General features: G+C 44.3%; 1 protein-coding gene across 1 annotated transcript; it reads right to left on the bottom strand.

Annotated features, from left to right (window-relative positions):
- Window positions 1–49090: 49090 nt before the first annotated feature.
- On the bottom strand, window positions 49091–135679 carry pdlim1 (PDZ and LIM domain 1 (elfin)). Its single transcript, XM_060854438.1, has 7 exons — window positions 135286–135679; window positions 88875–89026; window positions 76685–76769; window positions 57669–57859; window positions 52852–53003; window positions 50591–50708; window positions 49091–49476 (listed from the first exon to the last, which is right to left on the bottom strand). The coding sequence occupies exons 1-7, from the start codon at window positions 135379–135381 to the stop codon at window positions 49287–49289; spliced, it is 984 nt and encodes a 327-aa protein (XP_060710421.1). The 5' UTR covers window positions 135382–135679; the 3' UTR covers window positions 49091–49286.
- Window positions 135680–144179: the final 8500 nt, after the last annotated feature.

Genomic DNA, 144179 nt, shown 5'->3' with positions numbered 1-144179 from the left:
CAGTGTGCCATTACTCAGTGTGCTCTATCTCAGTGTGCAGTTACTCAGTGTACTCCATGTCAGTGTGCAATTACTCATTGTGCTCCATCTCAGTGTGCCGTTACTCAGTGTGCTCTATCTCAGTGTGCAGTTGCTCAGTGTGCTCTATCTCAGTGTGCAATTACTCAGTGTACTGTATCTCAGAGTGCAGTCACTCAGTGTGCTCCATCTTAGTGTGCAGTTACTCAGTGTGCTCCATCTCAGTGTACAGTTACTCAGTGTGCTCCATCTCAGTGTGCAGTTACTCAGTGGGTTCTATCTCAGTGTGCAGTTACTCAGTGTACTCAGTCTCAGTGTGCAGTTACTCAGTGTACTCCACCTCAGTGTGCAGTTACTCAGTGTACTCTATCTCAGTGTGCAGTTACGCAGTGTACTCCATCTCAGTGTGCAGTATCTGTGTGCATTGTCTCTGTGTGCAGTTACTCAGTGTGCTCCATCTCAGTGTGTAGTTACTCAGTGAGCTCCATCTCAGTGTGCAGTTACTCTGTGTACTCCATCTCAGTGTGCAGTTATGCAGTGTACTCTATCTCAGTATGCAGTTACTCAGTGTACTCTATCTCAGTGTGCAGTTACGCAGTTACTCCATCTCAGTATGCAGTTACTCAGTGTGCTCTATCTCAATATGCAGTTACGCAGTGTACTCCATCTCAGTGTGCAGTTACTCAGTGTGCTCCATCTCAGTGCACACTCAGTGTACTCCATCTCAGTGTGCAGTTAATCAGTCTGTTCCATCTCAGTGTACAGTTAATCAGTGTGCTCTATCTCAGTGTGTTGTTACTCAGTGTACTCCACCTCAGTATGCAGTTACTCATTGTACTCCATCTCAGTGTGCAATTACTCAGTGTGCTCCATCTCAGTGTGCAGTATCTCAGTGTACTTTATCTCAGTGTGCAGTTAATCAGTGTGTTCCATCTCAGTGTACAGTTAATCAGTGTGCTCTATCTCAGTGTGTAGTTACTCAGTGTACTCCACCTCAGTATGCAGTTACTCATTGTACTCCATCTCAGTGTGCAGTTACTCAGTGTGCTACATCTCAGTGTGCAGTTACTCAGTGTGCTACATCTCAGTGTGCAGTTACTCAGTGTGCTCCACCTCAGTGTGCCGTTACTTAGTGTACTCCAACTCAGTGTGCAGTAGCTCAGCGTACTCCATCTCAGTGTGCAGTTACTCAGTGTACTCTATCTCAATGTGCAGTTACTCAGTGTACTCCATCTCAGTGTGCAGTAGCTCAGCGTACTCCATCTCAGTGTGCAGTTACTCAGTGTACTGTATCTCAGTGTGCAGTTACTCAGTGTACTCCATCTCAGTGTGCAGTTACTCAGTTTGCTACATCTCAGTGTGCAGTTACTCAGTGTGCTCTATCTCAGTGTGCAATTACTCAGTGTACTCCATCTCAGTGTGCAGTTACGCAGTGTACTCCATCTCAGTGTGCAGTTACGCAGTGTACTCCATCTCAGTATACAGTTACTCAGTGTGCTCTATCTCAGAGTGCAATTATTCAGTGTGCTCCATTTCAAAGTGCAGTTACTCAGTGTACTCTGTCTCAGTGTGTAGTTACTCAGTGTACTCCATCTCAGTGTGCAATTATGCAGTGTATTCTATCTCAGTATGCAGTTACTCAGTGTACTCCATCTCAGTTTGAAGTATCTTGGTGTGTCTCACTGTATTCTATCTCAGTGTGCAGTTACTCAGTGTACTGTATCTCAGTGTGCAGTTACTCAGTGTATTCCATCTCAGTGTACAGTTTCTCAGTGTGCTCTATCTCAGTGTGCAATTACTCAGTGTACTCTATCTCAGTGTGCAGTTACTCAGTGTACTCTATCTCAGTGTGCAGTTACTCAGTGTGCTCCATTTCAGTGTACAGTTACTCTATGTGCTCTATCTCAGTGTGTAGTTACTCAGTGTACTCCACCTCAGTATGCAATTACTCAGTGTACAATATCTCAGTGTGCACTACCTCAGCGTACTGTATCTAAGTGTGCAGTTACTCAGTATACTCCATCTCAGTGTGTAGTTACTCAGTGTGCTCTATCTCAGTGTGCAGTTACTCAGTGTGCTCTATCTCAATATGCAGTTACTCAGTGTGCTCCATCTCAGTATGCAGTTTTTCAGTGTGCTCCATCTCAGTGTGCAGTTACTCAGTGTGCTCAATCTCAGTGTGCAGTGTCTCAGTGTTTTCTCTCTCGCCATGTGTGCACTATCTCAGTGTGCACTATCTCAGTGTTCTCTCTCCATGTGTGCACTATCTCAGTGTGGTCTACCTCAGTGTGCAATATCTGTGTGCATTGTCTCTGTGTGCAGTTACTCAGTGTGCTCTATCTCAGTGTGCAGTTACTCAGTGTACTCCATCTCAGTGTGCAGTTATTCAGTGTACTCCACCTCAGTGTGCAGTTACTCAGTATACTGTATCTCAGTGTGCAGTTACTCTGTGTACTCTATCTCAGTGTGCGGTGATTCAGTGTTATCTCTCTCACCATGTGTGCACTATCTCAGTATGCACTATCACAGTGTTCTCTCTCCGTGTGTGCACTATCAAAGTGTGCTCTACCTCAGTGTGCAGTATCTGTGTGCATTGTCTCTGTATGCAGTTACTCAGTGTGCTCTATCTCAGTGTGCAGTTACTCAGTGTACTCCACCTCAGTGTGCAGTTACTTAGTGTACTCCAACTCAGTGTGCAGTTTTTCAGTGTGCTCCATCTCAGTGCACACTCAGTGTACTCCATCTCAGTGTGCAGTTAATCAGTGTGTTCCATCTCAGTGTACAGTTAATCAGTGTGCTCTATCTCAGTGTGTAGTTACTCAGTGTACTCCACCTCAGTATGCAGTTACTCAGTGTACTCCATGTCAGTGTGCAATTACTCATTGTGCGCCATATCAGTGTGCAGTTACTCAGTGTGCTCTATCTCAGTGTGCAGTTAGTCAGTGTACTCCACCTCTGTATGCAGTTACTCAGTGTACTCCATGTCAGTGTGCAATTACTCATTGTGCGCCATATCAGTGTGCAGTTACTCAGTGTACTCTATCTCAGTGTGCAGTTACTCAGTGTACTCCATCTCAGTGTGCAGTTGCTCAGTGTGCTCTATCTCAGTGTGCAATTACTCAGTGTACTGTATCTCAGAGTGCAGTTACTCAGTGTGCTGCATCTCAGTGTGCAATTACTCAGTGTGCTCCATCTCAGTGTGCAGTTACTCAGTGTGCTCCATCTCAGTGTACAGTTACTCAGTGTGCTCCATCACCGTGTGCAGTTACTCAGTGTGCTCCATCTCAGTGTACAGTTACTCAGTGGGCTCTATCTCAGTGTGCAGTTACTCAGTGTACTCAGTCTCAGTGTGCAGTTACTCAGTGTACTCCACCTCAGTGTGCAGTTACTCAGTGTGCTCTATCTCAGTGTGCAGTTACTCAGTGTGCTCTATCTCAATATGCAGTTACTCAGTGTACTCCACCTCTGTATGCAGTTACTCAGTGTACTCCATGTCAGTGTGCAATTACTCATTGTGCTCCATCTCAGTGTACAGTTACTCAGTGTGCTCTACCTCAGTGTGCCGTTACTCAGTGTGCTCTATCTCAGTGTGCAGTATCTCAGTGTACTCTATCTCAGTGTGCAGTTGCTCAGTGTGCTCTATCTCAGTGTGCAATTACTCAGTGTACTGTATCTCAGAGTGCAGTTACTCATGTGCTCCATCTCAGTGTACAGTTACTCAGTGGGCTCTATCTCAGTGTGCAGTTACTCAGTGTACTCAGTCTCAGTGTGCAGTTACTCAGTGTACTCCACCTCAGTGTGCAGTTACTCAGTGTGCTCTATCTCAGTGTGCAGTTACTCAGTGTGCTCTATCTCAATATGCAGTTACTCAGTGTACTCCACCTCTGTATGCAGTTACTCAGTGTACTCCATGTCAGTGTGCAATTACTCATTGTGCTCCATCTCAGTGTGCAGTTACTCAGTGTGCTCTATCTCAGTGTGCCGTTACTCAGTGTGCTCTATCTCAGTGTGCAGTTACTCAGTGTACTCCATGTCAGTGTGCAATTACTCATTGTGCTCCATCTCAGTGTGCCGTTACTCAGTGTGCTCTATCTCAGTGTGCAGTTGCTCAGTGTGCTCTATCTCAGTGTGCAATTACTCAGTGTACTGTATCTCAGAGTGCAGTCACTCAGTGTGCTCCATCTCAGTGTGCGATTACTCAGTGTGCTCCATCTTAGTGTGCAGTTACTCAGTGTGCTCCATCTCAGTGTACAGTTACTCAGTGTGCTCCATCTCAGTGTGCAGTTACTCAGTGGGTTCTATCTCAGTGTGCAGTTACTCAGTGTACTCAGTCTCAGTGTGCAGTTACTCAGTGTACTCCACCTCAGTGTGCAGTTACTCAGTGTACTCTATCTCAGTGTGCAGTTACGCAGTGTACTCCATCTCAGTGTGCAGTATCTGTGTGCATTGTCTCTGTGTGCAGTTACTCAGTGTGCTCCATCTCAGTGTGTAGTTACTCAGTGAGCTCCATCTCAGTGTGCAGTTACTCTGTGTACTCCATCTCAGTGTGCAGTTATGCAGTGTACTCTATCTCAGTATGCAGTTACTCAGTGTACTCTATCTCAGTGTGCAGTTACGCAGTTACTCCATCTCAGTATGCAGTTACTCAGTGTGCTCTATCTCAATATGCAGTTACGCAGTGTACTCCATCTCAGTGTGCAGTTACTCAGTGTGCTCCATCTCAGTGCACACTCAGTGTACTCCATCTCAGTGTGCAGTTAATCAGTCTGTTCCATCTCAGTGTACAGTTAATCAGTGTGCTCTATCTCAGTGTGTTGTTACTCAGTGTACTCCACCTCAGTATGCAGTTACTCATTGTACTCCATCTCAGTGTGCAATTACTCAGTGTGCTCCATCTCAGTGTGCAGTATCTCAGTGTACTTTATCTCAGTGTGCAGTTAATCAGTGTGTTCCATCTCAGTGTACAGTTAATCAGTGTGCTCTATCTCAGTGTGTAGTTACTCAGTGTACTCCACCTCAGTATGCAGTTACTCATTGTACTCCATCTCAGTGTGCAGTTACTCAGTGTGCTACATCTCAGTGTGCAGTTACTCAGTGTGCTACATCTCAGTGTGCAGTTACTCAGTGTGCTCCACCTCAGTGTGCCGTTACTTAGTGTACTCCAACTCAGTGTGCAGTAGCTCAGCGTACTCCATCTCAGTGTGCAGTTACTCAGTGTACTCTATCTCAATGTGCAGTTACTCAGTGTACTCCATCTCAGTGTGCAGTAGCTCAGCGTACTCCATCTCAGTGTGCAGTTACTCAGTGTACTGTATCTCAGTGTGCAGTTACTCAGTGTACTCCATCTCAGTGTGCAGTTACTCAGTTTGCTACATCTCAGTGTGCAGTTACTCAGTGTGCTCTATCTCAGTGTGCAATTACTCAGTGTACTCCATCTCAGTGTGCAGTTACGCAGTGTACTCCATCTCAGTGTGCAGTTACGCAGTGTACTCCATCTCAGTATACAGTTACTCAGTGTGCTCTATCTCAGAGTGCAATTATTCAGTGTGCTCCATTTCAAAGTGCAGTTACTCAGTGTACTCTGTCTCAGTGTGTAGTTACTCAGTGTACTCCATCTCAGTGTGCAATTATGCAGTGTATTCTATCTCAGTATGCAGTTACTCAGTGTACTCCATCTCAGTTTGAAGTATCTTGGTGTGTCTCACTGTATTCTATCTCAGTGTGCAGTTACTCAGTGTACTGTATCTCAGTGTGCAGTTACTCAGTGTATTCCATCTCAGTGTACAGTTTCTCAGTGTGCTCTATCTCAGTGTGCAATTACTCAGTGTACTCTATCTCAGTGTGCAGTTACTCAGTGTACTCTATCTCAGTGTGCAGTTACTCAGTGTGCTCCATTTCAGTGTACAGTTACTCTATGTGCTCTATCTCAGTGTGTAGTTACTCAGTGTACTCCACCTCAGTATGCAATTACTCAGTGTACAATATCTCAGTGTGCACTACCTCAGCGTACTGTATCTAAGTGTGCAGTTACTCAGTATACTCCATCTCAGTGTGTAGTTACTCAGTGTGCTCTATCTCAGTGTGCAGTTACTCAGTGTGCTCTATCTCAATATGCAGTTACTCAGTGTGCTCCATCTCAGTATGCAGTTTTTCAGTGTGCTCCATCTCAGTGTGCAGTTACTCAGTGTGCTCAATCTCAGTGTGCAGTGTCTCAGTGTTTTCTCTCTCGCCATGTGTGCACTATCTCAGTGTGCACTATCTCAGTGTTCTCTCTCCATGTGTGCACTATCTCAGTGTGGTCTACCTCAGTGTGCAATATCTGTGTGCATTGTCTCTGTGTGCAGTTACTCAGTGTGCTCTATCTCAGTGTGCAGTTACTCAGTGTACTCCATCTCAGTGTGCAGTTATTCAGTGTACTCCACCTCAGTGTGCAGTTACTCAGTATACTGTATCTCAGTGTGCAGTTACTCTGTGTACTCTATCTCAGTGTGCGGTGATTCAGTGTTATCTCTCTCACCATGTGTGCACTATCTCAGTATGCACTATCACAGTGTTCTCTCTCTGTGTGTGCACTATCAAAGTGTGCTCTACCTCAGTGTGCAGTATCTGTGTGCATTGTCTCTGTATGCAGTTACTCAGTGTGCTCTATCTCAGTGTGCAGTTACTCAGTGTACTCCACCTCAGTGTGCAGTTACTTAGTGTACTCCAACTCAGTGTGCAGTTTTTCAGTGTGCTCCATCTCAGTGCACACTCAGTGTACTCCATCTCAGTGTGCAGTTAATCAGTGTGTTCCATCTCAGTGTACAGTTAATCAGTGTGCTCTATCTCAGTGTGTAGTTACTCAGTGTACTCCACCTCAGTATGCAGTTACTCAGTGTACTCCATGTCAGTGTGCAATTACTCATTGTGCGCCATATCAGTGTGCAGTTACTCAGTGTGCTCTATCTCAGTGTGCAGTTACTCAGTGTACTCCACCTCTGTATGCAGTTACTCAGTGTACTCCATGTCAGTGTGCAATTACTCATTGTGCGCCATATCAGTGTGCAGTTACTCAGTGTGCTCTATCTCAGTGTGCCGTTACTCAGTCTGCTCTATCTCAGTGTGCAGTATCTCAGTGTACTCTATCTCAGTGTGCAGTTACTCAGTGTACTCCATCTCAGTGTGCAGTTGCTCAGTGTGCTCTATCTCAGTGTGCAATTACTCAGTGTACTGTATCTCAGAGTGCAGTTACTCAGTGTGCTGCATCTCAGTGTGCAATTACTCAGTGTGCTCCATCTCAGTGTGCAGTTACTCAGTGTGCTCCATCTCAGTGTACAGTTACTCAGTGTGCTCCATCACCGTGTGCAGTTACTCAGTGTGCTCCATCTCAGTGTACAGTTACTCAGTGGGCTCTATCTCAGTGTGCAGTTACTCAGTGTACTCAGTCTCAGTGTGCAGTTACTCAGTGTACTCCACCTCAGTGTGCAGTTACTCAGTGTGCTCTATCTCAGTGTGCAGTTACTCAGTGTGCTCTATCTCAATATGCAGTTACTCAGTGTACTCCACCTCTGTATGCAGTTACTCAGTGTACTCCATGTCAGTGTGCAATTACTCATTGTGCTCCATCTCAGTGTACAGTTACTCAGTGTGCTCTACCTCAGTGTGCCGTTACTCAGTGTGCTCTATCTCAGTGTGCAGTATCTCAGTGTACTCTATCTCAGTGTGCAGTTGCTCAGTGTGCTCTATCTCAGTGTGCAATTACTCAGTGTACTGTATCTCAGAGTGCAGTTACTCATGTGCTCCATCTCAGTGTACAGTTACTCAGTGGGCTCTATCTCAGTGTGCAGTTACTCAGTGTACTCAGTCTCAGTGTGCAGTTACTCAGTGTACTCCACCTCAGTGTGCAGTTACTCAGTGTGCTCTATCTCAGTGTGCAGTTACTCAGTGTGCTCTATCTCAATATGCAGTTACTCAGTGTACTCCACCTCTGTATGCAGTTACTCAGTGTACTCCATGTCAGTGTGCAATTACTCATTGTGCTCCATCTCAGTGTGCAGTTACTCAGTGTGCTCTATCTCAGTGTGCCGTTACTCAGTGTGCTCTATCTCAGTGTGCAGTTACTCAGTGTACTCCATGTCAGTGTGCAATTACTCATTGTGCTCCATCTCAGTGTGCCGTTACTCAGTGTGCTCTATCTCAGTGTGCAGTTGCTCAGTGTGCTCTATCTCAGTGTGCAATTACTCAGTGTACTGTATCTCAGAGTGCAGTCACTCAGTGTGCTCCATCTCAGTGTGCGATTACTCAGTGTGCTCCATCTTAGTGTGCAGTTACTCAGTGTGCTCCATCTCAGTGTACAGTTACTCAGTGTGCTCCATCTCAGTGTGCAGTTACTCAGTGGGTTCTATCTCAGTGTGCAGTTACTCAGTGTACTCAGTCTCAGTGTGCAGTTACTCAGTGTACTCCACCTCAGTGTGCAGTTACTCAGTGTACTCTATCTCAGTGTGCAGTTACGCAGTGTACTCCATCTCAGTGTGCAGTATCTGTGTGCATTGTCTCTGTGTGCAGTTACTCAGTGTGCTCCATCTCAGTGTGTAGTTACTCAGTGAGCTCCATCTCAGTGTGCAGTTACTCTGTGTACTCCATCTCAGTGTGCAGTTATGCAGTGTACTCTATCTCAGTATGCAGTTACTCAGTGTACTCTATCTCAGTGTGCAGTTACGCAGTTACTCCATCTCAGTATGCAGTTACTCAGTGTGCTCTATCTCAATATGCAGTTACGCAGTGTACTCCATCTCAGTGTGCAGTTACTCAGTGTGCTCCATCTCAGTGCACACTCAGTGTACTCCATCTCAGTGTGCAGTTAATCAGTCTGTTCCATCTCAGTGTACAGTTAATCAGTGTGCTCTATCTCAGTGTGTTGTTACTCAGTGTACTCCACCTCAGTATGCAGTTACTCATTGTACTCCATCTCAGTGTGCAATTACTCAGTGTGCTCCATCTCAGTGTGCAGTAACTCAGTGTACTTTATCTCAGTGTGCAGTTAATCAGTGTGTTCCATCTCAGTGTACAGTTAATCAGTGTGCTCTATCTCAGTGTGTAGTTACTCAGTGTACTCCACCTCAGTATGCAGTTACTCATTGTACTCCATCTCAGTGTGCAGTTACTCAGTGTGCTACATCTCAGTGTGCAGTTACTCAGTGTGCTACATCTCAGTGTGCAGTTACTCAGTGTGCTCCACCTCAGTGTGCCGTTACTTAGTGTACTCCAACTCAGTGTGCAGTAGCTCAGCGTACTCCATCTCAGTGTGCAGTTACTCAGTGTACTCTATCTCAATGTGCAGTTACGCAGTGTACTCCATCTCAGTGTGCAGTAGCTCAGCGTACTCCATCTCAGTGTGCAGTTACTCAGTGTACTGTATCTCAGTGTGCAGTTACTCAGTGTACTCCATCTCAGTGTGCAGTTACTCAGTTTGCTACATCTCAGTGTGCAGTTACTCAGTGTGCTCTATCTCAGTGTGCAATTACTCAGTGTACTCCATCTCAGTGTGCAGTTACGCAGTGTACTCCATCTCAGTGTGCAGTTACGCAGTGTACTCCATCTCAGTATACAGTTACTCAGTGTGCTCTATCTCAGAGTGCAATTATTCAGTGTGCTCCATTTCAAAGTGCAGTTACTCAGTGTACTCTGTCTCAGTGTGTAGTTACTCAGTGTACTCCATCTCAGTGTGCAATTATGCAGTGTATTCTATCTCAGTATGCAGTTACTCAGTGTACTCCATCTCAGTTTGAAGTATCTTGGTGTGTCTCACTGTATTCTATCTCAGTGTGCAGTTACTCAGTGTACTGTATCTCAGTGTGCAGTTACTCAGTGTATTCCATCTCAGTGTGCAGTTTCTCAGTGTGCTCTATCTCAGTGTGCAATTACTCAGTGTACTCTATCTCAGTGTGCAGTTACTCAGTGTACTCTATCTCAGTGTGCAGTTACTCAGTGTGCTCCATTTCAGTGTACAGTTACTCTATGTGCTCTATCTCAGTGTGTAGTTACTCAGTGTACTCCACCTCAGTATGCAATTACTCAGTGTACAATATCTCAGTGTGCACTACCTCAGCGTACTGTATCTAAGTGTGCAGTTACTCAGTATACTCCATCTCAGTGTGTAGTTACTCAGTGTGCTCTATCTCAGTGTGCAGTTACTCAGTGTGCTCTATCTCAATATGCAGTTACTCAGTGTGCTCCATCTCAGTATGCAGTTTTTCAGTGTGCTCCATCTCAGTGTGCAGTTACTCAGTGTGCTCAATCTCAGTGTGCAGTGTCTCAGTGTTTTCTCTCTCGCCATGTGTGCACTATCTCAGTGTGCACTATCTCAGTGTTCTCTCTCCATGTGTGCACTATCTCAGTGTGGTCTACCTCAGTGTGCAATATCTGTGTGCATTGTCTCTGTGTGCAGTTACTCAGTGTGCTCTATCTCAGTGTGCAGTTACTCAGTGTACTCCATCTCAGTGTGCAGTTATTCAGTGTACTCCACCTCAGTGTGCAGTTACTCAGTATACTGTATCTCAGTGTGCAGTTACTCTGTGTACTCTATCTCAGTGTGCGGTGATTCAGTGTTATCTCTCTCACCATGTGTGCACTATCTCAGTATGCACTATCACAGTGTTCTCTCTCTGTGTGTGCACTATCAAAGTGTGCTCTATCTCAGTGTGCAGTATCTGTGTGCATTGTCTCTGTATGCAGTTACTCAGTGTGCTCTATCTCAGTGTGCAGTTACTCAGTGTACTCCACCTCAGTGTGCAGTTACTCAGTTTGCTACATCTCAGTGTGCAGTTACTCAGTGTGCTCTATCTCAGTGTGCAATTACTCAGTGTACTCCATCTCAGTGTGCAGTTACGCAGTGTACTCCATCTCAGTGTGCAGTTACGCAGTGTACTCCATCTCAGTATACAGTTACTCAGTGTGCTCTATCTCAGTGCACACTCAGTGTACTCCATCGCAGTGTGCAGGTTAATCAGTGTGCTCCATCTCAGTGTACAGTTAATCAGTGTGCTCTATCTCAGTGTTTAGTTACTCAGTGTGGTCCATCTCAGTGTACAGTTGCTCAGTGTACTCCAACTCAGTGTGCAGTTTTTCAGTGTGCTCCATCTCAGTGCACACTCAGTGTACTCCATCTCAGTGTGCAGTTAATCAGTGTGCTCTATCTCAGTGTGTAGTTACTCAGTGTACTCCACCTCAGTATGCAGTTACTCATTGTACTCCATCTCAGTGTGCAATTACTCAGTGTGCTCCATCTCAGTGTGCAGTATCTCAGTGTACTTTATCTCAGTGTGCAGTTAATCAGTGTGTTCCATCTCAGTGTGCAGTTACTCAGTGTGCTCCACCTCAGTGTGCCATTACTTAGTGTACTCCAACTCAGTGTGCAGTTACTCAGTGTACTCCATCTCAGTGTGCAGTTACTCAGTTTGCTACATCTCAGTGTGCAGTTACTCAGTGTGCTCTATCTCAGTGTGCAATTACTCAGTGTACTCCATCTCAGTGTGCAGTTACGCAGTGTACTCCATCTCAGTGTGCAGTTACTCAGTGTACTCCACCTCAGTGTGCAGTTACTCAGTATACTGTATCTCAGTGTGCAGTTACTCTGTGTTCTCTATCTCAGTGTGCGGTGATTCAGTGTTATCTCTCTCACCATGTGTGCACTATCTCAGTATGCACTATCACAGTGTTCTCTCTCCGTGTGTGCACTATCAAAGTGTGCTCTACCTCAGTGTGCAGTATCTGTGTGCATTGTCTCTGTATGCAGTTACTCAGTGTGCTCTATCTCAGTGTGCAGTTACTCAGTGTACTCCACCTCAGTGTGCAGTTACTCAGTGTGCTCTACCTCAGTATGCAGTTACTCAGTGTACTCCATCTCAGTGTGCAGTATCTCAGTGTACTCTACCTCAGTATGCAGTTACTCAGTGTACTCCATCTCATGTGTGCAGTATCTCAGCGTACTCGATCTCAGTGTGCAGTTACGCAGTGTACTCCATCTCAGTGTGCAGTTACTCAGTGTGCTACATCTCAGTGTGCCGTTACTCTGTGTGCTCTATCTCAATATGCAGTTACTCAGTGTGCTCCATCTCAGTATGCAGTTACTCAGTGTGCTCCATCTCAGTATGCAGTTTTTCAGTGTGCTCCATCTCATTGTGCAGTTACTCAGTGTGCTCCATCTCAGTGTGCAATTACTCAGTGTGCTCCACCTCAGTGTGCAGTTACTTAGTGTACTCCATCTCAGTGTGCAGTAGCTCAGCGTACTCCATCTCAGTGTGCAGTTACTCAGTGTACTGTATCTCAGTGTGCAGTTACTCAGTGTACTCCATCTCAGTGTGCAGTTACTCAGTTTGCTACATCTCAGTGTGCAGTTACTGAGTGTGCTCTATCTCAGTATGCAATTACTCAGTGTTCTCTATCTCAGTGTGCAGTTACTCAGTGTACTCCATCTCAGTGTGCAGTTACGCAGTGTACTCCATCTCAGTGTGCAGTTACGCAGTGTGCTCCATCTCAGTTTGAAGTATCTTGGTGTGTCTCACTGTATTCTATCTCAGTGTGCAGTTACTCAGTGTCCTGTATCTCAGTGGGCAGTTACTCAGTGTACTCCATCTCAGTGTGCAATTATGCAGTGTACTCTATCTCAGTATGCAGTTACTCAGTGTGCTCCATCTCAGTGTACAGTTACTCAGTGTGCTCTATCTCAGTGTGCAGTTACTCAGTGTACTCCACCTCAGTATGCAGTTACTCAGTGTACTCCATGTCAGTGTGCAATTACTCATTTTGCGCCATCTCAGTGTGCAGTTACTCAGTGTGCTCTATCTCAGTATGCAGTTACTCAGTGTGCTCCATCTCAGTGTGCAGTATCTCAGTGTACTCTATCTCAGTGTGCATTTACTCAGTGTACTCCATCTCAGTGTGCAGTTGCTCAGTGTGCTCTATCTCAGTGTACAGTTACTCAGTGTGCTCTATCTCAGTGTACAGTTACTCAGTGTGCTCTATCTCAGTGTACAGTTACTCAGTGTACTCTATGTCAGTGTGCAGTTACGCAGTTTACTCCATCTCAGTGTGCAGTTACTCAGTGTGCTCTATCTCAATATGCAGTTACGCAGTGTACTCCATCTCAGTATGCAGTTACTCAGTGTACTCCATCTCAGTGCACACTCAGTGTACTCCATCGCAGTGTGCAGGTTAATCAGTGTGCTCCATCTCAGTGTACAGTTAATCAGTGTGCTCTATCTCAGTGTGTAGTTACTCAGTGTGGTCCATCTCAGTGTACAGTTGCTCAGTGTGCTCTATCGCAGTGTGCAGTTACTCAGTGTACTCCACCTCAGTATGCAGTTACTCAGTGTACTCCATGTCAGTGTGCAATTACTCATTTTGCGCCATCTCAGTGTGCAGTTACTCAGTGTGCTCTATCTCAGTATGCAGTTACTCAGTGTGCTCCATCTCAGTGTGCAGTATCTCAATGTGCTTTATGTGAGTGTGCAGTGTCTCAGTGTGCCATATCTCAGCTGTTCTATCTGAGTGTTCAGTATCTCAGTCTGCCCTGTCTCAGTGTGCAGTATCTCAGTGTGCTCAATCTCAGTGTGCAGTATCTCAACGTGTAGTGTCGCAGTGAGATCTATTTCAATGTGCAGTATCTCAGCGTGCAGTGTCTCCATGTGCTTTATGTGAGTGTGCAGTGTCTCAGTGTACAGTATCTCAGTATGCAATGTCTCAGTGTGAAGTATCTGATGCGCAGTGTCTCAACATGCAGTATCTCAGTGTGCAGTATCTGAATGTGCAGTGTCTCAGTGTGTGGTGTCTCAGTGTACTCTGTCAAAGCGTGTGCTATCTCAGTGTACTCTATTTAGTTTTAAGGGTCTCCATGTGCTCTATCACAGTGTGATCTATCTCTGCGTGCTCTACCTCCATGTGAAGGGTCTCAGTGTGCAGTTCCTCAGTTTGATCTATCTCCATGTGTGCTCTATCGCAGTGAGCAGTATCACAGTGTGCTCTATCTCAGTGTGCAGTAGCTCAGTTTGCTCTATCTCAGTGTGCACTATCTCTGTGTGCTCTATCTCAGTGTGCAGTATCTCAGTGTGCAGTATCTCAGTGTGCAATATCTCCGTGTGCAGTATCTCCATGTGCTCTGTCTAAGTGCAATATGTCAGTGTGCAGTATCTGAATGTGCAGTGTCTCAGTGTGTAGTGTCTCAGTGTGTGCTATCCCAGTGTGCTCTATCCAGTTTGCAGTGTCTTCATGTGCTCTTTGTCAGTGTGACCTATCTCTGTATGCTCTATTTCCGTGTGAAGAGTCTCTGTTTGCAGTATCTCAGTGTGATCTATCTTTGTGTGCTCTACCTCCATGTGCTCTATCTCAATGTGCAGTATCTCAGTGTGCTCCATCTCCATGTGCTGTCTCCTTATGCAGTGTCTCAGTGTGCAGTATCTAAATGTGTAGAGTCTCAGTGTGTGGTATCTCAGTGTGCTCTGTCTCAGTGTGTGCTATCTCAACGTGCTCTATTCAATTTGTAGGGTCTCCATGTGCTCTATCTCCATGTGTATGAGTCTCAGTGTGCTCTACCTCAGTGTACAGTATCTCAGTGTGCAGTATTTCAGTGTGCTCCAACCCAGTGTGCAGTAGCTGAGTGTGCTCAATTTCAACGTGTATTGTCTCCATGTGAGGGTCTCAGTGTGCTCCAACTCAGTGTGCTGTATCTCAGTGTGCAGTATCTCAGTGTGGGGAGTGTGGTGCTGGAAAAGCCCACAGGTCAGGCAACATCCAAGGAGCAGGAGAATCAACGTTTCAGCCATAAGCTCTTCCTCAGGAATGTGGCCTCATTCAATGTGCAGTATTTCAGTGTGCTCCATCTCAGTTTGTAGTATCTTGGTGTGTCTCAGTGTACTCTATCTCAGTGTGCAGTTACTCAGTATGCTCCATCTCAGTGTGCAATTACTCAGTGTGCTCTATCTCTGTGTGCTCTGTCTCAGTGTGCAGTTACTCAGTGTGCTCCATCTCAGTGTAGTTACTCAGTGTGCTCCACCTCACTGTGCAGTTACTCAGTGTACTCCATCTCAGTGTGCAGTTACTCAGTTTACTCCATCTCAGTGTGCAGTTATGCAGTGTACTCTATCTCAGTATGCAGTTACTCAGTGTGCTCCATTCAGTTTGAAGTATCTTTGTGTGTCTTAGTGCATTCTATCTCAGTGTACAGTTACTCAGTGTGCTCCATCTCAGTGTGCAGTTACTCTGTTTGCTCTGTCTCAGTGTGCAGTTAGTCAGTGTGCACTATCTCAGTGTGCAATATCTCAGTGTGCAGTGTCTCAGTGTGCAGTATCTCAGTGTGCAATATCTCAGTGTTCTCTATCTCAGTGTGCAGTTACTCAGTGTACTCTATCTCAGTGTGCAGTTACTCAGTGTACTGTATCTCAGTGTGCACTTACTCTGTTTGCTCCATCTCAGTGTGCAGTATCTCAGTGTTTTCTCTCTCTCTCAGTGTGCACTATCTCAGTGTGCACTATCTCAGTGTTCTCTCTCCATGTGTGCACTATCTCAGTGTGCTCTACCTCAGTGTGCAGTATCTGTGTGCAGTGTCTCTGTGTGCAGTGACTCAGTGTGCTCTATCTCAGTGTACAGTTACTCAGTGTGCTCCATCTGAGTGTGCAGTTACTCAGTGTGCGCCATCTGAGTGTGTAGTTGCTCTGTTTGCTCTGTCTCAGTGTGCAGTTAGTGAGTGTGCAGTTAGTCAGTGTGCACTATCTCAGTGTGCAATATCTCAGCGTGCAGTGTCTCAGTGTGCAGTATCTCAGTGTGCAGTATCTCAGTGTTCTCTATCTCAGTCTGCTCAATCTCTGTGTGCTCAATCTCAGCGTGCAGTGTCTCCGTGTGCCATATCTCAGCTGCTCTATCTCAGTGTTTAGTATCTCAGTGTGCCCTGTCTCAGTGTGCACTATCTCAGTGTTCTCTCTCCATGTGTGCACTATCTCAGTGTGCTCTACCTCAGTGTGCAGTATCGGTGTGCAGTGTCTCTGTGTGCAGTTACTCAGTGTGCTCTATCTCAGTGTGCAGTTACTCAGTGTGCTCTACCTCAGTGTGCAGTTACTCAGTGTGCTCTACCTCAGTGTGCAGTTACTCAGTGTGCTACATCTCAGTGGGCAGTTACTCAGTGTACTCCATCTCAGTGTGCAGTATCTCAGTGTACTCTATCTCAGTGTGCAGTTACTCAGTGTGCTCCATCTGAGTGTGCAATTACTCAGTGTGCTCCATCTGAGTGTGCAGTTACTCTGTTTGCTCTGTCTCAGTGTGCAGTTAGTCAGTGTGCACTATCTCAGTGTGCAATATCTCAGTGTGCAGTGTCTCAGTGTGCAGTATCTCAGTGTGCAGTATCTCAGTGTTCTCTATCTCAGTGTGCTCAATCTCTGTGTGCTCAATCTCAGCGTGCAGTGTCTCAGTGTGCCATATCTCAGCTGCTCTATCTCAGTGTTCAGTATCTCAGTCTGCCCTGTCTCAGTGTGCAGTATCTCAGTGTGCTCAATCTCAGTGTGCAGTATCTCAGTGTGTATAAGAGTTGGTGTGCTCTATCTCCGTGTGCACAATCTCAGTTTGCAGTATCTCCATTGTGCAGTACCTCAGTGTGCTCTATCTCAGTGTGCAGTATCTTAGTGTGCAGTATTTCGGTATGCAGTGTCTCTGCATACTAAGACACTGCAAACTGAGAAAAAGCACACTGAGACACTGCACACTGAGATATTGCACACTGAGAAACTGCACACGGAGATACTGTATACTGAAATACGGCACACTGAGATAAATCACAAGAAGAAACTGCACACTGAGACAATGTGTACTCAGACACTGCACATTGAGATACTGCACTTTGAGATAATGCACACTGAGATACTGCACACTGAGATAGAGCACGTTGAGATACTGCACGGTGAGATAGAGCACACTGAGATAGAGCACAAGGAGATACTGCACACTGAGATAGAGCACATGGGGATAGTTCACATGAAAATACGGCACATTGAGATAGAGCACAAGGTGATACTGCACACTGAGGCACTGCATACTCAGATACTGCACACTGAGATACTGCACACTGAGATAGAGCACATGGGGATAGAGCACATGGAGATAGAGAACATTAAGATACCACGCACTGAGACAGAGCACACTGAGACACTGCACACTGAAATATTACACACTGAGACACTGCACACTGCGATACTGCACATGGAGACACTGCATACTGAGACACTGCACATGAGATCGAGCACACTGAGACACTGCACACTGAAATATTACACACTGAGATACTGCACATGGAGACACTGCACATTGAGATACTACACACTGAGATGCTGTACACTGTGATACTGCACACCGTATTACAGCACACTGAGATAGGGCACAGGGAAATACTGCACACTGAGATACTGCACACTGAGTCAATGTACACTGAGATACTGCACGCCGAAGTACGGCACACTGAGATAGAGCACAAGGTGATACTGCACACTGAGACACTGCGTACTCAGAAACTGCATACTGAGATACTGCACACTGAGATAGAGCACATGGAGATAGTGCACACTGAGATACTGCACATTGAGATACTGCACACTGAGATAGAGCACACTGAGACACTGCACAATGGAGATACTGCACACTGAGATTGCACACACTAAAACAGAGCACACTGAGATACCACACACACTGAGATAGAGCACACTGAGATACTGCACACTGAGATAAAGCACACTGAGGGACTGCACACAGAGATAGAGCGCACGGAGTTATGGCACACAGAGACAGAGTACACTGAGATACTGCACACAGACATACTGCACACTGACATACTGCACACTGACATAGACCACACGGAGATACTGAACCCTGAGACACTGCACACACAGATTGGGCACACTGACATACGGTACACAGAGATAGAGTACACAGTGAGAGAGCACATTGAGAAACTGCACACTGAGACACTGCATGCAGAGATAGAGCACACGGAGATAGACAGCACAAGGAGGTATTGCACACTAAGTTGCTACACACTGAGATACTGCACACTGAGAAACTGCGCACAGAGATACTGCACTCTGAGATAGAGCACACTGAGATAATGCACACCAAGACACTGCACACTGAGATACTGCATATTGAAATACTGCACAGTAAGATACTGCACACTGAGATAGAGCACACTGAGATACTGCACAATGGAGATACTGCAAACTGAGATTGTGCACACCAACTCATACACACACTGAGATACTGCACACTCAGATAGAGCACATGGAGATAGTGCACACTGAGATACTGCACATTGAGATACTGCACACTGAAATAGAGCACACTGAGACACTGCACACTGAGAAACTGCACACTGAGATAATGCACACTGAGACACTGCACACAGAGATACTGCACACTGAGATACTGCACAATGGAGATACTGCACACTGAGATAGAGCACACTGAGACACTGCACACTGAGACACTGCACACCGAGATACTGCACACTGAGATACTGCACACTGAGGTACTGCACACTGAGATACTGCACACGGAGACACTGCACACTGATAACTGCAAACTGAGAAAAAGCACACTGAGATATTGCACACTGAGATAGAGCACACTGAAATACTGCACACTGAGATACTGCACACTGAGACAATGCACACTGTGTGCAATGTCTCAGTGTGCTTTTTCTCAGTTTGCAGTTATCGGTGTGCAGTGTCTTCGTGTGCAGTATCTCAGTGTGCAATATCTCAGTGTGCTTTTTCTCAGTTTGCAGTTATCAGTGTGCAGTGTCTCTGTGTGCAGTATCTCAGTGTGCAGTGTCTCAGTGTGCAGTCTCTCAGTGTGCTTTTTCTCAGTTTGCAGTTATCAGTGTCTCCATGTGCAGTGCCTCAGTGTGCAGTGTCTCAGTGTGCAGTGTCTCAGTGTGCAGTATCTCGGTGTGCAGTATCGCAGTGCACAGTATTTCACTGTGCAGTATTTCAGTATGCAGTGTCTCCGTATGCAGTATCTCAGTGTGCAGTATCTCAGTGTGCAGTGTCTCAATGTGCTCTGTCTCAGTGTGCAGTATCTCAGTGTGCAGTATCTCAATGTGCTCTGTCTCAGTCTGCATGTATCCCAGTGTGCAGTATCTCAGTGAGTTCTTTCTCAGTGTGCAATGTCTCATTGTGCTCTATCTCAGTGTGCAGTGCCTCACTCTACAGCTTCTCAATGTGCTCTATGTCAATGTGCTTTATCTCAGTGTAGGCTGTGTCAGTGTGCACTATCTCAGTGTGCAGTATCTCAGTATGTAGTGTCTCACTGTACACTGTCACAACATGTAGTATCTCTAGATGCACTGTCCCAGTGGGCAGAGTCTCCTTATTCAGTGTGTCAATGTGCTCTATCTCATCCTGCAATACCGCAATGTGCTCTATTTCAGTGTGCAATATCTCAGTGTGCAGTGTCTTAGTCTGTTCTATCTCACTGTGCAGTGTCTCAGTGTGCAGTATCTCAGTGTGCTGTATCTCAGTGTGCTCTAGCTCACTGTGCAGTATCTCAGTGTGCTCTAGCTCACTGTGCATTGTCTCAGTGCACGGTATTTCAATACACAGTGTCTCAGTGTGCAATACCTCAGTGTGCTCTGATTGTTCTGTGCCTGAGTGTGCAGTGTCTCTGTGTGCAGTATCTCAGTCTGCATTAACTCAGGGTGTTCCATCTCTGTGTATTCTATCTCAGCAGGGAGAAAGTGAGAACTGCAGATGCTGGAGACCAGAGTTGAAAAGTGTGGTGCTGGAAAAGCGCAGCAGGCCAGGCAGCATCCGAGGAGCAGGAGAATCGACATTTCGGGCATAAGCCCTTCTTCAGGAATGAGTTTGGTGTGCCAAGCGGGCTGAGATAAAAGGTAGGTCGTGGGGGGAGGGGAGATTTGGGGGAGGGGTACTGGGAATACCATAGGTGGAAGGAGGTGAGGGTGATAGGCCAGAGAGGGGGTGGGGGCAGATCGGAAAATAAAGATTAATACTTGAAATACAATGGGACATAAACATGGTTTTAGATGCTGCAGGTAGCTCACTCATCAATTCAAGTAAGAATAAAGCTTATTGTACATTGCAGTTTTATTCTGTACTGGGAGTGATATTTATTTTTTTGATTTTCTTTAGTGGGCACACAAATCTTCAGTTTCAACTTTAGCTTCTTTATTTGTGGAACTTACATTTTGGAGACAATTGTAAGTGTTTGCTTTCTGTTACAAAGTCTAAAGCGTGTATGTTCACTTTAAAATAGAGAGTGTTTCCTCAATATTGAAGTAAACTTAAAGTGCAAGTTCAGCTGCCTGAATGGAATGACTCAGAAACAGGCTGTTCCAAAATAGACACATGTAACAATTGGTTTAAATGGATACTTGAGTTTTGGCTGTTGTTTTGACAACAGTTTGAATGTAACCAATTAGTTTATATTATGGTCAGGTTACTAAAAACCAACCGAGTTTGAACTTATTGTTTTGACAATTTCAGACCAATGACAGGGAATGATTGGGGGTTATGAAAAACATGGGCATTTTGACAATTCAGCAGAGCAACTCTCAAAGAAATTAAAAGGTTCTCTCTCGGTCAATGGTACCTTTTCCGGTAAAACATACTCAGAGTAAAAAGAAAGAAGAAGACCCAGAAAGATCAGCAAACGGAAGATTGAAGACAGCGGAGAAGATTAAGTGAATCGAATGTTTAATAAGTGTGTTATTGGAGCAGCATATTAATAGGATGGTGTTCAGTTAGGGGAAAGAATGTTCAGTTTGTTAAGACTATTGTTTGTTAACTATTCCGTTTGCAAAATAAATTGTTATTTTTCTTTTAATAGTGGAGACTAGGAGTTCTCTTTTACTCTCTTACACTTTTAACAGATTACGAGTTGAAGTTAGATTTTCTGGACGTTAGGTTTTAATTAACAGAGAGGTTCGACCTCCACATCGTAACACTTTCAAACTAACTTCTGTTAAGCTATCTGAATATGCGCGTAGTCATAAAGCTCTGGGACCTGAGAACATTCTGGCATTGGTACAAAAGACTTATGCTCCAGCACTTGCAGCTCTCCTGACCAGTATATACAATACTAGTATCTGCCTGACAGTGTGAAAAATTGCCCAGATATGTTCTGTACACAAAATGCAGGACAAACCAACCTGACCAATTACCACCTCGTTGGTCTACTCTCAATTGTCGGTACAGTAATGGAAAGTGTCAAGCAGCACTGACTTCCCAATAACCTGCTCACTGACACTCAGTCTTGGTTCTGTCCAGACCCCGCGCCCCCATTACAATCTTGGTTCAGACATGGACAAAAGACCTGAATTCCAGATGTCAGGTAAGAATGACTGTCTTTGACATCAAGGCTGCAACTGACCAATTGCAACATCAAAGAGCCTTAGCAAAACTGCAGTCAAAGAGAATCAAGGGTAAAACCTGCTGCTGGTTGGAGTCATACCCGATGGTCATAGTAGTTGTACTTCAGTCAGCTCAGCTCCAGGACATGTCTGCTGGAGTCCTTCAGAGTAGTGTCCTAGGCCCAACCATCTTCAGCTGCTTCATCAATGACCTTTTCTCCATCATAAGATCAGAAATGGGATGTTTGCTGATGATTTGCACCATTTGCGACTCCTGAGATATGCAGTAGGCCACGTCCAAATGCAACAAGCCTTGGACAATATCTAGGATCAGATTAACTACTGGCAAGTAACATTCATGCCATATTAGTGCCAGGCGATGACCATCTGCAATAAGAGTCAAAGAGGCATATAGCACAGAAACAGATCCTTGAGGCCAACTAGTCCACGCCGACCATGTTCCCAAATTAAACTAGTCCTACTTGCCTGCGTTTGGCTCATATCCCTCCAAACCTTTCCTATTCATGTACTTATCCAAATGCCTTTTAAATGTTGTTAGTGTAACTGTATCCATTGCTTCCTCTGGCAGTCCATTCCACACACAAACCACTCTCTGTGTAAAAACGTTGCCCTCACTTCCTTTTTAAATGTTTCTCTTCTCACTTCTAGTCTCGAACGCCCCCCCCCCCCCCCCCACCCCACTTCCCCCCCACCCTACCCAGCCCTGAGGAAAAAACACTTGCTATTCACCTTATCTAGCCTGTCATGATCTTATAAACCTTGAAAAGGTCACCCCCCCACCCCCCCAACCTCAAGTCGCTGCTTCTTTCTATAACTCAAACCCTCCATTGCCAGCAACATCCTGGTAAATCTTTTCTGATCCCTCTCCAATTTAGTAATATCCTTCCTATAACAGAGTGACCTGTACAGCACACAGTACTCTAGAAAAGGCCTCACCAACCCATCTTGTACAATCTCATCATGATGTCCCAACCCCTACATCAAAAGTGTGAGCAATGGATGCAAGCATGCTAAAGGCCTTCATAACCACCTGTGATGCAAATTTCAAAGAAGTATGTACCTGAACCCCCTAGGTCTCTCTGTTCTGCCATTGTTTATTTTACCAAAATGCAATACCTCGAATTTTTCTAAATTAAACTCTATGTGCCATTCTTCAGCTCATTGACCTAATTGATCAATATCTCTTTGTAATCTTAGATAATCGTCCTCACTATCAACTATACCACCAACTTTGGTGTCATGCGCAAACCTACTAACCATGCCTCATATAATCTCATCCAAATCATTTATATTAAATGACCAACAAAAATGGGCCCAGTGTCAATCCCTGTGGAACACCACTGGTCTCCAGTCTGAAAAACAACCCTCCACCACCATCCCCTGTCTCCTACCATCAAGTCAATTTTGTGTCCAATTGGCAAGTTCACCCTGAGTCCCATGGAATCTGCATTTACTGATTACTCTACCATGTGGAACTTTGTCAAAGGCTTTATTAAAATCCAACATCTACTGGTCTTCTCTCATCAACCTTTTTGGTAACCTAACTATTTCTCCTTGACATTCAATTGGTTTATTATTACTGAAGCTCCCACTATCAACATCCTTGGGGTTATCATTGACCAGAAACTCAAATGGACTAGCCATATAAATAAATGGCTACAACAGCAGGCCCGAGGTAGGAATCCTGCAGTGAGTAACTCACCTCCTGATGCCTGTCCATAGGGCATAAGTCAGGAGTGTGATGGAATACTTTCCATTTGCCTGGATGGGTGTAGCTCCAGCAACATTCACAGAGCTCGACACCATCCGGGGCAAAACAGCCTACATAATGGGCACCATTCGCCATCATTGCTCAGCAGCTGACGTGTGTACTATCTACAAAATGCACTACGGAAATTCTCCAAAGATCCTTAGACAGCACCTTCCAAGCCCATGACCACTTCCATTGAGAAGGACAATGACAGCCAATAGATGGGGGCACCACTCCTGCAGGTTTCTCTCTAATGACTTGAAAATATATCACTGTTCCTTCACTGTTGCTTGGTTAAAATCCCAGAATTCCCTCACTAACAACAGATAGGGTTTACCTGCAGCATAGGAAATGCAACAATCAAGAATGAAGCCCACAGCACCTCCTTCATAGCAACTCAGGATGGGCAATAAGCGCTAGCCTAGCCAGAGAAACACAGATCCTATGAATGAGGGCAAAGAAATTCCATGAATTGAAATCATCAGGTAGAAGAAGGTCAAGTGAAAATGCTCAACAATCGTCCTGTCATATCATGGCTGGGTCATCGTGCCTTTTTGAATCAATGAGGAGAATTATTGATAAATCGCACTCTCTTAGCTTCAGAAATAGTGTAACTCACAAAAATCTGGTCCATTCATTGGAGGTTGAACTTTGAACTTTAAGAGTTAGCTGACTGATAATCTCAGAGGAGGAGGTACAGAGAGTAGGGGAGTATTAATCTCCTCCTCAGTCCATAATGAGGGACATCAACCGCACTGGCATAAATTAAAAATAATTTTGCATTTTATACATATGCAGGCACAGTCTCTCAAAACCAGCTGCCTAAAAACTGAACATCAAATGATATTAGAATGCACCATGCATCCGACTTTTTCTACTTTGCTCATCTAAAATGAAATTAGACCAAAAATTCAGCTTTGCCATGCATGGCACTGTTTGTTACTGTTTCACTGCCTGTTCGCTGAGATATCCCCTTGCTCTAAGTGACCCTTGACCCTAACCTATCCAGGTCAAACTGAACTGCCTCTATCCCAAAATGCCCAACTTGAAATCTGGCAAAACCTCAGTGCCAAGGCTGCCAACGTCGATGACACTGTTATGAGACAGGGAAAGAATTCAGCATCCTTTTAACCTGCCCAGTGAAGCACAGCGTCTTCGCTCGGCAAGGTGCCAACTACAAGTCAACACTGACACCTAGTGACCACTGTGAGTAAAGTTGTAATGAAACCAAATCAGGGACACTTTCAGTGCTCAATAGAGTTTGATATTCTGTCTGCCCTGTTCCTTCTGCTGCTTGTAGTTATTTGGAGAATGTTGGTGGTACATCACCTGCACCTCATCCAGTGACCCAACTCAAACCAGCAGTCATTATAACAGCAACTCAAACTTGAGAAATATAAACACATACTGACCACATGCTGGTCCTGAACCTGGCCCTACCATAAGCTTCCAACCACTGAGCCACTGTGCCATCCTGGAAGGTATTGTCACAAGAGTCTTGGTGAGTGGATGCTGTGCACCTTGTTGATGCCTGATACTGTTGCAACAGTGCCTTGGTTATGATGGTGAGAGTGAATGTTTAAGGCAGTGAATTTGGCGTTGGTCAAGTGGACTCCTCTTTCATTGACGGTATTGTGTTTCTTGAGTGTTGTTGGAGCTGCCCTCATTCAGGAGAGTATTCCAACACATACCTGACTTTTGTCTTGTGGATGGTGGACAGGCCTTGGGGAGTGAGGAAGTGTGTTACTTGAAGTAGGATTCCTGTCCTCTGATCTGCTCTTGTCGCCATAGCATCTATACTGTTCATGAAGTACAGTTTCTAATCTATGGTAACCCACAGGGTGTTTATATTGAGGGATTCAGTGGTGGTGACCTCACTGAATGTCAAGGGGCAATAGTTAGATGCTCTCTTGATGGAGGCAGTGATTGCCTGGCACTTCACAGACTCATAGAAACTTGTACCCTGACAGAACAAGACCATTCAACCCTTCGAGTCTGCATTGACCCTCCAAACCCAGACTCCCACTCTATACCTATCTCCTACATTTCCCACGGCTAACCCACCTAGCCTGCACATCCCTGGATACTACGGATGATTTAGCATGGCCAATCCACCCAACCTGCTCATCTTTTGATTTATTTTATATTGCCATTAAAGTGATAAGTGGATAATATCACCATGTTCCCGCACCATCTTGATTTGTAGAATAAATTACCAAATATATTGTACATATGATAAAATGCTGAATAAATTAATAATAAATTGATATAACTAAAACGGAAGCAGCTTCATCTTTCCCTCTCTGTAGCCTTTAGCCTCTCTGCTCCTCCAGTCACTGCTGTCTGACATGATCCCCCTGGTCTTGGCAACATGCTCCTTTCCTGTCACCACTGACACCATCTCTTCCATGTCCACTGCCTCCGAGCTGGAGACAATCACACTCCAAGGACCCACACCTCCTCCAGCCCTGGGTCCGAGTCAACCAATGAGACCCTGGCTCCGAGTTCATCGATGGGGTCCTGGCTCCAAGTTATTCAAGGGGCCCTGGCTCCGGATTCATCAATGGGGTCCTGGCACCAACTTGACCACTGGGATCCTGGCTCCAAGTTGTCAAATGGAGTCTCCTGGCTCTGATTTGTCAAATGGGGTCCTGGCTCCGAGTTGTCCAATGGGGTCTTGGCTCCAAGTTGACCGAGGGGGTCCTGGCTCCAAGTTGACCAATGGGATCCTGGCTCCAAGTTGTCCAATGGGGTCTTGGCTCCGAGTTGACCGAGGGGGTCTAGGCTCAATGCCGCCACCCAAGATGGAGACAAAAAAACTGCAGGTGCTGGAATCCAAGGTAGACATGCAGGAGGCTGGAAGAACACAACAAGCCAGGCAGCATCAGGAGGTGGAGAAGTTGATAGAGCGGAGATGGTGATACAGGGGGCCCCGGCTTCCTGCAGGAGGACATCAGAAGGAGGCCTCAAGGCAACCAAATCAGTTGGAAAGACAATGATGATCCATCCGGACCTTTGAGGCGCACACATGAGGGGCCAAGCCCACACTCAGGAGCTGAACACTGCCGTCCCCACCACTGCCCATCTTCATCCTGGAAAGATCTTTGGTCTGTTGGAGGAAAGGTGAGGAAAGACAGGAAAGAATCTGGTTTTATATATTCGTGGCATGTGGGCCGATGGATCATTGGTGAGGCGGTACACATTTAAGGCAAAGGGCTAGAGGTTTTGGGGGATTGTGAGGCAATATTTTGAAGCCAGAGGAATCTGGAACTCACTGTCTTTAAGGGGGGATAGAAGCAGAAACTCTCATAACATTGAGGAATTATTTGGACATTCACTTGCAATGCCAAAGCATTCAAGGATCGAGGCCAAGTGCTGGAAAATGGAATTAGGTTAGATAGATGGTTGTTTTTGAGTGGTACAGACTCAAAGGGCCTTTATTTGTCCTGTAGACCTCTACGACTGACCCTATCATTGCCTAATGAACACGAGTACATGTCTATGACATTCTGACTAAGGATGCTCAGGAGTTTAGACAAGGCTTTTAAAGGTCTATCACAACACCAGGTATCATTCTAGTAAATAAGCAACTCACCAAGACTCCTTCAACCACACCTTGCAAACCCATGACCACTTCAGAGCTCAAGGGCACCAGATACATGGGAATGCCATACCCTCCAAGTGCCCCTCCAAGCCATGCACCATCTTGAGCTGGAAAGATATCACTGTTCCTTCACTGTCACTGGGTCAAAATCCTAGAACTCCCTCCCTAAGGGCATTGCTAGTGCTCTCTACTACCACAACTGCAATGGTTCAAGGAGTCAGCATCACCTCCTTATGGGCTATTAGCAGTGGGTAGTACATGTTGACCCAGCCAGGACCACCCACATCGCATAAATGTACTTCTTTTTTTATCTTTGCTCCATTTCCTGGAAGACCAATATCTCCTTTTTGTGTACCCTGAACTGTGCACAATTAATCCAGGTGTAGTCAGACCCTGGCTTTGTCGAGTTGAAGTATGATTTGTAACCTTTATAGTGTTTCTACTCCAACAGATATAAAGCTCAGTACTTTGTGAGCAAATTTGATTACCATCTCTGTCATTTCAGGACATGTTAATGATCTATGGACTGGGAGCCCCAATCTCTTTGAACTGCAGATGTGCCTGATATTTGCCTCCATTAAAATCCATTCAATGGCCATCTTCAGTTACAATGTTCCTCCAAAAGCAATCCTCCCCATTCTGCTGCAGAGCTGTCACTACTAATTAGAGGTGTTCAATCAGCAAACGTTGCTATTTCATGTTATTAACTCATAACGTATGCACAGCAGTATAAACATTGATCCTCATCTCCGACTATAAATTGTCTCATTCTCAACTCCAAACAGGGCATTACTACTTTACTGGTGTTCCAATAATTATGTTATGATGGAGTGTGTTATCTTGAACTCCATCAAATATTCAGGTCCTATTTTATGCTCATTATCTTAGTAAAGGATAAATTGTATTAGCATTTATCATTTTTGCTGGTTCTGGATTGGTGAATTACAGGGGGGCACCATTACTTAACATGATGAATGGTAAGAAAAAAATAATAATGATCTTCAATAAGTTGGATGCTTTGACTTTATATCGTATTCAGCCAACATTAGCCAGAAGATCGATGTCCTTAATGTTAAATATTTTAATGAAACTCACGTTATTCTTTATAGACCTGACTACAAATCGCAGCCTGAATTATCATGGTTAACCATTGAGGGGCTGATCAAATGACAACATTTCTCTAATAATCATTGAAAAACACAAAATAGTGGTGCAGATCACAGATCTCTTGATTTATTGGAAGTTCCATAAAGGGGAACGTAACTTGTTCAGAAAGCATCGCAATGTGATTACAGTTCGAATTCGCAAGGGTCACTTACACAGGCTCCTTGTGGAAAGGATTCTACAGGCAGCAGAAATGTCAAGACCTTGTCCACTCTCCTCACACTCTGCACATCCACCGTCCACTCTCCTCACACCCACCACACACCCACTATCCACTCTCCTCACACCCACTATCCACTCTCCTCACACCCCTCACACACACTGTCCACTCTCCTCACACCCCTCACACCTACTGTCCACTCTCCTCACACCCCTCACACCCACTATCCACTCTCCTCACACACACTGTCCACTCTCCTCACACCCCTCACACCCACTATCCACTCTCCTCACACACACTGTCCACTCTCCTCACACCCCTCACACCTACTGTCCACTCTCCTCCACCCACTGTCCACTCTCCTCACACCTCTCACACACACTGTCCACTCTCCTCACACCTCTCACACACACTGTCCACTCTCCTCATTCCCACTGTTCATTATCCTCTCACTCCTCACACTCACTGTCCACTCTCCTCACACCCCTCACACCCACCATCCACTCTCCTCACACCTACCATCCACTCTCCTCACACCCACCAACCACTCTCCTCACACCCACCGTCCACTCTCCTCACACCCACTGTCCACTCTCCTCAAACCCACTGTCCACTCTCCTCACAGTCCTCACACCCACCGTCCACTCTCCTCATACCCACTGTCCACTCTCCTCACACCCAATGTCTACACTCCTCACACCCACCGTCCACTCTCCTCATACCCACCGTCCACTCTCCTCACACTCCTCACACCCCCCGTCCACTCTCCTCACACCCACTGTCCACTCTCCTCACACCCACTGTCCACTCTCCTCACACCCCTCACACCCACCATCCACTCTCCTCACACCCACTGTGCACTCTCCTCACACTCCTCACACTCACCGTCCACTCTCCTCACACTCCTCACACCCACCATCCACTCTCCTCACACCCACTGTGCACTCTCCTCACACTCCTCACACTCACCGTCCACTCTCCTCACACCCACTGTCCACTCTCCTCACACCCCTCACACCCACCATCCACTCTCCTCACACACACTGTCCACTCTCCTCACACCCACTGTGCACTCTCCTCACACTCCTCACACTCACCGTCCACTCTCCTCATACCCACCGTCCACTCTCCTCACACCCACCGTCCACTCTCCTCACACTCCTCACACCCCCCGTCCACTCTCCTCACACTCCTCACACCCCCCGTCCACTCTCCTCACACCCACTGTGCACTCTCCTCACACTCCTCACACTCACCGTCCACTCTCCTCACACCCACCGTCCACTCTCCTCACACTCCTCACACTCACCGTCCACTCTCCTCATACCCACCGTCCACTCTCCTCATACCCACCGTCCACTCTCCTCACACTCCTCACACCCACTGTCCACTCTCCTCACACACACTGATCACACTCCTCACACCCAATGTCCATCTCCTCACACCCACCGCCCACTCTCCTCACATACACTGAGCACACTCCTCATACCCACTGTCCACTCTCCTCACATACACTGACCACACTCCTCACACCCACTGCCCACTCTCCTCACATGCACTGACCACACTCCTCACACCCACTGTCCAAACTCCTCACACACACTGACCACAATCCTCACACCCACTGTCCACTCTCCTCACACCCACTGTCCACTCTCCTCACACTCCTCACACACTGATCACACTCCTCACACCCACTATCCACTTTCCTCACACTCCTCACACCCACTGTCCACTCTCCTGGATCCCTCTTATCCAGATTCCTCACAGCTGCTGTCCAGGTCGCTCTCTGGACATTTCACTGCCACTGTGCTGACTCCTCATACTCATTATCCACTCTCCTCATACCCATTGTCCCATCTCCACCTCCAATTCCCAATCCCCACAAGCATTGTCCAGACTTCAAACACCCATAGTCCAGGATGCTCAATGAACAATAATAAAGATGATAAAAAGCATTTCAAACTGCACCTTTATTGTTATGGCATGTCCTGAGCCATCTCATACTGCAAGCACTTCATAACCAAACAGCAAGATGAGAAAGGTTTGCAAAAGCCTCTCAAAGACAGAAAATGAAATCCAACCTTTAGCTATGTTGGGAGAAGAGAAAAATTGCATTACTGTAGCAACTTTTACAATGACAGGACATAGTAAATTCACTGAAATTATTTTGAAGTGTTGTCACTGTTATAAAGTAAGTGCAGCAGCCAATTTGCACACAGAAAGCTCTCACATACAGCAGGTTTTAGAATGGTGTTTTAGAATGGCATTGAGGAATAAATACTGGCCAAATCACTGAGAGCACATTTTTCTTAGCCTACGCCATTACAATTTTTTTTAACATTAGATTCTTCTGTACACACTCAATTTTATGTGTTATTTATCTTAACTTTCCAAAAATGTTCCAACAATCTCTCACAAATTCATTCTTAAAGCAAGCCATGTGTTCAGTTCAAAACTGGATACCAGAAAACAGAGAAGATTTCTCAAAGTATTTGGGGTGATTGGGGTAATTGGGCTGTGTTGATCAGTAGAGATCTTTAGGGGTCATCTCTGAGATCCCAACAATCTGGAACATTCACCCATGACTGTAGCATTTGTACATGTTAATGTCTAATTTCGCAAATGACACGAGATTTTATGGGAAAGGATTATATGATGAACAAATGAGACTGACAGTTATTTGCAAGGTGGGCAGATCAATGATAAGTGAAATGAAATATAGATAAATGATGATGCTAATTTGTATAGATACCAACATGTCAATTATGATACACAATGAAGGGGGATGTCAGTAAATGGTGTGGTGCAATTAGACACTTTGATTTCAGAAAATGACCAAACAATCATAGCAAGATCATATTGTTGAAAAGAAATTGCCAGAGCTACTAAAATCTTGGGCCATTGCATTAAGAGAATAATTTCAAATGCCTATTTTAAATAAATATTATTTAAAAGGATATTGGAAAGGTTTGACAGGGAAGAAGACCAAAAATCAATGACCAAAAACCTTTGATTAGATTAGATTACTTACAGTGTGGAAACAGGCCCTTCGGCCCAACAAGTCCACACCGACCCGCTGAAGCGCAACCCACCCAGACCCATTCCCCGACACTTACCCCTTCACCTAACACTATGGGTAATTTAGCATGGCCAATCCATCTAACCTGCACATTTTTGGATTATGTTAGAATAAAATGGATAAGAGCAAAATGAGAGAGGAGACAAATATTTAAAATGTTTGGTACAGATGGTTTGGTCCTGAGCTGGGGAGAGAGCTGGAGAATTCATAATGGAATGAGATATTGAGCTAACCGACTTTTTAAGAGTAACTGACTTAGATTGATTTAGTGTCCATTTTAAAGCTCTCAATGCCAAATATTCTGTCACAACAAAAACACTCATGTAAATGAAGGTTTCATCATCCACTATCTCAGGATGTCCCACAGTCTGCTGAACTGATATATAAACTGCTATAGCCAACTTGCATGCTGCAAGCTCAGTAAAAAGACAGTATGGTAATAACTCAATATGTTGCTTTTATGATGTTGGTTGTCGGATAAACAGGGCCAGGTCACTAGAAAGTAACCCTCTTCTTTAAAAAAAATGCCACCGACTCTGCTACATTCACCTAGGAGGGTAAATTCTTAACATCTCACCCAAAAAGTGACACCCTTGACATTACAGCAGTCTGTGCCAATCTGGATTACGTGTTCCTAAATGGAACAGGAACATTTGACAATTCGGCACAGACAGGATGCGGTTAGATTTTTAAAAAAATTCTGCCATGGGAAAAGGGTAGTATTTGTAGATCGTCTTAAATTTCCCTTGATCTGAGTGATTTGCTTGGCAGCATGGTGCCTCAGTAGTTAGTACTGAAGCCTCAAAGTGCCAGGGACCCCGATTCAATTCCACTCTTGGGTGACTGTGCTTGGAGCTCAAAATGAGTTGCTGGAAAAGCGCAGCAGGTCAGGCAGCATCCAAGGAGCAGGAGAATCAACGTCTTCAGGGCTCATGCCCAAAACGTTGATTCTCCTGCTCCTTGGATACTGCCTGACCTGCTGCACTTTTCCAGCAACACATTTTTCAGCTCTGATCTCCAGCATCTGCAGTCCTCACTTTCTCCTGACTGTATGTGGAGTTTGCATACTCTGCACGTGGGCTTCCTCTGGGTGCTCCAGTTTCCTTCCACAATTCAGGGATGTGCAGGCAGGTGAATTAGACGATGTGAAATACGGGAGTGGGGGAAGGAAGGGATATACTCTCCAGGGGCTGGGTGTGGTCCTGATGGGCCAAATGACCTGTTTCTGCATTGTAGGGATTCTGTGATTTCAGAGGGCAGTTAACTGTCAACTGCATTGCTATAGGTCGACCAGACCAGGTGAGAATGGCAGACTTCTCTCCCTGAAGTACATTAAATTAGATTCCCTATAGTGCGGAAACAGGCCCTTCGGCCCAACTGGTCCACATCGACCCTCCGAAGAGTAACCCACATAGACCCATTCCCCCTGACTAATGCACCTAACACTACAGGCAATTTAGCATGGTCAATTCACCTGACTTCCATATCTTGGACTGTGGGAGGAAACCCACGCAGACACGGAGAGAACGTGCAAACTCCACACAGTCAGTCGCCTGAGGCGGGAATTGAACCGGGTCCCTGGCGCTGTGAAGCAGCAGTGCTATCCACTAAGCCACCATACTGCCCTATTAGTGAACCAGATGGTTTACAGTTGATGATAATTTTGAAGTCAGTATTACTGAGACTATTGATTCCAGATTTCTTAATTGAATTAAAATTTCACCAACTGGCCATGACGGGATTTGAACACAAGTCCCGGAGAATAAACCTTTGCTTTTGGATAATTAGTCCAGCCAATTACCACCAAGCGTATGTTCGCTCCTCCCCTATAGTTACAGCGGGCCTCAGTGAGGAGGATACAGTGAGATATCAGATGTGCAACATTCATGACTATTCTCTGCTGTTACACAAACAGCTCTCAGTAGGAACACGAATGACAAAAATACACAGATGACCAATTGACACAACAGGGTTTAAACCTGCATATTGCGCCTGTTTATTGAATTTGACTCTGAGCCAACAACCAAATATGTCATTTCCTTCACACACACACACACACACACCCCAACATGCCCTCAACTGCCTCTAGCTGCAGCTGCTTAGGTTAGACCTTTCCAGCCAATCCTAACCATGCGTCCTGAAAATTGAGCATTTCATTTTAAAAATGTTGCGTTCTGATTAATTTCCAAAACAAGTTTCTGCTTCACAGCTGACAGATTTTAATCCATAAATAAAATTTCAATGAGTTCATTGGCAGTCACCTGGAGTACTGCTTCGAATCAGTTTTAAAGATTCTAACAGCAGAGGGCACCCTTACATACCACAGATGATAATTAATATCAAACCAGAAACCCAGGTCGATTACAAGTTTCCCTAAATGATACAATATTCTTCGATGGGTTAAAGACCTTTCAAATTAAGACAGAATTCTTGACTGTAGAGCTAGTTTCCTCAGCTGAACAAGAACATGAATACATTCACCAGCAGCTACATCAAAAATATCAAGCACCCAGAGAACAGGGGGTGCTTGATCGCAAAAATGATTCAGAAAATTTAGGCCTATTCATCCTCATTCACACTACCCAAAGCTGAATCTGCCTCAACCCCTCTGTCTGTTGTCTGCTCTTTCCTCCTTTAAGAAGCCCCTTACTTATTCTTTTTGGGGACTTGGGTATTGCTCGTCAGGTTAGCATGTATTGACCATTGCCGGATTCCCTCTAGGTGGTGCAGCAGATTGCTTCAATTACATGGCTTGCTGCACCATTAAGAGGATCATTAAGAATCATCCAGTGCTGGGGAAGGAGGGATCTGTTCCAATGGGACAGGCTCTAACTGAGTCATGTTGGGACCAGAGACATCTGACAAACTGCATAATGAATGAACTGACATGTATTCAAATAAGTACAGGCAGCATAGTGGCTCAGTGGTCAGCACTGCTGCCTCACAGAGCCAGGAATCCGGGTTCAATTCCAGCTGTGGGTGACTGTCTGTGTGGAGTTTGAGCATTCTCTCCGTGTCTGTGTGGGTTTCCTCCCACAGATGTGCAGGGTAGGGTGGATTGATCATGGGTGAAAATGTGTTGCTTGAAAAGCGCAGCAGGTCAGGCAGCATCCAAAGAGCAGGAGAACCGACGTTTCTTGCATGAGCCCTTCTTCAGGTTCATGGGAAATAGCCCATAGTGTCCAGGGATATGTAAATTAGGTGGATTAGCAATGGGAAATGCAGGGTTACAGGGGTGGGGTGGGGTTGGGGGGGCGGGGTGGTGAGCCTGGGTAGAATGCTGTTTGAAGAGTCGGTATGGACCTATTGGCCCAAATGGCCTGTTTCTACACTGTAGGGATTCTGTGAAACGAGGTCAGTGAATGTTTATGAGTTGCTATTTACAGCGCCATCTTGGGTACAAAGGTACTCAGTGCAGGTTCTTCAGATACAATGTTGTAACAATGTCACCAACATGCAATGCTATCTCAGGTACAGTGTACCAAGGTACAATCCTTAGTTACAGAATAGAGAAATAAACAAAAGTTACATTACAGCTATACACAGTATAACCATGGGTCAGTTACATTACAGCTATACACAGTGTAAACATAGGTCAGAAACACAAGAAGCAAAGTTAGAAAAACAAACATCCCAGTCTCTTTCCAAAGGCATAGGGGGCCTCCATGTGGACTGACTGCTCACTGCCGCTGCTCCAATCAGGGCATCAGGAACTAGGGAATGTAGATAGGGCTTCAAACTAAACAGTGGGTTCAGTCACATGGAAAAGTGTAAAATCAAAAGTAAAGGTAGGATTGCAGGTTTGTATTGGGGCTGATTGTAATCAGAAAATGAGAGGAAGGGACAGAATGTATGATTGCCATTTGTACCTTTGAACCATAAAAATGGCAAGAAATTCAATAATGCAACAAGCTTAAAGGCTTTGTATCTTAATGCATGAAGCATTTGGTATAAGATAGGTGAACTGATGATGCAAATTGAGATAAATGAATTTGATTTCATAGCCTCACAAAGACATGGTTACAAGGAGATGACTTCTACACACTCTCCAATGCATTCACATCCTTCCTGTAATGTGGCGTCCACAATTTTATACAATACTCAAGTGAGGTCTAACAAGTGCCTTATGCAAGTGCAATATCACATCCCAGTACTTATGCTCTATGTCCCTATTAATAAAGCTGAAGATATTGTATGCTTTGGTCACTGCTCTCTTTACCTATCTTACCATCCTCAATACTCTGTGCACACATACATCCAGACACCACTGTGTCTGTACTCCTTCTTAGAGCTGTACCCCTATTTTATGTTGTCTTTCAATGTTTTTCCAACCAAATGTATCACTTCACACCTCTCTGTATTGAAACCTATTTGCTAACTTTCCAGCCACTCTACTAATTTGTCAATGTGCTTTTGACATTTCACACTGTCCTCCTCAAAGTCTACAATTCTTGCAAGTTCTGTGTCATCTGCAATCTTTAAATTGTCCATCTGGATGTATTTGCGCACAAATCATTGAAGGTGGTCGGACAGGTAGAGAGAGCAGTGAGTTAAGAATGCAATATCTTCGGCTTTATGAGAAGCTCACAGAATATTTTTGGAATTTGTTTCAGAACACCATGTTCGAATGCTAACTAGAGGGCAGGCTATGTGATATCTAAGGTTAAAAACAATGACTGCAGATGCTGGAAACCAGAGTCTAGATTAGAATGTGCTGGAAAAGCACAGCAGTTCAGGCAGCATCCGAGGAGCAGTAAAATCGACGTTTCGGGCAAAAGCCCTTCATCAGGAATACTGCTCCTCGGATGCTGCCTGAATTGCTGTGCTTTTCCAGCACCATTCTAATCTAATCTATGTGATATCTAAGGCAGACGTACTGTGCTTCTGTTTCCAGAAGGCATTTGATAAGGTTATTGTGGAAAACAAAAGCTCAGGAAGTGGGAAGCATTGTGAGAAGATTGGTTAGCTAACAGAAAGCAGAGTTGGCATAAATGGGACTTTATCAAGTTGACAAGAAATAACGAGTGCTGTGCCACAGGATCATTGTTGGGATTTCAACTGTTTACATAAATTCATTAAATGAAGGTATAGTTGCTAGGTTTGCTGCCAATACAAAGACAGAAAAGAAAGTAAGTTGAGAAAAGGACACAAGGAGGCTAGAAAAAAAGAGAATGATGTGTCAGGTGAGTAGTACAAGATATGGTGAAATGGAATATAGTGGGTAAATCTAAAAATGTCCATTCTGGTAGAAAAATTTCAAAAATCTCATCTAAATGCTGAGTTTTCCAAGATCTGAGATGGAAAGCGAACTGGGTGTCCTAGTGCATGAATCACAAAAGGGTTAGATTTTTAGATCAGATTACTTACAGTGTGGAAACAGGCCCTTCAGCCCAACAAGTCCACACCGACCCTCCGAAGAGCAACCCACCCAGACCCATTCCCCTACATTTACCCCTTCACCTAACACTAAGGCAATTTAGCATGGCCAATTCACCTAACCTGCACATTTTTGGACAGTGGGAAGAAACCAGAGTACCTGGAGGAAATCCATGCAGACACGGGGAGAATGTGCAAACTCCACACAGACAGTCGCCTGAGGCAGGAATTGAACCCGGGTCTCTGGTGCTGTGAGGCAGCAGTGCTAACCACTGTGCCACTGTGCCGCCTTAAATTGATAATATTTCATCTTGTCACTTCTTCCAGCACTGTGGTGATTGTCCAGATCATGCCCATTAGTATCTTTGCAATTGAAATCAAAGATCTGGGAAAGGAAAGGTTTCTGAACTTGTATTTATTGTGTGGAACTGTGAAAGAATCATAGAATCTCCACAGTGTTTAAACAGGCCTTTCAGCCCACAAGTCCACTCTAACCCTCTGAAGAGCAACCCACCCAGACTTATCGCCACATACCTTGCCCAATTAATGTACCAAACCTACACATCCCTGAACACTATGGACAATTTAGCATGACCAATTCACCTGACTTGCACAAATTTGCACTGTGGGAGGAAACCAGAGTACCCAGAGGAAGCGAACGCAAACACGAGGAGAATATGCAAACTTCACACAGACAGTCGCCCGAGGCTGGAATGGAACCTGGGTCCCTGGCACAATGAAGCAAGTAATTAGCAAAGTTAATTCTCAAATTTACTGGACTTTTTTGAGGATGTAACTTGTACAGTAGATCATGGAGAGCCAGTAGATATGACTTACTTGGGCTTTCAGAAGACTATGGATAAGGTTCCACAAATGAGATTAAACCTGCAAAATGAAAGCATCTGGGATTTGGATAGTGTACTGATGTGAATTGAGAATTGTTGGCAGACAGGAAGCCAAGAGTAGGAATAAACACATTCTCAAGTGATAACCAGTGACTTGTGTGGTATGAGAAAGATCAGTGCTTGGACCCCAGCTAACATTAATGATTTGGTTCAGAGGAGCAAAAATAGAAAGGTAGATTATTATTATTATTATTATTATATTGTTATTATGTTATTATTAATAATAATATAGGTGCCCCTGTATTCTAGTCACTGAAAGTAAGCAATGCAGTGCATTAGGCAGTCAAAAAGGTAAATGGTATGCTCAAATTCATAGCGAGAGGATTCACATGTAGGGATGTCTTGCTGCAATTGTACTTATTCAGGCCACACCTGGAGTATTGCTTGCAGTTTTAGTCACCTTGTTTGATGAAAGATGTTCTGTCTATGGAGGAGTGCAACAAAGGATTACCAGCCTAAGCCTTGAGATGGCATGACTGACCTACAAGGAACGATCGGATTGCTTGGGATTATATTCACTGGAGTTATAAATGAGGGAATGATGTTCCTGATGATGGAGACACCAGGACCAGGGAATCACAGCCTAAGGATATGGGATTACCCTGTTAGAACTGAGATCAAGAGAAATTTCTACACCCAGTGAGTGGTGAGCCTCTAAAGTTCCCTGCCACAGAAAGAGATTGGATCAAAGTATTGAATGTTTTCAAGAAGGAGTTTGGTATAGTTCTTAGAGCCAAATGGATCAAGCAGTATGGGGAGAAATCAGGAGCAGGGGATTGAGTTAGATGGTCAGCCATGATCATATTGAATGGCGGAGCAGGCTTGAAGGGCCCAATGGGGGGGCCTACTTATGCTTATATTTTCTATTTTTCTATGTTACCCAAACTGTTCCTACTTTTTGCTGCATTACATTGCTCAATTGGATTTCTGCCCTCAGTTCATGACCTTTGCATTCCAAACGAGACCACCACACCGGGACATTGAAGTTTAAAAGTGCTAGATATCCAGAAGGCAGAAAGTTGATGGTGTTCTTTACGATGAGCTCTTTCAGAATGGAGAATGGAGTTGGGATGAGGGGTCGAACATCGCAGGAACAGTGCTGCACGTCAGCCAGTGGATCTCCATATTTGTTCAACTGCTGTAAGATTAATTGTCTTCACATCATAGATAGTTAAATAGCATAGGAGGAGGATTCAGGATACACCACCAGATGAATCTGAACAAGATACCTGCGTAATTATAAAAAGGCAAAATGAATAGCTCCTTACTTAAATGTGCACAGTGCTCCAAACAAACAATGTCATAAATTGGGACTAATGACTGTGAGCTTATAGCCATTACAGAGACATGTTACAAGGAGATCAAAGCAGGGAACTAAATATTCAGGGGCATGACCCCTTTCAATTAGGAATACACACAGGAAGAAAAAGGTGGTGGGTCGCATTTTTAATACGGGATAGAATAAGTACAATAGCAAGAAATATGTCAAATCCATGTGGATGGAAGAAAGAAAGAACAATGGGAGGAAGACCATAGACCCCCCTAACAGTAGATAGATGGTTGGTCAGGGAATAAAGCAGCACATAACGAGAGTGTGTGAAAACATGACTGAAATATTCAAGTAGATTTGGACAACTTTTTTTTAAGAATGAGGAAGAATTCATAGATTATATTCAGGACAGTTTCTGGGAACAATGTGTTATGGATTTAGCTAAGTGTCAGGTTACTTTAGATCCGATAATTTGTTATGAGACAGGATTAATAAATAATCTCAGAGCAAAATATCTCTGAGGAAATATGATTTGGAGATGCCGATGTTGAACTGGGGTGTACAAAGTTAAAAATCACACAACACCCAATTATAGTCCAACCGGTTTAATTGGAAGCACTAGCTTTCGGAGCGACGCTCCTTCATCAGGTGACAGTGGAGTACACAATTGTGTCCTCCACTTCCAATTAAACCTGTTGGACTACAACCTGGTGTTGTATGATTTTTTAACTTTGAGGAAACAGTAAGCATAACATACTGGAATGTAGTATTCAGTTGCAAGTGAGCAACTGGGGTCGGAAGCAATTGTGTTATACCTGAATAAAAGTAATTTCATAGGAATGTGAGCAGAGTTGTCTGGAGTGGATTGGAAAAGAGGTTTAACAGGAAAGATTGATGATGAACAAAGGCAGATTTTTAGGAAAACAGTTCAAGGTTCAGAGCTAAGATATATTCTAGTGAGGAAGAAGAATTCTAGGAAGGGACTAAACCAACCATGGAACGTTATGAAAGTTATATTGCGTTCAATTGAAGCAAAAAAAACATGCAGCATGTCAAAGATTAGTGGTAAGCCAAAGGATTGGGCAGGCTTTAAAAACCAACAAAAATAACAAAAAGGGACAAAATTAACTATTAAGGTAAACTAGCTGGTAATATAAAAAAGGAGAGGAAGAGCTTCTTTAAATATATTAAAATGAAGACAGAGCTAACACGGCCTGCAATAAAAACGAGGTGGGAGGCAAAGACTGATATCATGAAGAGTCTGCAGAGGGATAGAGACAGGTTATGTGAATGGGTAAAAACATGGCAGGTACAATGTAAAGTTGGAAAACACAAGGTTGTGTAATTTGGCAGGAAGAGTAGAGGAGCTGAATGATATTTAAATGGAGAAAGACCACAGAAAGCTACAGCACAGAGAGATTTGGGAGTCCTTGTGCATAAATCGTAAAAGGTTAGCATCCCAAGTTCATCAGATAATAGGGAAGGCAAGTAGAATATTGGTCTTTACTTCAAAGGGAATGGTCATAGAGATAGCAAAGTCATGCTAAATCTATTCAAGGTACTAATTAAACCATATCTAGAATATTGTGAACATGCTTTGTCCTTTTATCTAAGGAAAGATGAACAGGCAGTTCAGAGAAGTTTCACGAGGTTGATTTGGGGCGTGGGGTGCATGTTTTACGATGAGAAATCATGTAGGTCTGCGCCCATTGCAGTCTAGAGATGACTTTATTGAAACGTATAAGATTCTTGGGACTTGACAGGGCAGATGTTGAAAGGTTATTCTCCCTTCTAGACTCTTTCAGAAGAATTTAGAACCAAAGGGTATCATCTCAGAATAAGAGGTCACACGTTTAAAACAGAGACGAGAAGGAATTTCTACTCTCGGGTGGTAATGAATTTGTGGAATTATTTCATGTATTTCTACAGAGGCTAGGTCACCAAATATATTCAAGGCTGATATAGACAAAGTTTTTAATCAGTAAGGGAATCAAAGGGTCATGAGGAAAAGGTAGGAACAAGAATTCTGAAGAAGTGTCATTCCTGACTTGAAATGTTAATTCTCTCCCTACAAATGCTGCCAGATCTGATGAGTTTTTCCTGTGTTTGTTTCAGGAAAGAGGATTATCATGATCTCATTGAATTGTGGAGCAGATTTGGACTGGCTGACTGACCTATTTCTACTCTTACTGTTTACGATCTTATGCACGATCTTTGGAGAGTCAGGAACTGAATTACTTGGAACCATATTCCTGGCCTCTGATCTGCTCCTGTGGATATTTCAATTTCTGGTGAGATTTTCTCTTGTTGGAGATGGAAATAGCCTGGCACTTGTGTGGCCTTAGCGTAATTTGCTGCTTGTTAGTCCAAACCTGGATGTTGTCCAGGTCTTACCACATTTGAATATGGACTGCGTAAATATCTGAGGAGTGGCGAATGGTGCTGAACACTATGCAATCATTGGCAAACATTCTCATTTCTGAACTTATGACAGAAGGAAAGTCATGACCCTATCCTGAGGAACTGCTGCTGCAATGTCCTGTGGATAAGATGATACACCTCCAGCAACAACATGCATCATCCTTTGTGTTAGATATAACTCCAACCAATAGAGAGGTTTCTGCCTGATTCCCATTGGTTCCAGTTTCTCTAGTGTTCCTTTATGCCACACTTGGTCAAATGCTATCTTGTTGTCAAGGGCTGTCACTCTCATCTCAGCTCTTATATCTAGATCTAGATCTAGACTGGTATGAGATCAGCAGCCAAATAGCTCTGGCCTTAACCAAACTGAGTGTCATGTGCAGGTTATTGCCCAGTCTTCCATCAGCTTTTTGATGATCAAGAGTAGATTGATGAGGCAGTAATTAACTGTGTTCAATTTGTCCTTTTTATTTGTGTACAGGACATTAAGTGGGCCATTTTCAGGTCAGGTAGGTGCCATTGTTGTAGCTGTACTGGGCAGTTTGGTTAGGGGTGCAGAAAGTCCTGGAGCATAAGTCTTCAGTACTCTTGCTGGAATGTTGTCAGGGCCCATAGTTTTCAGCCATTCCTTGATATCACATGGAGTGAATCGAATTGGCTGAAGACAGTGAATCTGTGATGCTGGGGATCTCAGGGGAATACTCCACTTGGCACTTCTGACTGAACATTGTTCCAGTTGCTTCAGTCTCACCTTTGCAGTGATGTGCCACGTTCCTCCATCATTGAGGATGAAGATAATTGTGGATCCTCGTCCTCCACTGAGAGGCTGAAATATCCATTTGTAACTGGATTTAGCATGGATCCAGAGCTCAGAAATTATCCATTGATTGTGGGATCAGTTCACCGAATCACTTGTTGCTTTTGTTTTTTTGGCACATAATTATCTCTGTTATAGTTTCACTCAGATGACACCTCATTTTTAGGGATATAGGTTCCTGTTATGTCCTTCTGCACTCTTCATTCATCCAGGGTTGATCCCTTGGCTTGACGATACTGGTAGAGTGGGGGATATGCAGGGCTATGAGGGTTGTATATTGTATTGGAATACAATTCTGCTATTGTTGGTTCACAGTGGTTCATAGATGCCCAGTTTTCAGTTGCCCAGCTCCATTCAAAGTCTGTCCCATTTAATTTTGTCATAGTGCCATAAATCATGTTAGAGGAGGACATCCTCTCAATGTGACTTCGTTGTCAGAAGAGCTGTTCAGTGGCCACTCCTACAAATACTGCCACAGACAAATGCATCTGCAACAGATTGATTGGTGAGGATGATCTCAAGTAGCTTTGTGCCTTTGATTGATTTCCTCACCAACTGCCACAGATTCAGTCCAGCTGCTATGTCTTTAGGATTCAACTAGTTCAGACTGCAGTATTGCTACTGAGCAATGCCTGGTGGTGGACATTGAATTCCTCCAGCCAGATTACATTCTTTGCCCTTGCTCCCCTCAATGCCTTCGAGCTGGTGTTCCACACATGAGAAGTGGCAACGGTGGGAGAAGGGGCTGGGAGACTGGAGAATTCACAGCCAGGGATTTGAAGACTGAAGTTTTTAGTTATATTCTGATGTTCCTTACAGCAGTTATCTCTTTTACAGCTCTCAAAACCCACACGATTTCAGCTGCACAGTGCTGACACAAGTGTTCTCTGTGTCATCTTTAATGGCGTCTCTCTCCAAGCTGGAACTATATCTGAGGTCACATGACTAACTTACTCCAGTTCATCTTACAGATGGTTACACTGAGTGTTGATAGTGAAGGAAATGAATGCAATGTTAATCAAACAGGCTGCTTTGTCCTGGAGGTGTAGAATTTCTTGAGCGCTGTTGGAGGTGCACTCATTCAGACAAGTGGGAAGCATTCCTGCACAACCCTGACTTGTGCCTTACAGATATCTGGCGGACAGTCTTTGAGGAGTCAGGTGAGTTAACCACAGAATTCCCAGCCACAATCCTGCTCTTTGCGTGATGTTTTTGTGGCCAAAATATTACTTGCCATTTACCAGCCAAGACAGAACGCTGCCCAGTGTTTGCTGTGTATGAACGTGGACTATTTCAGTGCCTGAGGAGTTGTGAATAGTAGCAGACAGTGTCTGAACATCAGCAAACTTTCCCAATTCTGATGTAGGTGGTGATGATGGTTGGGCCTATGATTCTACACCAAGCAACTCCTGCAGGGACTACCTGGAACTCAGAGGATTGGTGTCCAAGCCTGTGACTCCAACCAGTGGAGAGTTTTCCCCTGCTTCCCTCTGACACTAGTTTCACTGGAGCTTGCTGAGGCCACACTCAATCTCATGCTACCCTGATGTCAGGGATAATGTCGCTCGCACTTACTTCCTCTAGAATGCAGTCCATTTCTCCACGGTTGACACAATGCTGTAGTCAGGTCAAGAGCTGAGTGCCTCCAGCAGAACCCAAACGGAACATCAATGGCCACATTATAACTGCTGTGTCACTTATCCCAGGAGAAAGTGAGGACTGCAGACACTGGAGAGTCAGGGTCAAAACGTGTGGTGCTGGAAAAGCATAGCAGGTCAGGCAGCATCGGAGGAGTGGGAGAATCGACGCAGTGCCAAATGGAGGGTTGGATCTGGGATGAAGTGGAGGGAGGGGAGATTTCAAAACTGATGTAGTCAATATTGATGCCGTGTGGTTGGAGGGTTCCAAGGTGGAATATGAGGCGTTCTTCTTCCAGGCATTGGGGTAGCTTGAATTTGGCAGTGGAGGAGGCCCAGGAAATGAAGTAGTTGGCTACATGGCAGTAGGGTTGGTTGGCGTGTGTGGACCAGAGATGTTCCCTGGACAGCTCTGCAAGTTGGCGCCTCAGTCTCCCTGATGTAGAGGAGACTGCATCAAGTGTAACAGATGTTGTAAATGAGGTGGGTGGATATGCAGGAAAATCTTTTGGTGGATTTGAAATGATCCTTTAGGGCCTCGGACGGAGGTGAGAGGGGAAGTGTAGCTACAGGTTTTGCACCTCAAGTGCAGCAAGGGAAGATGCCAGGTGTGGAAGGTGGGTTGGTGGGAGGGCGCAGACATAACAAAGGAGTCATGGACAAATGGTCTCCGTGGAATGCTAATAGGAGTGGAGAGAGAAATATATTTTTGGTGGTGGGGTCTGACTGTAGGTGACAGAAATGGCGGAGCATGAGGCATTGTATCCGGAAATTTGTGAATTGGAAGGTGAGGACAGGGAGGTTTTATCCTTGTTGCGGCTGGAGGGGTGGGATTCAAGGGTAGAGGTGCAGGAAGTGGATGAAATGTTCTGGAGGGCAATGTTGACCATGTGGGAGGGAAAATCATGATCCTTGAAATAGAGGCCATCTGGGATGCCCTAGAGTGAAATTGCTCCTCCTGGGAGCAGATACGGTGGAGGCGGAGGAATTGAGCTTAAGAGATAGCATTTTTACCTGGGGGTGGGGAGGGGAGTGCGAGGTTATAATGGGAGGAGGTGTAGTCCAGGTAGCTGTGGGATTCATAGGTTTGAAATAGATTTCTGTGTTGAGTTGATCACCAGAGACAGGGACAGAGAGGTTCAGGAAGGGAGATGTCTGAGATGATCCAAGTGAACTTAAAGTCAGGGTGGAAGGTCCTTGTCGTGGAAGCACAAAGTGGGGTTTAACAGCATAGACCACTGTGTGTGTGTGTGTGTGTGTGTGTATGTGTGTGTGTGTGTGTGTTAGGTATTTTACTAGTTCTTGATTTAATTGAACCTGTGAAAATATTGAAACCTGAGAACATTGATTGTCCACTGTGTAGAATGTAGCTCTATCCAGGTTACATATTAGCACCGGAAACCTACTGCTGCTGCTAAGTCACCGGCTCTGCTGAGCATGTGGCTCCATGTGTTAGTTAGCGCTGGAGTTCCTTCTAGCATTGTGCTGCACAGGAAGATTCCCCGAGTTGCACAACGAGGCCTTGTTGCTCCCTGACTGCTCTAGGCCACAGACCTGTACACCCAAGGGGAACCCAGCTCGAGTACGTATCTCCTTCTCTGTCTAACCATGTCGCATGCTGAGCTTGTTTGTCACCGCTCGCTGAGAGCATTTAAGGAGAAGGTGTCAGTTCATTAGAGTTTAATTCATATCAAATAGACTGCTCACCAATCCATGGTACAGTGAAATTCAACTAACAGATAAAGTACCAGCAGGAGACGCTCTCCATGGCTTTGTAAGTAATGGCAAAAGACAACAAGCAAAAGATCCCGCTCAGTAGGTTGCTGATGTGCACAGAACTTCTAACTGCTTATAACAAAAGTTCAGACATTCATTAGGAATGCTTTTCGTACGGCTCAGTAATTCTGAAAAGTTTTTTTTCACATTCAGTCCAATGTAAGGAAACAGCTCGTCCGAAGAAAACATGTTACATCCTTTGTTATCTTCAAAGTGCATTGATTAGCAGGTCCCAAACAATTTGTCGCCCAGGTTACTTAGAAAATTAATGTTTTGACTATAATTTGCCCATGCTCCTTGGCAGCAGACTTGCTGTTTAATAAAAAGACAAGAGGGATAGACTGAGTAATTACTGCTCATTCCTGGTGTGAACAAATTGCAGCAAAAATTGTTGAGGGTCAGGCCATATCACTATTCAAAACTGAAACAAATACAGAAAATGCTGGAAGAACTCAGCAGGTCTGGCAGCATTTGTGGAGAGACAGCAACAGAATTAACATTTCCAGTTTGGTATGACTCTCCTTCAGAACTGATTTAAGAAAAGTCATATTGGACTCAAAATGGGAACTCTGCTTTCTCTTCCACAGATACTGCCAGACTTGCTGGGGTCCTCCAGCATGCTCAGAGTTGGTTTCAGATTTCCAGGTTTTGCAGCTTCCATTATTTGGAAAGGCACAGGTTAAGCAAGAACAATTACTTGATCTAACGACGGCTGCGTCTGAATAACTTGTTGGAATTTCTTTTGAGTAGGTGACAAGGAGGGTCAATGAGGGGAGCATTGTTGACGTCATGTAGCAAAATCTATGGTCAAGGTCCCACATAGACTGGCCAGAAAAATAAAAAAACCTATTGGGTGCAGGACAGTGACAAATTCAATCCAGAATTGGTTGTGTAGCAGGAGGTACAATGGTTAATTGTACTTGTGATTGTTTCCAGTGGGTTCCATTGGGTTCAATACTCGTCCCTTGTCGTTATTGCACTTATCAATGATTTAGACTTAAATGCAGGGGACCCCTTTAGAACATTTGGAGATGAGGTGAAGATGTTTATGTGGTGAGGATCGAGGCTGCATGATAACAGCGATGCATTGGTCAGGCAGTCAGAAAGTTGCCAAAAGGGTCTCAATCGAGAGACTGTAAAGTGCTGCATTTGGAGAAGATAAAGAAATACAGAGTAAATAGATGTTGGAAAGTATTGTGAAATCATGGGACCTTGAAGTGCATGTCCATTAATCTCTGAAAGTAACAGATCAGGTGAATAATGTGCTGAAGAATGTTATTGTTTATGTTTAAATAACGATGTTGGCAGCACGTGCAGGGTCAGCATTTGTTGCCCATCCCTAATTGCCTATGAACTCAATGTCTTGCTACACCATTTCAGAGGGCAATTAAGAGACAACCACACTGCTGTGGATCTGGAGTCACATGGAAGACAGAGCTAATAGGTATGGTCGATTTCCTTCCTTCACCTACTTTGGTGAACCAGATGGCCCTTTAAAATGAAAGCTTCATGGTCCTCATTACTGAGATTAGCTTTATATTCCAGAGGGTTGCTCAGTGGTCAGCACTGCTGCCTCACAGCACCAGGGACCAAGGTTTGATTCCATCATCAAGTGACCGCATATGGAGTTTGCACATTCTTCCTGTTTCCTGTGGGTGCTCTGGTTTCCTCTCACAGTCCACAGGTGTGCAGTTTAGGCGGATTGGCTATGCTAAATTGCCCTGTAGTTTCCAGGGATGTGCAGGCTAGGCAGGTTAGCCATGGGAAATGCAGGGGTACAGGGATAGGGTAGAGGGAGTGAGTCTGGCTGGGATCCTCTTCAGATTGTTGGAGGCTTGATGGGCTGAATGGCTCCTTTCCAAACTGTAGGGATGCAACAATTCATTCATTAAACACCACCAGCCGCTATGCTGGGAATTGAACCCATATTTCCAGTAGATTACCCTGGTCTCTGGGTTGCTAAGCTAGTGCACTGCCATCTCTGTAGAATGGTGTTCACTAAAGGTCTGGGCACGTGGGCAATAAGGTAACAAATGATCTAGAACCTAATTCTATTGAAGCTGTTTTTCAAGATATTAGCCCAGGTCTCAGGATTACTAGGATAGAGACATTACCACCCCACTATGCCTCCCCTAGGCACGCTTCTCTTATTGGTCTAGGTGTAGTGAATAAGAGCAGGAAGGTCATGCTAGATCGCAGCTAGAGTACTCCTTATTGTTCTGATCACCATCTTACAAAAAAGATCTAATTATAAGAGATTCACAACGATGCTGCCCAGAATGGAGGATTTTAGTGATGAGGAAAGATTTGGTGGGTTCAAGTGATGTTCTTTGGAACTCTGAAAGCCAGAGTGTACAAAATTACAAGGGGCTTGAATAGAGTGGATAATAAGGATCTACTCAATCATCAGAAAAGTCAATAACCAAGGAGCATAAATTTAAGTATCTTATTTGGCAGAAAGAGTTGAGGAGAAAGGTTTTCACCCAGGAAGTGCTCCAGATTGGTAACTCACTCTTTGAAAGACAAAAAACATTTAAAAACAACCTTTTGATCTTTGTTTGAAATGCTGTAACCTGAAGGAGTGCTGGCCAGGAGATGGAAGCTGGAGTTATATCGCACAGCTCTTTACCAGACAGCAAACACAAGTTGGAGTTAATTTGGGTAGTGCTGCAAATTGTCTGTATAATAACATTCAAAGGGACTAGAATCCGTGTTTGTAAGGAGCAGGCCTACTTGGAGTACGGTCAATAGATAGTGCTTTTAAAGAGTTGATACAAAAGCAAAGTCCAAATGGCTTCCTGTGGGTTGGAGGATTTTAAACCCTCAATTTAAAATCATTCCATCCCTGACGACCAAGACTTCAACACTGAACTCAGAAAATCACACATTAACTTCTCTACTTTTCTCATCTCATCTAAGACATACATCTGATATCATTCCTGCGAAGCAGTCTGAAATGTCTTTACCTTGTTAGAAACACTCCAGACTCCTCTGTGTAAAATAACATTGTACTGAGAGGTGCTGTGATAAGTTGTTGCTGCTTCTACTGACTTCATTGATAGGCTGGGGAACAGATCCATACAAAGCCCCATCTCCATGTCCGACCTGTGCCAAGTTAACTGACCTGAGCTAGGACTTAACAACAAAATGCTGGAAAGGCTCAGCAGGTCTAGCAGCATATGTGGAGACAAATCAAGAGTTCACGTTTCGGGTTGAGTGATCCTTCCTGAACTGTTGCCACACCTGCTGAGCTTTTCTAGCAACATATTTTCTTTTCTGATTTACAGTATCTGCACTTCTTTGAGTTTTTATTGAGCTAGGACTTCATTTGGCCTCTAGCTAGAAATGTGAGGCATACAGGCTGTTATCTTAAGCCTTACTGAGAGGCATTGGGCAAAATGTTATGCATAGACTGGAACTGGCTCAGTAGTGATGCCTCTTGCAGTTCAATAGTCTTTTAATATTCACTGAGCAGGCTTTTAAGAACTCATTTATTGAAAAAATAATTATGGTCTCCATAATACTTCAGGCTTGGGTGAAGCTGTGAAACTGGAGAGCTTATCAATGAAGTGGTGAGAGCGGTGTCCTCTGGAAACGAGAGGATGGGGGAAGAGAACAGTCCCATAGGAGGAGAGATGGGAGAATAAAAGATCAAAACAAACCACCAGGAGCTGATGGATGAAATATAAAGGACTTAAGAAACAAAGTGGTAACCAATTGTAGTTTAGTGGTGTCTCATTACATTCGAGAGGCATTTGTACTGCGTGATTACAGAAATCTGTTACTTTTTTTTAGAAAAATGGTGTAACAAATGTAGTTAGTGGTATCTTCTGTACATAGATAGGCATGCAAGCAGGGTCACTTATTTCACAGGGTATGAAAGACGGTGCCTCAGATCGTAGCTTATGACTTGGGGAAGACCGTGACAACATCGTAGCCCTCAGGGACGGTGGTCCGCTCCTTGGCGTGCTGTTCACAGTAGATCTGGTCTCCGATGAAAAAATGTCCTTTCTGCTTCAAGGTTGTTCCACAGTCAGCGCAAGTGTAGCACTCAGGGTGACGGAACTGGTCACGGACTTTCACAATCATCCCCCTGTAACATTGCAGACGGAAAAAAAACAAATCAATTAATTCAGGACAGCCAATGGTGCTGAGTTTCAACCCAAGTCGCTTACATTTTGTAAAACCTTTGCCCCACTTGGTTTCTCCACTCCCATTCCTGTTGTGTAGGAGGTTTCCATGTGTTTATTTGTCCCCCTGGTTGTGACCTGTACTGATTACAGCATCACTCAGTTGTCCCTTGATTTGGAACTGGATCCTGGCTTAATGGTGCTGAGGCCAGTTGGACTGAGCCTTGCTGTTGCAGTTTGGGGATCCATGGAGACCAGGAATCTCCGTCATCCAAACCTGAATTGTTCAATCCAGAAGGACAGCGTGACTGGGATACTCAACCACATTTGGCATCGCATCAGGAACCTAACCCATACACTCACCAGCAATTAATGTTTCCATTCAGGAGCAGATGCCCAGAGGATTTTCCTTCCTCTTGTTTCTCAGGAAATAAGTTGCTGACCACTCCTTGCGTCTCAGCTACACATTTTGTAAGTGAGCAAGAGTCTGAGGACTGAGGACTGGGTTAGGTCCCCAACTGTATGATGTTGCCGTATGGGCACCACTTCCTACACGGTCCCCTCCACGTTCCCCTCGGATTCTGCCTGCCTTCCTGAGAGACTGTGAATGAGCCAGTGGAGTTAAGGTGAACACGAACCTCCCTGCTACATCCTGTCCCATGAGTACTATTGAACACTGGAAGTTAAGAACTCATTTATTGAAAAAAAAATTATGGTCTCCATAATTCCCTATATTCCCCCCTCTAGGCACCCCTTCGCCACCCTGCATCCCCCAACCCCAAAGGTTTTGGTCATCTGCTCCTGGTGCTAGACCATGAGGAGAAAGTGAGGACCACAGATGCTGGAGATGAGAGTCAAAAGGTGTGATGCTGGAAAAGCACAGCCGATCAGGCAGCATCCGAGGAGCAGGAGAGTCAACGTTTCGAGTACAAGCTCTTCACGCCAGGGCTCAACAGCAGCGACTTGTTAGCAATCAGGACTGGTATTGTAGCCAGTTGGCACAACAAATGCACCCGCCTTTACATCCCTCACCTATAATGGTGCTATGCCACTAGATAAATGGTATTGCCCACTTACACTATTCCGGAGCCACAGGCCTCACACACAGGCAACTTCTGCCCACTGCCAACCGAAGTACCAACCTTCGTGGCTGGGGCTTTCACTTTGCGGAATCCAGATGGTTTATCCGGCTGTTCTGGAAATATTGGGATAAGGAAATATTTACAAAGTTAGTCCATTCCATACTTGCAATAGTTACTGCCCAACATTGCTCGAGAGGTTACCACGCTTAGAAAGTCTCTAACATCCCTAAGGCAAATGGCCAAGGCATTCTCCACAGGATCTCCCAAACGCACAACTTTGAACAGCAGGGACAAGGGCAACAGGTTTATGGTTACACCACCAAACCAATTCTCCTACAAGTTCATGACTCAGGTGTGAAATGCCACTACACCATTAGTGAACTCTTTCTAACAACTGGGTGGACCTACAGCAGACAGACCTGCACAGATCGAAACAGGTCACCAGCCAGGACCTTCTCAACAACCAATAGGCATGTTTCATTGGTGCTAGCTTTGTCAGTGGCTCCCCTATCCTGGAGAGTTCATTAAAAATCATCTTTTAAGTGTATGTGTCTTGTGAACTGAGTTGCAAAGGAGCAAGTTTATTCAGCATTCACTCTATTCCTTGCACCCCCTCTCCTATCCCTGTGTCGGACAGTCAAACTGTTGCTCTTTCCATTTATTGCCAATCCCATTCTCTGGTATGTTACGACTGCAGTCAGTTTCAAATTAGACCTGCTGTCAGTTCAGGGTCAAAATCTTGTCCAACTCTAGACGTCTGGCAGTTAATGCTATTCCAGGACTAGAGCTGTCCTCCCATATCATATTGAGGGCGTGCTGCATTTGCATGAGTGCCTTCTTTTCAGATGAGTCATTAAATCAAATAACCTCTGGCCTGTTTGGGCAACATTGACGAACTGAGCATGCTTGTTTCTCTACCGAAAATACTTCCCTCAGACCGACCATCAAAAATTGATGATCCATTCAGCTCATTTATCTGTGTAAATTAGCTTTTCTCCACTGCAATGCATGACTGCACTTTGAAACAAAGTCCTTGGATTTGAGGCACTTTGGAGCACGTAATATTTGAGAGATTTTCCCACTTTGGCCGGAAGAGTGAAAATGCAGGATATTATCTAAATGAGAAAAGATTGCAGAATGCTATGGCGGAGAGCAATTTGGGCGCCCTTATAAATGACCCACAAAATGTTAACGTGCTCTTTCAGCAAGTGTCTATGAAGGCAACTCAATCGTTGATGTTTATCACAAAGGGGCAGAGTGTTAAAGCAGAGAAATCTTCCAACAGAAGATTGGACATTGGTGAGACTACCAATGCAGTAAAGTTTTGGTCCTGTTACTGAAAGCGGTTTAGAGATGTTTCACTCGGCTGATTCCTGGCCTGATGGGATTTGTCTTGTGAGAAAAGGTTCAGTTTATAGATTATGGATTTAGAAGAATGTCTCTAATGCCCTTTTGGGGAATGATATCTGTCATCCATACCCTGTGACAAGACTGACCCTTAACTGTGCTTTGAAATGGCTGAGCAAGCATAAGAACATAACAACTAGGAGCAAGAGCAGACCTTTAGCTTCTCAAGCCTCTTTCCCCATTCAATATGATCACCGATAACCAAACACTCCAATGCCTTTTTGCCATCCCTTCTCCATAAACTCTTACACGATAGTTGACCTTCTTTGCTCAGTCCTTTGATTAGAGTTGGGATGCCATATTGAGGTTGTACAGGAAATTGGTGAGGCCTTGTCTGGAATTGCGTGTCTAGTTCTGGTTGCCCAGTTATAGGAAGGACATTATTAAACTAGAGAAGGTTCAGAAGAGATTTAACAGAACGTTGCCAGGAATAGGATTGTTTGAGTTAGAATGAAAGGATATGCTGGGACAACTTCATTGCAGCGCTGGAGGTTCAGAGGTAACCTTATAGAAGTTTAAATTGTCTCACAGACAATCAAAAATTGATCAATCTCTACCTTAAACAAACTCAATGGCACGGTTTCCACAGTCTCTACTCCCTTGTCCACTCCCCATAATGCTTTAACCCATTACTAGTTAAAAATCTACCTCCTCCTCAAATTTATTCATTGTCCCAGTATCCACTCAATTCAAGGACAACCAGGGATGGGCAATAAATGCTGGCCTCACCAAGGGCACATACATCTGATGAAAGAACAAAGAAACCAGAAAAGCTCCGTTGGGAGTCCTGGCATGGTAAGGTGCATGGTCTTACACTGCGGTCAGTCTCTGCTGGCACAGTGACCTTACCATTGCCTTCAGACTCCAGGATCTCCTGCAGTACACGGAATGAGGCTGACTGTCTGGGCAGCTCCTCCGGCTCCTGGTTCTCTTGCAGCATTTTGTAAACTTCAGACTCCGTATCCACGGTGGGTCTGCATGGCTGCTTCACTGGTTCGAAACTGCGATGGAAACAAAAGACAAGCCAGAGGATCAGAGACTTCCAGATTCATTCCCTGATCATCAGGGCGCGGAAAAGTGCAGCGTTGAACAAAGCTTTCCCCAATGTCCGGATCGCATCTTAACTGTGAAGGATGATGGGAAAAGTAATGTTCAAATCAGCCAATTTGTGTCGAATATAGACAGTGACTCGCAGATTTCCACAGGATGGAGATGATTGGCTGGAAGTTCCTGCATGGCTGAAAGTGAACGGGATTAACGTTACAGATAAAATTTGTTATCATGTTACTATCCCCCACTTGCTGTATTTTGCTGGAGAAACCACACTGCTTTTATCCAGAGACATTGCTGTAGTCCTACTGGTGAGCTCTATTTGTTAGAATAGATTCTGTAGACTGTTTGATATAGCATGATGTTTAAAGAGACACTGCTGTATAAAAGACCAGATGTGTGTCTAGCTAGATACCTGCCCCATCACCAACTCACTGGTTAACACAGTGGTGCAATATGCTGTGTAAACTGGTGGTAGGGCTCTTGTTTGCTTGGGGTAAGGATTAGACACCCAGGGTAGAGTTTTGGATTTCTGTTGAAGACAGTCTGCATGTGGGCACAGGTGGTCACTGGCATCAGAAATCAATGTCAAATTGTTGACATATTTGTGCTGAAGTGGCATTCTCATTCTGGCTAACCCTACCCAGCTGGTCAGGGGGGAGGGAGAAACCCATCAGGGAAATGATCTGTTCAAAACGCACTCAGCAGAAGCCAACTGGAATCTTCTCAGCCAGGTTATGGGCCTGTTACTGAAGCCATAAGATGGAGAATGAGGACGAGTGAGTGAGTGAGTGAGTGAGTGGGCAAGGCCCGGGGGGAGACAGGGGTGGGGTGGGTGGATGGTGTTGGGTGGGTGGATGGTGTTGGGTTGACAGTCATTCACTTACTAGGCATCTGCAGCCCACATACCCAAGGCAGCTGCTGACTGCTCAGTCGGGGCTTAGACCCTCTGCAATGACAATATAGCAGCTGAAGTTGAAGATTTGATGGAGGTACCCACTTCTCTCTCTCTTACAGATATTGGAAGCTCCCATTTGGTTAGTGGGACTGCAACAGGAGCTTCCCATTGACCCTCCAGTGTTGACAGCCTGTTTGTCATCTCCAATGGAAGCCAATTCATTATTCCCACAACTTCATAGTCTGATGGAGGTCAGAGATACTACACTTATCTCCCGCCTGCCAGCACCCAGCCCGTATCCCTCCTAACCCTTCCTGTTCATATACCCAAATACCTCTTAAATGTTGCAATTGTACCAGCCTCCACCACCTCCTCTGGCAGCTCATTCCACACACATACCACCCTCTGTGTAAAAAAGTTGCCCCTTAGGACCCTTTTATATCTTTCCCCTCTCACCCTAAACCTTCGCCCTCTGGTTCTGGACTCCCCGATCCCAGGGAAAAGACTTTATCTATTTACCCTATCCATGCCCCTCATAATTTTGTAAACTTCTGTAAGGTCACCCCTCAGCCTCCAACGCTCCAGGGAGAACAGGTGGAGGGCGGGGTCTTGAGGGAGAATTGTTATATGGGTGTTAGTTGGAAACATACCAATCATGCAGTAGGATTAGTGAAACGATAACATGGGCCCAATCGACTTGCAAATCCTGCTATCCTCACTGTTTGTTTCTCATGGCCCTGCCAATCTTCGAAGCAAAGAGGTGGGGGATTGAATACCCAAAGATCAGCACCCTTTCATCAATAATCGCAGTTGGAATTTGGAAGGTGAGGGCTCAGAAAGAGGGGGAAGAGCAGAGGGTGGAAATCACTCCTACAGAAGCTGGTTGATGTCAATAAAGGGAAGATAGAAAAGAACACAAGGGAAAAAGGATGGATATAGTGCAGCTAATGTGAAGCACAAGTACCAGCAGAGATGGACCAAATGGCCTGTCTCGATGCTGTACATTCTACAAAAGGGTGGGGAGGTCAGGACTCCCTAATGTGGTATTCATGTAAAAGTGCCATTCACTCCTTCCTGTCTACTCGTGACATGCTGAGTGTGTCCAAGCCCCCTCAAACCAAAACCAAAACCAAAACCAAAACGAGAGGCGTGCAAGAGGCCAGGCTGTGGTGAGGTGCAAGTGTGCAGCATAGAAAGAAAACCACACACACCCGCACGGAGTATTGCGCAGAGCTCGTGTTACCTGATTGCGACAGGGCTTAGTGTTGAGATCTGTCCCTGCAAACTGTCCACAATGTTTTGTTGAGAATAAAGTTGCAGAGGAGAGTTAAACTGAGTGTGTAGCACTCGCAGCCCTGGTACATCCACCTCCACGGGACCCACTGCGCAGTACCGGGCTGCTTGCTTCAACTCCTCGGGTCCAACCCTGAGCCGGCTGGGGATGGAGGAGGTGCTATGCCTCCTGAATAAAGCTGATGGAGAGCAAGGGGGAGAAGGAGCATAGACTGTAGCAATGGGAGCTTTAAAGATTCCACTGGCAGACACTGGACTAAAGTGTAACATGTTTAATTTAAGGAAAGATGGATAGCAAAGAGAACAGAGGGATGATTTCATAAAGCAAGTAATGGCATGATGATGAAAAAAAACAAAGTCACCGTCAGAACCTGAGCAGGCATTAATCCATCGGCAATATATTTGTCACAATCACACAGTGCAATGTCAGAGCCACAGTGTTGTCATCAGGATTATTCTTCTATGGACTAAGAATTTCCCAAATATTTTTATGTTATAGTCATTTTAGGAAATAACTCTCTTTCTTACACAGACACAGTCTCAGGGCCTGTGGCTGATAGGTCCTTATGAGGAACAATCAGAAGTAGGCAGTCAGGTCACTGATTCACTAAAACTGTTCTTAAACAAAGATTTTAAATTGTTTCCAACATAACTTACATAACTTACTGATGCTGTCCCCATCAGTACTTTATCCCAGTGTCATACAGTTACAGACTGTCCCCACTAGTACTGAACCCCAGAGTTACGCAGTGACAGACCTGTCCCCAACAGTACTGTACCCCAGTATTAAACAGTGACAGACCAATCCCCACCCGAACTGTACCTCAGTGTTATATACAGTGACAGACTTGTCCACATGAATTGTGTACACTAGTGTTATACAGTGACAAACCTGTCCCCACTAATACTGTACCCTAGTGTTATACAGTGACAAACTTGTATCCACCAGTACTGTACCCCAATGTTATATTGTGAGAGACCTGACCACACCAGTACTGTACCCCAGTGTTACAGAGTGACACACCTGTTCCCCACCAATACTGCACCTCCATGTTATACAGTGACAGACCTGTCCTCACCAATACTGCACCCCAGTGTTATACAGTGACAGACCTGTCCCCATTAGTACTGTACCGCAGTTTTATACAGTGACAGACCTGCACCCACCAGTGCTGTACCTCAGTGAAATATACAGTGACAGACCTGTCCCCATGAGTTCTGTACACTAGTGTTATACAGTGACAGAAATGTCCCCAAAACTACATTGCAGTGTTATACAGAGATTGTAACTATCAGTGGGTGTTGTTTCGAGTTTAAGTCGACATTAACTCAATTATTATACTTGACCGAAATCCGAGTGGCAACACTGCATAACAAGAAGTTAATCATGAGAGATCATCCTGAATCATGCAGAAATAATTAAGTATTTAGCAAAAGGTCAGTCCAAATATTGTCAATGACTGGTATATAATCATGCAGGTTGGTTTAGTATTACATTTACTTTCAAGAGATAGTGAGATTTGTGAAGACTACTTTTCAAGAACAGGATAGGTTTTGTGTGAAGACATTGAGGTTTTGAGAGTCTCCACTGCCTGGGTGGTGTCAGTGCATATTGGAAAGGTGGACGTGGCTGGACTCTCATGCAGTGCGAGTCAGGGAGGCTGCACACAGGCAGCACGGACGTTAAACTCGCCCCAAAAGTGTGGGTCACCCTCAGGATGCAGCTTGTGAACGTCACAATGTAGACACAAAGCTGTGGTAAATCAAAGTTTCAGGCACCTGCTTACACCCGGCGATCGTTTAACGGGTGGGTTTACCAGGCTGGATGTGCGCTGCAATTGAGCCGGTCTCTGAAAAAATACACAGTGAATACAGACAGAGGAGTTATTGGTGTTTCATACTTTGGAAAGTCAGAACATCAGTTTAAATTAAGCAGCATCCAGCAGACTCTGTAGACCACCTGAAAGAACCTGGAAGGAGAAACCAGAAGACATCAGAGAAAGAGATTTTCTTCCCATTATGTAGCAGTGAACAAATCAAATAGAAAATAAACTAGTTCAGGGTAACTCAGCCGGTATAAGTCACTGAACTTTCGAGATCTTCTCCCATGAGCCTTTCTGACAGATAGGAATCTACACTATCACGTGACCACAAGTTTAATTTCCAGGGGAAATGGTTCTGATCAATTCTGACCCAAATCTTGAGTTTGACAGTCATGTACCAATTCAGATTGGCATGTGATATTCTTTGCCCCCATGAGACACAGGTAGGACAATCCAATGAAAGCAACTCTTCTGTAACGGTCAAACACACGACTAGAGGGAGCACAAACCCACAAGGTGTTCAGCGTGAAGCCGTGCAGTCCGATAGTATCCTGTACTGGTGTAGACGTGAATCCGGAAATATGCGAGGATATGGTACTTACGGTTTGCTTGGCTCGGGGTTGTTGGAGACTGCTCTTGACTCGAGGGCACTGTTGACTTTCTCCACGTTGGCTGCAGAATAAAGGCCAGCTGGACTGTTGTACTGTGAGGTAATGACTTTGGGAGATGAGCTGGAAACGGCACAGAATGGCTTAGCGCTCCGGTTGTGAGCACTTCCTATGTGTTTAGCCTCCTGCGTGCAAGGACAAAGATAGATGGCTACATGCAGGCGTGAGGTGGTGGCCAAGTAACATGCAATGCCAAATCTCCACCATTAGGGATGTGCAACCACTGTCTACCCATCATGGACATTTTGATATTCAACCCTTCACAATGATTTCAACTTATTTATTGCACGTCATCAGGGATAAACTGAGGGAGGGAATCGGTCTACTGGAGTACTCTTTCAAAGAGCTGTTATTGGCACAAGGGGCTGAATGGCCTCCTTCTCTGCTATTAGTGACCAATTTTAAAACAAACCAAATCTACGGGACCAGTGTGAAGATTCGTTTTGTCTCCTTGTCAAATATCACTTTCCAATGAATACAATGGGTGTAAGATCGACATTATATCGAAGTTCATGCCAAACAGGTCATTTGGGGTAAAAGACTAGATTAGATTAGATTACTTACAGTGTGGAAACAGGCCCTTCGGCCCAACAAGTCCACACCGACCCGCCAAAGCGCAACCCACCCATACCTTACATTTTCCCCTTAACTAACACTACGGGCAATTTAGCATGGCCAATTCACCTTACCCGCACATCTTTGGACTGTGGGAGGAAACCGGAGCACCCGGAGTAAACCCACGCAGACACGGGGAGAACGTGCAAACTCCACACAGTCAGTCGCCTGAGTCGGGAATTGAACCCAGGTCTCAGGCGCTGTGAGACAAAATTGGATCAATGAGCTGTCTGCCCTCTGGGAATTGAATCCAAAACTTTCTCCGCCACAAATCCGCAAAATTAATTGGGTAGGAGACAAAACAGAAACTGAGTAAATCATTCCAGTTGAAAGGACGTCAACAGTGATTACACATCCCTAATACGAACGCTCGCTCAGTGTCCTCCATTCCAACTGTGTGCAAAACAGAGCGGAAAACTGCTGGATACTGCAGCTCACTGTCTACTGCAGAAACAGACCAGAGAAAGAGACTGTACATCAACATACTGGCTGGAATGAATACCATTCATTGTCATCTACAACATACATTGACATAAAATACATACCCAAAGGAAATCAAAGGGCAAAAAATTGCAAGTGATGACCAAGAAGGAGATATTGTGAGGGGTGACCAGTCAAAATCCAGCCAAAGAAATGGACTTAACGAGGGGTCTTTAATTAGGTGAACAGGGCGCCATTTTGGAATATTGAGCCTGGAAAGGCTGAAGGACCAGCTCCCATTTTTGTGTGAAAAGGTTTGAATCGAGGACAGGGAAGATCTTGATGGAGTTTAAGGATCAGAATTGTAAAAATGACAGCTTTCAGATCCTCAGGAGGAGCATAAACTAAAGCAGTAGGTCAACATAGACAGCAGTGATAAGCAAAAAAGACTTGGAATGGATGACAGCACATATAGCAGAGATTCCAATGAATTAATGTGCCCTGAAGGGTGGAGGATGTAAGATGAATCATAGAATCGCTACAGTGTGGAAGCAGGCCATTTGGCTCATCAAGTCCACACTGCCCCTCCAAACAAGCATCCCAACCAATCCCTGTAACCCTGCATCTTCCATGGTTAATCCACCCGACCTACACACCCCTGGACATTATTAGATTAGATTAGATTAGATTAGATTAGATTAGATTCCCTACAGTTTGGAAACAGGCCCTTTGGCCCAACCAGTCCACACAGACCCTCCGAAGAGTAACCCATCCAGACCCATTTCCCTTTGACTAATGCACTTAATGCAATGGGCAATTTAGCATGGCCAATTCACCTAACCTGTACATCTTTGGACTGTGGGAGGAAACCAGAGCACCTGAAGGAAATCCACGCAGACACGGGAAGAATGTGCAAACTTCACACAGACAGTCACCCGAACCTGGGACCCTGGCAGTGTGAGGCAGCAGTGCTAACCACTGAGCCACCGTGCTGCCCAAGCAGCAGGGAATAAGCGACAGGGGAATAATTGAGTAATCATGCTTGATGCTAATGGAGATCCTATTGAGGGTTCAAGCAGCAGTGTGATATGATATTGGTGAAAATGGAAGTCAGTGTGCTGGAGAGAATTATGGGATTAGACAGCCAGTTCAAATCTCTTGGAGGAAAAACTTGCTATCACTCCAATCATCCTGGAACTAGAGGTAACAAATCAAGAGCCAAACGTTTGTGGTGGCACCAAAGACTTTGGTCTGACCAATGTTTGGCTGAAATTTACTCCAGTTAACTAAAGACTGACAATAGACTGACAATTCCAAGTCAGTGGTTGGGTTGGGAGAAGTGGGGGATTGATAGAGTTCAACAGCATCAGTGGATGTGGAAGATGACATGTTCACAGATAGTTTCTGCAAGGGGAAGAACATGCATGAGTTAGAAAGGAAAGGTAACAGTCTTGAGACAATAATGGAGAGATAGGAAGTTGATAGGCCAAAGGGATGGGTTAAAGTGTGTCTATTTCAATGCAAGGAGTGTCAGGAATAAGAGTGATGAACTTAGAGCATGGATCAGTACTTGGAACTACAGTGCTGTGGCCATAATGGAGACATGGATTTCACAGGGGCAGGAATGGCTACTGGAAGTTCCAGGGTTTAGACCTTTTATAAAAGAACAGGGTTGGGGGGGGGGGGGGGGGGGGTGGTAAAAGAGGAGGGGGCATTGTTAATTAGAGAGTGCATCACAGCTGCAGAAAAGGACATTGTTGAGGAGGGTTTATCTACTGAGTTAGTATCGCTGGAAGTCAGTAACAGAAAAGGAGCAGTTACTTTATTGGGTGTTTTCTATAGACACCCCCCCCCCCCCAACCCCCCGATAGCAGCAGAGAGATGGAAGAACAGATTGGATCTTGGAAAGGTGCAGATGTAATGGAGTTGTTGTCATGGGTGACTTCAACTTCCCTAATATTGATTGGAACCTTCTTAGGGCAGATGGTCTGGATGCAGCCAATTTCATCAGGTGTATCCAGAAAGGATTCTTGATTCAATATGTAGATAGGCCGACTAGGGGGGGCAGGCCATATTGGATTTGGTGCTAGGCAACAAGCCAGGCCAGGTGTCAGATCTCTCAGTGGGAGAGCATTTCGGGGACAGTGACTACAACTGCCTCATCTTCACCATAGCCATGGAGAGGGATAGGGACAGACAGCATGGGAAAGTATTTAATTGGGGGAGAGGAAGTTATACTGATATTAGACAGGAGCTGTGGAGTACAAATTGGGAACAATTGTTCTATGGGAAATGCACAACAGAAATATGGAGGCTGTTTAAGAAGCATTTGTTGCGAGTGTTACATAACTTTGTCCCATTGAGACAGGCAAGGAATGGTAAGGTGAGGGAGCCTTGGATGACAAGAGAAGAGGAGCTTCTCGTCAAGAGAAAGAAGGGAGCTTACTTAAGGTTGAGGAAGCAAGGATTGGGCACAGCTTTAGAGGATTACAGGGTAGATTAGATTCCCTACAGTGTGAAAACAGTCCCTTCAGCCCAACAAGTCCACACCAACCCTCCTAAGAGTAACCCATCCAGACCCACTACCCTCTGACTAATGCACCTATCGCTACGGGCAATTTAGCATGGCAAATTCACCTGACCTGTACATCTTTGGACTGTGGGAGGAAACTGGAGCACCCGAAGGAAACCCACGCAGACACGGGGAGAACGTGCAAACTCCACACAGACAGTCGCCTGAGGCTGGAATTGAGCCTGAAACCCTGGTGCTGTGAGGCAGCAGTGTTAACCACTGAGCCACTGTGCCACCCTAACTAGGAAAGAACTCAAAAATGGCCTGAGGAGAGCTAGGAGGGGGCACGGGAGTGTCTTGGTGGGAAGGATTAGGGAAAACCCAAAGGTGTTCTACACACACGAGGAATAAATCCCCACGGCCAGACCAGATATATACAAGGTTACTATGGGAAATGAGGAATGAGATTGCTGCATCTCTGGCGATGATCTTTACATCCTCACTCTCCACGGGAGTAGTACCGGATGATTGGAGGGAGGCGAATGTTGTTCCTCTGTTCAAGAAAGGGAAGAGGGAAATCCCTGGGAATTACACACCAGTCAGTCTTGCATCTGTGATAAGCAAGGTACTGGAAAGGATTCTGAGAGATAGGGTTTATGACTATTTGGAAAAACATAGTTTGATTAAAGCTAGTCAGCATGGGGCAGGTCATGCCTCACAAGCCTTACTGAGTTATTTGAGGATGTGATTTGACGAAGGTCGAGCAGTGGATGTGGTGTGTATGGACTACAGCAAGGCATTTGATAAGGTTCCCCATGGTAGGCTCATTCAGAAAGTTAGGAGGTATGGGATACAGGGAAATTTGTCTGTCTGGATACAGAATTGGTTGGCCGAAAGAAGACAGCGAGTGGTAGTGGATGGAAAGTATTCCGCCTGGAGGTCGGTGACCAGTGGTGTCCCACAGGGATCTGTTCATAGGCCTCTGACCTTTATAGTTTTTATAAATGACTTGGATAAAGAAATGGAAGGGTGGGTTAGTAATTTTGCTGATGACACAAAGGACAGTGGTGTTGTAGATAGATCGAGGGCTGTTACAGGCTACAAGACATTGACAGGATGCAGAGCTGGGCTGAGAAGTGGCAGATGGAGTTCAACCTGGATAAATCCAAAGTGATTCATTTTGGATTGTCGAATTTGAATGCTGCATACAGGGTTAAAGACAGGATTCTTGGTAGTGTGGAGGAACCATGGGATTTTGACGTCAATGTACATAGATCCCTCAAAGTTGTCACCCAAGTTGATAGGACTGTTAAGAAGGAGTATGGTGTGTTTATTTTCATTGACAGGGGGATTGACTTTAAGAGCCATGAGGTTTTGCTGCAGCTTTGTAAAACCCTGGTTAGACCAGGCTTGGAATACGGTGTCCATTCCTGGTCACCTCACTATAAGAAGGATGTAGATGCTTTAGAAAGGGTGCAGAGGAGATTTACCAGGATGCTGCCTAGATTGGAGGGCGAGTCTTATGAAGTGAGATTGAGTGAGCTAGGGCTTTTCACACTGGAGAGAGGATGGGAGAGAGGTGACTTGAGGGAGGTGTATAAGGTAATGAGAGGCATAGATAGAGTAGCTAGACAGAGACTTTTACCCAGGGCAGAAATGGCTGTCACAATGGGCCATAATTTTAAGGTGACTGGAGGAAGTGTCGGGCAGATATCAGAGGTAGGTTCATTGTGCAGAGAGTGGTGGGTGCGTGGAATGCACTGCCAGTGGTGGAAGTAGAGTCAGAAACATTAGGGATATTTAAGCGACTGTTGGACAAGCACATGGACGGCAGCAAATGGGGGGGGTGTAGGTTGGTTTGATGTTAGATTAAGGGAAATGCTCAACACAACATTGTGGGCCAAAAGGGCTGTATTGTGCTGTATCGTTCTATGTTCTATGAACTCATTGCAGGAATACCCTGTATTCAATCAGACAGTGTAAAGGTTGTGCATTTTTCTTTTTACAATTCTGGGGTTAAATGAAAAAGAGCAGCCTCCAAACCAACATTTTAAAGCAATTCTCCACGTTTTTGAACAGTAAGTAACTTGACACTCACAGCTGGCACCCTTTCAACAGTCGGGTGAAAGTGGGTACTGCAGATGCTGGAGATTGGAGTCAAGATTAGAATGGTGCTGGAAAAGCACAGCAGGTCAGGCAGCATCCAAGGAGCAGGAAAATCGACATTTCAGGCAAAAGCCCTTCATCAGGAATAGAGGCAGGGAGCCTCCAGGGTGGAGAGATAAAGGGGGGGAAGATACCATTCTAATCTTGACTCCCGCTCAACAGTTGCTTGAGCAAGGAGTTATTGAAAATTAGGCTGCAAACTGGAGCCAAGATGGAGACTGGGGGCTGGTAACAAGTCGGCGATTGCTCTATGGATAGTTATCAGTTAGCAATTACAGATGTTTTTTGGCTATCAAGAACCATGTGATTATTTCCCAGGAATCTGAACCCCTTGGGGCTGGGAACAAGATACAGAGAATTGATCAGAACTGGTGGTGCTGTCTCTCTGCTCCTTGCAGTTTATCTTGCTTTCAGCATTTGGTTTAAGTTATGACTTTTTAATGGATAGAGATTTTTAAACAGGTGAAATGGATTAAGAGCCAATTATGGCACTATTCAGCATTCTTACGTTTTCTGATGAGTATAAGACTGTAAATGAAGCATTAAGGAACAGGCACTGAAGAGGGAACACATGGGGTCCATGATTATGTATCAGATCTTTACCCATTGGCATTACATCTTCTCACAAAATGCTACTTTGATTGGTTTGAAGCTGAATTTTTGATTTGTGTTACAAAGTACCTTTAGGGGTCTGTCACTCGTTCATTTTGCTTAATTAAACAATTTTTGTTTGAAATAGCTCACAAACACAGTGGAGAGGAGGAAGGTCTCCTGTGCCGCAGGGGTAGCGTCCCTATCCCCTGCACCACGAAGCCTCGGTTCAAGTCCCACCTACTCCAGAGGGTGTAATAATATCCCCGAACAGGATTGATTATAGTAGGAAAGGGGAAGAGGTCTGAGACTGAAATATTGTCCGTCCAGCAAAAGCAAACAGCACTGCAGCATCATGTCAAGAATAAATCTGCCTTTCCTGAATCCCTCTCTCCACGGTGGGCGGCACAATGGCACAGTGGTTAGCACTGCTGCCTCACAGCGCCAGAGACCTGGGTTCAATTCCTGTTCTCCCCTTGTCTGTGTGGGTTTCCTCCAGGTGCTCCGGTTTCCTCACACAGTCCAAAGATGTGCGGGTCAGGTGAATTGGCCGTGGTAAATTGCCCGTAGTGTTTGGCTAGGGGTATGGGTGGGTTGCGGGTTGGTGTGGACTTGTTGGGCCGAAGGGCCTGTTTCCACACTGTAAGTAATCTAATCTAAGGGTGTTGGGGAGCTAACAATAGCTACCCTCCTGTTCCTTTTCCGAGTAAGAATTGTCACAAACAACACGTATCACCAGTGGACTTAGTAGCCATTCCCAGCTGTGAGCAGTGACTCAGTAGCAGCTCATGGAGAAACAGATTATTTAATACATTCTCATCTACCCCCTGCCCTGTCAAACCAAAACTAACTAACAATTATTTCTGTGTTTATTCTTCCTTGGGATATGAGCAACATCTTTATTTATTGCCCATTCCTAATTGCCCTTGAACTGAGAGGCCTGTTCTGTCATTTCCGTCAGGCCTACTACGGTGGGTCTGGAGTCACATGTAGGCCAAACCAGGTAAGAATGGCAGATTCCCTTCCCTCAAGAACATTGGTGAACTAGATGAGTTTTTACAATAATTGACACCATTTCTCAACTCCACCCTCTCCCCTAAAAGCATGAAGGGACAAAAGTGGAAACCAATCTTAAATTTAAGACAAAAACCTCAGGATATGGTCACTGCTGGCAAGACTATGATGTATCCTGACTTCCCACAGCACGGTGGCACATTGGTTAGCACTGCTGCCTCACAGCGCCAGGGTCCCAGGTTCGATTCCAGCCTTGGGCAGCTGTCTGTGTTGAGTTTGCATGTTCTCCTCATGTCTGTGTGGGTTTCTTCTGGGTGGCCTGGTTTCCTTCCACGGTCCAAAGATGTGCAGGATAGGTGAATTGGCCATGGGAAATGCAGAGTCACGGGAATGGGATGGGATGGTCTTTGGAGGGTCAGTGTGGACCCAAAGGGCCTGCTTCACACTGTAGGGATTCACTGAGAATGAAGCAGCTTTATGAAACATTACTGTTACTTAATATAATGGAGTGGCTTGCCAGATTGTATCAAAGGTCTGTTAATGTGGCAACATGGTAGCATAAGGACTGGAGTCATGTAGAGACCAAACGTTCAGGTTCCTAATGGAGGAATTGAATCCTTGCTTTATTACTAAAAATATGACTGCTTCACAGCCACTCCCACTAACACTGGGTTTTCAGTTCCACTTTTTGTTTTAGTCGAATTTAAATTCTCAAGTTTCCATGCTGCGGTCTGAACGCAGGTATTCTCCCAGATCTCCACATTTCAGACCCAGTAACATAATCACAAAACACAACTGTCTCCCAAACATTAGTGTGTGTTTAAATACTGCAAAAACCTACAGCACAACATTGTGTTACAGTCTTTATATCAACACCAAAATGACTACTGCTTCATGAGCAGTTGCTGTGGTTGCTTGTCATGGTGGCCTATGTGCATGACTATGAACCAGGAGGCATTGGGAGGGTGGTTACCCAGAGAGGCTTCACAGTAACCCAGTTCGCTCCATCATTCCCAAAGCAGGTAACAGTGAGAAGGGGAAGCCTTTGTCTCATCAACAAAGAGGGTTTCATTTAAACACAATAGAATCAGGATAGAACAGTCATGACAACTTGTGGCAACATTTCTGACAGCTGGCATCCAATGGACAAGGCCACATAGACTTTTCAAAGACCATGACCCCTTATGTACCACTGAAGGGGCAGAGGGATCTGGGTGGCCTGGTACAAGAATCACACAACATTAGTAAGCAGTTGCAGCAAGTAATGAGAAAGGCAACTAGAATATTGCAGCTTATTTAAAGGAGAACTGAATGTAAAAATAGGGATGTTTTGCTTCAGTTGTACAGAGCATCGGTAAGGCTGAATCTGGAGTACTTTTTACAGTTTTGATCTTTCTTAAGAAAGAATGACAGACGTGAGAAGCAATTCATAGAAGATTATCTTATGCTGAAAGTTTGGGCTTGTAATCAATCAAAAAATTAGAAGTTATCTCATTGAGATTTATAAAATATATTGGTTCACTCATTTGTTACCACATTCTGCCTCACAGTGCCATGGAGCTGGGTTCAATTCCGCCCTCGGGTAACTGTCTGTGTGGAGTTTGCACATTCTTCCCATACCTGCTTCAGTTTCCCCCAGGTTCTCTGGTTTCATAATAAATCATAGAATCCCTACAGTGTGGAAACAGGCCCAACCAGTCCACACTGACCCTCCAAAGAGTAACCCACCCAGACCCATTCCCCTACCCTAATGACTAATGCACCTAACCTACACATCCCTGCACACTATGGGCAATTTGGCATGGCCAATCCATCTAACCTGCACACCTTTGGAGTGTGGGAGGAAACTGGAGCACCCGGAGGAAACACACACTGACATGGGGAGAATGTGTGGAGTTTGCACAGTCGCCCAAGGCTGGAATCAAACTCGGGTCCCTGGCACTTATTTGGTGGATTGGCCGTGCTAAATTTTCCTCAGCGTCCAGGGATTTGCAGCCTGGTATAGCTGTGGGGATTGCAGGGTTACAGGGATAGGATGAGGGGAACTGATTTGGGAGAAATGCTCTTTAGAGGGTCAGTATGGACTTAAATTACCTGTTTCCACAACGTAGACATTCTATGATCCTATGATAAGATCCTGCAGGGATCTGGTAAGGTGGATGCTGGGAAGAGGTTTCCCCTTGTGGGACAGTCTAGGACCAGAGGACATCATCTCAGAATCAGAGGTCAGCCGACAGAGATGAGGAGGAATTCTTCTCCCAGTGAGATTAGAGCAAGTAATTTAAACATTAGAGATCTTCCATTTAAGCCAGAAATGAGCAGGATTTCTTTTTCTCTCACCGGTTCATGAGTCTTTGGAATTGTGTTCCTAGAGGTGGTGGAGACAGGGTCATTGAATAGTTTTAAGGCAGAGGGTAGATACAATGGATACTGCAGGTGAACAGGAAAACCGAATCCAGGCTGATACAGATCGGCCCGGATCTTATTAAATCACAGAGCAGGTTCGAGAGGCGGGGGAGCAGCTTGAATATTTACTGCTGTTTCTAATTCATATGTTTGCGTTTTTCCTAGTGAGGTTCTCACATTTTTCAAGGATACTCTCTCTCTCTCTCTCCCTCTCTCTAGGACAAGGAAACACACCCTCCTCCATGAAGTTATCAATTCTATATTTAGTGACAGTAGTTTGCTGATTGTTTCAGAGTGAGTGGTCTGGGGTCTGCCATTGTAAACAGGACCGTGCGAATGTGCAATCCCCTTGCTATAAGGAATGGGAGGAGGAGGAAGCTGGCCAACTGTTTGAGGCTGCTCTGTCGTTCAATAAGATATTGTGTAATCTTCGAGGTCAACTCCAATGAGTTGCCCTGCCCTTAAATCCACAGCTTCCTTTGGTGCTGAAAATTCTATCAACACGGATTTTGATCATATTCCATATCAATGCATCACAAGCCATCTGGAGTGGAGAATTCTAAAGATCCCAAACTCTCCAAATGGAAAGATTTGTCCTTATCTCAGTCCTTAATGATCAGGTAGCTGCCTGATGAGAGAGCAGCGCTCCAAAAACTTGTACTTTCAAATGAACCTGTTGGACTGTAATTTGATGTTGTGTGATTTTTAACTCTGTCCACCCCAGTCCAACACCAGCCCCTCCACATCAGTCCTTAATAGTGGAACACCTCTTCATGAGATTCTCCCGCCACAAACCATACAACACCACCCCGTCCCCTTCCCCGCCCCATGTTTTAGACCCTCCGTCCAGGGACAACAGCCTCTACAAATCTATGGAAAGGATACAACTTTCAAAGCATTTAGTTACATTGTGACTCTCTCCCCTCTCCAAAACAAAACGGCACCCAATTGTTTCCACATGGAGTGTAGGAGCATAAATTCTGACAGTAATTGATTAACAGAAACAAAAAATTACTGTGAAAAGATATGAATGATTTGGAGATGCCAGTGTTGGACTGGGGTGGACAAAGTTAAAAATCACACAACACCAGGGTATAGTCCAACAGGTTAATTGGAGGCACTAGCTTTCTGAGCACTGCTCCTTCATGGGTGGTTGTGGAGTACATGATTGTAGGACACAGAATTTATAGCAAAAGTTTACAGTGTGATGTAACTGAAATTATACATTGAAAGATACCTTGATTGTTTGTTAAGTCTCTCATCTATTAGAATGACCATATTAGTTTCACTTCTTTTATATGTAAATCACAAAACGTTTTTTAAAAGTTACATTCTCAAGTGAACTTTTGCAATTGTTGTCAGCCCAGATAATGTGTTGAAGGTGTTAGCCCCTTGTGTGCTGCTGTCTGTGCCATAATGTTTAGACTTATTCTAATTTTATATAGTTTCAGTTACATTACACTATAAATGTTTGCTATAAATTCTGTGTCCTAACAATCGTGCACTCCACAACCACCTGATGAAGGAGCAGTGCTCTGAAAGCTAGTGCTTCCAATTAAACCTGTTGGACTATAACCGGTATTATGTGATTTTTTAAAAAAGATATGAATTTGACGTTTTATGTCTCACACTCATCAGAACTGAACTGCAAGAAAAGCAAGTTTCAAAAGGAAACAACAATTTATTCAGCAAGAATAATGGGTGTTGATTGACTGGATAATGATTGACATGAAGGAGTAGAAGGGATTGTTAACTGTCCTGCATGACCAGACACGTCCAAGAACAGTTCACAGTTCCTGCTATACTTCATCCTAATCTGCTTCCCTTGTTGTTTAATTGTCTCATTTTCTTGCAGTTCAGTCCAGACGAGAGTGGGAGATGAAAAATGTTGACTCATGTCTCTTGTTCAACAATGTCTGTGGGGAAAGCTTTAAAAAGGACCTAAGGGGCAACTTGTTCATGCAGAGGTTGGTGTGTGTTTAAACTCTGACAACGCTGAACTGAGATTCTGTATTGGTGAAGCAAAATGAAGCTTTGGTTCAGAAAAGTTCTAAAAAAAAATGCTGCTGCAAAATTAGGCTTCTGTTTTAACTGAGAAGAATAATTGTGGAAATTTGAAACATTTGTGGGCGGCACGGTGGCACAGTGGTTTGCACTGCTGCCTCACAGCGCCTGTGGCCCGGGTTCAATTCCCGACTGTGTGGAGTTTGCACGTTCTCCCCGTGTCTGCGTGGGTTTCCTCTGGGTGCGCCGGTTTCCTCCCACAGTCCAAAGATGTGCAGGTCAGGTGAATTGGTCATGCTAAATTGCCCGTAGTGTTAGGTAAGGGGTAAATGTAGGGGTATGGGTGGGTTGCGCTTCGGTGGGTCGGTGTGGACTTGTTGGGCCGAAGGGCCTGTTTCCACACTGTAAGTCTAACCTAATCTAATCAAAAGACTGTTTAATTATGGAGGCTACCATTGGTAAGCCTTGTCCAGCTGTACCATTCTAAAATTGACACTAGGTGGAGCCCACGGTCCATGCTTTATTGCCTTTTCTAACAGAGGAAACCCAACAGCAAACTCACAGCAATCAGCAAAGGTAATTCTTTTCATACTGAATGTATTGCAGGATCATTCTGGTTACACAGAACCACACAAATGTATAACCCACACAGCAAGAGTGGGCTGATTTAGACTTTGATCATCTGGAATAAAAAAATAAATTGCAGAGTTTCTGGCAACAATTGTGAGAATTCTGAAAAATTACAGTGACATGGTCCACAGAGATGGGAAAACATAGATTCAATTTACATAGAATTGACAAGACAAACACTGGTCACTCAAATGATAGGTCCACATTTATGTTCCACACAAACTTCCTGAAACATTGACCAAGCCTTCACGCCAAGACTGTGTGGAGTTTGCACATTCTCCCCGTGTCTGTGTGGGTTTCCTCCGGGTGCTCCGGTTTCCTCCCACAGTCCAAATATGTGCAGGTTAGGTGTATTGGCCATGCTAAATTGCCCGTAGTGTTAGGTGCAGGGGTAAATGTAGGGGAATGGGTCTGGATGGGCTGCGCTTCGGCGTGTCGGTGTGGACTTGTTGGGCCGAAGGGCCTGTCTCCACACTGTAGGGAATCTAAATCGAAAATCTAAATCTAAATCTCAATAATCTTGACTGTCTTTCCACTCCTGCGTTTACCTAGCTTCCTTTTAAATATCTGAACATAGGAACAGGAGGTCATTCGGCCCCTCAAGCCTGTCCCACCCTTCAATCAGTTCATGGCTGATCTGTGGCCAAACTCCATATACCTGCCTTAGGCCCACATCCCTTTATACCTACGCTTAATAAAAATTTATCTAACTCATTTAAAATTAACAAGTGATCCAACACCTGCTGCCATTTGCGCAAGAGATTCTAAACATGTCCTACCAGTTGTATATAGGAGTGCTTCCTAATATCCCTCCTGACAGTTTGGCCCTAATTCACAGACTGTGCTCTGGTTCTGTAATCTCCAACCAGTGGAAATAATTTATCTTCATCTTATTGTCTGCTCCTTATGCATTCCATATGTTCTCTCTCAACATAAAGGGTTTCTCCATAATTTCCTATTTGATTTATTAGAGAACACATTGTACAGACAACAGAGGCACAGTGGTAATGTCACTAGTTTAATGTCCCAGACACATTGTTTGAGAATATGGATTCAAATCCCACCATGGAATTTAGGTTCCACTAATTAATCAGCAACTTCAAGCCATTGGTAGTTTTCTTTGTAAAAGCTCATCTGGTTCGCCTTTGGCAAGTCAGGAAATCTGCTGCTCTAACCTGGTCTGGACTACATGTGACAGTAATGTGGGGTTATGCCTGACTGCCCTCTGAAAAGGCCCAGCAGGCTATTCAAGCGAGGGTAATGTTTGCCTTACCAGTGATGCCAACATCTTAAAAAGGACAATCAAGTCAAGTTGCCATAATCTTACCAGGAGAAAGTGAGGACGGCAGATGCTGGAGATCAGAGCTGAAAAATGTGTTGCTGGAAAAGCACAGCAGGTCAGGCAGCATCCAAGGAGTAAGAGAATTGACATTTCAGGCATAATCTTACCAGACCACAGGGGCTGCTCTCTCTTCAGAGAGAGACAGCTGGTGGTGATTTAGTCTGAAGGCCACCATACCTCAGGCAAGACCGGGGTGGGTGGAGGGGCGTTGAGAAGGAGAGTCCTTCATGAAACCTGAGCCAGTGATAGGATTTGAACCCACGTTGTTGGCATCATATTGTTTTGTAAACCAACCATCCAACCAACTGAACTAAACTGACCCCCCACCCCAAACAGAAGAATAAACAGCCCCTCTGCATCGCTATCCTTTCAAAAGAATCACATTCTTAATATCCTCAGCCTGATCCTTCATTCCTGGTAATTAGACTCTCATTGATATATTCTAAAGTGTAGATTATAATCATAAATACTGATATGATTGTTAGCTTGAACTAAGTCTATAAAAGGCCTGGTTTGAAAGGGTCACTAAATAGACTACCACAATTTTGTCGCTATCCTATTAGATTAGATCCCCTAGAATGTTGAAACAGGCCCTTCGGCCTAACAAGTCCACACAGACCCTCCGAATTGTAACTAACCCAGGCCCACCTAACACGATGGGCAACTTAGCATAGCCAATTCACCTGACCCGCACATATTTGGACTGTGGGAGGAAACCGGAGCACCCGGAGGAAACCCACGCAGACACGGGAAGAATGTGCAAACTCCACACAGACAGTTCCCCGAGGTTGAAATTGAACCTGGGACCCTGATGTTGCGAGGCAGCAGTGCTAACCACTGAGCCACCATCTGCCTCTATCAAACAGTTACAGCAGGGATTTTGGATGCGGTCAAGATAAGAATTTGGGCAGCATGGAGATCATTTTGGAAAAGACAAATTAGATTTAACCAACATATTGGAGTTCTTTGAAGAGGTAACACATGCTGTAGATAAAGGGAACCAGTGGATATACTATATTTAGATTTCCAGAAGGCACATTAAAGGTAATTGCAGAAAATAAAAGCTTACAGTGCAACACATTGGCATGGATAAAAAAAAACTGGCTGGCAAACAGGAAACAGAGAGTAGGAGTAATTGGGTCTTTTCTCAATCTGGTAAGATGTAAGTTGTGGCACAGGGATCAATTGACTGTGACCGATTTATGTCACTGGATGAAGGGATGGAAGGAATGGTTACTAAATTTACTGGTGACATAAAACAAGGTAGGAAAGTAGCGAAGAGGACAAAGGAGGCTACAAAAAGATATCGATAAGCGAGTAGGCCAAGATGAGAGAAATGTAGGAAAATGAAACTGAGACGAGACACCCACTCTCATCTGCCCACACCAATGGCATACACTGGGCAATACTGGTGTCTAGTGAGATTCTTTAAAGTTTGGTAGGCCTGGGAGTATTTAATTATAAATAATGATTTACAAATAAAGAATATTAAACTGCTGACTTTGCTAGGTCTCTTTTATAGGAGTGAGCAGGTGTGGGCTAGACAGCCAAATTCTTTGAAATGGTCCCCCAGCCCCTGTCCAATGAAAACACACATGGGCACGGTCACACCGAACCCACCTTGTTCAGTTCCCTCACACTTTTGGCCTTCAGCAGTTCTCCTTTTAGTAGTCACAGTTACAACAAGATTACACAAACAAAATTTAAAGCTGTCCCAAATTCTTGACAAAACAAGTGGAATACATTTGAGAGATTGTGATGACTATCTCCGGCTCTTCGCAGCTTTCAATGCTGCCTTCAGTTTAGGGCTACCAAGAAGCTCATTGAATCATAGAGGAAACAGGCCCTGCAGTCCAGCCTGCAGTCCAGCCTGCCCAAGTCCTTGCCAGCACCCCACAAAATCACTACTGGGCTAACATATCCCAGCTCTGTCACTGTTTCATTCCAATGTTGGAAGGGCCGGGAGGAAGAGAGAGACATTGACACTATTGGAAAGTTAAGCAATCTCACAGGCATAGAGTCATACAGCACAGAAACAAATCCTTCGGCCCAACTCGTCCATGCTGACCAAGTTTCCTGAACTAGTGGGTGGCATAATGGCACAGTGGTTAGCACTGCTGCCTCACAGCACCATGGTCCCAGGTTCAATTCCAGCCTTGGGCGACTGCCTGTGTGGAGTTTGCACATTCTCCCCGTGTCTGCGTGGGTTTCCTCTGGGTGCTCCGGTTTCCTCCCACACTCCAAAGATGTGCAGGTTAGGTGAATTGGCCAGGCTAAATTGTCCATAGTGTTAGGTGCATTAGTCAGAGGGAAATGGGTCTGGGTGGGTTACTCTTTGGAGAGTCGGTGTGGACTGGTTGAGCCAAAGGGCCTGTTTCACAATGTCGGGAATCTAATCTAACCTAAACTAGTCCCATTTGCCAACATTTGGCCCACATCCCTCTAAACCTTTCCTATTCATGTAAATGTCCAAATACTTTTTAAATGTTGTAATTATACCAGCCTCCACCAATTCCCCAAGCAGCTCGTTCCATGCATGCACCACCCTCTGCATGAAATATTTTCCCTTCAGGTACCCTTTAAATCCTTCCCCTCTCACCTTAAACCTTTGCCCTCTAGTTTTGGACTCCCCTACCAGTCTTTAGTGCAGGGGAGCTGGGTGAATCTCAGCTAATGTGAAGGAAAATGGGTCGTTGTTGAAGTTCATAACCAAGAAATACAAAGGGCTTTTGGAAACAGGACAAACAGAGTGACGGTGAGCAACTGGCGGGTTCAGCTGCAGCAGCTCAGCGATTGTTAACGTCAAGTCCGGTCTCCACTTTAATCCAAAACTGAGAATTGCACAAGCACTCAATAAGAGATTGCACCCTCCTATTATGTTTCCAGGGAAACAGTTCGCAAACACCACCAAACAACTGCCTGCATTGGGATTGAGCTGAGAAATGTTTAGACACTGACAACACTCACAGAACGGGATTGGAAACACTTTCAAACATGTACCGGCCCAAACAGCTGATCGCCCACATGCTCCTCACGGGGCAGGCTGGAAGAACAGGCTGGTTTGGCCAGCAGCAGTGGGAGTGGCCTAAACATGGCCCATGCTGTACAATCAATCCGCCCAACCTCCATACCCACCTTGATTCACCAAAATGGCTAAAGTACCTCTGCCCCCAAGCCTCAGCACAGTCACCCACTGAGTTGCCATTTCTCTGGCAACGGGGGGACTGGCACATTCCAGTGCCCAGGGAGAGTGGGCACATCAGTCTGAGGGAATGTTGCTCTGCGAGATATAACATCCTCCACTGGTCCCTTAAACCCAAGCCTGCGTCCGCAGGTTCGGGTGGATGTAGAAAACGACATGACACTCTGAAGAAAGTAAGGGAGAACGTTTGGGGTCACGGCCAGTGCTTTCTCACAGCTGACACTGTCTGAACACGATTTATTGCAATCTTCTTTGTGGGAGCTTGTTGTGCAGTTGTGTTTCCTGTGTGATAGCATTTCCAATCTCACCTGGAAGGAAGGCGAATAAAGATCAGGTGTTCCTGACAGCACCTGATCTGACAGTCAATTGATCAAGTGTTTACAAAGCACTTTGGACCATCTGGGGATGCTACAGGTGCTACATAAATGCACGTCCTTAAATTGTTTTTTCTAGATTTAGGCATTACAATCTCTGTCCTATCACCGGTCCTGTCATCAGTTTGCCTTCTCAACTCAACAGGCAGTAATTGACAAGAATACAATGTCCCCAAACAGACCACATGTCGAGCTGGTTAGGTGCCCCCCCCCACTGCTATGGCATAGGCAACTGATTTCTCCTGGGGAAGGTCACACAGAACGCCATCAACATACGATAGTTCAGCATGAAATCCAACTGAAGAATTCAACAGAAATGACTTTCCTTAATCAAGTGGATTATGAGAATTTACAATTCCCTGTCGCAGGGAGAGTGTACAGAACAGCGCATATATATTTTTAGGGAGAAAGTTAAAAATCACACAACATCAGGTTATACTCCAACAGGTTTATTTGGAAGCACTAGCTTTCACAGCACCGTTCCCTCAACCATCTGATGAAGGAGCAACGCTCCAAAAGCTAGAGCTTCCAATTAAACCTGTTGGACTATAACCTGGTGTTGTGCGATTCTTAACTTTGTCCACCCCAGTCCAACACCAGCACCTCCAAATTTTAGGGAATGTTAGACAAAAATATGAGACCAAAGAGAAAAGGGGGCTTTAGATGAGAAAGGATAGATAGAGTTGGAGTGTAGCATAAATACCAGAATGGACAGCTTGAGCCATATGGCTCCTTTCTGTGCTGGTTAGCCTATGTAAGTATTTAAATCATTGAAGCGCTTGCATGAAGTGCCTCCCTACACAGACAAGATTCAACTTCCTTGAAGTAATAAGCAACTTGTGCATGTTATACAGTCACACAGGGTTGGAGACAGACCCTTCAGTCAAACTAATCAAAGCTGACCATGTTCCCAAGCTCAACCAGTCCCCCCCCCGCCGCCTGCTCCGAGCCTATATCCCTTTAAACCTTTCCTAATCAGATACTTATCTAAATGTATTTTAAACGATGTAACTGTATTCACCGCCACCACTTCCTGCAGAAGTTCATTTCACACACATGCCAGTTTCTGTGTAAAAACGTTGCCCTCATGTCCTTTTTAAAACTCTCTCCTCTCATCTTAAAAATATGCCCCCTAATTAGGAACTCCCCATACTAGGCAAAAGACATTTGCTATTCACCTTATCTACACCCCTCATTATTTTATAAACCTTTATGATGGTTCACCCCTCAAACACCTAGGCTCCAGTGAAAAAAATCCCAGTCTATCCAGCCTCTCTTTATAACTCTACTCCTCCAGTCCCAGCAACATCCTGGTAAACCTTTCTGGAACCCTCTCCAATTTAATAATATCCTTCCTATAGAAGGGCAACCAGAACTGCACACAGTATTCCAGAAGAGGTCTCACCAACATCCTGTGCAAGCTCAACATAACATCCCAACTCCTATATTTAAAGGTCTGAGCAATGAAGGTAAGCGTGCTAAATGCCTTCTTAAACACCCTGTCTGTATGAGATGCAAACTTCTGAGAGTTATGTACCTGAACCCCTGGGTCTCTATGTTCTACAACAATACCCATGACCCTACTATTAACTGTAGAAGTCATGTCCTTGTCTGCAATGCAATACCTCGCATTTATCCACATCCCACAAACGAATATGAAAAAAATGTCTTTACCTGTTGTTCAGATGCCAAGTTCATCTTATATGCATGTTGCTTTCCTTCCTCATTAGACAGAGGTGACCAGATTTTGGATTCAGACCTATCAAAAGGAAAGGAAGGACACTGTATTAATTATTCAATTTTACAAAACAACCAAATTCACACAGCTGTAAGCTGTGAAATATTCTCCCCAAACCTCTCCGTCTCATTCTCTCTCTTCCCTCCTTTAAAACGCTCTTTGACCTAATTTTGATCAGTTGTCTTAATATCACCATGCGTGGCTCAAGGTGAAATTTTGTTGCTATAAAGTCTTTTGTGATGTCCAACTATGTTTCAGTTTCTTTATAAATGGGAGCAGTGCATGTTGTTGGTACTTTGCCAGGTCATTCAGACCCGATTGATTTGGTTCTGTGCAGGAGAATATTTGGAGAGTGAAACAGTGAGTGCTGACCTCCTGCAGCCTGAATCAGTAACAAAGGCAGATATTCTGAAACAATGACAATTGCATTACGCTCGTCAATGTTTTACCTCCATTCTGAATGGTCTTAATTCTCAAGAGGGTTAGAGGGTGACGAGAAGGGAGTACGGGTCTTCTGCACCTCCTGATAAATCCAATTATGCTTCTTAAGGCACTCGCTAAAAGCTTCACATCTCTACCCACAACTCCCTTGACGTGGCCATGAGGGGCCACATGATTCTTCACTGTCCTTCTTGTAACCAAACATTAGAATCCCTTCAGTGTGGAAATGGGCCCTTGGGCCCAACAAGTCCACACCGACCTTCTGAAGAGTATCCCACCCAGACCCTTTCTCCTACCCTATATTTATCCCTGACTAGTGCACCTAACCTACACATCCCTGAACACTATGGGCAATTCACCTAACCAGCACACCTTTGGATTGTGGGAGGAAACCAAAGCACCCGCAGGAAGCCCACACAGACACAGGGAGAACAGTGTTCATGCAGTCGCCCGAGGCTAGAATCGAACCCAGATCCTTGACGCTGCAAGGCAGCAGTGCTAACCACTGAGCCAACATGCTGTATTACAAAAATGTTTCTTCTCTCACATCCCAGTGCTTCAAAATAAACCTGTTGGACTATAACCTGGTGTTGTGTGATCTTTAACTTTGTCCTCGCCAGTCCAGCGCAGGCACCACCTCCACATCATGACACCTGATCTGTGCCATGTGGACAATCGACAGTTTTTGAAGTGTCAGGAGATGAGTTACTCCCACAGTATTTCTAAGCTCTGACCTATTCTTGTAACCACTATGTTTATGTGGCAAGTCCAGTTGAGTTTCTGGTCAATGGTTATTCCCCACACTGTTGATAGTAGGAGATTCAGTGATGGTAACACCATTGAATGTCAAGGAGTGGTGGTTAGATTATCTCTTATTGATGATGGTCATAGCCTGGCATTTGTGTGGTGCGAATATTACTTGCCCCTTGTTAGCCCAAGCCTGGATGTTGCCCAGATGTTCAGTATCTGAGGAGTCACAAATGGCACTGAACATTGTGCAACCATCCGTGAAGATCTGTGAACATCCATGAACATCCATGAAGATCCCCACTTCTTACCCGATGGAGGGAAGGTCATTGATGAATCAGCTGAAGATAATTGGGCCTAGGACACCACCCTGAGAAAAGTCTGCAGAGATGTCCTGGAGCTGGGATGACTGATCTTCAACCACCACAACCATCTTCCTACGTGCCTGGTATGACTCCAAGCTGCAGAGAATTTGCCCCCTGATACCCATTGATTCTAGTTTTGCTAGGGCTCCTTGGTCCTACACTTGGTCAGCCTTGATGTCAAGGGCTGTCTTTCTCAGTTCACCTCTGGAATTCAGCTCTTTTGTTTGACCCAAAGCTGTAATGAGGTCAGGAGCTGGGTGGAACCCAAACGGGGCATCACTGAGCAGGTTATTGCTGAACAGCTGCTGCTTCATAGCACTGTTGATAAAACACCTTCCATTATTTTACTGATGGTCGAAGGTAGACTGATGAGCAATAATTGACTGGGTTGGATTTGTCCTGCATTTTGTTTAATATACAGGGCAAACCTGGGCAATTTTCCACATTGTCAGGTCAATGCTAGTGTTGTAACTGTACTGGAACAGCTTGGCTAGGGGAACAGCAAGTTCTAATACAAGTCCTCAGCACTAATCTTTACTAAGATTACAAAGAGATCTTGATCAATTGGGCTAATAGATTGAAGAGTGGCAGTTGAAGTTTAATTTAGATAAATGCAAGGTATTACACTTTGGTAAAACAAACAAAGGTAAGACTTATACAATTAAAAGTAGGGTCTTGGGTAGTGTTGTAGAACAGAGAGGCCACAATATTGTCAGGAATAGAGGGTTTGAGTTATAAGGAGAGTCTGGATAGGCTGGGACTTTTTACAGTGTCGAGAGAGAGGTTCTGGAAAAGCAAAGCAGGTCAGGCAGCATCCGAGGAGCAGGAGAACCTCCATTTCGGGCAAGATTGTTTCATCAGGAATGATAGAGGAAAGATTGATGAAGCAGCTGAAGAAAGTTGGGCTTCAGACACCACCCCGAGAAACTCCTGCAGAGATATCCTGGAGCTGAGATGACTGACCTTCAACAACCACAACCATCTTCCTATGTGCCTGGTATGACTCCAACCTGTAGAGAATTTGCTCCCTGATCCCCATTGATTCTAGTTTTGCTCGGGCTCCTTGATCCTACACTCGGACATACGCGGCCTTGTTGAAAGGCTCTTGCCCAAAACTCCTGTTCCTCAGATGCTGTGCTTTTCCAGCACCACACTCTCGACTCTGATCTCCAGCATCTGTAGTCCTCACTTTCACCCGGGACATTTTTGCACTAGAGCATAGGAGGTTGAGAGGTGACCTTATACAGGTTTATAAAATAATAAAACTTTTAGATAACATGAATAAAAGGTGTCCCTTCCCTAAATGGGGTAACTCAAGGCTAGGGGACATATTTTTAAGGTGAGTGGAGAAAGATTTAAAAATGGCATGAGTTGCCTTACTTTTCATAGAGAGTAGCTCATGTGAGGAATGAACTTCCAGTGGAAGCAGTGGATTCAGTACAATTTAAAAGAGAAGAACAGTGGTTAGCACTGCTGCCTCACAGCGCCAGAGACCTGGGTTCAATTCCCACCTCAGGCGACTGACTGTGTGGAGTTTGCCTGTCTGTGTGGATTTCCCCCGGGTGCTCCGGTTTCCTCCCACAGTCCAAAAATGTGCAGATTAGGTGAATTGGCCATGCTAAATTACCCGTAATGGTAGGAGCAGGAGTAAATGTAGGGGTCTGGGTCTGGGTGGGTTGCGCTTCAGCGGGTCAGTGTGGACTTGTTGGGCCGAAGGGCCTGTTTCCACACTGAGTCATCTAAAAAGAAAAATGTTTGGAGCGATATGGGCCACGTGCAGGCAGGTGGGGCTAGTTTAGTTTGGGATTATCGTTGGCATGAACTGGTTGGGCCGAAGGGTCTGTTTCTTGTTCTGTATGACTCTATGACACTATTGCTGGAACGTTGTCAGGGCCCATAACCTATTCAGTATCGAGTGTTGCCAACTGTTTCTTGATAATACAGGGAGTGAATTGAATTGGTTGTAGATTGGAGGAGGCCAAGATGAATCATCCACTCAGCACTTCTGGCCAAAGGCTGCTGCAAATGCATCAGCCTTATCTTTTGCACTGAGGTGCTGAGCTCCTCCATAACTAGAGGGCATAGGTTTAAGGTCAGAGGGGAAAGATATAAAAGGTACATAAGGGACAACCTTTTCAGGCAAAGGGCAGTGCATATATGGAATGAGCTGCCAGAGGAAGTGGTTGAGGCTGGTACAATTACAACATTTAAAAGGTATCTGGATGGGCATGTAAATAGGAAAGGCTTAGGTTAGATTCCCTACAGTGTGGAAACAGGCCCTTCGGCCCAACAAGTCCACACCGACCCTCCGAAGAGCAACCCAACCCCCTCTAATGCACCTAACACTACAGGCAATTTAGCATGGCCAATTCACCTGGCCTGCACATCATTGGACTGTGGGAGGAAACTGGAGCACCCGGAGGAAACCCATGCAGACACGGGGAGAATGTGTAAACTCCACACAGACAGTCGCCCAAGGTTGGAAATGAACCTAGGACCCTGGTACTGTGATGCAGCAGTGCTAACCACTGAGCCTACTTACATAAACACATCAGCATAAATAGAAGAGAATGCAGATATAGTGTTACAGCGACAGAGAAGGAGAAGAGAAAGATCAACTCTAACATATGAAAGATTCATTCATAAGTATTGAGAGTGTGTTGCTGGAAAAGCACAGCAGGTCAGGCAGCATCTGAGAAGCAGGAAACGTCGATTTTCCCGCTCCTCGGATGCTGCCTGACCTGCTGTGTTTTTCCAGCAACACTGATCTCCGGCATCTGCAGACCTCACTGTCTCCCATTCTTAGGTGTTTTATGAATAAAGTGCAAATACTCCTGTAAATTATACTCCTGCGTTGCACTGTTGGATGTGCCTACTTTCAAATAGTATTGTGCCAATGTCATGTCTACCCTCTCACACAGATGTCAATCAACAATAGTGACCGTGATAACTATCTGTGATTGTTTTAAAATCCCATGTAATTTACAAATGACCAATAGGAAAGGAGATCTGACATCCTTACTCAGTCAGTGACCCTCTTCACTTCTCCAGTATGAGTGACACCATCATCTCTCTGATACCTCACACTCACTCTGCCCCTGTTGCTGTACCAACGTCCCACCAAGGCTCACGCTCTACCATTCTCAATACTGCCTGCAACCTCTTCCCTCTCTCACTTCCACCCACTCCAACCTCTGACATCACTAACCTTCAATGCCCTCTGTACTGCCCCCTCCCCCACCTACAGTAACAGCTGTGCCACCAACCTTCCTCTCCTGTAATGTCTGCCTCTCTCTCATTCCAGGAGAGAAGAAGCCCACAACAGGCCAGCAAGTATCAAGGCAGGTGGTGGGCTGCCTATCATTCTACCCCTTACCCCTTCTATGAAGAGAATTTCGACTCATTCCTCCGCAAGCAGCTGTCTGTGTCCAAGCCCTTGAATGACTGGGCTGGGTCACTCTGAGTGAAGGCCACACCCGCCTTAACATGACTGAGGCCTGCTGACAACTGCGATAAGCCCACGGTCTGTGCCAAACAGCAAGACAAGACAGAAGCAATGTGAACCTGTTGCCCCTGGCTGGGTGGGGTTGGGCAGTAAAAGGCAGGGGATCTGAGAAGTAGGCTCAGAGTGAGTGAGCACTCGGGAAGTAAGCGGAGAATCCAACTTGATCCAGTCATTGAGCTAGGTGCAGTCCCTGAGCACACAGTGTCCTTGCTACAGCGTTACAATCATAGATGCAGTGATGAAATTGTAGACATGTAAGTGGATCAAAGATGTCCATGATGCTCCTTAGATGCTAGCATCTGTCAGATGCCAATGTTCTAATAATACGACTGTATGTAGCTGATGCCCAGAAAGCATGCCCCAAGATGTTGGTGCCCAGTGTCCAACACAGAGCAATAAACAGGCTGAATCCACAAGTAACATGCTCCGATTTCCATGTCACTTTTTCCAACTTTGTTTGGTAAAATGGGAATGAATTGAGTTGGGCCATTAAGAAGGCATTTAGGAAGCAACTTGCTGCTGCCTCAGGAGAAACTCTCCACGCTGTTGTGAAAAGCATAAAAAGATGCTCCTAAAGATGAGATGGGCCTCACTAGATTTCACATCTGATTCTGCCACAAATCTCACCACATACCCGTCCAAGATGCCACCTGGTGAATCCGGAGTTCCATTCCCTTTGCACATGGCAGTCAGATTTGTACAGTGAATAAATTCCTTGCTCTTGAGAGGGATTGTCTATTTTTAGAGTGTGAATGCCAAAATGTTGAGAAGAAAGAAATCCTGTTCCAACTGCTCAAAACTGCTGCTTTTCTGCCAACTTCAGAATCTGTCAGTCCCAAGATGGACTTCATATTCATGCGTAATAGCTTTGTTTCCCACAGAGCTAAACTCGATCATGATTCTAGCAGATTTTTCACAGAGTCCAAAAATAAAAGGGACTTCAGTTGTTTGCCCACCACATTTTGTGACTAAGCTTGAAGAAGTTGACCAGCGCAGACTGCAACTCCCAAAGTGCTGTGCAGCCAATGAAGTGCTCTTGTAAACAGGAAATGCATCAGCTACTTCATGAAGATCAACGTTCCACAAACAATATTATGGTAATATCCAGATAATCTGTCTGTCGGTGAAAGGTAAGGGATGAATGTTCCTCAGGACTCTACACAGACTGCATTACTCTTCAAGGCGGAGGTGGGTACTGCAAATGCTGGAGATTAGATTCGAGATTAGAGTGGTGCTGGAAAAGGACAGCAGGTCAGGCAGCATCTGAGGAGCAGGAAAATTGATGTTTCGGGCAAAAGCCCTTCATCAGAGTGAGAAGCCCTCACTCCTGATGAAGGGCTTTTGCCCGAAACGTTGATTTTCCTGGTCCTCGGATGCTGCCTGACCTGCTTTGCTTTTCCAGCACCACTCTAATCTTGAATGCATTACTCTTCATCTCACAGACAGAGTGGGAGAGACCTGATAAAATTCCCATTCACCTACCAACTCGAGCAAGTTTTTCGTTGGTTTAAATTTTAAAAAACATCCAATTAGTTGCTCACTCTTAAATCTAACATCACAGGACTCTCTTACATGCACGCGCACGGACACACACACAAACCCACTCTCAAGGCAAGTACAGTTATGCACATTAACAGGTTAAAAGCAAAAAAAAAAGTTTTACAATTCATGTGATTGCCTTGTGCAGCAAAACATATTCTTCAGACCTAATGAAGAAGTGGTTGTCAGGATTTTGCAGGTCACAAAGTTAGTCATTTGTAGTCTCATTACTAGTTTATTGTGATGATTAACCAATAAATAGCTGAGTGGAGATTTTACAATGTTATAGCCTCTGATTCCGAAATGGCACAGATGACACTGATTATTCTGCTGCTTACTTCCTTACCAGATTTCTTATTTTCTTTAGTTGATTAGCATTTTAAGATTATAAAGGGACAAAAATAGTTGCTTTATCATGTGTCTCCTAACAATTGTAATTTATTTTTTAACTATGATGGCAATCTTAGGTTGATTAATTATGTCCTACTTTATTGTTTGAAGATATTTATCCTGAAGGGATTCAGGCAGTCATTATCTTTGCTTCAAAATAAAAAGATCCATTCAATTCAGCAACGTCGTTTGATGGTCTGAGCATTCTTTCATCTATTAACATACATTTTTGTTTCATCGAATCTTTTTTGAATACATAAGGCAGATCACCTGACCTTCAGCAGCCATCTTTGCAGCTCTTTGAATCTTTCCTGCTCTTTGAATCTTCCCTTTAAAAGGTGGGCATTTTTACACAAAATCTACATTGAATAATACTTGATTTTCCGAATTTTTAAGATACATGTCTTTATTGGCTGCACACAATTCCAATAGAGAACAGTATAACTTTAATGTGCATGTAAGAGAGAAATGCAGAGCCTTATTTTAATATCTTTGATTGTTGACTCTTCTAATAGCACATCTCATCCCTAGGACCACAATTGCAATATTAACCTGCTGAAGCCAATATTCTGCTCACCACCTCCTGTCTTGATAATAGCAGACCAGCCATTGAACTATTGAGGCATTTTACTTTGTCATCACCTCTTCTGAATCCAATTAGTGCAATGAACCACATCCAAGTGGCCCTTCCTCAAACACAGGCTGGATAGTAGCCATTGGCAAGCTGTGGGACTATAGTAAAGCACAGCAACCAAAATCAGTATCTCATATCAACATGCCCTTAGTAGCTTTTACCAGACAAAGAAATCATGGCTCGTTTTCTTCTTCCTTCTTCTCATCCTGGAGCTAGATCCGATGCTCAGGAGCCATACTGACCTATCGTAGTATAGGGTGGATATTGAACCTGCAACTGGGACACAAAAGACAATGCCTCTACCAATTGCCGCCAAATAGAAAAGGGCTTTGGAATTGCTACTGGTGGAGCTCAAATGCTTGGAGCATAACATGGGAATGGGTGAATTTCCTGCGTTCATGCCTTACTGGAAAGGCATGAGAGATTGCAGTTTCTAACCGGACCTTTGCCTGAAATCAGGAATAAAATCAGACCCAGTGACAGAGTATCCAAACAAAGAAATAGGGTTCAAGCACCAACTTGGAGCTGTCAGGTGACAGAGAGGTTTAGAGATGTAGTTCGAGAGTTTGCAGCCCAGACAGCTGATGGCATTGCTGTAAATGATGGAGGAAAGGAAATTCGGAATGATCCAGGCACAGCCATCTGAAGAGTACGGAGATGTAACACTGCGACAGGTTAGAGACTCCGAGGATGGAGGCTGTGGAGGGACTCGAACACAACAATGAGAATTTTAAAATGGAGATGTTGCGAGACCGGCAGCCAATGGCAGTCAGTAAGGCAGGTCAGCCAACACTTCCAGGTCGGCCATCTACTCTTGGCTCCAAAGCATCTTGCCCATAAACCAGTGGAAAGCTTCAGATCTCAAAACGGTAATATCATGCCCTGATAAATTATTTTGTTTTTACTGCAAAGAGTATACAAGAATAAGTTTACGTTAGCAATGAAAAACAATATATTAATCTAATTCTATTTAAAACTGCTGCACGTTGGCACAATAACAGTTACACCAAGACAACATCAGAAACTCACAACTTCAAAATAAGAATTTAGCTTCACTTAGCAAGAGCTTAACTGTAGTAAGTGCAGATTAACCCATCCCTTAAATGGCAACAAATCAGGAAACTGGGTCAATAAAACAACCTGAAGGTTGATGGATCTAAATGCCTGTATATGGGCACAGAAAGGCTTTGCTCTATTGTTAGTCTCTTCCAAATTCCGACAGTAACTTACTCACAACACTGCCTTCCCCAGAAGGGTTACCAACAATAGAAGACAGACCAGAACACCTTGTGATATTGAGCTGGGTATTGTTTGGCGTTGATAGTCTTTCATACCATTTAGATGGGAGACATGCTTTATAAAAACATTCTAGCAGGGCACCTCCCACCATTACTTGGCAGAAGCAAAGATAGCACAACATGATTTGGGAGTGTGGAACCTAAAGAACATAAAACAGTACAGCATAGTACAGGTTCTTTGGCCCTCGGTGTTATGCCAGCCTTTAGCCCTACTCTGAGATCAGACCAACCTACATACCCTACATTGTACTATCATCCATGTGCCTATCCAAGCATCACTTAAATGTCTCTAATGTCTCTGACTCTCCTTCCACCGCTGGCAGTGCATTCCACACACCCACTACTCTATGTGAAGAACCTATCTCTGACATCTCCCCTAAAGCTTCCTCCAATTACTTTAAAATTATGTCCCCTTGTGATTGACATTTCCACTATAGACTGAATCTTACAGTTTATTTTGGCTGTCTGAGTTGTCTTTTTGTAGTGTTTGTTGGTACAAGGCCTAACGAGTCCTCTCCCTGTATCTTACTAAGCGGACCTCATTAATTACTCACCACACCCCTACAATGTCTCCCCGATCTCCACACCATTTTCCTACAGTGCTGTTACACCAAGACAGTGGCTATCCTGGAATTCATTCTCCACACCATCTTTAAAAGGCCATTCTGTACTGGGACAACGGCAGCCATTCTGGAGGTGTCTTGCACAGTTCCCAACACTTGCACCTGACATGGCAGACAAGGGGATGTCAGCATCCCACTGTGCAGGCAGGGACAGGGAGGTCCTGCAGATGGGCTATGCCAGTCTGATCCAAGGTTGCCATCCAGGTCAGTGAAGTCTTAGCTTTCTGAAGGAAGAGTGTTTTCTCAATGCTGCCAATGGAAGTGCTACCATTTTCTCTCTGAATCTCACAGTTACTCTCTCTTCGTTATCGTACCCACCTTCCACCAAGGCTCCACCTCTCTCACAGCTTCCCTATTTGCCCTAGGGCACCCCATCCCTTGATATTTGACAACTCTACACACCCCCTGTGCTACCTACTCACTCACTCGGAACGCCTCCCTACTTGCACCTATAGTTACAGCTGTGCCACCAATTTTCCTGGTCATTGATCCTCTCACCCGGGTGAAACATTTCTCCCTCTCTAACCTATCTACGTCCCTCACAATTAGTGCACTAGAGATTACCTGCCATTGTTCCTGGAGTAATCGCAAATGCAAGTATTTGATGAAACCACCAAATTTCCCAGTTTTACCTCACTGTCTGATCAGGATAAACCAAGTTCTTCCCATTTACAAAACATAGCTATTTATTACAACCCAATTGTTTTTAACCAAAAAAAAAGATAAGCCCAAAGATGTGCAGGTTCGGTGGATTTGCCATGGTAAACGGAGGGTAACAGGGAGAGGGTCAGGGGCTAGATCTGAGTAGTATGCTCTTCAGAGGGTTAATGTAGATTTGATGGGCCAAGCGGCCTCTTTCTGCACTATCAGCATTCTATAATTCTATGGTAGCTGATATTCTATAACTACCTAACTTAAACTCCATCCTTTGCTTAAAATTTCCATAACATACAAACAGATACACCAAGAGATAAGACACGGTGGGTAAAAAGTGAGGTCTGCAGATGCTGGAGATCAGAGCTGAAAATGTGTTGCTGGTTAAAGCGCAGCAGGTCAGGCAGCATCCAAGGAACAGGAAATTCAACGTTTCGGGCTAAAGCCCTTCATCACTCATCATTCCTGACGAAGGGTTTTAGCCCGAAACGTCGAATTTCCTGTTCCTTGGATGCTGCCTGACTTGCTGCGCTTTAACCAGCAACACATTTTCAGATAAGACACAGTGGCTCAGTCTCACGGTGCTAAGGACCCGGTTCAATTCCAGCCTTGGGTAACTGTCTGTCTGCGTGGAGTTTTGGAGTTTGCACATTCTCCCCCTGTCTGCGTGGGTTTCCTCCAACTGCTCTGGGGTTCATCTCTCAAGTCCAAAGATGTGCAGATTAGATGGATTGATACTAAATTGCCCATAGTGTCCAGGAATGTGCAGGCTAGGTGGGTTAGCCATGGGAAACGTAGAGTTACCGGGATGGGGTAGGGGGAATGAAGCTATGCAGGATGCTCTTTGGAGGGTCAGTGTGGGCTGAATGGCCTGCTTCCACACTGTAGGGATTCTATGATTTAGTTTTTGTCTGGCTCAATGACACTTCTGAGAAAGCAAAATACTGGAGATCTGAAATAAAAACAGAAAGAGCTGGAGGAGCTCAACAGGCACGGTGGCACAGTGATTGGCACTGCTGCCTCACAGTGCCAGAGACCCAGATTCAATTCCCGCCTCAGGCAACTGTCTGTGTGGAGTTTGCACATTCTCTCCATGGCTGCGTGGGTTTCCTCCGGGTGCTCCAGTTTCCTCCCACAGTCCAAAGATATGCCGGTTAGGTGAATTGGCCATGCTAAATTGTCTGAAGGGTTAGGTGAAGGGGTAAATGTAGGGGAATGGGTCTGGGTGGGTTGCTTTCCGGAGGGTCAGTGTGGACGTGTTGAGCCAAAGGGCCTGTTTCCACACGAAGTAATCTAAAGGTCTGGCAGCAACCGTAGAAAGAGAGAGAGACTGAGATACTGTTCTGTGTGCAATCAGCCTTCTTATTAAAAATTTGGATAAGCAAAATTGATGGACTATCATTCAGATGTGGCCAACATAAAAATCGATTCAGAAGCAGGTTGTGAGGGTGACATAAAAAGTCTCCCCACTGATATAGACTGGGGTTATGTGAGAGGGCAAAAACTTGGAGATGGAATATAATATGGGAAAATGTGAGATTATACACTTTGACAGGAAGAATAGAGGAGCTGGATAGAATCCCTACAGTGCAGGGAGAGACCATTCAGCCCATTGAGTCCACACCTACTCTCTAATGTATCTGAGAACCCCACATTGCCATGGCTAAGCTGCACAGTATGCACATCTATGGATTGTGGGAGGACAATGGGGGACCTGGAGGAAACCTAAACCCACATGGTGGGTGAATGTGCAAACTCCACATGAACAGTAACCCAAAGCTTGGGCTGAACCCTAAACCCTGGTGCTGTGAGGCTGCAGTGCTAGCCAATGAGCCACCACGCCACCCTGAGGGTGCAGCTCAATTTGCAAATCTAAATCTTCAGGCCCAGTTTGCAGTTTTCTTTTTCTTGCTGAAAGTATAAGTTGTACCTGGCAATTAGGAAAGTCAGTTCATCTATGCATCCCTTTATCTTGCTCTGAGCATCCAGGTGAGTCATCCCATCGGTATTTTCACCGTTAATGGACAAAATCGCATCACCAATACAGAGTCCAGCAGCCTCAGCCTTGCTCCCTGGAGTTATCTGACAAAAGAAAGACAACATTGTGATCACCTTGGAATCAGACGATCAATTAATACATTTTTCTCTCACTTTCTAGCTCTGCCCTCACACTCCAGCTGTGTCAGTGCACAACACTCTCAGCTCTAATGAGGAACAGGGAAAATCTTGCTAATAGCTTGTCCCATAATTAATTCCTCATCCAATATCCCTGAAGCAACTTATTATCACATCGTCACTGGTGAGATCTTGCTCCAAGCATATTGGCCGACATGTTTCCTACATCTATTCTCCCACAATTCATTGCAAAAATATTTACAGTTGTTCCTCCGTGACCACGAGGGTTCTGTTCCTGAAAATCCCCACAACTGATGAAATTCTCAAGTGGGGAGCTTGTTAAAAACAAGATAAAATGGTTTAAAAAATTGGGACATACGTGCTTTTGGTCTGCAGACATTGATTTTTGTTATCATCTATTTTTGGGCATGGGTAGGCAAATTCTCAATTCGTGATTTCACAGTTACAGAGGTTTTCCTGTAATTGACTGCAAAACATTCTGGGAATTTCTGAGGTTGTGTATTTAGAGATGTGATATCTTTCTTGTTTACTTTATCCAACATTCCTCGCTGCTGCTGGATTAGTCTCACTGATTCCAGTGATGAGATGTTCAACCCATCCACTACCCACCTCCCATCTTGTCTTCCCATATGGAGCGACCTCCTGAGCAAGATCCTGGAGCAGACGCTCACGGAATTGAAAACATGAGAAGCCACAAAGTCACAGGGTCACATAGCTTGGACACAGATCCTTCAATCCAAATCATCCATACTGACCAGATAGCCCAAATTAATCAAAGCCAGCATTTGGCCCCTATCCCTCGAAACATTTCCTGTTCCTTTCCCTTTTCCCCAACCAGATGCCTCTTAAATGTTGAAATTGCACCAGTCTCCACCACCCCCTCTGGCAGCTGACTCCATACACGCACCATCATCTGTGTGAAAAAGCTGCAGCTTAGTTCCCTTTTAAATCTTTCCTCTCTCATTTCAAACCCATGATCTCTAGTTTTGGACTCCCCTACCCTTGGAAAAGGATCTTGTCTATTTATCCTGTCCATGATTTGGAGATGCCGATGTTGGACTGTGGTGTACAAAGTTAAAAAATCACACAACACCAGGTTATAGTCCAACAGGTTTAATTGGAAGCACACTAGCAATCACCTGATGAAGGTGCATCGCTCCGAAAGCTAGTGTGCTTCCAATTAAACCTGTTGGACTATAACCTGGTGTTATCCTATCCGTGCCCTTCATGATTTTATAAATCTCTAAGGTCACCCCTCAGCCTCTGATGCTCCAAGGAAAATAGACCCTTTCTCTTCAGCCTCTCCCTATACTTCAAACCCTCCAACCCCAGCAACTTCTTTGTAAATCTTTTCTGAACCCTTTCAAGCTTAATAACATCGTTCTTATAGTCAGGAGATTAGAATTGAATGCAGTATTCCAAAAGTGGCCTAACCAATGCCCTTTACAGCTGCAACATGACATCCCAAGTATGACAAGGTCAAAAATCAAACGACACCAGTTTATAGTCCAATGGTTTATTTGAAATTGCAAGCTTTTGGAGCTCTGCAACTTGGTGTCGTTTGATTTTTGATCGTGTCCATCCCAATCCAACTCTGGCATCGCCACATCACTACAACTGAGTTATGAGTTCTTTATGACAAACCACATTGGCACTCTGAATGCCCTGAGTGCTCCTTGCTAAACAGGTTCAGGACATACTAGGACCCCTGTACAGCCACCCTCCTCTTCTGGAGTCCCAGTACAAAGATTAAATTAGATTTGATTCCCTACAGTGTGGAAACAGGCCCTTCGGACCAACCAGTCCATACCGACCCTCCAAAGAGTAACCCACCCAGACCCATTTCCCTCTGACTGGTGCACCTAACACTACAGACAGTTTAGCATGGCCAATTCATCTAACCGGCACATCTTTGGACTGTGGGAGGAAACCGGAGTACCCGGAGGAAACCCACGCAGATACGGGGAGAATGTGCAAACTCCACACAGACAGTCACCCAAGGCTGGAATCAAACCTGGGACCCTGGTGTTGTGGGGCAGCAGTGCTAATCACTGTGCCATCCCAATGCACTCACGGACATAAACAAACAATGATGCACATCGCTGAGGAGTGTCCCTCTACAGATAACACAATGGACAATCACCTTGAAGTCAGTAAATAAGGAGGCTAACACTTGGCTTTGAGGGATGTGTACTTATTCGATAGATAAACTCCTTACAGATAATAGAAGTATTCTTGGACGTCGTCCAAAAATCAATCCTCCTGTGAGAATCTTGCAAATAAATGCCAGTTGAGTATTGAGTTGGGAGTCAAGAGTGGGAGAACACAGGGTTCTTTGTGTGTTTTAGCTGGCAGGAGGTTAGTAACAGATGTTACCTTCCCCTGTTAACACAACAATCTGTCAAGTGGGATCTTACAATTGTGTTCCTACCTCTGGGCTAAAAGGTCTGGGTTCAAATCTTACCTGCTACAGAGGTGTGTTATAACGTGTCTACACAGAGCATCAAACAAAATAAATAAAAATCAGCAGGTTTGTGTGCTCAGTAGCTTGGGGCAAACCGCCAAATTTGAAAAGATAAAATGCAGAATTTTACTTTCCACAAATAGAGACACATCTTCTGTAAGCCACAGTGCATTATTTTTTGCGTATTCTATTAAGCAATTTAAATTATGTAATTATATTTTCATTTCCATCATTTTAATGAACGAAAAGTGATCCAGTCCTATTCTTGGATTTGCCTCATGGCAGTAGAATGGTACATCGAAGGAGAAATGGTACCCTAAATAAAGCAGTGCATTGTGGGTATGTCAACAGGAAAGCAGGATGGGAAGATAGTGGTTAAGTAATTTTTAATTGGTGCTGGAGTTGTTAGAGTTCTGCAGCTCATTGCGTCCGTAATCATAAATATGCCTCCTTCAGTCCACCATTGGAGATTAATGACACTACACTCTAGACTGCTGTCTATATAACCTTGAAAAAGAGGCCAGAGTATTTTATTCAAATGCATCTAGTAGTAAAACTCAATGGACTAAAACAGATATTAAATTAGTTGGCACACTGTTACAGCAAGGAAAAAAGGTATAGAGAAAGACTCAGAGGGCAACTCCAGGCAACCTCCAGGTGGACCAGTTCGGTCAACTGCTCCAAGTACACTCCAGGAGATCTGTTAACGGACCAACCACCTGAGACAGACCTTGCATTGCAGGATTTCTAAGTAACCAGTGTCACTCTGAGTATGTGCTACAGCTGAGTAGTTTAATAAAAGTGGAGCACATTAGGTGAAACAGTATCCAAGTTCCAATACTTTAGTCAAAATAAAGGTGTCTTTACACTTACCGTATTTTCAACAACTCTAGTCAAGCGCATTTTATTGCCTTACTTCAGCAAGGCATTTGATAAGGTTGCCCACGGTAGGCTCATTCATAAAGTCAGGAAGTATGGGATACAGGGAGATTTGGCTATCTGGATTCAGAATTGGTTGCTGACTGAAAGCAGAGAGTGGTTGTAGATGGAAAGTATTCTGCTTGGAGGTCAGAGGTGAGTGGTTCCCCACAGGGCTCTGTTCTCGGGCCTCTGCTCTTTGTAGTTTTTATAAATGACTTGGCTGAGGAGATTGGGGGCGAGTTAATAAATTTGCAGACGACGCAAAGGTTGGAGGTGCTGTTAATAGTATTGAGGACTATTGCAGGCTGCAGCGTGACATAGACAGAATGCAGAGCTGTGCTGAGAAATGGCAGATGGTGTTCAACTTGAATAAATGCAAAGTGATGCACTTTGGAAGGTCAAACTTGAATGCTGAATATAGGATTAAAGACAGGATTCTTGGCAGTGTGGAGGAACAGAGGAATCTTGGTGTTCAAGTGCCTAGATCCCTCAAAGTTGCCACCCAAGGAAATGGGTTGTTAAGAAAGCATATTTTAGCATTCGTTAACCGGGGTATCAAGTTTAAGAGCTGCGAGGTTTTGCTGCAGCTCTACAAGTCCCTGGTGAGACCACATTTGGAATATTGTGTCTAGATCTAGTCACCCTACTATAGGAAAGATACAGAGGCTTTAGAGGGTGCAAAGAAGGTTTACCAGGATGCTGCCTGAACTGGAGGGCTTGCCTTAGGAAGAGAGGTTGACTGAGTTTGTATTTTTCTCTCTGGCGAGAAGGAGGAAGAGAGGTGACCTGATTGAGGTATACAAGATAATGAGAGGAATGGATAGAGTCAAGAGCCAGAGACTTTTCCCCAGGATAGGATTGACTGGCACGAGGGGTCATAGTTTTAAGATATTAGGAGGAAGGTATAGAGAAGACGTCAGAGGTAGGTTCTTTACGCAGAGAGTTGTGAATGCATGGAATGCGTTGCCAGCTGTGGTGGTGGAAGCAGAGTCATTAGGGACATTTAAGCGACTGCTGGACATGCACATGGATAGCAGCGAGTTGAGGGGTGCATAGGTAAGGCTATTTTGTTTTACATTAGCATTAATCCTCAGCACAACATCATAGGCGGAAGGGCTTGTTCTGCGCTGTACTTTTCTATGTTCTATGTTCTATTTTCTGACTTTTTACCTGGGGTGAGGAACCTCATCCAACCAAGAAAATGAATTTGTAGCCCTCCTTACAATCTCAAAAGGTCATAGGATTTCCAAGTCCACAAAAAATTTCTGAAGTGTGATCAGCATGTTAATGCAGAAAGAAAATGTTTGGCAAGATCCCAAAAGCAGCAATGTAATCACCAGCAGGAAATTGAAGGATTGGTGGAGGGATAAATGATGGCTGGGTCAACACAGGAATTCTCTTGTTCTTCCTTGCAAAAGCAGCATGGGACCTTTTATATCTACCTCCAGAGACAGGTGACCAGGCAACTGGTGGTATGCAGTGGCATATCCATACAATAGGCCTCATAGAGCAGGGACTCAGATTCGATTTCAGCCTCGGGTGACAGGTTGTGGGGTGTTTATACATTCTACCCCGTATGTGTGGGTTTCCTCCAGGTGCTCTGGTTTCCTCCCACAATCGAAAGACATGCAGGATAGGTGGATTGGCCATGCTAAATTATCTATAGTATTTGGGAATGCATAGGCTAGCTGGATCAGCCGTGATAAGTGTAGGGTGACAGGGATAACACTCTGAGTGGGATGCTCCTTGGAGGGTTGGTGTGGACTTAATGGGCCAAACAGCCTCTGTAGAGATTCTGCAACAAAGTAGATTCCACCAGACAGGAACAGTGCAAGTGGCCAAGAAATCAAAGGAAAGAAACTGAATACAGTATTTACTTGAATATTTAGAGAACTGAAATATATGCCCTAGAAGAATTCTACCTGTAGACTTGGGGAGCTGGAATAAAGAGGGGACAGGGAAATTGCCAGCTGTTTTTATTTGTAGCTCTTGCAGTGATGCTCGTATTCTACTTTTGGATCTTGTCCAAACTATTTTCTTTTTGTTTTTAAAATAAAAAGCTCCTTCGACTTCTGATGTTTGTTGCATAGTAATTTTTCTCTAAACATTGCAGCCACATTCCTGAATAGTACAATTCTAAAAGAAGAAACTTTCAGCAAAGCAGATTTTCCCACTGCAACCAACATAAAAACTGTAGTTAGGTTCTGGCTCAGACCTTTCTCATCAGAGAGATAAAAAGCATACCCTGTAAGTTGAAATTCTGTACATTCCTAAATTCCTATATTTGTAAATTAACGGACTTTTAACATTAAAAAATACTGATGTATGCAATAAATATGCTAATCTTCCCACCATCTGCTGCTTGCACCCTAGCTCTCTGGCTAACCTTCTCACTTACTGTCTCTCCCTTCAGCCAATGCAGCACTGGCTGTGTACCTCTCTTGAATCCTCACAGTGGACAAGAGCAGGTAAGTGAATGAAAAGAGCTGCAAGTGAGAGGATCAGGTGAGGGAAGTAGTGACAGGGAGGGTCAGGGAATGTAACAACACAAAAGAGAGAGAGTCAGCAAGTGCAAGAAGCCAATTAGTGGTCACTCCAAAATAGCACTGGTCAGTCCACTTGATACTACAGGAAATGACACTAAAGCAAATTTCCCAATGCTATGCCTGCATAACCATGATGCCAAATGAGGCACCTTCAAATGGGAAGCTACTGCGCTTCCCAGTGGTGGGATGCTGTAATTACAGAGTGACATGTTTACATGCACCATTTCCATTTTAATCTTGGACTTCGCCTTTTAGTCTCACTGCATCCGAACACTGTCTGTGGTCCGTATGAAAATCATAGGACGGGAACAGCTAACTAAATATTTACACGTGATCACATTGGCACATCAACATTTATCAAAGCAAATTTACAGCAACACATTTCTTTATACATAAAATATGAAAAATTCTTGAGGTTCAGCTAGAAGCAAACTTTACTAAAATGTCAAACATTTAATGCTCACACATTCTCTCTCTCTCTCTCTCTCTCTCTCTCTCTCTCTCACACACACACACACACACACACACACATATTCTGTGCCAATTTTTAAAGTGTAATTATTCAATGCAGTGCCCAATCATTTATCAAATACATGTAAACAAATGACGAGAATTTCTTTTCTGGAGAATGATGTAAAGGGAAGCATGAACTCTCCAGGTGGCTCCATTAGTGAATGCACTTCATCTCATGGTGTTCAGAAACAGGACAGTCACCAGTGTGGGTCCAGCTCCTGACTACAATCCATTGACTTCTGCCGCTACTACCTGCTATAGAATCTTGGAATCCTTACAGTGTGGAAAAGGGCCATTCAGCCCATCAAATTTGAATCAATCAGGCTTGCTGCAATGTTCCAGGGAAGAACAGCACCTTATTTTCCACTTGGGAACTCCATACCCTCCTGGACTCCATACTGAGTTCAACTTTCAGGCTTGACATACCTTCTCCCGTGTTCTCACCCCAACACCCACACACCAGGCCTAGTTATCACATGGTGTGCTTTTCCAGACTACCCATTGCAAGCCACTAATAGACTCCATTATCAGCTATTCATTCTCCTAAACTGACCATTATCCACTCCTTTGTCTTCGAGGAGAAAGTGAGGTCTGCAGATGCTGGAGATCAGAGCTGAAAATGTGTTGCTGGAAAAGTGCAGCAGGTCAGGCAGCATCCAAGGAACAGGGAATTCGACGTGTCGGGCATAAGCCCTTCTTCAGGAATGATTCCTTCTTCAGAATGATCTTCAGATTCCTGAAGAAGGGCTTACGCACGAAACGTCGAATTTCCTGTTCCTTGAATGCTGCCTGACCAGCTGCGCTTTTCCAGCAACACATTTTCAGCCCCACTCCTTTGTCTGTCCAACTGTTTTTTTCTCTTTAGGCTCTATCTCCACCTATCATTTACTCCTTACCCCCTCCCCCCACCATATCTTCTGCATAAGCCCCACCAATTTTCGAGCTACCATCAGTTCTGAGAAAGGGTCACTTGACCTGAAACATTAACTCTGACATCTCTCCAAAGATGCTGCCAGACATGCTGAGATTTTCCAGCAATTTCTGTTTTTGTTTCTGATGGGACAATTCAGAATGGCTAATCCATCTAATCGGTCTATTTTTAGACTGTAGGAGGAAACCATGGCACCCAGAGGAAACTTACATACACTGGACTCGAAGCTGGATCCCTAGCGCTGTAGGCAGCGGTGCTAGCCACTGAGACACCATGCCACACCAAAGCTTGTCAAAGCTACAGCGTGTTAAAACTAAATCCCTGATACATTCTTTAGTCTGCATTAACTAGTTGGTCATAATGAAGGTATGAGCTCAAACATCTTACAAGAATGAGAGGTTGAGCAGGGCATCATGACTGGCTTCCCACTGAACCCTTTTCCAAAACAGACATGGAAGGTACTCAGTCAGCTTTTGTGTTCTTGATGATCTATTGGTAACCATAACTGGAATAATAATGAAGGTTGGTAGGCTGTGAGACCTCTTCCTTGTCGAACAGGATATTAGCACTCACTAGTCAGACTTGCCCAGAAACAATGTCTCTTTCAACAAGGCACTGTGGGGTTTCTTCACTCTAGCTAACCATATTCACCAAGAGAAACAGTAAGAATGGATTGGGAAATTGGAGAGGGTGGATGGGAAAAGGGTGGGGTGGGATTGAAGGATGACCTGTTTGCAGTCTTTGACATGCTTCAATTCACCACCTTCACCTATCGCCTCTCCAATATCATCCAACTGTGTGACAAGTCCCATCTGCTCCCATTTGGGTCTGCCCAATGGTAGCTTTAGAATCACCTGCATTAGCTTCTCTTATGGTTCTGCACTGGTTTCTCTGGAAGCTCCCAAGGATCTATCCTCGAATCCCTCTTATTTCAGATCTGTATATTGCCCTTGATGGCATCATCCACATGTACACCAAAGACACCCCCACACCCTACCACACCCCCAACTCTCTCAATCTCACAGCATCTAACATCCAGCATATAGCATTTCCTGAACGTGCCCAAATTCCTTCCAATTAAATATTTGGGAAACCACATCTTTGGATCCCAGGACAAATTGGTCCCCAACAACTGGTTCACTACCAACCTCTTGAGGCTGAAATAGACGGTTTGCTATCTTGCTACTATCTTGGACCCGGAGATGAGCACAAACCCACTCTATCACCAAGTGCACCAACATTCATCCAAGCATCGCTTGGTTCTGCCCCGTTTCAGTTCGTCCATACATTTATTAGTTCCTGAGTTGACTATTCCAATGCTTACTCACCAGTCTCCTATCTCTCGTCATTAACTTAAGTCATCTGCTGCCCACATCCTTCCTCATACCAAGCCACATCAACATTTCTATGCTAACCTGTACTCATCGCAATCCGGAAACACCTTTTCTTTCTTCCTTTCAAACCCAGTATTGCCAGCTCCAACCCCACTAATCTCCTCTAATCTATCACCCACTTGGATCTTTTCAGATCTCTGATTTCTGCCTGTTGAGCCTTGCGATTGGTGACAATGTCCTCTGCAGCTTTGGTCCTACACTCTAAATTTCCTCACTAAATTTGGGCCCACACTCTAAATTTCCATCACTCTGCCTTTCCTTCCTTTCTTTAGAATCATCATCTTTGATCAATCTTTTAGTTTCCTGCCCGAATCCTCCTCATTTAGCTCAGTGGCATTTGTTAAGTCTCCTATGAAGATCCTTGGGATACTTCACTCAGTGGAAGGCACTATTTCAGTGCAAATTGTTGATGGTGAGGCAGAAAACCTCTTAAAATTGTGAAATAGGCTAATGACAGTGTTAGTTTCAACACCTAAGATATAACCATAGCAAGAATTCCAAATAAGGTCTTTGTTGCAGTGCAAGATCACAATATCAAATGGCATGGATGTTTTCCACAGGAGACTGGATAAGTGCCGAAGGAAGACAGAAATGTTGATACAGTGAAATGCAGTAAATAAATAGTGGGAGGAACGTAAGTGAAGCATAAACAGTGGTATTGATTCATTAGAGCAAATAGCCGGTTTCCCTGTTGCTACTGCAAAGCAATCAAGAAAGACTCCTAGCAAAAAAAAGCAAATCAAATTCAAGGTCCAAGTGAAATTCTTTTGCCAAGGACATGATTTTGAAATACTGGCCAACTTGTGAACTTGGGATTATGTCGAATTGACAGTGAAGAGAAGAAATTTCTAATTCTACCAAAGAATTATACATCTTCCAGTTGAAACAAAACAGCTGAAAGTAGTGTGAGATATGAAACTATCAGCAATTGTCTATGCAGTGTTCAGGCAGCAATATTAAAACAACATCTGCCAAAGTTCGGAAGGGTAAGAGGACTTGATTGACACATAGAAGATTCTGAGCAATCTTGATGGCGAAAACCTGGGAACGATCTTCCTAAGGGACAATCTAGAACTAGGAGTTCGGTTTTAAAAAACAGGGTGGCCATTTAAGACAGAGCGAAGGCAAAAAATGGTCTCTCACAGTGTTGCATTTTTTGGAACTCTTTTCCTAAAACAGTGGTAGAAGCAGAGCCTTTGAGTATTTCCGAGGCTAGCTGGATCAATTCTTGTTAAGCAATGGAGTGAGTAGACCTGAGGGATAGGTGGGGGCATGAGGGTTTGAGGTTACAATCAGATCAACCCTGATCTTATTAAATGGTGGAGCAGGTTCGAAGGGTCAAATCGCTCCTACTCCGAACTGATAATGTTTGTATGTATTAGGAAGCAAGCCAGGCTGGAAGCTCAGTGCTAAAGGACAGCACAGTGGCTCAGTGGTTAGCACTGCTACCTCACAGCACCACGGATCCCGGTTCGATTCCAGCCTCAGGCAACTGTGTGGAGTCTGCACATTCTTCCCATGTCTGTCTGGGTTTTCTCTGAGTGCTCTGGTTTCCTTCCACAGTCCAAAGATGTGTAGATTAGATGGATTGGCCATGCTAGAGATGTGCAGGCTAAGCGAATTAGTCATGGAAAACACAGGGATATGATGGGTGTGTGTAGGATGGTCTTCAAAGAGTCAGTGTTGACTCGCTAGACTGAATGGTCTGCTTCCATATTGTAGGGATTCTATAATAAATATACTCTGTTTCTTGGGTTGACATATGCCACTGATAACCACAGTGGAAGAAGTGTGTGTGTGGCATCTTTATTTGGCAGATGAGAGCCGAATCAGACTCTGGGCTAGAGCAGAGTAGCAGGCTTAAATTGAGAAAACGGGGAAGGATTGAGGTATGTACATTTTATCGCCAAGGGTGAAGTGTATGGAGGATAAAGACAAATATCCTGATTATGCAAAATTTGTCTTAAAAAGCTAGAATTATCAATGAAAGAAGAGAAACCTTCAAAGTTTTGGAGAAGAGTGAATTAAGACCATAAGACATAGGAGTGGAAGTAAGGTCATTCGGCCCATCGAGTCCACTCCGCCATTCAATCATGGCTGATGGGCATTTCAACTCCACTTACCAGCATTCTCCCCTTAGCCCTTAATTCCTTGTGACATCAAGAATTTATCAATCTCTGCCTTGAAGACATTTAGTGTCCCGGCCTCCACTGCACTCTGCGGCAATGAATTCCACAGGCCCACCACTCTCTGGCTGAAGAAATGTCTCAGCATTTCTGTTCTGAATTGACCCCCTCTAATTCTAAGGCTGTGTCCACGGGTCCTAGTCTCCTCACCTAACGGAAACAATTTCCTAGCGTCCACTCTTTCCAAGCCATGTATTGGTAATTAAGGAGTAAGATATTGGATGATGTGCAGACATGGAGAGAAAAAACTGTAATGATACAGAGAGAGACAATACTAGATGTAAATTAAAGATTGTGTCAAACAACAGGCTTGTAAGTATTAGTCCAACAACTCAATGTTGAGTGCAGCCAGTGCATAATATCTTCAATAAAGAGTGATTAAAAACATAAAGGGAAACAATTCAGCCCACAGTTCTTGTGTTGGATTTTTTTGAAACAGTATAGCTGGAGCAGATCAGAGGCTAGGAATCCTACAGCGAGTAACTCACTTGTCTCCGCAATGTCTGTCCATCATCTACAAGGCACAAGTCAGGATTACAATGGAATACTCTCCATTTGACTGGAGGAGTGCAGTTCCAACAACATTCAAGAAGCCTGACACCATGCAGGACCCTTTATTAGCACCCCATTAACCACCTTCAGCCTTCACCATCAATGTACGCTGGCAGCAATTTGCAAATTTACATGAACTACAGGCACAACTCACCGAGTCTCATTGAATAACACCCTGCGAACACCTATCATTAAAATGGACAAAGGCAGCAGATGAACAGGAGCACCACTTCTACAAGTTCCCTCCACACTACACACCACCTTGACTTTGAATCATAGAATCCCTACAGAGTGGAAACAGGCCATTCAGACCATCAAATCCATCCTGAGAACTGCAGCAGTTCAAGAAAGTAGCTCACCACCACCTCCTCAAAGGCAATTAGAAATGTGCAATAAACACTGGCCCAGCCAGCAAGCTCATCAAACTCCTGAACAAATTTAAAAACTCACTGAGCTTCTCCCAATCACAAGCATTTTTACCTCCAATATTTTCTGGTCTCCTTCTGCAACGATTCTAAACAAAAGCAGGCTTTGGTCACTGAGCTCCGAAACTAACACCCACCACTTGCATCACTTGGGAAGTCATTGAGAGTAAAACACTAATGTCTTTTAAAGCCCTTTAGATTTAGCACGGAAGGAGGAGCAACAGCATTTGTTTGAGATTTGAAAATGTCCAAAGTTGCTTTAAGGTGGTTTCTTCAAAGAAAGGAAAACTGTTTCGTGAGATCAGCAGGTTATGCACTGCTTTAACAAGCTTTATGCGACCAGTGCAGAGTGCCAGGTGTCAATATTACAGGGTAAAGTCATGAAGAACACAGAAGTAGTTTTTCTCTAGCCTTCTGTGTGGCCTATTTTGGACTTTAAAAGAATGTTGAAATGTATTCCTGGCACAAATACCAACCAGCCACTGCTCTTGAGAGTCATGCCTTCTTAACAACTTGGCCACATTCCCTCTGCTGCGGAACTCTCGAAGGCTATGTCTTTTTAAAATGCACCAGGTCTTGGCAGCAGTGGGGGTGAAACAATGGACTTTCTCTTCAGGCTTCCCACCGATGCACAAATATGAGCTTTGCAAAACCTTTAAGCTCACAAAAACAGCCAATGGAAGCTAGTTCAGGCAAAAACTGGCACTCCTCTGCCAGCTTTGGTCACCAGGCTAGGATTTAGGACAGTGGGAGAGGGAAAGGGTAAAAAAGCATGTTTGCTTATTATGAAGAAGCATCATTCCTGACAGAGGCCTGTTGGGTCATTCCTTGCTCCCTGCTAAATCTGAGGATGATAGTTATGAACTGGGATTTCACCAAGCCTCAGGAGATGGGCTGAGAGGCTGAAAACAAATCACAGTCAATTGGGACAAGAGGAAAACTCTTGCCAGGGTGAAGGGATATTTGGAAAGCAGGATAACCAGTCATTCAATTGCCCAGTGACAATCAGATAGCCCAATAAACAAGCCCATTAACAGCCATTTAACTCACATCAGCCCTGGTCCTAGCAGGAGCTACTTGTCAAGCAGGGAAGGGTATCTTGGGAACATGGTAGCTCCCACTGCTCAGTCAAACCACAGATCACTGAGAGGCAACTGACCCAGGTAATCATAATCTAGTACCATACCCCGACTGATTCAGTAACCAATCCTAATAGAAAGGGATGATCAATGAAATTACAAACTTAGGTGAAATGATTAGCAACAAGTTCTTCTAAATTCAAAGAACTTTCAATCACACATATTCTGGCAAAATTGCATTTAGCTGTGTCAGTCCTACATTAATCGCATTGTCGGTGCTGAGCATTAGCTGGGGAATTAACAGATAAGGGTGCTTAAGAGTGCTTGTGGTACAGTGGTAGTATCCCTACCTCTGAGACAGCAGGGCTAGGTTCAAGTCCTGCCTTTTCCAAAGGTGTGTCGTAATATCTCTGAACAGATTGATGAGGTGAGCGATCTTTTTGCACAGCCCAGTAATGGGATTTACATGTAAACTGGTAACTTCATTAGAAACACGGGTGATTTGGTGATGGGAAAAACAATGTTCAGCGGTGCATAACAGCATCTCTGGACAGTAAAAGCAATGTAATAAGGGCTCCCGTTGTACAATGGTAGTGGCCCTACCTCTGAACCAGGCAGCCCAAGTTCAAGTCCCACCTGTCTCTGAACGATAGCTTAAAACATCCAGAAACCTTGGAACCTTAAACCTGGAACCTTTGAAACCCATGGCTGCTCTGCTGGACACAAGGTGAAATGTAAATGTAAGAAAAGATGAAACACCTATAAATAGACTGAAACGGTGGTTTATGGGCTAAGAGTTATACAGTCATAGAGTAATACAGCATGGAAACAGACCCTTCGGTCCAAACTGGTCCATGCTGACCATGGTGCCCTCTCAGCTAGTTCCAATTTCCAGCATTTGGTCAACATCTCTCTAAACCCTCCCTATTCATGTACCTTTCCAATTTTTTTTTTAATGTTGCTATTGTACCTGCCTCAACCAGTTCCTCTGGCAGCCCATTCCATATACGCACCACTCTGTGTGTGAAGAAATTGCCCCTCAGGTCCTTCTTTAAGTCTTTCCCCTCTCACCTTAAACCTATGCCCTCTAGTTTTCAATTTCTCCATCCTGGATAAAAAGGCTATAAGCATTCATATTATGATTTTATAAAACTCAATAAGGTCACCCCTCATTTTCCAACGTTCTAAAGAATAAAGTCCTATCCTGGCCAACTTCTCCATATAACTCAGACCTACTATTCCTGGCTACATCTTCGTGAATCTTTTTTGCACTCATTCCAGTTTATCTATGTCTTTCCAATAACAGGGTTACCAATACTCCAAGTGTAGCCTCACAAATAACTTATACAGCTGTAACATAGCATCCCAACTTCTATACTCAGTAACTCGACTGATGAATTCAGCATCTAAATGCTTTCTTCACCACCCTGTCTACCTGTGACACTTATGTACTTGGACTCCTAGGTCTCTCTGTTCCACAACACTCCTCAGGACCTACCATTTACCGTATTAGTCCTACCTTGGTTTGACTTTCCAAAGTGCAACACTTCACACTTATCTGTATTGAACTGCATCCGCCAATCCTCAGCCCACTTGTCCATCTGATCAAGATCGCTCTCTAATTTTGATAACCATCCTTGCAATCAATGATATCACCTAATTTTACACAGTTCACAAACTTTCTAATCATGCCTTGTACGCTCACATCCAGATCATTTATGTGAATAACAAATAACAAGGGCCACTGACCCTGTGGCACACCACAAGTCACAGGGCTCCAGTCCAAGAAATAACCATCAGTCATCAACCTCTGCTTCCTATCTAACCAATTTTGAATCCAATTAACTCCCCCGGATCTATGTGACCTAATCTTCACAACTAGCCTACTGAGCGAGACATTGTCAAAAGCCTTACTAAAGTCCATATAGACAACATCCACTGCCGTACCCTAATCTATTTGCTTGGTTACCTCTTCAAAAAACTCTAAATGATTTGTCAGACATGACTTCCCACACACAAATCCATGCTGACTATCCCTAATCAGATCTTGACAATCCAAATGTTGGTTGACCCTGTCCGTCAGTATTCTCTCCAACAACCTGCCCATCATTGATATCAGGCTCACTGGTCTGTAGCTCCATGGCTTGTTTCGCTACCTTTTCTAAACAATGGAATGACATTAACCACCTTCCAGACTTCTGGAACTTCACCAGTGGCTAAAGAGGAAGCAAATGTCTCTGCAATTTCATCCCTAGCCTCCCACAATGTCTGAGGATGAATTTGATCAGGCCCAGCGGAATAACCCACCTTTAACATGTTTGAAGGCTACAAACACCTCCACTCTGGTAATTTGTATGCAGTCCAAAACATCCCCACATGTTTTCCTTATTTCCTTAGCGTCCATGATTCTCTCCTTAGCAAACACTGAGGAGAAATATTCATAAAAAAGCCAGAGGTCATGGTACTCATCAGTACAAATGATATAAATAGACAAAGGGATGGGGTCCTGCAAAATGAGTACTGGGAGTTAGGTAAGAAGTTAAAAAGCAGGACATAAAGTGTAGTGGTCACTGGATTACTCCCAGTAGTACGTGTCAATGAGGATAGAAATAGAAAGATAGGCCAGATTAATGTATAACTTAGCAGCTGGTGTAGGGACAAGGGGTTTCAGTTCTTGGATCACTGGGGTTGAGGTGACCTGTGCAAGAGGGACGGGTTGCACTTGAACTGGAGGGGAACGAACATCCTTGCAGGGAGATTTGCTAGTGTTACCTGAGAGGGTTTAAACTAGTTTGGCAGGGGGTATGGGACTCTGAATAAGAGAGACGCCATTGGGAAATCAAGGGAAAACACAATAGCCATCGAGAACAAGTTTACTATTCAAGATATCCAGAGGACCAGTAAAGTGAGGGTCAACACTTCTAATTTAAAAATGCTTTTATTCCAACACACGAGGCCTGACTGGTAAGGCAGAAGAGCTCAGGGGATAGATTGGCTCTGGGGACTGGGATATTATTGCCATAACAGAAACATGGCTGACAGAAGGATAGGACTGGCAGCTCAATGTTCCAGGATACTGAAGTTATAGGCATGACAGAAGTACAAGGAAGCAAGGAGGAGAATTGCCTTTTTGATAAGGGAGGACATAACAACAGTCTTGGAAAGGATATTCTGAAGGGGTCATCAAATGAGGCCATATGGTTAGAATTTAGAAACAATGGGATGGTCGCTTTGTTGGCACTGTATTATAGACCCCAAATAGCCAATGGGTACTAGAAGAGCAGATGTGTCGAAAGATTGCAGATACCTGGAGGAATAATAGAGTGGTATTTTAATTTCCCCTGTATTGACTGGGCCACCCAGAGTGTAAAAGCCCCTTGTCAAATGTGTCCAAGAAAGTTTCCTAAATCAATTTGTAGAGGGCCCTACTCAGGAGGGTGCAACACTGGACCTCCTCTTAGGACACGAGATTGAGCACTCTGGGTCCAGTGACCATAACGTTTTTAGTTTTAACATAGTTATGAACAAAGATTGGACAGTTCCACAGGTTAAGGTGCTAAACAGGAGCAGGGCCAATTTTGGGGCCTATTGGCAGGATTCAGCAGAGGTTGATTGGGTGAGTCTGTTGGAAGGAAGAGGAACGAATGGCAATGGGAGGCCTTTAAACATGTGATATCAAGAGTCCATGGACAATATGTCCCAGTTAGGGTGACGGGAAAAGCTGGCAGGTTAGGGATCGCTGACTGACGAGAGATATGGTCAGGAAAACTAAGAAGGCATTCATTGGGTTTAAGCCATCGGGTTCAAGTGAATCCCTAGATGACTATGAAAAGTGTAGGAGCACACTTAAGGGAAAATCAGAAAAGCAAAAAAGAGAGTATGAGACAGATCTGGTTAAAGATAATCCCAACAGGTTCTATAGCTACATTAAGAGTAAACGGGTAACTAGGGAGAGAAAAGATCCCTTAAGGATCAGCATGGCCGCCTATGTGTAGAGCCATAGGAGATGGAGGAGATTTTTAATGAATAATTTTTAATAAGCTGTATGCCTATACTACATAACTCTGCAAATAAACCTAACTGCAAAAAGAAGGAAGTGCTAACAAAGCATTACTGTCACTGGATTATTAATCCAAAACATCAGGCTAATGTTCTGGAGTCATAGGTTCAAATTCCCACATTTGGCAAGAGATATTCAAATTCAGTAAAACATCTGGAAATAAAAACTAGCCGATGTAACCTTGCAACCAACTCTGATGAGTGTAAATCTGCCATCCTGGCTGGTTCTGGCCGACTGTTAATTCCAGAGTCACAGCAACATTTGTTGCTCTTAACTATCCTCTGGGCAAATCGCGTTGGGCAATAAATGCTGACCTAGCCCGCAACGCCCAGATCAACTGAACAACTTTAAAGTGAATTCAGCCGGGCTCACAGAGGTTGCAAATTATTTGGCTCAGTCAGAAGCTTCAGCTAAGGAGAGAAATGAAGTCTGTTGAAAGGACAGAATTTGAATTGGGAGTGAAGATAGAGTCATAGAGATGTACAGCATGGTCCAACCCAATCTATCCCACCTGCCAGCACCCGGCCCATATCCCTCTAAACCCTTCCTATTCATATACACATCTAATGCCTTTTAAATATTACAATTGTACCAGCCTCCACCACTTTCTCAGGCACCTCATTCCATACACATACCATCCTCTGCGTGAAAAAGTTGCCCCGTAGGTCTCTTTTATATCTTTCCCCTCTCACACTAAACCTATGCCTTCTAGTTCTGGACTCCCCGACACCAGGGAAAAGACTTTGTCTATTTATCCTATCCATGCCCCTCATAATTTTGTAAACTTCTAGAAGGTCACCCCTCAGCCTCTGACACTCCAGGGAAAACAGCCCCAGCCTGTTCAGTCTCTTCCTGTAGCTCAAATCCTCCAACTCTGGCAACATCCTTGTAGATCTTTTCTGAACCCTTTCAAGTTTCACAACATCTTTCTGATAGGAAGGAGACCAGAATTGCACGCAATATTCCAACAACGGCCTAACCAATATCCTGGAGGCCACAACATGACCTCCCAAGTCCTGTACTCAATACTCTGACCAATAAAGGAAAGCATACCAAACGCCTTCTTCACTATCCTATCTACCTGTGACACCACTTTCAAGGAGCTATGAACCTGCACTCCAAGGTCTCTTTGTTCAACAACACTCTCTAGGACCTTGCCATTAAGTGTATAGGTCCTGCTAAGATTTGCTTTCCCAAGATGCAGCATCTTGCATTCATCTGAATTAAACTCCATCTGGCAATTCTCAGCCCATTGGCCCATCTGATCAAGATCCTGTTGTAATCTGAGGCAACCTTCTTCGCTGTCCACTACACCCCCAAATTCTGGTGTATTCTACCCATTTTGCTTATACAGCAATACAATGGCACAATGCCCACCAGTAACTCATTTCACCCACAGTAGTTTGGAACCCATGCCAGGAAATATAGTTGGAGAGAAATCTGGAAACTGAGAAGAAGCGGGCAGGGGAGTGGGACTAATTAGTAAGATCTTCATTGAGATGTAATGGACTGAATGACTTCTTCTTATACTGTGCCAATCTATGATTTTATATTGATTCAATGAAATGTAATCGCACTTTCTTTGTAATTTACGATGTTAAAGAGAAAATGACTTGTATTACTCATCCATTTTCCAAACTTCATATGCAACCAGCCAGCAAGGAGAGAAACACTGATATATTTGATCAAAAGAATATTTCAAACATCTGGTCAAAATCTTATTTATGCAGCAAATCTTTGATGGTGTTTCCAGCTTCAAAAACTGGTTTCCAATCTTCTAAGATGCAAATTGCATTGCCAGAATCTGTACAAGTCTGTAATACTGACATAGTGCAGACTCTGAGTCAAATTACACTCCTCACCACAAGCAGTTCAATTTAGCGGCAGAGTTCAGGAACTACTATCCTAACCTATTTCTCCCTCGTACCTCCAACTGACAGAAGTCCTAACCTCTTTCGGCCTTGCTTCTTCTTTTCAGATCTCTTGTTGGGTGTCACACAACCACTAATTCTGGATTCAATTGTTACATTTGCTCATCTGCCCAATATTGACCTTTGGCTGGTGACAACTGAAAATACAATCAAAACATAAAACCCCCTTTTCAGGGCCCATGTTCAGAAATGGAGCTGTTCTTATATTTCCCTCGGTTGGTTTCAATTTTTCCTTCAAAGGTAAATAGCAACACTTCATGAAAGTAGGGTACTTTTCAGAAGTGGGAAACCAAAAGAACCAACATTTTCTCCCGAAATATGAGCATTTAAGACTCAGCCACATATTGTGGGGCTGTAGACTTGGTACAAGTGAATACACTGAAAGATACAAGTGTCCCAGTTGCATTCTTTGGTTCTAAGCCCATGACCAAACGTCAAGTCCAATTTCACAAGCTGTCACCTTCAGGTGATTATATCTTACATTGAACTAAGTGTTCGCAAGTTAATAAGCAACTTCAAGAGGATAGTCTCAGGCAACTAACTCTGTGGAGTTTGCACATTCCCCGTGTCTGCATGGGTTTCCTCTGGCTGCTTCGCTTTCCTCCCATAATCCAAAGGTTAGGAGGATTGGCCATGCTAAATTGCCCATAGTGTCCAGGGATGTGCGGACTAGGTGGGCTAGTCATGGGAAATGCAGAATTATAGGGATAGGACAGGGAGGGTGGATCTGGATGGAATGCCCCTCAGAAGGTCGGTGTGGAGTCAATGGGCCGAATGGCCTGCTTCCACACTGTAGAGATTCTATGACTGTATAATAAATGTAAGCATCTATCAACCCCGTCCTGTTATGAAGTCTGACACTCTCACTCTCACGGTATTTTATTGAAACCTCTGTGAGATATGCTTGTAAGACTAACACTGTTGCCCATCTCTAATTACCTTTGAACTGAATGGCTTCCTAGGACATTTCAAGAGGCAATGACATTGCTGTGGGACTGGAGTCATACACAGGCCAGACTGAGTAAGGAAATACCGCCTTCCCTGAAGGACACTGGTGACAATGATTGTTTCATGGTGGTCATTTTAATTGCAGTTTCTATTGAATGAATTTAAATTCCACCACACACTCAGACAACAAGCAACATGAATTCGACTGGGAAAACACTACTATCATAGGGCAAGCCAGACAGAGAACAGCCAGGGAATTCCTAGAGGCATGGCATTCATCCACAAACTCCATCAACAAACACATCGACCTGGACCCAATATACCAACCACTACAGCGGACAGCTGAAACTGACACCCGGAAGCGGCAAGGACAAACCACTATAAATACCGGAGGAAACATCAAAGAAGCGCTTCGCAGGAGGCTCCACAGCACTGATGATGTCTCCTAGCCAGGGGACGAAACGTTTGCAACTAAAACTTCCAGCTCGGCGAACAGAACCACTACAACAAGCACCCGAGCTACAAATCTTCTTCGCACAAACTTTGAATTCCACCACCTGCTGTGGCTAGATTTGAACCAATTACCCCAGACCATTAAATTCTGAATTTCTTTATTACCAGTGCATTACAACTGTGGGCCCAATTTTGGAACATCCAATTGCACAGAAACCAGGCATCCCAGCTCCCACTTGTAAGATATACTGGATGATGAGCTGGGGGACTGCAGCTAAGGGAAGGGATGTTTCAGGACAATAGAAGTATTTTCTACAGTTTTAAAAAGCCTATACCCACAACTTCACCCTGAATTCTGACAAACAGTCTGCATATTCCCAGGACATCAGTCTGGGGTCTGGTTTATAAGTCTGTAACATTATCACTACAGCACCACCTTCTCAGAGTGCCTGCAGTGACAGTCAAATCCACACAAATTCCCTTCCTGACCATTTACATGCCTCACAGATGTAATGCTTTATTCATTAGCATTCAGACAGCCTCTTTGTCCCATTTATATTGTGTTCATTTAGTCGATATAGGACACCTTTATTTTGGATTCATTGATTTTTCTTAGGTGTTTCTGTGCACATTTGAGTTATAAATAATTTTTTTAAATTTTCAATTCAAAATACCAACTTAAGTGTGAGCACCCCAGTTTCACACTCATTGAACCTTTCAGAACTTCCCTTGCCTTCTTATTATTACAGAAGCAAAACCAGTTTTGCTGTTGTGTTTTATGTTTAGATTCTATCGACTTTTCTTAGTGTCACAGAACTGTACAGCACAGAAGAAGACCCTTCAATCCATGATAAGCGGATATCCAAAACTAATCTAGTCCCATTTGTCAACCTTTGGCTTATATCCCTCTAAACTTTTGCTATTTATATATCCATTCAGATAGCTTTTAAATGTTGCAATTGTATAAGCCCTCACCACTTCCTCTGGCAGCTCATTCCATACACGCACCACCCCCTGCATGAAAAAGTTGGCCCTTAGATCCCTTTTAAATTTTTCCTCTCTTACCTGAAACCTATGACCTCTAGTTTTGGACTCCCCTATCCTTGGAAAATGACCTTGGCTATTCATCCTAAACCATTCCCGTCATGATTTTATAAAAGTCTATAAAGGTCACCCCTCAGCCTCTGACGCTCCAGGGAAAATAACCCCAGCTTATTCAGCACCTTCCAATAGCTCGAACCCTCCAACGCCAGCAACATCTTTTTAATTCTTTTTCTGAATCCTTTCAAGTTTCACAACATTTTTCCTATAGCAGAGAGACCAGAACTGAAACACAGTATTCCAGAAGTGGCCTAACCAATGTCCTGTACAGCCACTACACAACATCCCAACTCCTATACTCGATGCACTGACCAGTTTCTTCTTTTGTAAAAGAATTAATAATCAGAGTAGAAATGGAATTCTGCAGTTAATGTGAAGCAATTTGATATTGTAGGAATGCCAAAGTTTAGCCATTATTTGTTAATTCAGATAGTATGATTATTTAAGTAGTTAAGATCTTACAATTTATATCGCAATTCAAGAACCAGACGTTATGTAGCTGGTGTCCATTGTACATTTGAACAATGGCTGCTTCATGTACAGATGCATTTGAGTTAAGGCAAAAAAGGATCTCTTGGGCCCATGCCCCCAGAATAACATCAAATGCAGTTAAAACGTCAACTTACATAAAACATAGGGGGCAGGAGGAAGCCATTCAGCCCATTGAGTTTGCTGCACCATTAAAATGATCTCTTGGGCTTCAAGTCCATTTTCTTGCCTTTGTTGGAGATGGTAATTCCTTGGCACTTGCATGGCATGAATGTTACTGACCACTTCTCAACTCAAGCTGTCTTGTTACATTTGGACATAGACCAATTCAGTATCTGGAGTCCTGAATGATGCTGAACATTGCATGCGAGCATCTCACTTCTGACCGTCTAATGGAGGAAAGGTATGGATGGATCAGACTAGGTCACCACCCTGAAAAAATCAAGGGCTGTTATAGTGCAGTGGTAGTGTCCTCACCTCTGCAACAGATGATCTGGGTTCATGTCCCACTGATCCAATGATGTGTCATAACACATCTGAACATGTTGAGAAACATAAGGGCTCTTCTGGCACAGTGGTAACGTCTCTACCTCTGAACCTGGGGATCTGGTTCAAGTCCCAGCTGCTCCAGCGATATGTCTGAACATCGCTGATCAGGTTGATTTAGAAAAATATCATGGGGAACTCCTGCAGAGTTGACCGACCTCCAACAAGCAAAACCATCTTCCTTTGTGCCAGGTACGACTGTCCAACAAGCGGACAGTTTTCCATAGATTCCCCTTAGGCTTGGTCTTGGCCCAGTGGTATTATCACTAGATTGTTAATCCAGTTACTCAAGTAATGTTCTGGGGACCTGGGTTTGAATCCTGCCACAAAACGGGTGGCATGGTAGCACAGTGGTTAGCACTGCTGCCTCACAGCGCCAGAGACCCGGGTTCAATTCCCGACTCAGGTGACTGACAGTGTGGAGTTTGCACATTCTCCCCGTATCTGCGAAGGTTTCCACCGGCGCTCCGGTTTCCTCCCACAGTCCAAAGATGTGCAGGTACACGCTAAAGTGCCCGTAGTGTTAGGTAAAAAGGGGTAAATGTAGGGGTATGGGTGGGTTGCACTTCAGCGGGTCAGTATGGACTTGGGCCGTAGGGCCTATTTCCACACTGTAAGTAATCTAATCTAAAAACTAAATCGCTGATTGTCAGGAAAAACCCACCTGGTTCACTAATGTCCTTTAGGGAAGGAAATCTGCCATCCTTACCTGGTCTGGCTTACATGTGACTCCAGACCCACAGTAATTGCTCTCTGGCTAGTGATGCCCTAACCCCATGAATGAACAAAAACAGTTCACCTAGGCTCCCTTGCTGCCACACTTGGTCAACTATGGCCTTGATGTCAAGAGCAATCATTATGACCTCACCTCTGGGATTCAGCTCCTTTGACAGTGTTTACACAAAGGATGCAAAGAGGTCAGGCAGCTAAAGGAACACCGTCCAACCCCTGATAAAGCCTATTGCTTATCTACGTGACAATACGCATATTAAATAAATAACCCTTTCATTTCTAAATAAGAACAGTATCTTGGGGGTGAGAAGATACAGAATTTGGATAAGTAGAACAATTTTCGTTACTGTTTTATAATGTTTGATCATTGTTTTATATTTAAGGTAAATATCTATGTTCTTTTTTGGTTCACACACTGAAAGTCCTAACATCATTTTATTAGCCACAAAATGCCAAAGTACAAAGGGGGCTTAGACCAAGTGGTTTCGACTGAAGAGGTTACCATATGAAATATTCTGGTGGCATACTGGTAATGTCACTGGGCTATTAAACTAGAACCCTAGGTCAACGCTCTGGGGAACGAGAATCAAATCCTACTGTAGCAGATGGTGGAATTTTATAAATCTGTTATATCATTAATGGTGACTGTTAAACATTGCTGTAAAATCCCATTTGATACGCCGGCGCACCTTTCAGCAAAGAAATCTGCCGTCTTTACCTGGTCTGGCCCACATGTGATTCCAGGCCAACAGCCATGGAGTTCACAGACAAGTAAAGATGGCCAGTAAATGCTGGTCTTATGAGTGATGCCCATATCTCTTGAAGGGAAATTTTAAAAATTGTGCTGGACCATAGCCCACTTCCAGAAGTGTGTAATATCATCTGTGAACATGGTGATGAGAATCATAAAATCCCTGCAATGTGGAAGCAGGCCATTTGGCCCACTCACACTGACCCTCCAAGGAGGAGCATCCCACCAAGATCCACCCCACCCCACCCTATCACCTTGCATTTCCCATGGCTAATCCACCTAGCCTGCACATTCCCTGGACACTATGGGCAATTTAGCATGGCCAATTCTCCTAACCTGTACATCTTTGGGCTGTGGGAGGAAACCAGAGTGCCCAGATGAAATCCACGCAGACACGAGGAGAATGTGCAAACTCCAAGGCTGGAATCAAACCTGAGTCCCTGGTGCTGTGAGGCAGCAGCACTAACCGCTGAGCCACCATGGCAAAAGTGAGGACTGCAGATGCTGGAAACCAGAGTTTAGATCAGAGTGGTGCTGGAAAAGCACAGCAGGTCAGGCAGCATCCAAGGAGCAGGAAAATCGACGTTTCGGGCAAAAGCCCTTCATCAGGAATGCCTGGAAGGCTTTTGCCCGAAACATTGATTTTCCTGCTTCTCGGATGCTGCCTAACCTGCTGTGCTTTTCCAGCACCACTCTAACCTAAACCCCTGAGCCACCATGCCATGCAGAGGCTTTGCCCGAAGTGTGTCAGAATATCTCTGAACAAGTTGATTAGGAAAATGTTATCCTTGGCAAGGTTGTGCAGATATGCCCTGAGATGAATGAGCTCCAACAATCACTCTACTTTTGTGCTCGGACTTTAACCAGCAGAGCGTTTTCCTCCTGACTCCTGTTTTGCTTGAGATCCTCAGGGTAGACATTTTTAAATTGACCTGTTCAGATGTGCTATGACCATTTCATGAGTTTAGATTATTAGATTAGATTACTTACAGTGTGGAAACAGGCCCTTCGGCCCAACAAGTCCACACCGACCTGCCGAAGTGCTCCCACCCAGACTCATTCCCCTACATTTACCCATGCACCTAACACGATGGGCAATTTAGCGTGGCCAATTCACCTCACCTGCACATTTTTGGACTGTGCGAGGAGTTATCTATGGGGCATAAGTACACATAGATTCTGGCAATTTCCTTCTGTCGTTTTATGATCTTGCGCATTTTCTCACAATCTTCAGAAAGGAAAAATACATGCACCACATGTCACAACTATTGAACACCATAAACCACTTCACAGCCAATGGCTTTTGAAATGGAAGAAATCCCTGCAGGATTTTTGGAAGACTTTTCCACTAGGCTTTGCATTTAATTGGATTTGTAAACCATTTAGAGTCATAGCTGTTTAGTCTAATTTGATTGTGTTTTGGAATGCATTTATGTTGCGTTCTTGACATTATGTGTTTTAAATTGTTTCCACTTTGCTTGAGTGATGTTTGTTCATTAGTACGCCACAATTCATTTCCTTTCAGTTGTCTCCACTTACTTTTGAATACTTCAAGCTACACACTGATTGGATTGTCCCAGTCTGTGATTACCATTCCCAGGGAAGCTAAGACTTCAATTTTCTGCACACTTTATAGTTCTGGACAAGTACCCTACGAAGATTAGAACCCTACAGAGCAGAAAGGGACCATTCAGCCCATCAACTCAGCACTGACCCTCTAAAGACCATCCTCCCCAAACAGTACAGGCCCTTTAGCCCACGATGTTGTGCTGAGCATTCGTCTTAATCTAAGATCAACCAAACCTACACAGCCCTCAATTTACTGTTGTCCATGTGCTTGTTCAGCAGATTTGCCATGGTTAATTCTGTAGTCTGCGCATCCCTGGATATCACAAGCAATCCACCTATCTTTGGACTGTGGGAGGAAACCAGAGCACCCAGAGAAAATCCACGCTGATATCGAGAGAATGTGCAAACTCCATAAAGACAGTCACCCAAGGCTGGAATCGAACTTAGGTCCAGTGAGGCAGCAGTGCTGGCCACTGTACCACCCACTAATTTCAGTAGATGGAGCACTGTCAGAAGGCATTTGAAAGCAGAGTTAACCACTGCCCCAGTGTTAGCCACACCTAAGCACTGTTTCCTGCAGCTCCTTCAACATATCACATTTGTGGCTGAAGTTTATCTTTTGTGACATAGCTCGATGCTTGAAAACAGGAAGCCCAGTTTTAGCCAGCACCAACTTAGTCCACACTGGGGTTTTCCCCATCATCGAAGGCCATTGACAGAGACTGAAGTATTTTGGTTTCTTCTTAGCACAGTCAAAGCTATAGTCAGGACATTCCTCTCCCCTCCTTGTCCCAGTTAATTCAGGTTACAAAAGCAACAAACTGTTGCTATTTTCTGACATCAAGGAATGTTATTTGGCAATGGATATAGCAGTTTTTTCTTAAACTGAATAAAGACATTCAATCTTTCATGCAAGATCAGGTCAAAAACAAAAGTCCCTGCTCTTTGGAGGGAAGAAGATTTCAGATTGATGCTCAAGTGTAACATTGACAGAGAACCATGCAAACAAACAACTTGTCACTCGCCCATTCTACAGTATTTCCCAATGGAACTTGAAGCAATGTTAAAATTCATGATACCTTTTTGAACTTGCATTTTAATACCTGACATTAATTCTGACAAATTTACAAATCACACAACACCAGGTTATAGTCCAACAGATATATTTGAAAGCACTAACTTTCTGAGCACTGCTCCTCCTTTAGGCAGTTCTCCTTTAGCTAGTGCTGACAAATAAACCTGTTGGACTACCACCTGGAATTGTGTGATTTGTAACTTTGTCCACCCCCGTCCAACACCAGCTCCTCCACATCATTAATTCCAATGTCAGACAAACTCCCAGACTTTATATCTTCAAGGACGTTTCGATATAATCAATCCATTCTTTAACCCAGAGTCATGACTGCTCCTTTCTGATCACAACACAGTGGGATTCACACGTCCACAGTACAGTTTTAGGCTCAACAATGATGAGATTCATCAGTTGTTTCAGTCTCGCTGGGAATCCTTACCCCCCACCCCCACCCCCTTCACACTGCAACGCAGAGCAGACAGATGCAATGAGAAAAGAGCTCCAAAGTGCTCAGATGATTATAGAGACTAAGGTGAAGATCTTTATTAGTTCTCTTTCTTCATCATTAACAGTGGCTGATACACATTTGGCGCAAATGCCACCCCTCCCAGCATTTAGAAAGATGTTGGTGTAGCAGTAACATTATCGGTTTAGCAAACCCATGCTACTGTTCTAAAAGCCTGAGTTCAAATCCCAACCTGACAGCTGGCAAAATGGTAATTCAGTTCATTAATATGGTGATCACAAAGCTAAGACTATCTTTTGGAGGTTAGATTTGTAGATCTGAACACTTCCCCTTTTCTTTTTGGGTCTTCCTTTTGTATTTGTGCTTTTGTTCTTTATTAATTCTGGGTTCTTGTATCGATAATGCTTTTTAAATAAAAAAATTTGGATTCTTGTACCTAAGATGGCGCTGGAGAATGGCAACTTTGTAAATTTTTCACTGTACTCCTGTTCTTGAGTACACGTGACAAAAAAAAACCCTAATTCTAATTGTAATAACACTGACATTTATATAAATCCATCTGGTTCACCAATGCCCTATAAAAGGCCGTTCTTATCTGCTCACAGCAATGGTGTTGACTTTTAATTGTTTATAAGAGCATTTCAGGATAATACTGACCTTGCCCATGGCTCCTGCATGAAACAGACACCCCATCACATGCAGCAGGATGTAAATCAGTTAATTAAGTTCTAATTGTGCAGCACACTCCAGAATCTTTACAGCCAGTTTAAAATAGATCCCAGTTAACACAATTGGTTCAGGTTAAGGATATAACCATCTCACCTACACCTAGTCGGAATATTGTTGGAGCGAGTACTCTGCTTAGTGTTCTTTCATCTGAAGGACTTTGGTTTCAATCCAGGCCAGAGACTATGGTCAAAGAATGAACAGTTAAATGGGGATTGTGCGGTGTCATGGTTGTTCATTATCTCTGGGCCAGAAGTATGTCACAATATGTCTGAGTAGGTTGATTACAAACAAAATCTCCAAAGTCATAATGTCCCCTGTCCCCAAAGACATCCTCATGTTCTGGTATAGAGCCCTGGATTGATTAGCCAGTAACATTTAAACAAGAGCAAACATTAATCCATAACAACAGAATGTAGACAACAGGAAAATAGTCTTGAGTGGTCTATTTCAATGCAATTATCTTTCATCATAGAATCCCTACTGTGTGGAAACCGGCCATTTGGTCCAACAAGTCCACAGTGACCCTCTGAAGAACAGCCCACCCAGACTCATTCTCCTACCTATTACTCAACATTTACCCCTCACAAAATGGACCTAACTTACACACCCCTGAACACCATAGGCAATTCAGCTTGGCCTAAACTTCACATCTTTGGATTGTGGGAGGAAACTGGAGCACCCACGTAGACACAGGGAGAATGTGCAAACTCCACACAAACTGGAACCCGAGACTGGAATCGAACCCAGGTCCCTGGTGCTGTGAGGTAGCTGCGCTAACCACTGAGCCACCATGTCACCCATTTTTATTCACTCATCAGATGCTGGCTAGGCCAGCATTTATTGCCGATCCCTTAGTTGCCTTTAGATACAACTAGCTGGCTAGCTCAGCCGTTTAGTAGGCAGTCAAGAATCAGCCACATAGCAGTTAACCTTCCCTGAAGGACATCAGTGAGCCAGATGGGTCTTTACAAAAATTGACAGTGGTCATCATTTGACTTTTAATTCCAGAGTTTCATTTTATTGAATTCAAATTCCATCATCTGACATAATGGACTGCAGAACATTAATGCATCACAACTGGTGCATTGTAACAATCTCCCCATCCTGGGAGCCTGGGACCCCAGAACAGCGTCTTGCGTCTCTGTAATATTAGTCAAGTGACAATACCATGAGCCACTGCCTCCCCAAAATGATGAGACTTTGAAGATGAACACCATTCTGATCCCTTTCATCCTATGATTTAACTCAAAAACTGAGTAAAAAATGAGGTCTGCAGATGCTGGAGATCCTTGGATGCTGCCTGACCTGCTGTGCTTTAACCAGCAACACATTTTCAACTCAGAAACTGAGTAAAACAAGTTATGACAACTACAATCTAATGCCCCAAAAACAAGTTTCAAACACCTCAGAAACAGCACTCAGCAGGCACCCAGCAGCACCCCTGCTGCCTGGAGCTACTCCGTAGGACATTGTTCAGTAATAGGAAAACTAGCAAGATCCGGCTTCAGTTTGTTTATGAGCTTGGCAGAAGGGCCAAGGAAATCATGGAACATGTATTGTTTATAATTGGGTATCAGCAGCACACAAAGCCAAGTTCAGGCTGCACAGTCAGAAATACTCATGGACAAATACTTTGGCTCGACATCGGCTGCTCAGACTTGGCAGTCATCCCTCGTCACCAATCCAGGATGTTGCCACAGGGCTGAAGACATTCATTGCAGTGGTCACTAGGTTCCCATGCAGAATTCCCAATATAGAACAATGCAGTTGGAAAGGAAAAGGATATGGCCAGCTGCTTGCAGGATTCTGGCTGATTTCTTATCCCACTGCACTGTGTCACAATCGGTGTTCTCCTTGCGTCAGCCATGACAAAGAGGTCATGACGAAAGCATACTCCACCTTTATGATGACCACAGTTTCTCAACATTAAAGCAGACAAAGAAAGGGCAGACTTTCCTGCATTCATTAATTGTCCTGTTAAAGTCGGTGCCACTCAAAACATGTTGTCCCCTGTTCTGCTCACCAATTCCTGGCTCACCGTTAGCGGATGCAGGATACAAACAATGCCTTGCTTCACAACTCAAGAGAGAAGATCTAGAGATCCGAGGTGCTCATAGCCAACTTCAACTTGGAGTTCAATTGGCAGAAACTCTCAGAGCTGAGTAACACAATTCTGGGAAAATGGCCTACACTTAAAACAGTGCTTTTAAAACTAGTGCAAATTATTACTGTTGTACTGAATGCCACAAATCTCACTCACATACACACACATACACACACCTGAGTGTTACAGAACACAGGCAGTTCAGCCCAAATCATCTGTGCTCACCGTAACACCATCCTAAACCTATACCGTATGCCTGTACATGGTCCACATCTCTCTATTCCCTGCCTGCTCACTTGTCTGTCTAAATGCTTAACATATCCGCTTTGCCCACCTCCCCTGCAGCACATTCCAGACACCTACCACCCTCTGTTTAAAAAGAAAACTCACCTCACACATCTCCTTTAAAATTTAAAGATGAACTTCATCTTAAAACTCTTCCCCCTAGTATTTGATATTTCCCCCTTGGCAAAAAGATGCCGATTATTTATCCTATCCATGCCTCTCATCTTTTCAGAAACTTCTCTCAGGTTGCCCTCAGCCTCCGATACTCTAGCAAAAACAGTCCAAGTTTATCCAACTTCTCCTTATAGCCAATACACTGCAATCCAGGCTACATTCTGGTAACCCTCTTTTGCACCCTTACCAAAGCCTCCACATTCTTCTTATGGAGTGGCAACCAGAACTGCACATAGTACTCCAAATGTGGCCTAGCTAAAGTGTTATGCAGCTGCAACATTACTTGCTGAATTTTATACTCACTTGTCCCAACCAATAAGGGCAAGTATACTGTATGCCTTCTTTAGCACCTTGTCTTTAGCTTTGCCACTTTCAGGGAACTATGGACTTCACCCCAAGGTCACGGCACAGTGGCGCAGTGGTTAGCACTGCTGCCTCACAGCGCCAGGGACCTGGGTTCAATTCCCGACTCAGGCGACTGACTGTGTGGAGTTTGCACATTCTCCCCGTGTCTGTGTGGGTTTCCTCCGGGTGCTCCGGTTTCCTCCCACAGTCCAAAGATGTGCTGGTCAGGTGAATTGGCCATGCTAAATTGCCCGTAGTGTTAGGTAAGGGGTAAATATAGGGGGTCTGGGTGGGTTGCGCTTCGGCGGGTCGGTGTGGACTTGTTGGGCCGATGGGCCTGTTTCCACATTGTAAGTAATCTAATCTAATCTAAAGTCACCTTGCATATCAATGATCCTAAGCGTCTTGCCATTTACTGTATACTTTCTTCTTGCATCACCTTACTCTTGTCTGGATAAAACTCCATCTGCAGTTCTCTGCCTAACTTTTCAAATGATCTATATCCTTCTGTATCATTTGACAACCTTCCTCACCATCTCTAACTCCACCAATTTTTTGTGTCATTTACAAACTTGCTAATCAGACTACCTATATTTTCATTCTTGTAATTTATGTGTGGATGTATATTACAAAAAAAGATCCTAGCACTGATCCTTCTGGACTGACACTGATCACAGACTTCCAGTCAGAAAAAACACCCCTTCACAATTACCTTCTATCTGAATTTAAAGTTGGTTACAAGACAGACTTTCCAGTAATTCGGGAACTGACTGCTTCAATTGCATCGCTATTGTTAACAGCGATGAAGCAAAGTTATGCTAACAATGACCTCAATGTACAGAAGATGGTGATGTTTACATTAGGCAGAGAAACTCAGTAGGCTCTCTTTGCTTAAATACCCTATAGAAACTCACGGGAATCCATTTTTTATATTCTAGCTGGATGGGAACAGTGTAGGGGAGCTTTACTCTGTACCTGTCCTGAGTGTGTTTGATGGAAAAGGTAGAGAGGAATCTTTATTCTGTATGTAACCTTATATTGAGCCTGTCTGGGTAGCGTTTGATGGAAATGGTGTAGAGAGAGCTTTATGCAGTATCAAACTCTATGCTGTCACTGTCTTGAGAGTGTTTGATGGAGACAGTGTCAAGATAGAGAAGCTTTATATTGCTTGAGGATGCGATGTCAGACACTGCTAACATGTAGTTGGGTAGATAACTGTCACCATCTTCATTTTCTGACTAGGTCTACAGGGCTGATGTAGTCTAAGTAACAGAAGAAAACCACAAGATAGTTTAAAACAAGAGGTACAAAAGCACTCAGATACAAGTTATCTTGTGAGATAGACATAGTTACTAAAACTAATAGATGACCTAGAGACAGGCTTGTACCTTTCAAGACCCTCAGGTATTTTGCGTTTCCTCACCTAAATCCTTATGGCATTTGGTGAAGTTTGATGCAGTCATCAATATTAACCAATTCAGAATCATTATCTTATAAATCTCTCCCATCCCACCAAGTTTTATCCCATAATTAACATTTATACATTTACATATGAGTTGGACAAGTTGAACCAAAGGGTCTGTTTCCATGCTGTATAGCTCTATGACATTTAGATTTACCACTATCCCATTTCCCTCTGCAACCCACTCAAATTCAGCTGGTCTGAAGGTCTCACATTTCTCCGGGATGTACATTCTTTGGATTCAGAAGATTGGTAGGCTTGGAGAATGTTGACCTTGGTTTTGTTGTTGAACATGCGTGATCTGTAAGTCATTGTCACCATTAGTTTGCAGTTTCTTGATTGTGAAATACCTTTTCTATTCTCTTACAAGAAACGTTACAACATATAGAGTGTAAAACATGACATTAATCTTGAGAACCAGGCTTTCTGGGCAATGTAGTGTCACTGCTGCAGGCTGCAATCACCCATAATGTAAGGTCTGATAACAAGTTAACATGTATCCCTTTATCAAGCTTAAAATGTATTAGATGCCTGTTGGCAAAATCACTTCTTGCCAACAGGATTTGGTTGGATCATTCATTCTCCCTTGGAGTACATTGGATTTAAAAACCGCTTTACAGAACACCTGCATTCTGCCTGCAAAAACGTCCCTGCCACATTAACACCACTCCCCCCACAACCGATGCGCTTCCCCGCCCACCCCACCTCCCACCCATTCCGTGGCCAACACCTCTGTCTTGGTCTTGTTGCAGTGTTCCAGCAAAGCTCAGCGCAAGCTGGAAGAACACCCCATTTTCTGCTTGAGGACCCTGCAGTTCTACGAACTCAATATAGAGTCCAACAATTTTAAGAGCTGAACTCTCCCATGTCCTAGTCCCCAACTCCACACACCAGGCCTTGTTATCACACAGTGTGCATTCTTTGGATTCAGAAGATTGGTAGGCTTGGAGAATGTTGACGAACATGCGTGATCTGTAAGTCATTGTCACCATTAGTTTGCAGTTTCTTGATTGTGAAATACCTTTTCTATTCTCTTACAAGAAACGTTACAACATATAGAGTGTAAAACATGACATTAATCTTGAGAATTACACACTATCTATTGTAAGCCGATAACCATCTCCATTAACATTTATTCACTCGCCAGCCAGATCTTTCACCACTCCTTTGTCCATCCAACTGCTCTTCTTTCTCTTCGCTCCTTAGCCCCTCCCCCATCTCTACCTTCTGCATACAAACTGACAGTTTCCTAGCTATCATCAGTTCTGTAGAAGGATCACTAGACCTGAAATGTTAATTCTGATTTCTCTTCACAGATAAATATGGACCAAGGGCAGGCAGGAGAGATTCGTTTAATTTGGCACTATGTCCGGCACAACTTTGTGGGCCGAAGGGCCCATTCGTGTGTTGTTTTGTTCTCTGTGCTATTAGCCACCCTCCAGTCCTCCAGCACCTGACACACGGGTATAGAGGATACAAATATGTCTGCTAGGGGCCTCATAATTTCCTCCTGAACTTCAACTACTTCTTTTAATTTTGATCTTTTCAGCCTTTAAGTGCACTGTTTCTTTTCAAGTTTTCACTTGTCCAGCAGGAGTTTTAACAGAACTCACAGAGCCTCCAACATGTATTCACTCACTGACTGAAATCTGACATGGGACAGATTCCAAAGACCATCGGCACCTGATGTATGCCCAAATACCTTGGAGTGCCTGGTCCTCCAGCTCCATGTAGCGGCAAGCGTATACTTCTGCATTTCTCTTACCAGGTCTGAAGTGCTTTTCCCTTTGACTGTAGATTTAGTCTTGTTGCATCATGTCTGCTGAAAAATATTTGGTACTGGAAAAGCACAGCTGGACAGGCAACATCTGAGGGGCAGGAGAGTCGACATTTCAGGCCCTTCTTCAGGAATGAAATGCACGAAACATCAACTCTCTTGCTCCTCAGATGCTGCCTGACCGGCTGTGCTTTTACAGCACCACACTTTTCAATTAACGAGTACGTGATGCCAACCACTGCTAAAATGTGCTGTCAGCATCCTCATTTTCTGACTGGGTCTATGCTTAGTCAAGTGTGGTAAGAGGAGAGCCACTTGGTGGGCTAAGAAGAGGCTCTTATCTTGAACAAGCCATTTTGATTCCATGATAGCAATCAGGCCACAAGTTACATTGCTATAATAGACAATATTACTAACACTACTGACAGGAGAGTTGCAATCTGACGTATATACCCTTGAAATCCTAAAATATTTTGCCTTTCCCCACCCAAATGCCAATGACATCACATGATTATGTGGACCATAAAGCAATCATCAATATTAGCCTTTTTTGAAACATTATCATTTTACAACACTTCACTCTGTTTTGAACCCCATCCGTCCTCGGAGTGCTTGATGGGGACAGTACAGAGGTAGCTTTACACTGTACCTAACCCCCTCTGCATCCCCATTCTGGGACTGTTTAATGGATGAATGTGTCAAGAGGGTTTTATTCTATATCTATTTGATGGTGGTTTTGTAGAGAGGGTTTTACCTTCAGTTTAAATATATGGAGGGAACTTTTTTTGGTTTAAAAGAGTAGAGGCAGCTTACTCTGTATCTAACCCCATGCTGTACCTGATCTAGCAGTGTTTGATAGGGACAGTGTTAAGGGAGTTTTATTGTTATGCTAAAAGAATCGATAGAGCTTTACTCATTCTCTAACCCCATGCTGGACCGGTCCTAGAAATGTTTGATGGGGACAATGTGGAGGGGGCTTTACTTTCAGTTTAAAAGAATACAGGAAGCTTTATACCATATCTGTCCCTGTTCTAGGAGTGTTTAATGGGAAAACTCTGTCAAGAGAGCTTTACTGTGTCTAACTCTGAAGGGTCCTGGGAGTGTTTGATGGGAACAGTAAAGGGGCAGTTTTTTGAGTTTAAAAGGAGTAGAGAAGGCTTTATGCTGTATCCAATCCTATCTTGCACTCGTCCTGGGTACGTTAGGCAGCCCATCACCAGGACTAAAAGTCCCCAGTCGAATCAAAACCAAACTCATCCAGGTCCTAGTTTGCATCAACTCCGATTATAGAGTGATAGATTTGTTCTGTTACTGATCAGTCATGACCTTGCTGACTACAATGGTAAGCAGACTGACACCTCAGTTGTAGTATCATCATCTTTAATTGTAAATCATGCTACCATTTTCCCTAAGTCTTTTTCCTTCTCCTGTCCTACAGCTCTCTGCCATCTCTGCTCCTAACAACAGCCTCTGGCTTCTCCTAGATTTTAACTATTCCATTATTAGTGGCAGCACCTTCAGTTGTCAAGGCCTGGAACTCCCTCCCTAAACCTCTCCAATTTTCTAGCTCTCTCTCCTCCATTCAGACATTTTTGCTCGAACCCACCTTTGGATAAGGATTGGCTTGTGGTGACTTATTTCTGATTACTGTGATCTTTGTTGCTTTACTTTGTTACATTGAAGCTGCTGATACAAGGAACAAAAAGATAAGCTTCAGCCAATCAATCATGTTCTTGTCAGGCAGAGTGTTAATTTTCAACTGAACTTTCCTATAGCAGCAGTGACAAGTTAACATTTTGCAGCATCGTCAGGTCAAATTGTGTTGCATTCATTTGGATTCAAAAGCAATGGAAGAGATGGGATAAAGTTGAAAAGCCAGGCACAGACAGCATTAAGAACTCTCAGTATGGAGTCATGATTATATCGAACTTCCAATAATCCAACTTCCAACTAGGAGTTGTACTGATTGCTCCGGTGGGAAACTGATTTTTATGGGAGTGAATGGCTCTTAGTTGACATAGAGATGTGTTTCCCGTCCAACAGGAACCAATGAGAACATTGGATCCGAAACATTAACATTCTTTTCTCTCTCCACAGATGCTGCTGGACTGACTGAGTTTCTCCAACAGTTTTCGGTGAGGACAGGAATTTGGGGAGGGGGGGGGGCCAGATAAAGAGTAGAACTCGTATGGATTCTGTTAAGACAACGTCACTGAGGTTGCAGTTCATTCTGAGGGAGAGATCTACGTTTTGTGCCAAATTCTTTCACTGCTCCAGAAGGAAGTGAGATGTCACAGGGATATCACCAGACCTCATACCCTGGGGAGGAAAGAACCCCGCTTTATCAATACCAAACTGAACGTAATGCTGGGGGCCAACAGGGAAAGGAGGGAGAGCGTCTCCCCAGACAGTAACAGGAGGAGGCCCCTGATAGTACATTAAGGATATCTCTCTGTTTGGTTCCATCTGCCTCCAGCTCCAAATTCCTCTTTCTTCAATGCCATCTACTCTTCCCTTGACGTGTGCGGTTTCCTTTCACGACTCCCTATCTTCAAAGTGCACAGCTCTTTGAGAGCCTTAGTCGAGACAGTATAGCAGACACTACAATGTCAGAGATCCTTGCAGGAGAATATTGTTGGGCACTACCCCTGACTGGCCCAGCCACTGGAATCATACCTTTACAAGTGTGATCTCTTCCACAACAATGGTCTTACTGAGCAGATGGCATTGTTTCTATCTCGTATCTGTGACTGGGGGTCCTGTAATGGACAGTCTCTGCTCCCCAAGTTCCACCCACACACTTGAGGTCGAGTCAAGATCAAAGTTAGCATCCAGTGGCAGAAGCTGCCAAAAAAGTGGGCGCACACACATGGTGGAAGCTCTTGCAGATCAAAGAACAAAGAACATTACAGCACGGGAACTGGCCCTTTGGCCCTCCAAGCTTGCGGTGATTCAGATCCTCTATCTAAACCTGTCACCTATTTTCCAAGGGTCCGTATCCCTCTGCCCCCTGACCATTCATATACCTGTCTCGAAAATGGTAAATGACGGTATCGTTCCTACCACTACCACATCTACTGGCAACGCGTCCCAGGCACCCACCACCCTCTGCATAAAGAGCTTTCCACATATATCTCCCCTAAATGTTTCCCCCCTCACTTTGAACTTGTGACCCCTAGTAATTGAGTCCCCCACTCTGGGAAAACGTTTCTTGCTATCCACCCTGTCCAAACCTCATGATTTTGTAGGCCTCAATCAGGTTCCCCCCTCAACCGCCTTCTTTCAAATGAAAAAATCCTCACCTACTTAACCTCCACTCTCTAACATCCTGGTGAACCTCTTCTGCGCCCTCTCCAAAGCATTAGCTGGATGTTGAGGGAAAGCCTTTCTGGTGATCAATCCCAGTGAATGACTAACAATGCCTTCCATTTGTATGATTCCAGGTGTGGCAGGGAAACCACCGAGTCTGCAATGCCCTGGCGGTCCTGAATCTCCATGTATTATTCAGCCTTGGGCATCTGATGCTTGGGTGATGGGGTTGTGAGCTGCCTGGGAGATCCTGAAGAAGTCTGTGAGAGGATTTCATGGCAAGGCGATTCATGGCCTGTTATGTGCACAGCCACTGACAAAGCTGGATTTCAGCAGTGCCAAGGGAAAGGATCAGCTGTAGTTGATACTTATTCTCAGTCTTTTCCAGGTAGCTTCATCTCTGCCTGTAGATGCCAGCTTCTCCCTCTGCCCCTCAACTCTCTGCCCTGACCTCCCGATGCCCTCCCTCTGCGAGCAGCTGCTCCTTATCTCCAAAAACCTCAATGCCTGAGGGTAAGGCACCCTTTTCCAGCTGTACCTTTCGGAGTGTTCAGCTGAAGTCTAAACATACGTGCCCGCTAACACATGCCTGACGCTGCTTGTCTCACTGACTCACACTTCTCTTGGCTTATGCCTGTTCCAACTCGCCTGAAGCAGAGTTCCTGAACGAGGGCTCACAGTCTTAAGACAAAGTTAGGACTGAGATGAGGAGAAATTTTTTTCAACCCAGAGAGTATCACAGAGTCATGGAGATGTACGGCACAGAAACAGGCCCTACGGTCCAACTCGTCCATGCCGACCAGATATCCTAAATTAATCTAGTCCCATTTGCCAGCATTTGGTCCATATCCTTCCAAAACCTTTCTATTCATGTACCCATCCAGATGCCTTTTAAATGTTGTAATTGTACCAGCCTTCACCACTTCGTCTGGCAATTTATTCCACACATGCACCTCCCTCTGCGTGAAAAAGTTGCCCCTTAGGTTCCTTTTAAATCCTTCCTCTCCCACTTTAAACCTCTGCTGTCTAGTTCTGGAATCCCCTTCCCCGAGGAAAAGACTTTGTCTATTTACCCTATCTAAGTCTCTCATATTTTTATAAACCTCTATAAGGTTACCCCTCAGCCTCCAAAGTTCCAGGGAAAACAGCCCCAGCCTTTTCAGCCTCTTCCCATAGCTCAAATCCTCCAACCCAGGCAACATCCTTGTAAATCTTTTCTGAACCCTTTCAAGTTTCACACCTTTCCTACAGCAGGGAGACCAGAATTGAACACAGTATTCTGAACGTGTCTAACCTATGTCCTATACAGCTGCAACATGATCTCCTAACTCCTATAGTAGATAAGCTTTTGGAAATCTGTGCCACAGAAAGCAGTCAAAAATTCATGTTCAACATTTTCAAGATGGAGTTAGATATAATCCCCTGTTCCCACTTTCCTCCTATACCCTTTGGTCCTTTTAGCCTGGAGTTGGATGATCAGCCATAATCATATTGAATGGCAAAGCAGACTCAACGGGCCGAATGGCCTACTCTTGGTCCTATTTTCTATGAATGCTGGCCAGCTCCACGTTATTTTGTTGACAGGAGGAAGTCAACAAACTGCTTAATTAGCTTAAAACTCAAATACTGAGGACGCTGGAGAACCTAGCTATAAATAGAAATTGCTGGAGGAACTCAGCAGGACTGGCAGCATCTGTGGAGAGAGAAACAGAGTAAATGTTTCGAGTCCAACATGACTCTCCATTGGAACGGAGATTCTGACCTGCTGAGTTTCTACCTCATCACTAACTCAACTGGCCTAAACTCTTACTCTCTACTCCTCACACAAAAAGTGTTGGACATGAGGAATGAATATTCTCACATCTGGTGTTGGTTCCCTCTTTTGGATTGTCTGTCTCCATTCCAGCCCAATTCAGCCTCTGAAAGGCTGGCCCAGTTGAACTCTGTTCGACTGTCCTCAAATTCTGTCTGACCTGATCGATTGTGTCCAACACTTTTAACATCCATCTGAGAGAGGTGTCTCACCCAAAAAACAGCACCTCTAAAAACAAAAGTGAATTTGCTGTAATATTCCATGTCACTTTCTACCACTGGGATATTGTCAATGGGCTGCCATGTTTGACAATAAACAATTTCCTGACTAGAATTACGAAACACTGTGAAACAGAATCAGAGAATCGAACAGTACAGATTTTTCAGGAAACACAGTGTGGAAAAAAAAAGTGCAAGTAATGACCTGAAAGATTACCTCACCCGATGACTTCACCTCAAAGGCTGGCCCGCATTGTGCGCCTTTCATATGTAAACAGTCATAGACGTCCTGCACTTTGACCCTTTAACTTGCAGTTAAAACGTTTGACTCGCTTGATTAATAGAGAATCTAAAATTACCAGTTATAAACAAACAGCTAATGAGCTGGGAAGGTGTGGAGCTCCTAATTAGCCAAATTACAACTCTGCTCGGATGGGAACAAGCAATAAAAGTTACTTACATTAAATCTGTTAAAAAGATACCAGCTATATAATGTAGTGTAGGCATAGGGATTGGAGGAAAGCTCAACCATGATCAGATTCGACTGCAATCTGTCAGCACTAGAAACTAGGTTGGGTCATCGCAGATTTTGAGGCCCCACCTGCTGACTAAAACTTCAAGGACTTACAGAGACTTGGAGTCAGATAAGATGGAAACAGACCCTTCAGTGCAACTCATCCACACCGAGCCTAACCGAGTCCCATTTGCCAGCACTTGGCCCATATCCCTCTGAACCCTTCCTATTCATATACCCATCCAGGTCCCTTTTAAATGTTGTAATTATACCAACCTCCACCACTTCCTCTGGCAGCTCATTCCATACACGCACCACCCTCTGCATGAAAACGTTAACCCTCACCATCCTTTTAAAGTCTTTTTCCTCTCAACGTAAACCTATGCCCCCTCTAGTTTTGAACTTCCCCACCCTAGGAAAAAGAGCTATTTACCCTAACCATGCCCCTCATGATTTTATAAATCTCAATCAGGTCCAGGGAAAACAGCCCTAGCCTATTCAGCCTCTCCCTATAGCTCAAACCCTCCAATCCTGGCAACATCCTTGTAAACGTTTTCTGCACTCTCTCAAATTTAATAACATCATCCTTCAGAACAGAGATCAGAATTGAAGCAGTATTCTAAAAATAGCCTCACCAATGTCCAGTACAAATGCAACATGACCTCCCAACTGCTATTCTCGATGCTCTGACCAATGAAGGCAAGCATGCCAAACACCTTCTTCACCACCCTGTCTACCTGCGAATCCTTGTAAAGGAGGCCATTCGGTCCATCGAGTCCACTCCACCATTCAATCATAGCTGGTGAGCATTTCAATGCCACGTACCTGCACTCTCCCCATATCTCTTAATTCTTGTGTGATTAAGAATTTATCACACTCTACCTTGAAGACATTTAACATCCTGGCCTCCACTGTGCTCCATGGCAGTGAATTCCACAGGCCCATCACTTGACCTATATTGTATGCCTCACAGTCTATACCCTCTATCAAGCCTGCACCAGTTGTGCACAGAAACACTGGAGTTTGTGTTTGTTGAACTTCAGGAAGGCGATGAGTACCATCTCAGGAATAAACAAGAACAGCTCTGATTCAGTGGATGTCACAGTCACCTTGGAGTGAGCAGCCTGTGAGATAAACCTCACACTGTGGACTTAAGCACATGCTGGGAGTCCATTCAGTTATTGGACCCTCTTAGTGCCTCAAATATAGTCTTGTATAGGTAAGAAATGTCTTGGGTCTGTTTGTGCTATATATGTACAGAATCAAACTGGTCTAGTGACTACGTATGATTTTTTATGAATAAATACATTTTGAAATTAAAAAATTGCTCCAGGGCAGTAGAGCTAAGCTGTTGAAGGTGCTGCTTCTCAAATAACACAGTATATGTTAAATATCTCAAGGCAAGTTTAAAGGAAATTAGGGGAGCTTTCTCCAGAATCAAAATTGAACTTGATTCTGCAATTGACACCAGAACAGAAGCAGTGGTCACTTATTTCATTGCTGTATATGAGAGATCACAATTATGACGAGAGAGGGGAGAAGGATTTTTCACAAAAGAAAATTAAATGATCTTATTAGAGGTCTCTAAGATTATAAAAAGATTCTAGATCATAAATTACAGGAGATTGTTCCAGTGGTTGACAACATTCAAGGGCAAATAGTTTTAAAGGGAAGGTTTAAAAAGGTTACTCAATTGCAGAGTGGTCCTGAAATGTACCCCATCACCCTTTGGGTGAAAATATTTTTCCTCAAGTCCTCTCTAAACCTCCTGTCATTCATCTTAAAATGATGCCTCCTTGTTATGATGGAAACGTTTTCAAAATCTGATAGCTTCTTAAAAGCAAGGCCAATGGGAATGAACGGGAAAGTGAGATTAAAGGAGTCAGGGGACAGCAGCTGATTCCCACCTCCTCAACCACCACCAGGGATGGGTAATAATTACTGGTCCTGTCAGCAATGCCCAGATTTCTCAAAAACATCAAAGAAATTTAATCATGAAAAGGAAAAACCAAATGTGTGAAAGAGTGAGACAGAGTGAGAAAAAGTAAGAGAGAATGAGAGAGTGAGAGAGGAAGTGATTGTGAGTGAGAGTGCGAGCGACAGTGCGAGCTATAGTGCGAGATTGAGAGAGTAAGTGAATGTGTGTGTGTGTGAGAGAGAGTGAGAGTGAGAGAGTAAGTGAGTGATTGAGTGTGAGTGATTGAGTGTGAGATAGAAAGAGAGCAAGAGAGCGACTGAGAGTGAGAGAGAGTGAGGAGAGTGTGAGTGTAAGTGTGAGAGTGAGAGTGAGGAGAGAGTGAGTGACAGAGAGAGAGTGAGAGTGAGAGCATGAAAGTGCATGCATGTGGGTGTGCATGAGCGCATGTGAGAGAGTATGAGTGTGTGTGTGTGTGTATATATTTGCATGTGCGCATAAGTGCTGGTGCATGTGTGTATAAATGAGTGTGTGTGTGTACGAGTGAGAGACAGTGTCTGCGTGGGGCTGGAATTCAGAAATGACAGAGCTCAGCTGAGCTGTACCTGGCAGATAATGCACCAGGTATCGGGTAAACAGCAGCCAGTGAGCTGCAGACCTGCTGGCCCTATCAACAGGAGTGTACCTTTCCAGCTGTCAGTGCCTTCAGGCCACACGATGAGCAAAACGTCTGCTTCAAAGGCTCCACGTTCCAACCAAAACCACATCCTGAAGGGGATTTGTCATCCCAGTATTGTCTTGCTGAAGGGTCATTATGAAACCGAAGTGTTGCTCCACAACTAATAATAATTAGATGAAACCAGTCACCCTAGATAGACTCCAAGAACTGAGAGTAAAAATCCCTTTTGATCCAATACGTAGGAGGATCAGCAATAAAAGAAGTAATTACAGCATGCATTAAGGGATGAGCAAGTATACAGTTAAAGATATTGATACTTCAAAGACCAAACTAATAGACTGGGAAAAGGACTAACTATAAAAGATTGAGGATGGGAAGAAGGATGATAAACTGAAGGGGATTAGGTTGCCTAAAAACCAAAAGGTAGCTGCTTGTTTTCCACTAAAGACATTAATGAACCAGATGGGCTCCTAAAGCAATCTGATTAACTTGGTGTCACATGAGATTCCAAAACCGGAAGTGTGAGCAACTAAAGGAACAGCCACTGATGATGGTACCGTGATAAAATTGGAGATGTGAAAGAAGTCATAATTGGGGAAGGGCAGAAATCGTTGAAGGATCCAAGTGATGGAGGCGATTATGTAGCTAGGGAGGGATGAGGCTATAGAGGAATTAAAACACAAAGATGAGAAGTTTGAAATTTGAGGTTTTTCCAAACTGAGAGTCAGTTTGGACGAATGGGATGCAGGTGAGACAGCAGAGTTTTAGTTAAATTCAAGATCATGGAGAATGGAAGGTGGGAGCCTGGCCAAACACAGCATTAGAATTAGTAATTCTGGAGTAACAGAGACCTAGATGAGGATTTCAACAGCTGAGGATCTGAAACAGGAGCAGAGGTAAGTGATGCTGCGGAGATAGAATGAGACAGTCTGAGTGGAAATTATGGAACAGTAATGGGCCGAATGGTGTCCTGCACCCAGGGACAGCTCTGTAACTTGGCTGAAAGCTCATCTTAGGGTCAAATATGACACGAGGGTTGTGAACAGTCCAACTCAGTGTTGTCAGGGAGATTTGGAGTCAGTGGCAAGGGAGCAGAGTCTGTGATAGGAATTGAAAACCAGTGGCTTCAGTCTTCTCAATATTTAATGGAAGAACATTTCTGCTCCTCCAGAACTGCACGTCAGATAGTGGAAGGTTCATGGAGAACAAAACCTCAGTGAAGTTAGTATGGCCTGGGCTACATTTCTGACATCAGCTTTGAATAATTCCAGGACACATTCTTCATTGTCTCTATAGAGCACATTCTGTACCCATTATGTAAACCATTTACCTCATTTTGACACCCTTGCCACTGAGTTGGAAAGTTGTCAGTTCAAAGTCCTGTCCACAAACTTGAATGAAAATTCCCAGCTGACACTCCCAGGAGGGAGTGCTGCACTGAAAGAGGTGCTATCTCTCTGATGAGATAGTAAACCAATGAAAGGACATTGACCTGAAACATTGGCTGTGTTTCTCTCCCCATGGTTACATCCTGCTCTCAGTATCTCCTTGTAGTTTTAATGGTAAGAAATGAAGGCTTAGCCTTCCCCACTCCTCTGGTGCATGGAAAGGATACCACAGCACCAGGTGAAGCAGTGAGTCAAAGTTCTCCTGAATATTTCAGTCAATAATATTACTAAAAGAGATGATCTGTCAAGTAATATTACTAAAAGAGATGATCTGGACATTATTACTTTGTTAATTTAGAACCTTGCACAAACCGACCGCCACATTCCCCAATTTACAGCAGCAAGTACATTTAAAAAGTACTTAATTGTCTGGATAGCCCCCTAGTGTAACCTGGGGGTCACAATCCAGACCTTTCTTTGAGACCTGCATTTCACTGGACTTGAAACGTTAACCCTGCTACTCTCTCCACACGTGCTGATTTCTCAAGCATTTTGTTTGCATTTTACAGGATCTGCGATTCTCAGCACAAAATCCTTTCTCTTCATGTTTGCGTGTCAGACACCAGCTGTGATCAGGGATAGGCAAGCAAGTTAGCTCCAGACCTCAGGCAGAACAGTGAGCTAATCCTGAAACACGAGCCAGCGTGTCACTAACACTCCTTTCTTCCTTCCTTTTGCTGGGAAGCATCCGATCTTTTACTCAGCATCAATCCTGGAGGCCTACCTACATGGGTGTCATGGAACAAGACAGCACAGAGCACCATTTGGCCCATCATGTCTATGCTATCTCACTGGTACAGCTACCTAAATATTTCTTTGCCATTACCCTGCATTGTTTTTATCATTCATGAATGCAACTCTGTTTTGAAAGTGTTGTGGCACTATCTTCTAACAGTGCCCTTTTGTGAGCGCAAGGAGGCCATTCAGCCCTTCAGGTCTGCTGCAGTATCAGGGCTAATTAGGTTGTGGTCCTTGTGTTTCTGACTGACTCCACAGGACTCTTGCCCCCTTGTCCAACAAGATCTAACTCAGCCTTGAATAAAGTCAGTGGCGCAGAGCCCATTGCTCCCTCAGGAAAAAAATGCCACAAACTGACAACCTCCGTGAGCTAAGATTCTGCTCAGCTCCATCTTTAAAGGGAACCCTGTTGCTAAATGATCCCACCTAGTTTTAATCTCTCCCACGAGGGGAAATATATCTCCTTATATCCACCAAACCCAGTCCCTACAGAATCTTATCTGTTTCAATACGTTAATAACCAACAAAATAAACATTTATACTTCCCCATCTCTTTCTGTGGAATGGCCTACTTGCAATCTGTGAAAATACAATTTAATGATGCAAAACCTTCTCAGTAAAACGATAAAGGTATTTATCTGAATTTTGACATCCAAAAATATTGGCAAGAAAATAAATCCACTTAACGACAAAAGGTGATCAGCCTGCTGTTTGCTCCAGCCCCCACTCCCCATAATGATGATCTTCATTTGAGTTAAAACTGCAGAGCACCTCTGTTCGAGAGACAACCCTCAGCCCCTATTTTAAGAGAGATTGACAGTAGGTCGGCGGCACGGTGGCACAGTGGTTAGCACTGCTGCCTCACAGCACCAGCGACCTGGGTTCCTCTCCCCGTGTCTGCGTGGGTTTCCTCCGGGTGCTCCGGTTTCCTCCCACAGTCCAAAGATGTGCGGGTCAGGTGAATTGGCTATGCTAAATTGCCCGTAGTGTTAGGCAAGGGGTATATGTAGGGGTATGGGTGGGTTACGCTTCGGCGGGTCGGTGTGGACTTGTTGGCCCGAAGGGCCTGTTTCCACACTGTAAGTAATCTAATCTAATCTAATCTAGGTGCCAACCTCATCCTGTGAACGATTACAGAAAAAGGTCCATTGCCACTCTGTGCCCATCACGAACACCCCCCCCCAATAAATGTCGCCTTGCAAACACTGGAATTCACCAACCAACCCTCCACTAATCATACACCATCCATGACCATCATCCTGGCCTGCAGCCAGACACAGGTTTGAGACACGTCTTGTACAGACTTAACCTCACACCAGTCACACCCAAGGTCAGCAGGTAATGCCAGGTATCATATGGCCACAAAAACCTCAATCCAGTTTAGTTCGATGTTAGTTTGCCAATCTGAAATTTAGCAAACAGTGGAAGATATTAACCCTCTCCCGGGGACAGGCGGTGGAGTCTAATTCCCCCACCCCCACTCCCGTGTCAGTTCCTGGGCATGGGGAGATCGCCTGACAGTTTCCGAAATGCCGCTTCGAGACGAGAGACAATGTTGTTGCTTACCCGGGAGATGGTCAGCGGCTGATCAAAGTCCTTCCCTCCTACCAGCCTGAATCCCCAGGGGGCTGGTCCGAGCAGATTGATCCGAAACTGGGACATGGTGGAGAATTGAAGAGGGAGTTGGGGGGATCCAGTAAATTTCTGAGGGAAAGCGGAGGGTGAGGGGTGGGGTATGTATTTAGGGTCGGCTTCCCTGAGTGAGAGAGTGCAGCTGGCTGCTCGCTGGTACAGGAACACCCCTTCTTCCTGGCGGGACTCGCTTGAAGCGGTTAGGATTAAACTTCACACAGAAGTGGAGTCATTTCCGAGGTTTCTGTGTGTTTTATTGTGTGGCCAACACACGTCAGCTCTTCCCTGGTCCTCTCGCCTTGTATGGTGTTAGCCGCCTGGATCCTCCCCCCTTCCACTCCCCCTTTTCACTTATCTCTGTCTCTCGCTCTCTCTCTTTGTGTTTTTTTTGGTAGATGTGAAGTTTCCCATTTTACTCCAAAACGGCTAACCACATGAACGCAGCCTTCAGGAACATTTAGTAGCTGGAAATCAGAAGCAGAAATTGCTGTTAAAGTTCTGAGGAAGGGTCACCGGACCCGAAAGGTTAACTCTGTTGCCAGACCTTCTGAGCTTTTCCAGCAATTTCTGCTTCCGTCTCTGTGAACATTTCTTTGCAATTGGTGTTCGCAAATTTTCCCGGAGCCAGCGTTGCGCGTATTAAACAAAAACGCAAGGTTAAAGAAAAACACTTTTGATGTCCCATACTCATACAGATATACTCAACTTAAAATCCCTACGAGCAGCGCTTCAAGGGTGTTTTTCCCCCTGCTCCCGCCCTGCGTGTGAACAGAATTGTTGCAAGGCGTGTCAAAGTGGATTTCACTGGAACATTTCTCCAAAATCAGCTGCTCCGGTTACTATTTCTCTAACATACTTTTTTTTCTTTGTTTTGGATATCCTACCGGGTCTTCCATTTATTTACTTGATTTGGAGATGCCGGTGTTGGACTGGGGTGGACAAAGTTAAAAATCACACAACACCAGGTTATAGTCCAACAGGTTTAATTGGAAGCACACTAGCTTTCGGAGCGACGCTCCTTCATCAGGTGAGCGTCGCTCCGAAAGCTAATTTATTTTCTTGACATTGTACATCATGTCCCGAAACTGGTCTATGTGTGGTCTTCAGCCTGAAAGATCTTCATTTCGTTTCGAGTTTATCTCCCAGTCCCATGAATTTCCTCTCTCGTCTGTTACACCACAGTGCGTGTTCTCATGGCTGTTTATCTCACTGAAGAATTGCACAATAATGGTTATCCTTTTAGGACAGGGATACATTTGTAAATTGCGATATTTTATTTGCGATGTGTTAAATAACATTTATGTCACACATACACATGACAGATAGTGACAACTGAAAAGAATCTAAGTACTTCCCCTGTATTAGAGTTAGGTTTACTGTTACAAGTACTCAAGTACAGGAGTACAGTCAAAAGATGACAATGCCCTCCACATGGTCCCAACCGAGGTACAGAGCCCTTTAGCACCAGGGCAATAGTTTTGAAGTGACGACCACCACTCATTTGTGCACAGCAGGTTTCCCCAAAGTATCTAGGTACAACTCTTAGATGCAAAGTAGAGAAAAAAAGTTATATTATTTATAGTTTAAGTTTGAAAAATAAGAAATAAAGTTAAAAAAGAAATTACAGCCTTTCGAGAAAGGGACTGCAGCAGGTCCCATGGGGCCGCCACACAGTCTGAGTGGACTCACTAGCCACTGACCGCTCACACAGGCCCCTGGATTAGTTTCCCTACAGTATGGGAGCAGGCCCTTCAGCCCAACAAGTCCACACCAACCCTCCAAGGAGTAACCCACCCAGACCCATTTCCCTACATTTACCCCAACAATGGGCAATTTAGCATGGCCTAATTCACCTGACCTGCACATCTTTAGATTGTGGGGGGAAACTGAAACAACCGGAAGAAACCCACACAGACACGGGGAGAATGTGCAAACTCCACACAGACAGTCGCCCAAGGCAGGAATCAAACCCAGGTCCCTGTCGTTGTGAGGCAGCAGTGCTAACCACCGAGCCACCGTGCCACCCCAGTCTAAAAAAGAGTGGCACAGTGGCTCAGTGGTTAGCACTGATACCACATAGTGCCAGGGTCCCTGATTCAATTCCTGCCTCGGGCAACTGTCTATGTGGAGTTTGCACATTCTCCCCGTGTCTGTGTGGGTTTCCTCCGGGTGCTCCGGTTTCCTCCCACAGTCCAAAGATAGACAGGTTAGGTGAATTGGCAATGCTAAATTGCCCATTGCGTTAGGTGCATCAGTCAGAGGGAAATGGGTCTGGGTGGGTTACTCTTCCGAGGGTCGGTATAGACTGGATGGGCCGAAGGGCCTGTTTCCACACTGTAGGGAATCTAATCTAGTCTAACAACTGTCCACACTGTGTGTACAATGTGGAGGACCCTGTGAGTTACTTTGGTGCATGTTGTAAATGGTAGACCCCACTCCTCTCTGGGCCTCCTGCCCACTGAAGCCCCCATTATCAACATCCGGGGTTATCATCAATCAGAATCAGAGCTGGACTAGCAATAAAAATGATGTGGCGAATACTATGGGTTAATGCTGGGTACGCTGAAATGAATAGCTCATCTCCTGACTTCTCAGAGGGTCTACAAGACACTAGTCAGGAATGTAATGGACTACTCTCCACTTATCCACTTAGGTGTAGCTCCAACACTGTTCAAGGAGCTCAACACCATCCAGGACAAAGTAATCTTTCAACTAAAAGAGACAATGCTGGAAAATCTCAGCAGGTCTGGCAGCATCTGTAAGGAGAAAAAAAGAACTGACGTTTCGAGTCTAACTGACCCTTTGTCAGTTAGACCCTAACTGACAAAGGGTCAGTTAGACTCGAAATGTCAGTTCTTTTCTCTCCTTACAGATGCTGCCAGACCTGCTGAGATTTTCCAGCATTGTCTCTTTTGGTTTCAGATTCCAGCATTCACAGTAATTTGCTTTTAACTCATTCAACTGGTGCCCCACCCATCCCCTTGAACATTCACTCCCTTCACCATCGATATACAGTGATAGCGGGGTCTACCATTTACAATGTGCACCAAAGTAACTCACAGGGTCCCCCAACAGCACCTTCCAAAACTACAACCTCCACCACCTTGAAAGATATGGGTAGCTGATAGAAACATAGGCTGTAGGAACACTCAGTTATTTGGCCTTTCTCCTGCATACAGTAAGAATGTGGCTGATCTAGTTGTGGTCTCAACTCCACTGCCCTGTCCACCCCTCCCATAACCATTGGCTCCCTTGTCTGTCCAGAATCTAGCTCAGCCCCCAAGAAAGAGCCAGTCCCCATCACCTTCTGAAGATTACAGTTCCACAAAATAATGACCATCTGAGAAATAAAAGTGCTCTCACCTCCATCTTAAAAAAAGAGACCCCTTACTTTCGAATATTGTCACCATTTATAGTCTGCCCTATAGGACAAAACATCCTCCTAGTTTCCACACTATCACTTTATCCCCTCAAGGTATTGTATGTTTCAATAAAGTAACTTCTCTTTCTTTTACATTCCAATGGGTAAAGACTCAACTTTTTCAACTTTTCTTCATCTTGTAAGCTTTCCATCCCAGGATTGAGTAAATTGAACATTCTGTGAACTGCTTTTAACATTATTAAGTGTTCTTTTCTCAAGCAATGAGTCCAGTAGTGTACATAGTGCTCTGATATGGTCTCACCAAGGTTCCATATAACTGCAGTAAAATCCATTTTCTTCTATATCCAATGTGTGCTGTAGAATTTAACAAACTGGAGTTTGTGACAGGAGCTTTGAAGTTGATTGGTGAGGTGTGCAGGATTCTGAATGTTTCCGTAACTCATTTCTAAAAATAAAACAAACCATAAGTGTGATTAAGATTTAAGAAAAGAACATCATACATTTATATAATGCCTGTCATAACCTCAAGACATTTCAAGTCCTTTATCACCAAGGAAAGTGACCACCACAGCCAATTTATGCACAGTGGGATTCTCCAAACAGCAGTATGAAAATGACCAGATGGTTGGTTTAGCTATGTTGGTTTTTAGGTTAAAAGAATGATCAGGAAATTGAGAAGGAACTCTGAGGAAAAATAGTCTCGTGGTAATTTTTACATCTAGCCACTGATTTAAAATCTATTCCAATAAACAGCACCTCCAGCACTGTGACTCTCTTTCTCAGTTTGCTCTTCTTTTTCTCTTCTTTTGTTGTTTTCTTTCTCTTTTTAGTTTTTGTTTCTGTGTTCCTTCAGAGGAGAGCTCAGTCGTGGCAGCAACAACAGCAATGACATTGACCAGGAAGGTGACTTTGTCAGAGTCTGGAGCATGGCTGCTGGTGAATCTGGAGTGGGACTCTGGTGGACAGTGGGAGGCAGCTGGTGAATCCAGAGTGGGAGCCTGGCAGACAGCAGAGAGGCGGCTGGTGGAGGAGTGAGCACGGAACCCGGCATCGGCTGCTACATTGGCAGACATGACATCAGCATTGAAAGATAGCGCCTGAGGACGGGTGACTTTAATGTTGCTTGTGTCGATGCTGGCAGTGGTGAAGTAATGGAAGAAAACTTATGGACTCTCGTTACACAGTACTTTTTTAAAAAAATTACTCTTAAACTATTCAAGAGTTCTAAGGGAGATAGATGAAGAGACATTAATGGCGATCTTTCGGGAATCGCTAAAATCAGGGAGGGTTCCAGAGGACTGCAAAATCGTTAACATGACACCCATGTTTCAATAGGGAGTAAGGCAAAAGATGGGAAATTACAGACCTATTAGCCTAAGCTCGGTCGTGGGCAAGTTCCTGGAATCCATAGTGAAGGATGAGATTTCTGAATACTTGGAAGTGTATGGTAAAACGGGACAAAGTCAGCATGGTTTCATTAAGGGGAGGTCATGCCTGACAAATCAGCTATAAGTCTTTGAGGAAGTAACAAGCAGGTTAGACCAAGGAGAGCCAATGGATGTTATCCCTGTCAGACAGGGAGGAAGAGGTTGAGCGAGGGAGCCGTGGTTTACTAAAGAAGTTAAATCTCTTGTCAAGAGGAAGAAGAAGGCTTATGTTAGGATGAGATGTGAAAGCTCAGTTAGGGCGCTTGAAAGTTACAAGCTAGCCAGGAAAGAGACTATGAAGAGCCATGAGGGGACATGAGAAGTCATTGGCAGATAGGATCAAGGAAAACCCTAAGGCTTTCTCTAGCTATATCAGGAATAAAAGAATTACTAGAGTGAGATTAGGGCCAATTAAGGACAGTAGTGGGAAGTTGTGCGTGGAGTCCGAGGAGTTAGGAGAAGTGCTAAATGAATATTTTTCATTGGTATTCACACTGGGAAAAAACAATGTTGTCGAAGGGAATACTGAGATACAGGCTACCAGATTAGATGGGATTGAGGTTCACAAGGAAGAGGTGTTAGCAATTCTGGAAATTGTGAAAATATATAAGTCCCCTGGGCTGGATGGGATGCTCCCTCACCACCAGACGCCAGGAGAAAGAACGCCTCATCTTCAGCCTCGGAACACTTCAACCCCGGGGCATCAATGTGGACTTCAACAATTTTTTCATTTCCCCTTCCCCCACCTCACCCTAGTTCCAAACTTCCAGCTCAGCACTGTCCCCATGACTTGTCCAGTTTTATCCTACCTGCTTATCTCCTTTTCCACCTATCCACTCCACCCCCTCCTCCCTGACCTATCACCTTCATCCCCTCCCCCACTCACCTATTGTACTCTATGATACTTTCTCCCCACCCCCACCCTGCTCTAGCTTATCTCTCCATGCTTCAGGCTCACTGCCTTTATTCCTGATGAAGGGCTTTTGCTCAAAACGTCGATTTCGCTGCTCCTTGGATGCTGCCCAAACTGCTGTGCTCTTCCAGCACTACTGATCCAGAATCCAGAATCCAGAATCCAGCATCTGCAATCATTGTTTTTACCTCGTTGATTTTATCCTGGGATTCTCTGGGAAGCCAGGGGCGAGATTGCAGAGCCTTTGGTTTTGATTAATATGTCGTCATTGTCTACACAAATAGTGCCAGAAGACTGGAGGATAGCAAATGTGTCCCCTTGTTCAAGAAGGGAAATAGAGACAATCCTGTTAATTATAGATCAGTGAGCCTTACTTCAGTTGTGGGTAAAGTGTTGGAAAAGGTTATAAGAGATAGGAGTTATAATCATCTAGAAAGGATTAAATTAATTAGGCATAGTCAACATGGTTTTGTGAAGGGTGGGTCGTGCCTCACAAAGCTTATTGATTTCTGTGAGATGGTGACCAAGCAGGTGAATGTGGGGAAAGAGGTTGACATGGTGTATATGGATTTCAGTGAGGCGTTTGATAGCATTACCTACAGTAGGTTATTGCACAAAATATGGAGGCATGGGATTGAGGGTGATTTAGCGGTTTGGATCAGAAATTGGCTAGCTGAAAGAAGACAGAGGGTGGTGGTTGTTAGGAAATGTTCATCCTGGAGTTCAGTTTCTAGTGGTGTACTGCAAGGATCTGTTTTTGTGGCCACTGCTGTTTGTCATTTTTATAAATGACCTGAATGAGGATGTATAAGGATGTGTTAGTAAGCTTGTAGATGACACTAAGGTCGGTGGATTTATGGATAGTGCCAAAAGATGTTGCAGGTTGCAGAGAGACATAGATAAGCTGCAGAGCTGGGCAGAGAGGTGGCAAATGGAGTTTAATGCAGAAAAACATGAGATGATTCGCTTTGGAAGGAGCAACAGGAATAAAGAGTACTGGGCTAATAGTAAGATTCTTGACAATGTAAATGACCAGAGAGATCTCGGTGTCCATGTACATAGATTCCTGAAATTTGCCACATAGGTTGATAAGGTTGTTAAGAAGACATGCGATGTGTTAGCTTTTATTTGTAGAGGGACTGAGTTTCAGAATCATGAGGTCATGTTGCAGCTATACAAAACTATGGTGCAGCCACACTTGGAATATTGTGTACAGTTTTGGTCACTGCATTGTAGGAAGGGTGTGGAAGCTTTGGAAAGGGTTCAGAGGAGACTTACTAGGATGTTGCCTGTATGGAAGGAAGGTCTTATGAGGAAACGCTGAAGGATTTGAGGCTGTTTTCGTTAGAGGAAAGTAAGTTGAGAGGTGACTTAATTGAGACATACAAGATCATCAGAGGGTTAGATAGGGTGGACAGTGAGAGCCTTTTTCCTTGTATGGTGATGGCTAGCATGAGGGGACATAGCTTTAAATTAAGGGATGATAGATATAGGACAGATGTCAGAGGCAGCTTCTTTACTCAGAGTATAGGGGCTTGGAATGCAGTGCCTGCAACAGTAGTAGACTCGTCAGCTTTAAGGGTATTTAAATGGTCATTGGATAAACATATGGATGAAAATGGAATAGTGTAGGATAGGCTTCAGATGGGTTCCACAGGTCAGAACAACATCAAGAACAGAAGGGCCTGGAATGCATTGTCATGTTCTGTGCTCTATGTTCTATGCCTACTTGGACTTCAAGAAAGCCTTTGAGAGGGCGCCGCATAGGAGTCTACTGAGTAAGATAAGGGCCCATGCTGTTAGAGGCAAGATGTTAGCATGGATAAAAGTTTGGCAGAAAGCAGAAAATGGGGATAAAAGGGTCTGTCTCAGGGTGGCAGCCAGTGACAAGTTGTATTCCGCAATACTTAGTGTTGGGACCATGACTTCTTACTTTATACATTAACGACCTTGATGAAGAAACTATGGGCATTCTAGCTAAGTTTGCAGATGATACAAAGATAGATAGAGGGACAGGAAGCATTGAGGAGACAGAGAGGCTGCAGAGGATTTGGACAGGTTAGGAGGGGCAAAGAAGTGGCAGATGGAGTACAACATGGGGAAATATGAGTTCATGCACTTTAATAGGAAGAGACTGGGGAGTTCTTGTCCGGATTCTCTCAAGGTAAACTTGCAGGTTGAGTCAGTAGTTGGGAAGGCAAATGCAATGTTGGCATTTATTTTGAGAGGACTTGAATATAAAAGCAGGGCTATACTTCTGAGGGTCTATAAGGCTCTGGTCAGACCACATTTGGAGTATTGTGCACCATATCTCAGGAAGGATGTACAGGCCCTGGAGCGTGTTCAGAAGAGTTTCACAAGAATGGTCCCAGGAATGGAAAGTTTAACATATGAGAAATGTTTGAGGAGTCTGGGTCTCTACTCGATGGAGTTTGGAAGAATGGGGGAGGGATCTAATTGAAACATATAGAATATTGAATGACCTGTTCAGAGTGGATATTGGGAAGATGTTTCCATTGGAAGGAGAGACAAGGACCCAAGGGCACAGCCTCAGAATAAAGGGAAGACCTTTTAGAACAGAGATAAGGAGAAAGCTCTTCAGCCAGAGAGTGGGGAATCTACAAAATTCATTGCCACAGAAGGCTGTGGAGGCCAGGTCATTGAGTATATTTAAGACTGAGATAGATAGGTTCTTGAGTATCAAGGGTTACAGAGAGAAAGAGGGAGAATGGGGTTGAGGAACCTATCTGCCATGATTGAATGGTGGAGCAGACTCACTGGGCTGAATGGCCTAATTTCTGCTCCTAAGTCTTATGGCCCTGTGGTCTAAAATGGTGACAGTCGAAGCTTTTCACTGGAATTTATTGTATTTTTTCACTATAAAATACACACGATAATAAAATCATTAATTCCATAATGCTCTGATGTATCACCCTGCAATTTGGAGCTTGGGTCTTTGGAATGGAATTTAAAGCCACAATTATTGTAATTGAGGTAAAAGTGCTGCATTAAATAACTAAAATCATCGTAAATTGGAAAGGTTGATTCCATCAAAAAACCTCATACTCCAAGGTAACATTGGAGAGCATGTATGACAATGTGTGTG

Source organism: Hemiscyllium ocellatum, chromosome 43 (assembly GCF_020745735.1).
Source record: "Hemiscyllium ocellatum isolate sHemOce1 chromosome 43, sHemOce1.pat.X.cur, whole genome shotgun sequence".
In the NCBI taxonomy this organism is placed as follows: domain Eukaryota; kingdom Metazoa; phylum Chordata; class Chondrichthyes; order Orectolobiformes; family Hemiscylliidae; genus Hemiscyllium; species Hemiscyllium ocellatum.
This window is presented reverse-complemented; position numbering and strand designations above follow the sequence as displayed.

Bases quoted from the DNA above. Each gene is read 5' to 3' on its own strand.
- pdlim1 (XM_060854438.1), bottom strand. From the start codon at position 135,381: ATGTCCCAGTTTCGGATCAATCTGCTCGGACCAGCCCCCTGGGGATTC. The intron at 53,004-57,668 runs GTAAGTACCATA...TTTCCATCGCAG, and splicing joins AACCCCGAGCCAAGCAAACC to TTTCGAACCAGTGAAGCAGC. The intron at 50,709-52,851 runs GTAAGGTCACTG...CAATATTTCCAG, and splicing joins CCTGGAGTCTGAAGGCAATG to AACAGCCGGATAAACCATCT.